Source organism: Gymnodraco acuticeps, unplaced genomic scaffold, assembly GCF_902827175.1.
Source record: "Gymnodraco acuticeps unplaced genomic scaffold, fGymAcu1.1, whole genome shotgun sequence".
Classification (NCBI taxonomy): domain Eukaryota; kingdom Metazoa; phylum Chordata; class Actinopteri; order Perciformes; family Bathydraconidae; genus Gymnodraco; species Gymnodraco acuticeps.
This window is the reverse complement of record NW_022991180.1, coordinates 2,333,549-2,455,444: the sequence shown is the minus strand read 5'-3', so window position 1 is coordinate 2,455,444 and position 121,896 is coordinate 2,333,549. Positions and strand designations below refer to the sequence as shown.

The following is a 121,896-nucleotide window of genomic DNA, read 5'->3' as shown; positions in this document are numbered from 1 at the left end:
AGCGAGCGCAGAGCCGCTCGCGGGGGTTTAATCTGCGCGCGAGGGTCATTTTATGTGCGTGTAAAAGCACGTTTTCCGCTCGTGAGTAGCTTGTTTTACGCGCTAGAATATTGACCCAAATCTGACTCCATACTCTGCCTCACCTCAGAATGCGTCACCCCACAGAAACTGGCTGGAAAGCGCATGCCTGCACCATCTCACTGTATGTCACCAATGTAATGTTTGTAGATCCCTTTATTACATGTAGCTATGGAGTCAGATTTGGGTCAATATTCTCGCGCGTAAAACAAGCTACTCACGAGCGGAAAATGTGCCTTTACACGCGCATAAAATGACCCTCGCGCGCAGATTAAACCCCCGCGAGCAGTGACGGCAGCAAAATCAGTTGGACGAGATTGAATGGTAAAGTTGTCCATAAAAAACTATTATATTCGTAAAGTGTACAGCTAATATATATGATTCTGTTTTCTTCAAGGTTGTGTCTTCCTGGTCGAATGTACTTATTGTAAGTCGCTTTGGATACAAGCGTCAGCTAAATGCAATGTAATGTAATGTAATATACATTAATTTGATATAAAACAATATATTTTTCAGTGGGCTGTGTCCGTCGAAAACTGCTAGCTACTGTCTGCTGTACGCACCTAGATTTTGCTGCCGTCACTGCTCGGCTCTTGGCAGTTCAGGCATTTATCAAACCTGGCAACCCCGGGTTTCCTGGCAGCTGTCAATCAAAGTCTAGTAGCTCCGCCCCAAAGTGCCAGAAACTTTTCACGCGCGCGTAGACAGACTCCGCGAGGCTGACACTCCCGCGAGCAAGCAAGAGGGCTGTCTCTCTCGCGAGCGAGCGCAGAGCCGCTCGCGGGCGCAGAGCCGCTCGAGGGGGTTTAATCTGCGCGCGAGGGTCATTTTATGAGCGTGTAAAAGCACATTTTCCGCTCCTGAGTAGCTTGTTTTACGCGCGAGAATATTGACCCAAATCTGACTCCATAGTATCCTCGCCATCCATAGTCTCTAAATAACTTATTTCACGTATATATGATATTTAGGCTCGCTGGTCTCATCATACAACGGCAATGAAAAAAGCACCAGGGGAGGCAGCCATAACCTCTGCCGCACTGAAGGGGGCGCACGTGAGCCCACAGGTTCTTGTTGCTACTGTTATTCTACGCAGAGACGGTAGACCGACGCAAACAACAAACTAGACTTTTGAAACTAAAGGAAGATAAGGAGGACTTTTACAAAAAAGTAATAGAGATTGTTGTCCAGAAGGATAGCATGGACTTCATCTTCAAGTCAAGGAAAGACCCCAATTGTAATGAAAATTGAATCTTACTAAGAAAGAACAATCCAATATTTTGATTTTGGGTATCCTTTTATTGAACAGTCTGTTTAAAATGAATCGAAGCATCAGACTAAAAAAGCTTTTGAAAATAACCGAACATTTCGATTAAGGTCAAAATATAATATTTGTAAATCTGACTGAAAGAGTCAGTAGGCTTGTTTGAGACGCGTTGCGGCTCGCCTCGAAAGTAGACGAGAATAGCCGATCGCAGCCGGGGGAGGTCTCAAAAAGCTTGCCTGAAGTCGGACAGCTCGGAGTCGGCTTCGTCTTCTTCTTCTTCTTCTCTCGGTTTTTGGGCGGATTGCAAACAGCTTGAAGGTGCATACTGCTGCCTCCGGAGTCGGTTTGACTCGGTTTGCATTTATAAAGAATGCACACATGTGTTTAATCGTTAATGTCAGATATGCACTAAGTAAATACATTTGTTCCTGCTCAAGATTAGATTCAACTTTATTGTTATTGCACATATTACAGGTACTGAGACAACAAAATGTAGTTTAGCTTCTAACCAGGTGCAACAAGCAGTAAAGTGAAAAGTAATGTACACAATCAGAATAAAATATAGAATGAATTGAATGATGAATAAACAGTGAGCGGTATGAATACACTAGATATCAGCCTGTGAGCAGTAAGAACAGTGTGTATGAATATGCTAAGATATATAAAGTATGAAAACGGTAAGCAGTGCAAGTATAGTATAAAATATATGGATATTAATTTAATGATGATAAATATTGTGGAACAATGATGAAAAATGTGAATGGAAGTGGCGACGTAAAACTGACACAAAACAACAACAAACTTTTGCCCAGCCAATTGGAGAGTTTCATCAGCAGCACGTGGAAAAAACCACCAATGAGCGCTCAGCTCGAGATACCAGCGAGTCGTTTCCCATCAAGCATTTCGCTTCTGCAGCCCGTGGAGAGGAACTGCGCCGCCTCGCCGCGCCTCGCTCTCAAGGCTGCGGGCGTCTTTGTCCCGCGAGATTTCAACGTCTCATGTAGGCGAGCCTCCAGAGCAAGTCGGACAAAATGACTAACCATCATGCAACGCACGAGCAAGACGTTGATCGAAATTGCGCAGGTCTGCGCAGGTCTCGCTTGTCTCAAACAAGCCTACTGCCTCACCAGCCATGAACCTCACCGCACGTCACTGCAAGTTTCTTAAATCTACTGATATTAATTCTAGAAAGTCATTTTGAAAACTAGTTTGCCTCCTGCCAAGGCTGTGATGAGAAATAAAAAAGTATTTTAGTGCAGTGTGTTTCACAGATTATATTCAACATTAGGTAAACCATAATAACCCACTGAAGCTCAATTAAACAATCAGAGAACAATTTCACAGTAGAGCAGACAACAGCTAATTAGCTGACTTTCCAGGGTAAAGCAAACATTTGCATTGTGTTCGATTGTGTAAGATGTAACATACAGGACACAGAGATGGGACAGCAGTGCGATATGGTCAGATTAAATATTAGTCCATTAGTTAAATTACATTAAGAGATGGTTTATTTATTAATGTTGCTTGTTCTGTACGTATGTCATATTACATTTAAGTAACATAGCTAGCATCCAATTTGTTGAAGTTTCCACTAACCTGGATTAATAAATAAAACCACGTCTTAATAATGAATTAAAGTTGTAGTGGACAGATATTTGTCTTTGTCTTCTGAAGATCTGGGAAAAAACCTTCACAACAGCGGAAAGAAAATGTTTGTTTACCTCAGAAAATCAGATGCTTTGCTTTGTGACTCAAATGTTATGTTAAACTTTGAGTGGCACAACTGGGTCTAAGTTTATTGGAAATTAAAATAAACTCCAGTTGAATTTTTCATTTTCTTTTCTTTACAAATCCTGCATTATATCAGTGGTCAAAGATCAAATCATTTATATTATTTCCCGCGCCGTAAGGAAGCTCCTGTGGGAATAAGATCATACATATGTTGGACAGAGGTGATCCGGATGCCTCTAGACTGCAGCCCAGATGTCCTCACGTTCACACAAAGCTGTCAATATAGATTACATCATCTCACGCTTGTTCATAACAAAAAATAAAATAATTCGATAAATATTTTATTTTTCAAACTTGACATTTTCTTAAATAATATTTGTATTATTAATAAAACTAATATGTCTAAAGTGTTTTAAGGCACTCCCGTGATATTCCCTTGGTTTCAGCTTTCTAGAAATGATGCCATTGAATGAGAAAAATATGGTTTGAAAGGTGCTAAACAAAGACACAAAATTATACACAAATATTAACCTGGACTGGAGGTACTGTGCATTCTCACTTTTTTAAAGCAGAATCTCACATCACATTACAGAGGGGAAACTGACCTCCTTCCTCCTCAGCTCCCTCTCCCTCTCACCCAGCTCTTTGAATAATTAGTGATGTGTGTCAATATTGTGGCCCATAGTAACCATATGGTGGGTGCAGGCAGACAGGCCATTGTTTTGAGCTGTGAAATATTGTGTATCCCTGCGAGGGCTGGAGCCAGCAGAGGCAGGAAGTGTTGTCGGGACTGACAGGGACATTGTGCCCCTGAATGGACGAGTCCTCGGTGGCAGGGAGCACCGCGGACCCAGACAGAAAGTCTTGACCCTGGCGAGAAAGGCTGATTAGGCATGGTCCTGCAGGCCTCTCCTTCATCCACCCCCAGCTCCACCTCCACCAGCACCACTCTCACCCACTCCCCCCCACTGGAAGCCGTTAGAGCCCAGGCAGAATACAACAAGGCCACTTAACTCAGCGGTGCCTTTTCACTGCACACATAAAAACACTCATATATTCATGTCAGGGGTGGAGAGGGACGGGGGTTTCAGGGCTGCACCGTCAGTGTGTGAACCCGGGAATTATTAGGGTGTGTGTGAGTTAAATCCCAGGTCAAATGTACGTTAGAGGGTCTTAAGCATGTTTCTCTTCAGTGATCATGATGTTGTGTTAAATGCCTGTTCCCTTGTTTTTTATTTGTCCTTGTTGATGTTGCAAATGGAGCTGCTGTGATGCAAGAAAAATGTCAGACTCGATCTGACAATAAACTATTATCGTATCGAATTGATTTGTGGGAAGATTGAAACCAACTGATCTAATGCTTATTATAGGTATAGTGCAGAATATAAATGAATAACGTTTTTTTTTGTCCTTTATTTTCAGCACTTTTTAACATGCATCAAAACGAAATGATGTCATTAGCGTGCTGTGTGGAGGACAGATTGGAAATGATGCTCAGCTTTTGTTTTACACTCCTCGTATTGCCACAGTGTAATCAGACAAACACATTAGTTCAGATGTAATCGAAGGAGGCCAACATTATCCTGCCACATTAACAAGCTGTGGCGCGCAGGAAAACCGAGCAGCGAGTGCATCCTGACACTACACAAAGCTTTAAAACACACATACACCACCCCGACAAGTGTCTGTCTCTTAACTCTGCAAACATTTAAATTCAGGAAATCCTTCAAAATGTCGAGGAGAGACATTTAATCGCAATGCTTCTTTGGAAAACGTGTAAGCTCTTTGAAAAACATTTTATTTGTGTTTTTAAGCAGTTTAACAAATGAAATATTAGAACTTTATGCTGCACAGAAAAGTAAATCACAAGACCACATAATCAGAAATATGCGATACACTGTTAAATGATTGCAGGACCAAAGAATAAATGTATAATATTTTGGATTTTAATTATGGATGTAGCACTGTTTTTTTTCTCCTGCAAAACAACTTCAACCAGAGAAGTTGGTTTCATCTACTTCTGTTTCATTTCACCGTCCTCTGAGTCTTCTGCTCCTCTCTTCTCCATAACTGCCTGATCAAATGCGCCTCCATCAACATCCCCTTTTCCTCCACGTCTCTCCATCCTTCTCCTCTTTCATCCCGTCCTCCTTTCCCCTCTCTGCCAATTACCTCTCCGTCAGTCTGTCACACTTTGTAGTCTAATAAAGGCCTCCTAAATTGATGCCCATCCTGCCTTTATCCGCCTGATAAAGAACAACAATTAAGGCTCATGTCTCTTTGCTCAGGGCCTTTTGATGGCGCACAATGCTGCACCCAGAAAGAGGGAGAGGTGGTGGAGCAGCTCTCCCTCTCACTCTTTAACCAATGTACGCACATAATACAGGTATGAAACAAGGACAATTCATGTTAAATAATGCATTTCAGAGGACTCTTCCATACTGATGACTTTAAACTGGTCTGGACTTGACAAGAAAAATACGCCTATCAACCCTAACTCTAGTGACCCGGTAATTCATTTGAACTTTCACCCTTTGATTTGGAAGGACTTGACATAATTGAGTGGGATCCATACTGCCAGCGCACAAAAGGGACTAAACGTGAAAATATTGGTGTCATAGTTTAATATGGGTGAAACATGGGTGTACATTTAATAATATGTGTAAAATCTAAATCAGAAAAATGGGAAACACTATTTCTTTGGACTCTAATACTGCCTCTTTAAATAAACTCACAATGCTCAATCTATTTGAGCTCAATGTAAAGTACACAGGGTCGTTTTTGTTGTTATGTGTTTTTCATTGATGTCAGTTTTCAACTTCAATATATCTTAAACTGATACTGAAAAATTAGATATAAAGTCAGTGGGTGAGACAAACTTAAGTTTGACACAGCACCTTTTTAGGTCTTCAGAGTAACACCACATTAAATGCATGTTTTATGAATAATATGCCTCTTGTAAATGATCACACTGTCTTCTTTGCAGCTCTCGGGTCCTATGTTATGCTGCTACATGCAAATAAAGTAAATTATTCATTGGACTCTGTATAATCTCTAGGCTGTCATTGTGACCGGGTGTCTCTTGCAAAATGTATCTTAAGAGACTTCCCTGTTTAATTACGGTTAAATAAACCCTGTGGCTGATAAACCAAAGCCTCTGAATGCATGGATAATGATGTTAGTTTAGATAGTGTCATAATGTAACATAAGAGAATAACATTGTGGTGCTGTGTAATGTGAAGAATCAACAAACAAAGAAAAGTTTCTGTTTTTGAGGAAAAGAGACAATTGTTTGGAAATGATTGTTGGGAGTTGAAACAGCAAAATGTGGTAAACAATCATATTTACTCAGATTTGGTTGATGAGAATTAAAGCTAGATAATTACTGAGTAAATGCTCAAACATTTAGAACAAAAACAGGAACATTTTTAAAAAACACAGCGTGATTCCTGCAAGGATGTTCAACATGTTACCTCTTTGTTTATTGAGGTTTTTTTGCTGTATGCCATGACACCAGGGGGTAAACAACACATCTGAATCGTCAGTGGAAGTAAATGGAAAAGGTGTGAAGGAAAGCAGAAGAAGCAACTTCGTTAAAATCCGTCTTTGATGTGTGAAGGATTCAGGAGAGTAGCTCTGTTGTTATATTATAAATCTGCACCCTGTTATTAAAATGATCTGAAGGGAAGTGAGCAAAAACATTTCTACTCAAAAAGAAAATAAATTGTTCTCAAATGTTGGATTGCTTGTTTTCTATTCAACTTTTCACTCTTTTGTGGTATTGAATATGCATGTGTCTTGGTTAGATGTTTGGTTTAAAGTTATTGCAGAAGCTACACTTCTTATTTGATTCAATATTAGTAATAGTGATAAGACAGCATATACAGTACAATTCAACCATTAGGTTTTTGGCATTTAGTATTTTTCTTCCAACATGTTTGAATCTTTACCTTGAAACTGAATTAATGTAGACTATGTTTTTACTTGAGTAAATTAAGGCTACTTAGTTATATTCAACAACTGATTATATGTGTGTTTTTTTGGTAGCTATTCTTCAGCAAATTCCAAGATAAAATGTCTTGACATGGCAATACAAAATTGATTTGAATTTAAAGTAAAGGGTGCTGATTTAACTGTTCATAAAGTGAGGGATGATGTGACGGAAACAATTTGGTTTTATTGTATGTCTTTCTGTAAGACTAACAGCAAGGGTATGAGTGTGAAGGTTGTTTCCAAACTCTGGATGTGTACAAATCCTGTTGCTCTAGTATGTCTTCATTTACTCTTGCTTCCTTGATGCACGTTTTGTGAGAGCATGCCGAGGCTGAGCTCAGCAGTGGAGTTACCTGGGAGGCAGGGCTTTGGGAGTGAGTAATGTTGCTGAAACAAAAGCCCTGACAGCAGAAGTGTGGAGAGAGTGATGAGACCCCCTGCTGGTGTGTTAGCTAGCCTGGCCTCGGAGTCTCCTCCCAGGCTTTCCCTTTCAGAGCGCTGCCCCTGAGGGCTGGAGCCCTGGAGACACTGAGACCCTGCAGAGGCCCGGGACCTGCTTCCCCCCCCCCACCCCCGGTCACCTCCCAGCAAACTGTTGGAGCCAGCTTGTGCACAACACTTCTGATTCACAAGCACCTGATGATTACATTCTCAGTTGTTTATTATTACAGCATAAAAGCTACTGCAGAGGCATTTCAGAGCTCCAACACTAAAAACCTTGTACTTGTTATTTAGCTATTTAGGATTTATTTCACCTTTTCCTATACAAGAAGAATTTAAAAGCGTGTAAGAAGTCACCAGTTATTAACTAGAAAACATTGTACTTACAGAACAATAATGATTTGATGTTTTAATTTATAAAATGAAGTTATAGATACCTGTCTTTAGCTATCTAAAATACTTGATATGTGCTCCTGCTTTACATTACAACATCAACATGGCTCCTTATATATTGTTGCAATAAACACATTTTATAAGTAATAATTTAAATAAAGCTGACAAACATTTTGTACTTTTGAATTATTTACAATTTGTTTGGCTTGCCTTCGTCCACATAGCATAAAACATAGCATAACAACATATTTTGATGTGTGTGGACTTTAATTGTATGTGTAAATTCTCTGTAATGCTACATGAGAGAATATAGAAATCCACTCATTATACAGTTTTCTCTGATAACAATAATTGACCTATTATGAAGTAGCTATTAATAAACACTTTTCAACTACCTTAACTAAAAGGTCTCCAAAAATAACTGTGGTGAGTGTTTGGAGGCGTCCCATGAGAGACGTTGTGTTAAACACTACGTCTCTGACATGAGGTGACACAACACAACTTCTCCTGGCTCCTTCATCTTTTTCAGCCTCTCGTGGTTGCCAAGGTAAACGTCATGGCGACCATGGGATCGGCTGCAGGCTCAGGGGGGCGTTCGGCTGTGACATGATACTCAACAATCAGACACCATGACAACCTGGCAGCAATGCTGTTGTTTCAGCAACCAAACTGTATGAGAGAGCGGACAATCAAAATGTTGCTGAGTGGAGGAGACACAGAGAGGTGATGTAGTATCTTAATACCTGCAGAGAAATAACAGGAATTAAAAATGATTAGGTTGTTCGTACTTTTAGATTTCAAATATAAAAAACATTTTCATGTTCTAAAGTGTATTTGCTGCATTGATGTATTAATAGTACAATTATAATGTACTTTTCAAAATCAATTGTATGACTTATGAGCAAGTGTGAAGATGTACAAACTATTAGACATGTATTAGACACTTTGTAAAATTTGACTGGGCTGAAGCTCCTATTTTTGAGGGGACCAGATAAGATAATAATAGTCCACCCTGCTGGAAGTGAAGGAATGAACAAGTTATTCTAAATCTTGTCCGGACATTAGACCTCTCATTCCTTCTATGTGGAGATGATAAAATGCTGATTTAGTTTTTTCCTTTAAGTCTCTGTTGAATCTAGGACCTGAGACTAAATGTATGTTCAAAGAGAGACATTTCAATATAAGTAGGCTATGCCAGATTTACTAAATAGTCCAAATATAAGATGCTGAAAATGTGTAATCATCTTTAGCCTCTACTTGCTTGAACAACTGTGATGTGCCTTTAAGTTCAAACTTTACTCAAACACTGACTCCTTGTGGTCGTATAGTGGAAATGATACACCTTTGCATTTTTGAGTATTTCTTTCCATTATCTGCAACGTCACACTGATCATTTTACTGTAAAAGTAAGTGAGTAACTTAGTACTCTAATATATCCAGATGTAAACATTAGCATCCAATAGCAGGCAATGGCTGTTCACTCGTTAGACAAGAAACAGAGTAAAGAGGTGGAAATGAACATGCATAAAATAAATAAAATGTCTTTGAATTCTAAAACGTTATGTAATACATGCACATCATAATGCCATGCAAAGTCTTATATTATTAACATAACTTGATGCAAATATGTAAAAAAAAGAATAAGACCAGTGTGGGGGAAACTTCTGTAGCAATTGGAGTCAGGACTCAGAGAGACACAAGGAGAGCTGGAGCTTTGATGTCAAACACTGATGGTTTATTTGGAGCTTGAAGACATATCACGGGCCACGAGTTAGATACACGGTAGAGATGCCAAATCAACTCTAAAGAACTCTTCTGTAGTTCCAGGTTTTAACTAGTTCGGAGTGTGATAATCAACATTCTTTATCAGCAAGACTAAAATATGGACCCTGAATAGAACATAATTTGCGCCAGTGAACCTACGTTCCTAAAAAGAAGGGCTTCTAGACGTCCCTGAACAATAAATAATTGTCAGCTTGTGCTCGGTCATAAACTGGCAACAACAATGCGCCCAAGCTGCCCCTCCTTGAGAGAGATAGCAGCAATACCCAAGGCCGTAGACTTATGCCATGGGAAAGGAGACAGTGAAAAGAGAAAATTATTAACTGTGTCAAAGGTTGAATACCTAAGCAGATTATTCCCCAACAAACTAAGAGAGTTATATTAGCTACTGTAAAACCAACCAAAAGTAATTGATTGTAAAACATTTGGGGGGTTTTCTGTATTTTTTTATGAATTTGTAAAAGTGTCCAAATGAAGACCAAATAAAGTATGCCGATACATTTTATTCAAATGGGTTCAAGGCTTTGTGTAATTTATATTGGTGGTTTATTGACTACTTTTGATTCGGCCTAGATGCTTTGTGTGAAGACCTCATCCACAAATCCAGATATGTCAGAAGGGGGAGCGTAGAGGTATTTCCGATTGATATTCTCATAGCCGTAGATGGATCCGAAAGTGAATTTCTGCAGAGTCCTCAATATCCAGCAGGAATAAGGAGCCTCAACATCCCTCAGGTCACATGAGTGATTCACTGGAGGAGAATGGTCTTCCTTTCTTGGATGAAAGGCATCGGCCCTGCTGTCTTGCTCCCACATGTGGAGGCCTACAGGTCCTGGTGTAGATTTGGAGGGACCAGATTCAGATGAGATACAGCCCATGTCAGAGAAGTTGCTGGCTGGATAATAAAGATATGGCTTTTCCCCGAGGACTTTTTTTAAATTTCGTGCAGCATATCCATCATCACTCTTCAACGCATCAAGGCAAGGGACTTTTTGCATCAACGCTGAAAGACAGGAGAGAAAGGAAAGCTCACACAACAACAATAAACAATCAAAATGTAATTTTTATGGATTTTTTCATTGTGCCTTATTTTGCTAAAATGTGCTCCCAGCTTGCTGTTAATATTTGAAGCAGTGATGAAAGAGGTATGGCGAATCCTTACTTTGGTGAAACTGTTATATAATGTTAAAAATCACTTAATTACTCCAAAATGTAAATGCACTGTGTAGGAAGTAGGAAATTCAATTGTATGGAAAGTAAAGTATACCTTAAAATTATACTATATTTTACAATACCATTTAATTTAGGATCTGGAAGCAGTATTGAATTATGACAAAATCAGACATGCTTTCTGTAATATATATATATATATATATATATATTTAAGTACCCGTAAAACATATTACATCACACAAATAACCATATGTTGGTTTGGTTATACACATATAGTACCTACAATTAAAAAGGCAGCTATTCGACATATGCTACAGGCATCCTGTGATATTTTACACAACAGTTAGCCTTACTGATCTATAACAGATTTCTAAAATGCCTTACTTGTTTTGAAATACTTTTCCATAGTTGATCTTTGTATCTTTAATCTCTTATCAGTTGCTGCTCACTCCTTGCTGAGTCGACTGAATGAGGGAGAAATGTCCTGTCTGCATCTGAGTTCTGTTCATAGAACATTATAACATGTTGACATTCAAATAACTGAGTCATTCTGTAACTAACTAAACAGAATATACATTTGTGAGTTGAGGAGTGGGTGGAAGAGAAACTCCCTCTTGCGGGAACTTTTGGATTGCAGTATTTGCAGACCATTTATATGCACACAAACCTATTTAACACACTACAGGAAAGGGAAAACCCCAAAAACCATAATAGGGCCTCTTTACTGCACTGACCTCACCACCTTCAAAAAACTGTATTGTATTGCTTGATTCTAATTTGACTTTAACTATATGTATTTGTTGTTCTTTTTCTTTTCACTATCTTTGTAAAGCGACTTTGAGCACCTGTAAAAGCGCTAACAAAATTAATCTATTATTATTATTATTTAAATAAATCCAGGAAAGCTGTAACTTGTTCTTAAAGACTTGTGCAGCTTGTGATATGGGTCCAAACATCTTGTATTTTACTTGGCAGACACTAGAGGGAGACATCTACTCAGTCTCTATCATCACATGAGCTCAAATAGATGTAGTAAAGCCTCTCTAAACTGACTGCAACATGACCCTAGGGATCTGGTTTTCAAATATGACATGAGTTTCAATGGGAGGGGGAATAATTTAAAAGTACATAGCCTATGCATGGGAATAATTATTAATAATTCCTCAAGAAAATGTCCTGTATGACGCTGCACTCCTAGAAAAGCTCCATGCCATCCAGGCACACATACTGTCCACACATCTGGAGTTTATTGCTGGTCTGGGGGCTCTGTCACTGTTTGCTGACCCTCTCTCTAAATGTATCAGGACTTGTGTCATCACGTGTGTTTCTCATATTTCTGCTGGCCGATGGGACCTTCTAAGAATAGAAGAGCAGTGACACAGATTAGCACAGCAGGTCTCTCTTTCCTCTCACTCTTTCTGGTACCAATTATTTTCCATCTGTCGCTCTTACATTAACCTTCTTTTCTGCGTGTGTTTGGCTATTGAACTTATTTAGCATAATGGAAGATGGGAGGCAACACAGCCCAACAATTCCCAACAGGCAAAGATGTGATCTGGTTTAGGATGTTTAATCTATGACTTTGAAATGTGAAGAAGTACAGGAAACATGGAGGGTTGTTCGGTGACTCCTAAATGTCAGATCTGATCCCTGGATGGAGCAGGATCTCCAGGAAATGTGGGGTTGTCCCTCAGAGAGAGGGAGTGTTGATCCAGCAGTCGTCAGACACCCAATCCCAGTTAGCCACCTAAAATGTGATTGGCAAATGTGCGGGGTTACTTAAGGTGCCCTCTGAATGCGTTCATATGTAAATCGACTGTGTTGTTGTGTGTGTCGAGGTCATATCAGTTAGAGTTTGGAGTTGGTCAAGCAGCAGCAGCTTTGTCAGGTCGTTTTCAGATTAGCTAAATGCCAATGCAAGCAGGGCAGCTAACCAAAACACACCAAAAATGATTGAAGGAGCAAATGAATCCTTGACCAAACTGCACTCACAACATAGTCAATTTAGAAGGTGTTGTGAACTTTTATTTTGTACCTCATGATATTGCTCAACCATGAAATATGCCAATTCACAATAACAACAAAGTGTAGTTCTGAAAAAGGGACATGGGTAGCTCCCATCTGCTTCGGCCAGGGGAGCCTCTCTGTCGGCCTGGTCCCACACCTCCAGGCAGATTTGGGGATGTGAATGGCTGTGTAAATACATGAAGTCAGTTTACCCACAAAGATAAAGAGCTTTAACGACGTTTTGCTTAGCAGTCATCCCTGACAGCAGTTTAAACACCATAACGTTATTGAGAGGAGAGCAACATATCTGCACTTCATCACAGATATCTGACTGGAGATAAGTCTTATCTGTACTGTCTGTGAAAGTGAACCTTCACCAAGTTACACAGAGGCAGGAAGCGTGGTTTAGTGTGAACATTATCAGGCCTGCTGGTGACCACAAGAGGTTGGTGTTGTAACAAGGAGTGAGTGGATAAGTGAATGAATATTATCACAAACTAGACAAGATAGACTAAGACACGGTGCTTTGAGCTAAAAGCTAACATCCTTATATTCTCAAAAGGCCAATGCTAAAAAAATTATGTTTTTAATGTTCACGATGTTGACCATTGCAGTTTAGCATGTTGCGCATCATAGACTGTACTCAGTTTGGCAGGTATTAGAATATTATAATCCAAAGTATTTGGCAATAAAAATGTATTAATAGTAATAGTAGTTATTTGAGTAAGTAATAAACAAATAGTAACAAACTATTATGCCTGTCTGAGCTATACAACATTGAGGAAAAATAAGCTATATGATAAAATAGGAAATAGAAACACATATAAAATAATTAATTTAATAAATGAATGAACAAATAAACAAATATAGCCTTCATGGGTTTTAAGAAATGACTTCTCGGATACAAATGGATTCTGGCAACAAACCCAGTGAAAGAACACATACTGAGGGAGTCATAAATGTCTGCATAGGATACAAATGTGTTTATTCATTTGTTTTCATAAACTAAATAAAGAAACATGACCTATAGTCCCAGACTTTATATTGTTTGGACTATCACAATAATCACATTGAACCAAATTCAAAGGTTTTATTGTCATATGCACAAAGCCACAGTGTAGAAATGCCAATGAAATTATTCTGACCTGAGCTCCTCCAACAATGCAACATAGGCCTACTATAAAGCACAAAAATACAAAATACAAAGTAGTGCAAAAAGTATAGGCTACATGTCAATCGAATATAGGATATGTACAAGAACAGAATATGAAGTAAAGGTTAACATGTGCTACCTTTTTAAAAGCCTTAAAAACACATGTTGTTTTGGTTTCTGTGAATTTGAACATAGTTTACATTCTGCAGCAGCAGCCTCGTGGAGGTTTGAACTTCAGCAGACAGAAGCGTGAAGAAGAAAAAGCTCATCTGACGTCACACACGTTAGATTTGAGCAGTCCAAGATGGCGGAGGTGAGCGGGTTGAGGAGCAGAAATCACTTCGAGCCCAACTGCAAAAGCCGAGTCGTTGACGAAGGTAAACCCTTGTTGATTTCGTCAAGTAGATGTATGACAGTGAATCGATTACGCAGGCTTAAGTTAAGAAGCTTGGGATTAACATTTAAAGTGTTTTTTTCTCCTTTCGTCTTTGTCTTTGAGAGTGGCAAACTCGCTTTTCCGTTAGCTGCTGTTTTCAGTTTGAGAGGTGTTGTGAAAAATATGGTGCCCCGTGTCAGAATGTGTCTCTGTTAAAACAGTCCAAACTATGTGACTACTAGTTTAAATAAGTTACGTGTTGTTAGTGTGTTTGGCGCTGTCAAAACAGCTTTTCTCCTGTGTAACTTAAGCTGAAAAGGTGCTGTGCTGTGGTGTAAAGTATATTCACTCAAGTAATGTATTTAAGTACAATTTCGAGGGACTTGTTATTGACTTAGGTATGTCGCTATGTTGTTCTTCCACCCCACTACAATTTGGAGGTAAATATTGTACTTTTACACCACTGCATGTATTTAATACCTTTAGTTACACACTTAAATAAGACTTTACCTGGAGTAAAATCACAAGCTACCCTGCAGCATCCAAAGTATTTTAAACTATCATTACCAGCTTTGATAACACTATCAATATTTATAATAAAAACACAATATATATTATTCTGAAATGGACCAATCTTTGAATGCAGGACTTTTACTTGCACTTGAAATCAACATTTGAGTACTTTTTCCACCAACTGTGTAAGAAATAGATTTTGACCCGGATATAACATTATCCGTGACACCTGTTGTCTCGTTTGTCCGGCCCGTCACTTTCACCTGGCCCGCGAGGACCAGCTGATCTGTTGTTTCTTGTCTGTAAACCTACATGTAGATGCTCACTCACCATGATTTGGCTTAATCGTTTCTAAACTTTGAAATAGCCCGCTTTGTGCAACAAGGGTTTCTGCCTTACTAACACAACACACACACTTTAATCTTTTCATCCCACTAAAGACATGTGTATTTTTAAAAGCCCTATTATTAGGCTGTTCAGTTTGCCAGCAGACTTATCCACGTAGTTGCGAGGCTAACTCTGTCCTCTGAAAACAACTTGTAGATAAAGTGATGATTATGTCATCTTGTAGCTAAGTTGTTCACTTTAGTAGAAGTAGATGTCTTAACTATTTCTCTGGGTACAGTTCTTAAGAATCTACAATGTTAAGGATTCCTTTTTTATAATATCCGGATCATTGGTTTTTATTCATTAACCACAAAATTACCATTTGGTATTGGTAACATTTTTTAATTTCCCTATCTGTTTCACCTGTACCTTGCATTTAAAGCAGTAGGCTCGAGATACATGGCTTCTTGGCAGCCGGAGGAAATGGGGATACAGCCAGCTCCTTGTTTAGTTGGATTACTGGATAGGATGCCTTCATAATCAATCATTAATGTTGACACAAGTTAAAATTGCAAATAGTTTTTCACTTTGAACAGCTTTGTATTAAACTAAGTAATTTGCTTAAACTACTTACGTTTTATGCACCTAGAAACTAAATGACTGATCTGAAAAAGAATTTGTTATGATTACTATTGCCATCTCAAAAGAGGAGAAAACAAGCTGATATCCTTTTCCTAATCTAAAATGACAACATAAACAAAATGGTTAAAGCAAATCTACCCCAGCACACCAACAGTTATTGTAACCTCTCTCTAAACCTTGTAAAGACGTGTAGGCAAACTACAAATCGTCGTTCTCCAAGGCTCATCACTGAGGTATGGCCTGGGGGGTATACTACGAAGCAGGATTTTCGCTTAGCCGGCTAACTTCAGGGAAAACTCTGGGTTTCCGGTCCTACGAAGCTGGTTCTCTTTTTAGCAGGCTAGATCTCCATGGTAACTTATGCTGTGCGGCTAACCTGGGGGGTATACTACGAAGCAGGATTTTCGTTTAGCAAGATAACTTCTGGGATTTCCGGTACTACGAAGCAGGTTCACTTTTTAGCGGGCTAGATCTCCATGGTGACTTATCCTGGAACCTAGTCTGTGCTCCGAAGCAGGATATGTTCCAAGATAAGAGATCAACTCAGCAAAAGCACCACGCCTGCTGACCAATCAGAGCTCAGTGTGCGGAGGAAATACAGTTTAAACTGCCGTTGCAGGAAAGACGTCTGGCCAAAATCACCTCCCATCTTCAAAGCAATCTGACTATTATAACTATACTATTATGTTAAGAAAGCTTAATTAAATATCTGCCACAACATAAGTAACCGGATCAAAGTAACATTACGTTGCCTACAGTCAGCGGCACTGTGAGTGCAGACGTCGATGTGTCCCATTATCATTCATATCACTTCATAATGTATCATATATTTCCTTATTTGAGTCAGCTGAGCCGTATCTGGCCGTGCAACACTCACAGTGTCACATACTGTATGCAGAAGTGTTATTTTAAGCAACACATTAAGTTGACGAAACACTCGAGTCAAATGTAATTTAAAGTCAGATCGTGTTTTAGACGGGGCAGTGATATCATAAACCTGTTAATGTACGCATTCAAACACTTTTTCTTTTGCCAGCTGTATTCACCTTGCAGGTGCAGCTATGTGGCTTTTATCCTGGATAAAGTGTTTAAGTCATGGATGTTTAAAGTTTAACTTCTTCATATGTCTAATATTAAAGTTAACTTTTTATTCAGGAAGTATGACGCTGCGCTGTCAGTGTGCTTTTCCATGTTTGTGATTGGTCGAATGCTCCTAATACCACCCCTTTCATGTGAACGCGCACCTAACTAGATAGGACACGGCTGGCTTGAGCGATCCACTTGATAACCAGCGTCGTAGTACAGTTTAGCGAGAGCGCATATGTTTTGAATTGGGCCAACCGGCTAACTCAAACATATCCAGGTTAGGTTGAACCAGCTTCGTAGTACAGGCCTCAGGAGTCTTTTATCATGATAACCCTTATGTGTACTTTCATATTGGCCAGCTGACTCCGTGGCAACAACATTCACTAACTCCTGCTGCTCTTAATCTGCACTTTGTCCTCGCAGACTCCTGATTGGTCTGCTTGCTGCAATTGAACATTTGCCCTCTTTGACTCTTGTCCAAGCAGGCCGTGTGAGGTTGTCTATTGCTGCTGGTGTGAGGAGAAGTCAATGTACCCGCATCTTAATAGGCTACAGTGGATTCCTCATCCACATTTCATGAACTAAGTCCCTGCAGTCTTGTTGTCTTGATAATATTATACATTCTTGGTTGTTTCTTCTTCAAATGATCTGAAATGCATAGCCTTAATGTCACAAGATGGTGTTAAAAGTCTGCATTAGAAGCACTGGTACTAATAATCAGTGTGGCAACAGTAGAGAGAAAGGCTTTGGCATGAATTTGCCCTGCTTTCTAAACGGTGCCAGTGTTCACTCTCACGATCCAAATGTGAAATGTCAGGACAAACAACATCAGCACATACTTTACATAATCTTGCTTGCAGAGTATTTGTCACTGACAAACTTGAAGTTGGGCATTTTCCTTCACTCTCAAATGTTTCTAAAGGTATTCATTCCTACACCAACAAAATGTCCTCGTTACTAAAGTATTAAAATTCCCATATTTAGACGGCTGGTTAAGTTAAGTAGACCATGCCCTTATCAAAGTCTGCCTCAGATATAGTTCAGGAGTCCAGGGAAGGGAGTGCTGGTTTGGGACACAGTGCTGAGATGTAGGCTAGCTTGCGTAGACATGCTCTATTCTTGCCATGCATATTTAAAGATAGACCCCCCACTTATGTGTTTATGGCGAATGCTTTTTGCTTTGCGTACTTTACAAACTCATACCTTGACAACTTTTTCGTTGGAGTGTGTGCTATGCAGACAAACATGTAGACATCTGCTCAGTGTCTCCATAAAATAAGAAGCAATGTGGCTAATTCAGTTCTGCCCTCTTTTCTGTGAGCTGAGGAGTGGGACAGTGCATTAGCCACTTTATCGTGAAGTGTGAGTGCACCAGTGATCAGCAAAGATAATGGGTTTTCACTGGCTGGTAATGCTTCCCTGCATGCTTATTGTGTTTCGTCTCTCGCACACATTTCTGCTGCAGCACAGACTCCTAGCAGAATAGCGTCTTTGTGTGGGAGAGCAGTGTGAGCCTCTTCATGCTGCTGAGTGCTGCTCTGGACTACATGGGAACCTGCACTGCTACACACTGATGACATCTCCTGGGCTAATTTATGTGCAGAGAAGATTACTGTAACTGCTCCGTGCTGAAAGCGTTGCTGCTGCCCTTTGGGAGTTTGTTGCACTTCCAGTTTGATCTGTAAAGGCCCCACTTATAGTTGAACAATGATATCACGTACTCTTACTGCCCTGCTACCACATATAAGAAGCACAAAGTGTAACAACAACTAAGATGTAGAATCTTTTTTGTGGCAAAACAACACCTTCTTTTTACATATTTTATTTGTTTGCTCTCAATATTTCGTTTTATTTTTTGTTTCTTCATGATCTGAATTGCTTTTGTTTTTCACCGCTAGGTCACTTGTTTCTTGGCTTTGGCCAGCAGATAGAGCGTCCATGTTTGTGATAGAGGACCATTTGTTGTCATTGGAAATGCTTATGAGAGAATGCTCAATAGCTATTTTGTACTGAAGAGAGAGGTGTGATCTCTGGCTGTTTTTCTTCTAACTTAGGTACTGGTAAATCTAACAAGTGTGCTCACTTCTAATCTAACTACTAGGACCTACCGCCTGTGGCCCTGCACAGAGGTCCAATTTGTGATAAACTTGTTTCTACCGCACAAACCCTCCAAATGTGCTCTCCATGTGCACAAGGCACACGTTTATTGATCTCCCAATTCAACTGCATGAAAAACAAACAAAAAAGAACCTGGCTCAGGGCTTTTATAGAGCGCTGTCTTCAGAGGCAGAGGTGCTTCAGTTTGTTGTCTTGTGTCATGTTTGATTTCAATATCTTTGGTTGTTTGGAGTATTTTTTTGAATGCTAGTTCAAAATGTCACCTTGAGCTTTTGGAACCGAAACAATAAACCGCTCAGTGTACTCAGTGTACATCACGTAGATCAGGGCCTGTGCTCATCAAGGATGGTACTACTGGAAGGGATGGTTTTGCCGAAACCTTATTTGAATGTGGTGCGACATAATCTAGTGGGAAACTTGGTACAGATGAATGGCTAATCATTTGAAATATTTGAATGAGCAATGCTTGATACTTGTCCTACCAGTCAGGTGGTGTACAACCAAGGGTTTGCCACTTTCATATTTACTTCAGGGAGTGTCATCTTAGTCCGGCACCAGGGTTTATTTCTAGGCTTGAATATAGAAAGGAGGTTTAAAAAATGAGGATCTCCTTCTGTGTGAAATCCCAGAAGTAGACAAAACAGGACGCTGAAAAACTAAAGGCAAAACAGAATTTGTTCAGCTTACATTTTGCAGAATTCTATTTAGAGCTCTGAAAACTGAAGACAAATTGGATCTTCAAAGGTTTCATTTAAACTTAATATGTTGGCTGTTGGACTGTAGGTCAGACACAATTAGACATTTGAAGACGTCACCTTGGACTTCAGTTCTTACATTTTACAGTGCCAACATTGATATATATATATCAACAATAAAACAGATCAGCCTTAAGAAATAAGGCCGCCAAGACAAGCTACTTTTCTGTCATGCATTACAGTTTGTGGCTCAGCACACTTGCTTATACTGCAGTTTTTTTTAACTGACAGGAAGGAAGGAATCCTGCCTTTTTTTAAAGGAAACGTGCTTTACATGTAAAGTAAAGACTCACAGAAACCTCGAAATGGCTGAGAATATAAAGTGAAAAAAATTGTCCTATCTTTTTTTTCTTGTGTCCCTTTTGCAAGTCCTTTGTGATTTTCAGAACAAGGCTATTTTTGCGCTTGACCTAGATGGGAACACCGGGGTGGATAACAGTATTTAGTCCAGCACAGAGAGCTGGAAAGATCTTCAGTTCGACCACCTAAAGGCCATTTATCTTGCCTTGTAAACTTCTATGAAATAATAATCAGTCTCTCATGCAAACAAGGTTATGACAATCAAATGTATTCCTTAGAAAAGCGTGTTTTAGTCTTCCTGCTTTACCAGTCCTCCACATTAATTTCCTTCTCCCTTCAGCCTATGTGTCTCACTGACATGCAGCTTGATGTTATCCAACCCCTGTAATTGAATCTTTCTGTCTCGACTTTGTCCGGCTATCTAAAGGCTTGAGTGGTGTGGAAGATGTCCACATTGCACGGCAAAAGAAGAGGCCTCCTTTAGCCCAGCCCGAAGACCTGGAGGATGATTTCCCCCCCAGGACCTCGGCCTCAAACTCGGGCAAAAATACACTCATCAGCCCCTCACCAGATGAAGAGACTCAGGAAGAAGAGGTAAGATGTTAATGTATTTCCTGCCATATATTCCTGTGTATTACCATGTCAAACTAGGATTTTATTTTTGTGAGTACATGCTGTACATATTAAGGAAGGGAATAGGCAAGTGTAATGCTGTACCATTACAGCTCCCCCGTAGTGGAAATGTTATCATAATACTGAATAGGGCACTGTGCAAATTGCAATAAGCACAATATTTGGTAAAGGCAAAATATGTAAAAAAGTATCTGAATAAAGTATTGTAGTGCTGCAGTGAAGTCCTGGCCTACAGACTGTATTCTACACACATCATCTGTCAACTTGATTATTTTAATCTATTTATCAATGAAAATGTGACTTATGTTTAAAAAAAAAAATGATCATTCCCTCTAATATTGCTATTCAAATAACAATTACAATATCAATGAAAATGATGGCTTTTAGTTTAGTTTTTTATTGTGGCACTGTGTGTATTTTACATTTAAATCTAGGTGCGTCTTTGCCTCTGTGTGTCCTACTCTCCCTCAGACACTTAATTTGCTGATCTCAGCTTTCACTTCCCTGTCTCCTCCCTGAAACCTGCCTCCTCCCTGAAACCTGCCTCCTCATCACTGTAATCACTTAAATGCTCTCTCGATGCCAGGGAAAGCCCTGATTGATAGCAAACTCATGTCTTCAGGCCGCGATGGAGGAACAGAAGGCCAGGCCCATCCAGATCGTCGTGACCAACGAGAACGAGCACAGCTTCGAGCTGGACGCCCCCGCGCTGGAGAGGATCCTCCTGCAGGACCACGTCAAGGACCTGAACGTGGTGGTGGTGTCCGTGGCCGGAGCTTTCCGGAAGGGCAAGTCCTTCCTGCTGGACTTCATGCTGCGCTTCATGCACAGTCAGGTGAGAGGAGTGAGGTTTCATTCAGTAATAGAGAAGTTAATCAGTCGAGTGCTTTATGTCAAGTGGGCGTCACTCTGCCTCCAACTTTCAAAACTGTCACTCTAATAAAGCAGGGGTAGACATTAAGGGTAAAATGCCACTGGCCCTCTGGGCCGGTGGAATTGTATTATCACTGGCCCCACCATTGTAACCACTGGCCCGGAGCATTCGTCCAAAACATCGACTAATAATGAGGAAAATTAACACATTTGTTGCAATAGTAATGTATGCACTAACTACATTACTACTAGTACTACAACATTTGAATCATCAGTTCTTCCTCATTTCCCTCAATTGTTCATATTTGGTTTATTAAAATAATTATATTGTGGTCATTGTTAAAACATGTCATCTATTATTATGAGTATTATTATTTGTATAATGCGCTTTCTGCCTTCCTGTCATTAGGAGTTAGAAATGTAATGGCTATAGATTAGATTAGATCCTTCATTATCCTAAACTGCTGGAACATTTCCCTATAGCCAATACCTTTATATTTTTCTACTCTTCACTTACTTGTCAGCATAGGTCGGCATTGATGTACAGAGCCGACAGAAGACCTTGTTTATATTGGCATCATATTGAGAGGTGCAGCCAGTGACGTGTCCTAAAACCAGGAAGTAAGCTGCTGGTTCCCTCGACAAAAAGCAATGGGATTTCTCCACAGGGTTTTGGAAAATAGCTGGGAATAAGGTCTGTGGAATACAAACCTGTTTGATAAATGCACGTTTTGTTCAGCCGGATAATATCCACATGTCTACCCTACTTTTATCATTTTCGAATCTTAAATCTAATGAAAGATTATAAAATGTTTAGGATACGTCACTGCACCACTAAAAGCCAACTCCATCGATCAAGCTGGCTGAAACTTTCTCTCCCTCTTCTTATCATGCTCCCTGTCACTCTCCTTTAACTCCTCTGGTGACTTTCTTTTATTTGAAGATAGTTTTTTTTCCCGGCCGGTTACCGCTGGTATTAAAAACATTTTGGCGAATGGTTAGGTGGCGCGATAGTCTGTAGTGAAGGAGCAGGCTCCCGCTCACGGGAGCCTGCTCGCGCTGCGCTCCGCAGCAAACAGCTGTTTGTTTTTCACCCAACAACGACAACGGACTCACGAAACGCTATGTTGTAGAGTTGATAAGCGAAACAATTTAACTAAATTGCTTGTCAAAATACCAATACCACAGGACAATATATTTTTTTTTAAAGCAATATTTTTAGTGGCCCGAGCGGGCAAGTGGAAAGTACGTTATGCTGGCCCGGGGTGTCTAAATAGTGCTTCCGGGCCAGCGGGCCATTTATAATGTCGAGCCCTGAATAAAGGCACTGGTTGCCCAAAAATCTTTTTTAAAATAAATGATAATTATTAAAATAGTTGTACCTGTTGATGTTCTGTCATTTAAATAATCCATTTACTGATTTATTCAAAATAAATTGTATTTATTACTAAATCCTACATGTTCTCTAAGGAGATAAGTTCATATAGATGTTACAATTATTAACTTTCAATTTGCATTTTTGACAAAGACACAGATATTTAAGTATTAACTTAATCAATAAAAAAAAACAGTTGGCCTTGGATAGTCCCTTTTTTGCACATAAATTACCTATAAGGAGAAGTCAAGTCATGCGATACATTATGTATAACTTGGATATCCATTTTCATCTGGAGCTCAGTGTCAGTTAAATTAGTAATATCACTTGTTCACACTTGTTGTAGTTGTGAAATGCCTCTGCTGTGTTTACATGAGCTAGGTAAACACGACTTGTCCTTCCTCTGGGGATTTATTATTGTGCAACAATCACAATGAGTAGAAATTGTAGACAGGTTGGCTGAATGAACAGAAACCTCCTATGATATTACGCCCAGTACTGGCATGTGAAGCACAATATGACGAGCATAGACAAGTGTTTCCTGTTTGATCTCATACGGAGACACTTACTCAACCAGCTGAATGAAAAGAGTGGTTTAACTGGTTTCCACCTATCATTACCGATCATAATTACATTTCATAATAAGAGTTTGAGAACTATTGTATACAGTTAGTCTATCAATAGTTTTGGTCCAATAAACGTAATTCCCCTGTGTGGTTACTGACCTTTGATATCATTTGTGTAATTAATAATACAAAGTGGTACATTACAAACCCACAAACACATTTTCAAGCATGTGCATCCAACAGCTGTGTGGCTCGCTCCAACACAAGTATCAACAACTAGTCCTTCAGAAGGAGCCAGGATCACCTTACACACACTTGCACTTAATCTCTCTCTCTCTCTCGCTCTCTCTCTCTCTCTCTCTCTCTCTCTCTCTCTCTCTCTCTCTCTCATGAACACACACTTGCACTTAATCTCTTTCTCTCTCTCTCTCTCTTTCTCTCTCTCTCTCTCTCTCTCTCTCTCTCTCTCTCTCTCTCTCTCTCTCTTTCTCTCTTTCTCTCTCATGAACACACACTTGCACTTAATCTCTTTCTCTCTCTCTCTCTCTTTCCTCTCTCCTCATCTCTCTCCTCTCTCTCCTCTCTCTCTCTCTCTCTCTCTCTCTCTCTCTCTCTCTCTCTCTCTCTCTCTCTCTCTCTCTCTCTCTCATGAACGCACACGCTCTCTGGAAAGATGACGGAAGAAGGTTTTTCTCACAGCTGTTGGGCAGCATGAACTTGGGCATTCATGCAACTCTGACCAGATCTGCACATGTTCACATTTTTCTCCCAAACACTGATGCTATTTGTTCAGACTGTTGTCCTTTATATTCAACATATATTATGTTACAAATAAGAACTGGCAGTTGTGGGATTATGTTAATATTATTGGATCGCAGGTATTTGTTGTTATCAAATGAGATTGGTCATATTGTTCTGTCACAAGATCCTTGTTGAGCCACTCGGCACAGATGTCCTGTCCTAGAAACCAAGAATCAGTGTTCATGCATACTTTGCATTTCAAATCAGGCATTTGTTTGTGAGGCTTGTTTACTCATATCCTATTTGTGGTCAGCAGATCTCATGACATGTCCGGTGGAAATAATAACAAGGTCACATTGTTGTTTCATCTGATCTTTTGGGCTTTCAGTGACAAAGATTGCTTTATAATAATGAGTAAAACAGTTGATTTTGAATCTGTTGTGGTGGGTTCAGTCTCAAACTGAAGCCTTTTGCTGCAGCGCCACTCTTGTTGTTGTTGTTGTGGGAGTCACATGTCATCCTGTGAGCTGTTCATACCTGTTACTCAGTACACACCATACTTTTCTAACCATGAGGATGATGGTATAACTTGTGTCAATTGAGATGCTACAGTGCTGCAGATTAAATCAAGAGTAAATTCCTTTTACCTTTTTTACCACGATCTGATAATAATTCCAGTGATTTGTTTTGGTCTTAATCTACATCACACCTTTACATGACTGGCTTGTTATTATACAGTGTAAGGATTGTCCAAGTCAGGCCTGATGGTGGGTTACGGCTAAAGAGTACAGGGTCGCAAAAAATACTTTCAAATGTCTCAAAAAAAATCGTCTTTTTCTAGTGAGCATAATTGCACTGCAGTACAATTCTACAATCCTTTTTTTTTTTACCACTTAAAAAATAAAATACATTTTCTTTTAGCTGGTAATCTAAGCCACATGTTGGTGGACTTCAGTCCAATCACCCATACTCTCTCTTTCATTTTTCCCCCCATTCCTCCCTCTCTCTCTCGTACCATTATCTCTACCTTCTCTCAATAATCTCTGCCTCTTACTCTAACAATTTACCAATTGCACCTCTATCACTCTATGGGGATTTTTCCATCTTTTCGTAACCTAACCAATATTTCATATCCCCCTGTTTCCTCCCTCTTCCCCTCTTCAACAGGGTAAGTCGTGGATGGGAGGAGATGATGAGCCGCTGACTGGCTTCACTTGGAGAGGAGGCTGCGAGAGGGAGACCACAGGAATTCAGATCTGGAGCGAAGTGTTTGTGGTCGACAAGCCTGATGGCAACAAGGTAAACACAAATCAAAACAATCAATACAAAAAAGCGTTGGGAGAATCTGCTCAATATCACATTTGTTTTCTCTTCGTGACGTTTACATGCATAAACAATTAAAGCAGGAACCCAGGCCCCCGTCAAGCTGAAGTGTGCAGCAGTTTAAATGTGTCCCCTCTCGTCCCAACAGGTTGCTGTGCTGCTCGTTGACACTCAGGGAGCGTTTGACAGCCAGTCCACCATAAAGGACTGTGCCACTGTGTTCGCCCTCAGCACCATGACCAGCTCTGTGCAGGTGACACTTCAAAGCACTTCCTGTCTTGTGAAAAATATGCTTTTTTTTTCTCTAAAAATGTCAGTATTTATGTCTCATATTTGTCTTCCTTCTTCTCAGGTGTACAATCTCTCCCAGAACATACAGGAGGACGACTTGCAGCATCTGCAGGTTGGTATTGTGTTGTCTACTCCCACGGAACAGTAGCCCCAAAGTGACTTTTGTTTGCTGATCATATTTGTTTTTCTCCCATCTGTAGCTCTTCACAGAATATGGCCGCCTGGCAATGGAAGAGATTTGTCTGAAACCTTTCCAGGTACTGACGCCTCTGTTGACTGTGTACATGCATGTTGTCCTAATGTATTAATATAAACCGTTGACAATGATCCTAGTCCATAACATATACTATAATAATTACACATGTGGCTGCACAGCAGGTCAATATAGATCAATACTAGATCAATATAATTGAGAAATGCAATTTCATTAGAATTTGTATCTGAAAACAGGAACGTTATGGAACATATAAGTTAAAAAGTTAGTAAGAAAATCCTAAAATTATTATTATAAATCTTAAAATGATTCTTTTAAATCTAAGTAATCAATATATAGACACACTTTTTATTTTATTTTTTTTTTAACTTTTTTTTAATTGTCATCTGTGTTGTTATTTTCCTGTGTGTTCAGTCCCTGATGTTCCTGATTCGGGACTGGTGTTATCCTTATGAACACAGCTACGGACTGGAAGGTGGAAACCACTTCCTGGATAGAAGACTACAGGTGAGAATAATTGATAAGTTATAGTTGAACACATCATTAAATATATTTATGCAGCAGGACACACACTCACTGCTCCTGTCAGACGCTCCTCTTTTGAAGAGCACTAACACGCTTAACAGCAGAGTCTGTTCAGCTCTGTGTACATTTGCTTAGTGAGAGGTTTGTGTACACACTCATCAGTCAATGACGAGAGGAAATAGCACACACTTTCACTGTGAGAGTAAATGGTTTTCTGCTGACTCAGGTGAAACAGAACCAACATGAAGAGCTGCAGAACGTGAGGAAGCACATCCACTCCTGCTTCTCCAACATCGGCTGCTTCCTGCTGCCTCATCCCGGCCTCAAGGTGGCCACCAACCCCTACTTTGACGGCAGGCTGAAAGGTGAGCAAACAGGAACAATAATAATACTCTAATAATGAAGAGCGATGGCTAAAGTGAGCCGGACTGATATGCTTGTTGCAGAGGACAATCAAGGTGTGTGTTTGTGTGTTTCAGACATCGATGGGGATTTCAAAATGGAGCTGGCCAGGCTGGTTCCTCTCCTGCTGGCCCCCGAGCGTCTGGTGGAGAAGGAGATCGGAGGAAACAAAGTCACCTGCAGAGATCTCCTGGAGTACTTCAAGGTGCTGCAAAGTGCAGTAGATTTATAATTTACAAATAGCAAAAGATAAGGGTGTGTTGTCTGACATTGTTTTGGCATTTTAGCAAAATTAGACATTTTAACAGTGGTGTCATATGAAAAAAAACAATTGTAAAATGAAGACATGTTAAAATAATTATAAAGTTTTTTTGCCTTCTGTTTATGGCTTGCAGAGCTTTAACATTTTTGTTTATTTTGACATAAAAAAGACACAATTTTATGATTGATATGTTCTAATAATCACTTAAATTATGTCTCAGTTTTAAATCCATCTTTTTTTGTTGGTTTAATCCTCTTTTTAAACACCACCCATTGTGCCATTTGTTGCTGTGTGTGAATCCTAAGAAAGTCCTTACCAGACTGTTGATTTTCTGTCAGCTGGCAGAACATTGTACAGGAGACACTGGTTTGGTAATCTGTGTAATATCTCATTCCTGCAGGCTTACATAAAGATCTACCAAGGGGAGGAGCTGCCTCACCCAAAGTCCATGCTGCAGGTCAGTTACTGTCTGAGGGATCTCATTAGGTATGGTTCTAGTTCGGTTTGAATCCTAAACTCATCATCTCCTCCGGTTTGTCAGGCGACAGCAGAAGCCAACAACCTGACTGCTGTGGCAGGAGCCAAAGACATGTACGCCAGGAACATGGAGCAGGTACGGACATGATTTATTTCAACACTCATCTGTATTACATTCAATTACACAACCCAAGGATTGCCAAAGGTGTCATTTAGGGAGACTGGTGTGAAGTCATGGTTCAATATGTTTTACAGGAAGCTAGCAGCACACTACTCCTTCAAAACATCTCTCACATTATTCAAACAATCCTTCAAAACTCACCTTTTCACTCTTGCCTTCAACTCCTAATCCACTAACCCCTCGCCCTTATTCCACCTAGTTTAGCACTTTTTACTTTTGTTGTTCTTTTTCTTCTTTACTTGCTTGTAAAGCGCTTTGAGCACCAGGAAAAGCGCTATATAAATCAAATGTAGTATTATTATATAATTATGTCTAATAAAAATTGATTCTCTTCCTCTCCTGTTGGTCACACTTTTCTCCTCTGTCCCGTCAGGTCTGCGGTGGGGACAAGCCGTACCTCGCCCCAACAGACCTGGAGCGTTTCCACGAGGACTTTCGCGAGCACTCGGTGCGTCACTTCCGCTCCGTGAAGAAAATGGGCGGCGAGGAGTTCTGCCAGCGCTACCAGAACCAGCTGGAGGGCGAGCTGGACGAGACCTTCTCCAACTTCACCAAGCACAACGACGGCAAGAACATCTTCTACACGGCACGCACGCCCGCCACGCTCTTCGCCGTCATGTTTGTCACCTACGTGGTCTCCGCGGTGACGGGCTTCATCGGCCTCAGCACCTTGGCGGCGTTGGCTAACCTGGCGATGGGCGTGGCGCTGCTGTCGCTCTGCGCCTGGGCGTACGTGAAGTACAGCGGAGAGTTCAGGGAGGTGGGGACGCTGATAGACCTGGTGGCAGAGACCCTCTGGGAACAGGTGGGTCATCAGAGGAAGAGGAGTGTGTGTGTGTGTGTGTGTGTTCAGGTTTATATATCTGGAGTAAGGATAATCTGTTGCGGGAAATAATGTTATTTCTAATGAACAATTTGATAGCTATTTTTGTAATAGTTGCTTTAACATTAAGCTTGAACTAGGTAACTGACTAACGGTACGTCCACACAGCAGCTTTTCAAAAATCTTGAAAATGTTGGAGCTGGGCGTGTCTGAAAGCTTGGGGATATATATATTAGGGCTATCAAACGATTAAAAATTGTAATCAGATTAATCACAGCTTTAAAATTAATTAATCATGATTAATCACCATTCGAACTATGTCCAAAATATGCCATTTATTGATGTATATTTTTGTGGGAATGTAAAGATAAATGAAAGAAGGCGGATATATCCATTTAACATACAGTCTCTATGTTTATTATAACATTTTTCTGCATGTCAAAATGAAAGACAACCCACACACACCTATCAATCATCAAACCGTGGGGTCTTAATTCATTACGTGTTGATTTCTATCAACGGGGGAGTACTTCAGGAAAGTCGACAGAGGGAGGTGGGGCGGCGGCTAGTGGAGTACTTCGTGACCACAGAGTGTGAACGTTGTGATCAGCTGTTTTAGCGCAGTTCTCCAGTGAAGTGGGGGGGAGTCTCCCTCCGCAGCCGGTTGGCGTAGTTTTGGCACAATTCCGTTGTACAGACTGACGTTAACAGCAGCCCTGTCTGTGCACACGGAGACCGACTCTGTCGTCCGGTGATCTAACCGCCTTCTGGAAAAGCTTCACAAGTACGTCGGTACGCAAATGCACTTTGTGACACAAGTGACGGTACGCATTTCAGATTACGCACATAACCTGCGTACCAGTTATGTGCACCCCGTACTACAGCAAAAGTATTCTCCGTCGGGACTTCCTGCAACAACACCACGCCGTTATCAAAGATGTTCTATTGAGAAGACGATCACTACGTGACAAAAGTTTTCAAAACCGTGGCTGCTGAAATCAATCTTACTAACTGCTGTCTGTGCAATTTACTCCGCGAGTTGGCAGACTATATTTCGCTTACTTTAACATCATTTTTCATGGTGGGGCTAAGCCATTTCTTGGTATGGGTGTAGCCTACCCCAGCCATACCCTGGCGCTGCCACTGGTGGCACGTATGGGGCGGGCCATTCTGCACATGCGTTAAATATTTTAACGCAATTAATTAAAAAAATTAATTACCGCCGTTAACGCGATAATTTTGACAGCACTAATATATATATATATATATATATATATATATATATATACTCCCCAAACAGGCGAAAACCTACCAGTTTCACCCACTGTCTCTGCCACCTCCCTCCATGCCTGGTTCCTCCGGTTTGTATCCCGTTAATAGTTCTGGTCGTAAAGAACCGGGTGATTTGCTACCGTAATTTCTCGTTTGGAATATGAGGAAATGAACTGCGGTCTGGTTCTCCCTGCTTACACGCGGTTTGATTGGCTAGCGCTTCTACTGTCAGATTTGCATAAACGGGATTTGATTGGCTGACGCTTCCAGCTCAGCTTCAAAAGTTGAACATTGCTCAACTTTTGAATCCTGAAAATCCTGGAAATCTTCGCTTCGCTCCCCCACAATGCAGTTCGGCGAAAAGCGAGGCAAAGTGACGTCATCCCCATTCAAAGTCAATGGGCAGAGAAGCGTTGGAAGATTTGTTTAAAGCTGCTGTGGACGTACCGTAAGGCTGGAGCCACACGAGGACAATAACGCAAACGGACCGCAATCGTTATCAAAAAAGTCTTCCGTCCCCACGCAACAGGCACCAGAAACGTGTCCGTTCACACGAGACCGCTCGAAAGCGCTGGAGACGCTGTAGTACATATGCCAGGCCTGTAAGTAGCGCTGTAGTCCGCCACAAAAGTAGCGAAGAAGACTTCCCGTGCATGGTTGCCATGGTTGCCATGGTTGCCCTTCTGTTTATTCTCCACTGTGGACGCTCTGGCTCTTTTTCTCCCTCCCCGAGGCAAGCGTTTGCTCCTGCTGCTGTAATTCTCTCCGGTAGTCCACCAGCAGATGACAAACACCCACCTCTCCGCCTCTTCCAAGGGACGAGGGGACCGTGCGGTAGAGTTTCAGTTAGATTTTTTTTCGGCGGTCCGTTAAAGTTGAAATCTTCCGGACAAAATTAGAAAAGTGCCGGTCAAAGGTCTTCTTTGTTATTTATTGAGCTTTAAAACAAATGAATAACGACTCTATATAATCATATAAGAATAAAAAACGGAGCCTCTCTTTTCCTCCCCCTCTTCTGCCAGCCCAGCAGCTGATCTCTGAGCAGGAGAGGCGGGACTATTGCGTCAACGTTATCAGGAAATGATCGTATAGGCGTAAACACGGCGTAGCCGTTTGCCCCCCAGAGCGTTTCGTTTGCAGATCTACCCACCTAGGGACCCGTTATCGTTTTCTGCGTTTCTATGTCGGCCTCGTGTTGCCGAACCGTCTATCTGATAGTGAACTGTAGCAGATACGACCGTTATCGTCCTCGTGTGGCTGGGGCTTAAAGGGAAGCTGTAACAGGCACATTTGGGGCATTTTAGCTTGGTAAAACATAGATACAATTATCAACCAGTTATTAAAAAAATTGTTTTGAAAAGGTTTTTTTGATTCATTTTGTTAGCCCTAGCTGGCGTTGTTAGTCTACCAGAGAGCAGTGGTTTATTTTCCAACTGTAAATGTGACACTTGATACATATAGATATATATTCCAGTTGAAGTAATCCCTATCAGAAATGTTTGTTTGAGTTCAAATACAAATATTAGATTTGTATTACTATAAGAATGTATCAAATATAAGCCTTTTTTTAAAGCAGGTGAAATGTAATATATTTAAAATGTGTTTTATTTCATGTTGCTTTTGTACTTGCTTAGATTTTCCCTGAATTGTCTCTGGTTGACCTTTTTATTGCTAGGTTTCTAGACTTAGAAACAAGAATCCTCTCACGTTTAATTTTCTTTTTTCCACTCCATGTTTACGATTGTCTTAACATCCATCTCACAAACTTTAAAACACCTTCCAGCGTTCCCTCCTCATTTACACTCTGTCATTACCTACTTTTATTTGTTCTCGTTCCTCCCTCAGTTTTTACCCTCAGACTTCACTCAGGAGGATATGAAGTTTGTTTGTCTTCTGTTTTGTGTTTCATGAATGTTTTGGGGTTCACAACAAACCCCTCCCTCTCGTTTCCTCTGACTCTCCCTCCTTCCTCTGCTTTGTGTCTCTTCCTCCCTCCCTTGTTTACAGAAGACCCTCAGAAAGGTGAGAGATGTCATTTCCTGTTTCTCTGATCCTCTGCGTCGTTCCAAACATCCTGCCTCCTTTCCATTCTCCCCCTCCTTCTCCCTCTGTTCTTTTCACTCGTTTGGTTCAACATCTCCCAAGTATTCTCAAGTCTTTCTTCTTTTCCCCTTTTTAAAATTCACATCTTCACATATTTACACATTTTTATTTAAACTTTTTTTTTTTTTATTGACTTTTTTACTGCATACAATATTCTGACTTTTTTTAAATGATTTTTATATATTCACATATTATACTATGTTTTTATTTATAAGATTCTGTAGTAAGATAATTATTAAAATGTTTTATGACTTACTATTCTAAAACATTTTTAGAAATATTATTATATTACTAAATATTAATTCTACTATTAACTTTTTTTGACATTTTTTCTGCAGTCCTTATTAGTTTCTCCCCATTCTCCTCCCGTATCTTCCTCCTGCTGCTCCAGTGTGTTTCCTCCCGTCTCTCTTGTTCCTCGTTGTAACCCCCCCGCTCCTCCCTGCTCTCTCTCAGGTGTTTTCCAAACTCTTGGAGCCCGTAAAGAGCCGCCTGGCGTGGCCCGTCTCTCTCCTCTCTTCCCTCCCATCAGGAGCCTCGCTAGGACTCAGAGCTCTGTCTCCTCTCAACAACAACTACAAGAAGAGGATCTAGCTGCCGGACACATTTACACTCTGTTAAACTTCTTATGGAAACTCCTGCAGTTTGCTGGCGTCTTTTTGCATATTATTCAGTCAAATGGTGCTGGACTCTTAAGCTTTAACCCCTGGACGTCCTCTGAGCTTCACTGAATGTAACTGCGACAGGCAAAGCCCATCTCAGGATCTCAAAGAAAGGAAGCATGCCAAAACGTTTTTTTAATAATCTTTATTGTTATTTTCAGTTGAGATTTTCTTCAGTTACGTTGTGAATCCTGGGTTGTTGTTTTTTTGTTGTCTGTGGTCTCCAAGTTGGACGCTACACCTTGTTTTCCTTAATTTATTTCACTTTAATCTTTTTTTCTTCCCAAATCTTTAATTTCACTTTCTTTGCCCCCTTTTTAAGACTGTTTTCTGGACACTTTTAATGATGTATTCTCACACAAACCCCCTCTCTCCTCCTCTCCTGCAGGTTTTGAAGCCGCTCAGTGAACATTATATGGAAGACAACGTCAGACAGACGGTGGTTAACTCTATCAAAGCCAGCTTGACAGAATCGGGCTCGCAGCGAGTCAGTGAGTTAAAGACTCACTGACGCTCTTCCTCCTCCTCCCCCCCCGCCATGTGCACCGCTAAATGTGATCAAACCTAGAACTGTGGAACTAATTCAACACCAAAGCTGATCCTCTTTTAGCCCCTTCCCCAAAAAGTCCTCCATCATCTCATCGCTGCCACCGTCTCTATTTGCTGGACCTGATGCTCTCTGTCTGCTCTACATCGCCCCCCAGTGCCTCAGAGCAGACGCTGTACCTTTTAATATTAAGAGGACCGAGCAGAGAAGCCTCTCGCCAAATCAGGACCTGAAGGCATATCCTCCGGTGTGCCATGCTGTAAAAGATGCGTCTTGTATTGTAGGCACACGCGCGCGCACACACACACACACACACACACACACACACACACACACACACACACACACACACACACACACACACACACACACACACACACACACACATTGTTGCTGGTAGCGTACTACACTCGCTTCAGAATTGAGCTGTAATTCAGGGAAAATTGACAACGCTGTGGGCAGCTGTAATCAACAAACGGATGCAAAATGAAACGGTTTTGTCCATTTAATAATTTGTGTTGTCTTATAGGCGGGAGCTCGATTTACTTCAGTCTGTTAATTAACACATCCTACAAGCACAAGTAATTTAGCGAATAATAATGAGCTGACTCACGTGTGAATTTTATTATTTGATTCAGGAAACAGATTTTTATTGATTCTACATAAGTGAAAGTAAATGTAAAGTCATGTTATTTACAATCTGGAGAGGCATGAACAGTCATGTCTGTCCTCAGAAGAGTGCACAAATCAAAGTACTTCACCTGCCTGCCTCCATTCATTCACTGCTCACACTCAGTTTGTCACCAGGTAACATAATCCCACTCTGGGCTCCGGTTGCTTCTGTCTCTCTTTCTCTATTTTCTGATTGTAATCCTGAAGAGAACTATAGGAAGCTGCGAGCCTCTCAGCTGATTTTGACGTGTTTTTAATTGTAGGACTGACGTGTTTTATCTGGCCTTTAGTGTCCCGCAGCGGACCGCCAGTGTTTGACTCTGCATGGTGTTAGGAGCTACTCTGTCATAGCGCTAAACTAGCTAAGAGCTTTTAGGCAGCCAGGGAGGACCGACATGTTGAACCATTTCATGAAAGCTGCACGAGCTCTAAATGTTTCTCGTTGCATTTTAAGGACTTTGAATACACTTGGAAGCCTTCTTTTACTTCCAGGGAGTTAAATTAATATATTTTTATTTAGTTCAAACTCCTATTTCACATTTCATAAAGGAATAATTTACCATTTTGGATAATATGCTTATTTGCTTCCCTGAGTCAGAGTTAGGTGTGATTATTGAAGCTGTTTATATGTTGGATTGAAAATAAAACTGCAGCCAAAAGCTAATGCTGTTAGCTTAACGGGGTGAAACTTTCGAAATTAAATAAATTGGCCTGTACCAGCACATCCAAAGCTCGACAATCCACAATATATGTCCTGTCAGTTGAATTTACAATTTAAATGTGTTAAGTAAGCTTTAGATGTGTTGACCATGTTTTACTTCTTTCTTTTGAACATGCTAGCCGTTTCACCTTAATGCTAAGCTAACTAGCTGCAGTTTCACATTTACCTGACAGACACAAGACTAGTAGTATCAATCTTCTCATGTTACTCAGGAACAAAGTGATGAGTTTATACTGCAAACATTGTGAACTATTCCTGTAACCGACGAGTTAAGATTGTATCCACTGCCTCTCTTTCTGGAGTCGGATGAATATTTCGATTTCTCCAATACTGATAAAATAGACCTGGACCCATCTTTATTTCTGACTTGTTTCTCTGCTCTTTTCGTTGATTCCATCCACATTTCTGAACTGTACAGCCTCTCTCTTTCTGTGATCACATAGTACAAATCGGGCATGTATATGTTGGATTAAATATTTAAATAAACTTTGTACATTTTTATAGTGAATCAGTGGACAATGGCTGTTTTTTTCCTTGATCAACCTAACACCAGTCTGTGGTTTAAGATGGATAAGTTGCTGCTGTAGTAGGGTTTACATAGTTTATCTCCTTCTCGTTAGGACGGACGTTATGTGGTGTGAATATTTTGATTCTGATAGGAAAATGTTTTGATTGTGACGAGTGGCTCGGAGACAATGTCTGTCTGCCTTTTAAAGATGTCTCCGGTAATTTATTTTTGAATAAAATGTTTACCTTAAGAATAAATCAATTGCTCCTTTGCGTCTTTTCTTTTTAGGAAATGATTACTTGGAAATGATTTCATGTGAACAAAATGACAGAAAATAAATATTTTATTTCAACGTCACTCAGGAACACACATTTTAAGACTTTTGTTTTATATCAAGTTCTTTAAAGCACTTAACACATGTCATCTATGGCACAAACTGTTTTTTGAACACTAAGCATCCTGTGTCTGTACGGGATTGAAGCCAGTATACTAGTCCTTGGGTAATTAAGATGTTTTTACTCTTGATACCAGCACCGTACTTCATTGCTTGTGTTTATAGGGTATAATTAGGAAGAAAGTGTCTTAATGCAAGTGGAAATGTATCTTAATTTCAAATGTTTAAGCAATTAAGAAAAACTAACACATCTTAAAGTTTACCACTTATGTATCCATTTCAAAATGTAAAATTCTTACATTTTAGAGCAGTTATATTTGAACAGGGGCAAAAGTTGCTTTATCTGTGCCATAAAAGTCACTGAGATTTTAAATCTTTCTGTGACTAACACCGAGACGTCTTTCTGGAAAGTTAACTTCATTACTCAGTCACATGCAGAGGATCAGCAGTTATCAGCAGAGGAGCGCCGTAAATGTACACTCAGATTCAAGTCTAGATACGTTTGAGTCCAGTTGTTTCATGAATATTAGCAACAACCAGATTTCTTTATTACCTGATCGGCTGAATGTTGAGCAGTGCATTTCCGTAAATGACCAACAGGAGGAGCCAGATTCTTAAAAATACAGTTTTATTTTATCACAGAACTTTTTTAAGCTGCAAATATGATCAACATTTTCTGATCCATGACTCCCATACAAACTACAATACACAGTACGGAAGAACAGACCAACGTTGTGCTTTTGAACAAACAGGCAGTTAGCATGTATACAGCTGGTATGAATAATATCATGTACAACTAAAGCAGACTTAAAAGAAAGAAAAGCATCTAAAAGGCCACAAATATATAACACTGATAGGCACCTCCCAATTCATGAGAACAAAACTCACTCAAAGAGCCGAGTGGTAAAGTTTGAACAGAATACTAAAAACTACTGATACAAAACTTATCTTACATAAAAAAATGAAAAAGCCAACTCATGACATTAAAAAAAATCCTCCTTATCTCACTCACAAATGGCACATTTCACGTCATGCATTCTAAAATACATGTGGCAAATGTGGTTTAACAGGAAGACACAGTAGCAGTATGAACGTCATCCTGTGGGCTGAAAATCTAGACAGAAACATGATAAACCAAATTGACCCACGCTGGTGCTTCTTCATCTAAATCTACAAACAGACAGTCAGCACTCTCTAAGACAATGAGTACTCAGCAGTTAGTGGCTCAGATTGTGGATTAAAACCTCGTCTTCAGGATTTATTCTGTGCTTATTCTTAAATAGGAAGTTTACGGACTAAGGTGACACTGAAAGCAGCGTTGAGCGAAGCGGTTTGCACACGGCACGTTAATGAGCCGTTTGATGGGTCTACCCTCCCTTCAAAATTCATAATTTCCACGTGTCTTCATGTATTTGGTTTGATCAAAGTTTAAAAGCTGCAACAGTACAGAGTGAAGTTATTTAAAAAAAAGTAGCGTTCAGGATCACAGTTTACAAACTGAGGGTAAAATGTACTGGTTTAAGCAGACTATCCGAACACCAGAATCTAAGAGCCTCATTTATAAAAATGTTGGGACTTTTTTTACACACCATCATAACTTCATGTGATTTCTAAAGTACGTGACTGATCATAAAACATTTTTATGAATCAGGCTCTAGGACGCTTCATGTACAGTCTTCATTACCTGCCTGGGATTTGTCTTATCTTGGAAAATTAAAAAACATCTACATGACGAGTCCGCTACAACTGATCTACTACACTTTTGGTTTTTGTCAAGTTGCCCTCTGAACTTCAATTCATCTCAGAGGAACAACCTGTTTGATAAATGGCATCGAGTTTTCGCACTGTGCTGCTGAGTTGGAAGACGTATATTCAGCAACATGTTTAGCTTATATTGGATGAGTCTCTAATGTACATCTGAGAAGACCGAGGGCCTCTAGTCTGCCGTCTCCTCTCAGTCAGAGGCTGTTGGCGGGTGAAGACAGGCAGTGTTTGAGGGGGGGGGGTCGTCTAATCTACGTCTAATGAGGGGTCTTCTGGAGCTCTTAGACCAAGGCCCTGAAAGCAAAGGAGACACCAGCGCCCAGCGCCAAGCCTAGGGATAGGAAGAAGGCCATGATGGCCCCCGCCGTCTCCGCCTCATGCTGTGGGACCTTCCTGCACAGAGACAAAGGGGGGACAGATCCATTAGGGAGGAGAGGTTCACCGTTAGAGACAAGGGATCGTTCAACATCATGGGAAATATAAATATATAAGGAGTTAGAAGACTTTTACTGATTTACTGGACTCAATCTTATCGTCCAATCAGCAGAAAGAATCTGCCAGGACTAATATAATCCCGTCTCAATGTAAGAGTTTTGACACAGGGTAGTTCTTACTTGGGTCCGAAGCACATGCAGATGCTGGCCAGGTATCCGTTGGAGAAGGCGAAGAAGATCATGAAGAAGATGTACCAGGCGTCGTGGGCGAACAGCACGGGGAGGAAGTTACGAGGCTGGACGTTACACAGCATGAAGAGAGGGATGAAGACGATCCTCAGACCCACCAGGACGGGGAGCCACATGCTGTCTTTCCCCGGCTGCAGAGAGAGAAACACTAACATCAGCCACAGGGACAGACTGAGAGTCATTATAACACTGAAACATCATTTAGGATGTTTCTATGTCCTGCAGACACTGATGTAGAGTATATGTGTTAGTGTAGGGCAGTGCTTCTCAAAGTGTGGTCCGCGGACCACTGGTGGCCCGTGAGTATATTAGTAAAATGTCACATATTAAATACATTTATTTAAGTTTTCCGCACTCTCGCGGCAATATCTCCGCAATGGAGCGAGCTTACGTTTCACTTTCGATTGCATGATATAGCCCAGCACAACACCTTCGTCACACATGTTGCCACTTGTTTGTACCATTTTCAGGCCATTTGTAATCTGTTCTAGAAAAACGATGTGGTTTTTTTTAGATTTCAAGAAGCGTTGAAAACAAACAATGGATATCTTTTATGAACATTTCTCCAGGCTGGAAGTAGATTTAGATGTGTTAGGAGTGAGATAGAGATTATTATCTAATATGTGCATCCAATGAAGCATTACATGAAGAGGCTGTTGTTGGGGCTGCAAAAAGTTTTTTTATTCTTATTTTGTAGGCAGACCATGCAGGCCAGCCCGATGGTTACCAAGGTTCATGTTTTAATAGCATTTTTACAACAAAAAAAAGCCGACGCGAGCCTAACATGTGAAAAAATGGCTTAGATCTCAGAGAGTTAAACTTGGGCCTGCGACCATAGTTTAACTGTATTTTGTTTTGAAAATCCACAGCGGAGCTTTGTGTCGTACTACATGCGGTGTGTTTTGCATTTCTCTCAGTAGCCAATGATCTGTGAGTCTGTTGGCTCGGACATAAACTCCGTAATAAATGTAGTCTACATTTCATAAGAGGTGTAAAACCTGAGCATTTTAAATGGCATTTGAACAAAAATGCTTATATAATCTGTAGTTGTATTCGTATTGTTGATTTAATGTGTGAACGAGGCGATATAGAGAAGGTTAAGGTATCATTATTAGGCTGTAATTTGTTATAAACTGTTGGAGTGGTAAGCAGGCTTTTTGTTTTGGATATTTGTGGAGTTAGGTGGTCCGCGAGTGTTTTTTTATTGGTTAAGAGGTCCTTGGTATGAAAAGGTTTGAGAAACACTGGTGTAGGGCGATTAGAAAAGCAAAAACGAGCTCAAATTGCAGTTTGTTTTTGGACATTTTTTCAGAATTGTATTTTACCTACAGTATTAAATTGTCATCCCTTTAAGAGTAATTAAGAGTTAGAGCTAGAGGAACAAAGATTGTACTTATCGCCCAATCCTAATGTCTGCACAGACAGATTACTCTGGGTGCTTTAAGGGCAGAAAAGGTATGAAGTAGTTAAGATAATTTTCGGGGCTTTTTGCTTTTGCCTCTATGTGATAGGACAGCTGAGGATAGTCAGTAACACTGGAAGGAGAGAGGGGAAGAGATGCATGATGCAGCACAGGGTCACGGCTGAATTTATTCCCAGTTATACATGAAGCGCCCACTCTACCAGGTGTGCTCCCAAGACCCCACTGTGGGTGTCTTTCCCCAAGTCCTTATAAATTGTTCTTCACATCTCTCGTGACATTTTCCTTTGAGGTCAAGGAAATATGGTTAGAAAACAACACAGGAAGAAGCTGTATTCGCTTTTCCACTGTAGCCTTGGAGCCACTAAGCACCAACGGGATCCTGATCAGTGCAATGATAGTAAATGCACTCACATGGTCTCGGAGCAGCTGACTGCAGTTATCTGACTGCACTCATGACAAGCTGCATTCCTGTGCAGGTCAGACGGAGTAACTCACTGTACAGAATTCATTTATTTAATTCTGGTTACTTCCTCAGGAGCGCAGGAAATTAGACTTGTAAATTTAGAATTTGTATGGGTCTGTTCCAGAAAGGAGTCTAAACTTTACAGACAAGTTTAGACAACACATTCAAATTGAGGCCACACAAGACATTGGTTATCAAGTGGTGACGGAGAGAGCTGTGGTAAAAACCTATAATCATTTATAAAGGCAGTATCACAATACAAATGTATGACAACAGAAACAATGCCCAGTGTGTCAGGCTTCTTATCTAAAGCTGCCAGCGTTCATTCAGCTGTTCAAGTAACAGGGGGAACACCTTCAAAAAGACCAGTCTTTCTACTCAGATCCTAAAACCACTTCCTTTTAAGCACTTTTCCCCAAAATAAACCTCTGATCTCAGCACAACAAAAATATTCTCCTTCATTTCCTAGTGACTGATGTTTTTACAGTCTCGACTTATTTGTGAGTAAACATTAAATGCAGCCAAAGGCTTCTACTAAAGTGTCTGTTGTCCAGAGCACCATTCTCCCGCTAGACATCAGCACATCACACTAAATATTTTTGTGCTGTATATCAATGGATTTGTTGGCCGGGCTTGGTGAGGAGGCAGAGTCTATGCTTTTACTACCTGTATATCTACAAAGGGGTAGTTTTGGATTTTTTTCTGGTGGTATTTTTACAGTTGTAAGTAGCAGCATAGATAAGGTAACTTTAAGACCTTGTGAGACTGAGGCTAAGCTAATCTGTGACAAGTTTCTATATTAATGTTCTGCCTGAATATATCCCCTAAACTTGCACGAATGAGTTACGTCCGAGCTTGAGAACTGATAGATCCCAAGGAGAAAGTCCAAAGCTCCAGAGAAGTTTGCAGTCAGTGATTGTTGGTAGATTCAGTATTTGTGTTGTGGAGTTGTTACTGACCCACATACAGACGGCCGTCAGACTCCTGCCGGCCCAGTCCATTAGGTTGAAAAGGAGGAAACACGACACGGGGATGAAGTAAGTTTCTGAAAAGGGACAAAAACAAACCAGCTGTTGTCAACAACAAGCCTGCAGATGTATTTGCTTGAGACAAAAACCTCAGTGGGATAAAAAGCTGGAGTTAAAAAACCTAATGGGGTCAGTCAGCATTGCTTCCCAGCAGTCACAGCACAGAAAGTCATCAATCATAACAGCCTTAGAAACATCTCAAAATACTTTTAAACTGTGTTCTGCTTCGACTCCGGGGCGTGTGAATCCAAGCAGACAAAAGCTTACTGTGCTCAAAGCTGAAACTGTTTGAGGGCTACATTGCTAACTAAAGAATATACTAAAGTGATTCCAGAGTTCCTAAAGGCTGCTCTCATATTAATGAACTCTTTGTCCTGTCTGCTACATTCACAATTTAAACTACATGGATCTGCAATGACAGTAACAGTCTAATTTAGGGGATACAAATGAGCAGAAAAAGATCCAGGTCAGTCCATACTAATGTAGAGTTACCTCCAATTTTCTCACAATATCCTCAGAAAAGACAAGATATGATTGCCCCATAAACACACCCTTACTGTCTGAGGTGAGGAGTTACATATCTTCAGATTTTCTTGTAAGGAAATGTTGGCTGATAACGTTATGCAGATAAATGCCATCCCTCTCAAATGTCAGATTATCAGTGTGAGTGGCTCAGTAGCTCCTGCAGCTTTGTACAGATGTTAGAGATGGAGACTCACCCCAGGCTCCTCCATTTGCCACCGTCGTCTTGACCTCCACTGTGACTGCCGGGAATGTTCCAATGGTGACGGTGAAGATGAAGCACACGGACAGAGCCATCACCCAGATCTGAAAGAACAGCAACAAATGTTATGGAATTATATTTGATTGTCTTTTTGTTTTCCACTGAGACAGACGTGTTGTGTGATATTATATTAATCAACTGATTCAGTACGAAGCGGTTTATGTCTAAGCTGTTATGGGATGCTGAATGGCAGCAAAGGTTGGTCAATCAAGAAGTTTTTTAATAGAAGATTGGCATCCATTTATTTTTGTTAGTGTTTGTATATATATATCTTAGTGTTTCACCTGTTTGAAGATGTTTACCACAGACACGGTGGGTTTGGCCTCTTCCTCCGTCAGACTCACCACCGGCCGCTTCTCTTCTGTACTATCTGAGAAACAAACAAACAAGCAAATTCAGAGGTTTTGGCTCCCATGGTTAGTGTGTAGTAAACAGAGCATACTGTGGGTGTGAGGGAGAGGCTAAGGCGACACAGAGACCAGAAATAATCCAAACGGCATGTCTGACGTGTTGGTTCTGTGGGTTTTTCTCCCGGGAAGTAAAAGTCATGATTGTTTTTCCTGTTTTTATTAGTTTTGCACTGCTGCAAGGACTCAGCCTTAGTATATTCAGCCTTAGTATATGCAGCCTTAGTATATGCAGCCTTAGTATAAGCCTTAGGTCCTGATTAACATTAAACTCTCATGGTTGAATCACCCATACAACAGTTAAGCAACTGTGTTACAACATGTGTGATTATTTGACAAAAAGGTACAAGTCTGAATATATTGAAACGTAACAAAAACAGATTACTAAAACAAAACTTAAAACATCTACTGTTATCTTTCGGTTTGCGATTTGGCCTGAGAAAACAAGGCATTTTAAGACATGCACTGTCTGGGACATAGAGAAACTGGGATGAACAATCACCATAAACCAATGATTAATCATATTGCCTGTGTTGTTATCTGCTAGCAGAAAACATTCATTTAAATGAAAATGGTTGCAGCCATAAGTGTCAGTACCTTTTTTGAGTAAGTCCATCTTGTTCTCCTCATCAGTAGCGGGTCTGGATCCATTACTCTCCATGAAGTACTGGAAAAACTCCTGTCAAAAAACAACAACAACATAATGAGCTGAGCCAGTAGAGCTAAGATGAGAGATCACACTCTCTGAGATGTGGTACATTTTCTCTGACAGATGTGTAAATCCATCACCTCACAAAGAGAAGGGTTTGGACTGATACCAACAAAAGAAGACTAACCCTAATATACCACCTATATAAAAGCATTCAGCTCTTATCGCATGTTTACAAAAAAGTTAATGAGAGAAACAGATACTAGAAAGAATTAACTACAAAGTTTGATTTAGAGGAGACTCACCATCCTGGGCAGAACGATGTAGGCCAGGATGGCGAGGAGAATAACCACGCAGGCTGTGATGAAGTAACCGAAGGCGCTGTCCTGCAGGGCGGATCCCGCTGCACACAGAGACAAGAAGCACAGAGTCATTAGGGTTTTTAAAGACTGTCATTAGTGATGATACAACTTAACAGTTTTCTATAGCTTTAGGAAAATGCCCAGGTAAGTTATTTTCATTATCGAAGGTAAATGTTCACCATTTCTCTTGATAAATGACTCATTGGTTTTATATATAGTTTAACTAAGAAATTAAACAACAGCTCTAAACTGTAGTGTAATTGAAACTGAACCATCAGAAACTCGGGCACCATCATGGGCTTCAAGAGCTCAATGAATATCTAGTAATCATTACTACAATCAACGGCCTCAAACTTCCATTCAGGTTGAAATGAAACCATCTCAAGTCCCAACAATAAATAAAACGTTGTAAGTGTTTACTTTAGAGACGGCTCTATCAGGTAATCAAACTGTAGCATGTACTTGAACTTTGTGAATAAGTATTTGTGTGGTGTCTATGCATATATGTTTTCAATAAATAATGGCAACATACAGCTGTTTAAAGTTATTGATAAAATCGATAAAGTGTTCTCATTGCATTATAAGAATAGGTATGAACAACACTTTACAAAATTCACCCTCACGCTCCATCATTTATCATTAGCACGTCTCATGGGTTGAGAAGGAGAGATTTATCTCTTTATATTTATATTTATTATATTTTTTTTGTTAGATTTTGAAAACAAGCTAGAGGTTATCGAACTGATAACTGCATGCATGTGTCGGGAGTCAGAGCACGGAGGAAGCCAAATCTGTGAGCAACAATCCCGTGAGCCAAAACACTTCTGAGCAACTTAGTCTGTTTTTATAATTCTGTCCAGAGATTGAACATCTGGCTGACCTCTTACCAAAAGTTAACTTTCTGTCATTAAAATGTGTGTTTATAAGAGTTACAAATTGTGCAAGAGTTGGAAAGACATATTTCTAGAAATGTAACTGTAGTAGACGGGGGTCGTGCAGCTTGTGCTTGACACATTTCCACTTCTAACACCAGTGCTAAACCTCCTAAAAATTGCTAAACCTTCCTAATGCATTTCCTAACATTCGGTCTATATGCTGTAAAATGTATTATCTCTTCGATTTACACACGGCATCTATTGCACGTCTGTCCGTCCTGGGAGAGGGATCCCTCCTCTGTTGCTCTCCCTGAGGTTTCTCCCATGTTCCCTTTAAACTGTGGGGTTTCTCTGGAAGTTTTTCCTTGTACGATGTGAGGGTCTAAGGACAGAGGGTGTCGTTTTTCTCATACTGATATTCTGAATAATCTGTGCTGTTGTATTTGCTGTAAAGTGTCTCTACTGTAGGCTATTTTTATTATATGTACAGCACTTTGGCTCGACCAAAAATCGTTTATAAATGTGCTATATAAATAAAACTTGATTTGATTTAAAAAAGTCTATGTATAGCAATGGTAGGCGCGTTGTGTTGTTGTTGTTATTTGGTGTGAATGCTGAGAATCATTCTCCCACATTCCTCATCATTTAATTCAAACATCAACATGTTCAGAAATCAACGGCTATTACTCCTGGCATTCCTAACTTTCAAGAAACATTAACAATAATTCATCCAAATTGTATGAGTTCAGCGTCAGCTTTTCAGCATTCACACCGCAGTTTCTTCAGGAATTGCATTGTCTAGTTGTCATGTTGTGCATCATGTTTAAATGGTAGAAGAAGAGCTGTGAGAGACATACATGCCAGAGCGCAGATCATGGAGAAAGCGGCGAAGGTGCCGGCCAGCCCCTGTCCGCTCATGATGGGCGTCGTGTAGGAGGCGGGCAGAATCCCTGCCAGCCCAAACAGACTGCTCTGGAGAATCGCCCCGAACGCTGGGAACAAGACAGGATATTTAAGAATTAGCATATTTTAAAGAGTCGCTGTGACACAGAAACAACACACTGACACACAGCAATAAAAAGAGGCCCATCAAATATAAACCACAGACCCCGTTTCTAAACCATGGAGCAAATGAATTGTTTAACATTACTGTTATGTAACTATTTTCCTTCTCTCACTTTACACTAAGAAGTAAACAATGAGGCTTTTTCATATAAACTCGAATCACACTGATGGATTTAACCGTTTATACATCGACTGTGGAGTTGAATTAGCTGCAGATATCTTGTAACACATGTCCGCTGAGAGGAATGTGCCGACGTTCGATATCAAAGCGTCGAGGTCACGATGCCCCCCCCCCCCCTAAATAAAACATGATGGGATGTTCCTCATGAGGACCTGAGGGTCAGGACCGGCCCAACGGGTATGAGGAGGGGGGGTGAGCTTATCCCCGCTGCTTACTGAGTCATTGCAAATAAACAAACCCAGTGCGATTACAGAATGTGTTCTGAAGCTCAGTGTGGTAAGAGGGAAGATGTGTGTTTGTGTGTGTGAGTGTGGAACCATATGAAAGCAATTTTCCACACACAGTGGATGCAGATGATGTTGACCAAAGATACATGGAAATAATTATTTGCATGACTTCAATGTGGAAACGGGATATAAATAAACAATTGTAGCCAGTGCTGCAATAAAATCTGCCTTTATGAGGGTTATAAGGTTGTTTCCTTTTGTTTTGATATCAGTCTAAGCGGTCTTTTAAAGAAGGAAGAGAGACTTTCCTCGCAGAGAGTTTTGAAGGATGATTATTACTTCTGTATTTGGAAACTCACAGTTGATGCAGATGATTTTGATCATAGTGATGGTGAAGAAGGGGAGAGGACCCACGTCGATCTTCACTAACACCGCGGTCAACAGGAAGACCACCAGGATGACCGCCAGGCTGCCAATGATGCGAAGCTTCTGAGGAATCCTGAGAGCGGAAACACAGAGAGAATGAAATTGACTTAATGTTTGTTTCAACAATACAATACAGCAACATTAGCCATATCCATTGTGGACACTGTAGGAGCAGAGGTGGGAAGTAGTGGAGTACAAATACTTTGTTACTGTACTTAAGCATATTTTCTGGTATTAGTACTTTACTCCACTACTTATTCTGACACCTTTTTACTTCTTACATGTTGAACCCAAATACCTGTACTTTCTACTTCTTACATTTTCCAAACAGGCTGGTTCCTTTATTTTGAATGTGTGTATGGTGCGTGATCATTATTATTTAGAGTCATTGCGTGCCTATTGATTTGAACACGATCCGTGTATCCATCATTTCCTGGTCTTCTCTAAAGAAGAGGGACCAATGAGAACGTTGTCATGTTGCCGTTGTTCAGCATTCATTAGCTAACAATGACATTATTGTTCTATTAATATAAGGGAGGTCAGGTACTGTTTAAAACAGCTGGTAGTTATGGGTACTTTTTACTGAAGTACATTTCAAAGCCTCTTTACTTTTACTTGAGTAAAGAAGTTTAGGTCAGTACTTCTACTTTTACCAGAGTATTTTTAAACACGAGTATCTGTACTTCTACTTGAGTAAAGGATGTGTGTACTTTTGCCATCTCTGTGTAGGAGTAAATAAAACAAATAAATGCCATTCATTAAAAAAAATCGTATAATAAAAGTAAATACATATGCCTATGGTCATGAAGGATGGGTCATGACCGAAAGAACGAGATCGCGGATACAAGCAGCCGAGATGGGTTTTCTCCGCAGGGTGGCTGGTGTCTCCCTTAGGGATAAGGTGAGAAGTTCGGTCATCAGGGAGGGACTCGGAGTTGAGCCGCTCCTCCTTCGCGTCGAAAGGAGCCAGTTGAGGTGGTTCGGGCACCTAGTTAGGATGCCACCTGGGCGCCTCCCTAGGGAGGTGTTCCAGGCACGTCCAGCTGGGAAGAGACCAAGGGGTAGACCTAGGACCAGGTGGAGGGATTATATCTCTTCGCTGGCCTGGGAGCGCCTTGGGATCCCCCAGTCAGAGCTGGTTGATGTCGCCAGGGAAAAGAAAGTTTGGGGCTCTCTGCTGGAACTGCTACCCCCGCGACCCGACCACGGATAAGCGGGAGAAGATGGATGGATGGATGGACATATGCAACCCCACGTATTCATCACATAATAGAACAGGGTTTGGAACAAAGCGGGAGAACACAGGATATATTTTTGAATGTGGTGTGAGAACGATGAGGAACATATGGAGAAAAATTGAGAAAATGTTTCCTGTTACGATGGGAAGAAGGTCATGATTCTTCTAAGTGAGTTAAGTTACTTTCAAACATGAGGTTGAAGAGATTGTCAAATAGAGTGCATCGAGTCGAACAGGCCTTTGTTTATCAAAAGAAGGGAAAGGAACAAATCTAGAGGGAGAAAGCAGACAAAAAGGGTCCACGAAATCTATATAATATATAATAAACTGAGGTAGTGAGGTCAAGCAGATGATGGAGGGAAAGTAGAGAACATAAATAGCATTCCTGGGTGTGTTTTTGCCTGGGCAGAATCAGCCGTGGTCAGGGTCCACCCCAGATCTCCCTCGATCCCACTCTAATTAAAGTAAACATGGCATACAAAGACCCACACAACAGGATCATGTTACGTATAGCGGCGAGGTAGGCAGAAAGAAAGGGTGAGCCAAGGTGCAGAATTTGAATGTTGTGTTACCAAATGTTTTTCTCTTGGGTTTAACTTGTTGCTTCCTATGGGTGGGGAAGTGAGAATGCTAGACACAAGGCTGCAAATTACATAAATCACTGGAGTGTAGAGTTGTTTTCTGTATGAGTGTGTCAGTGCAGAGCAGGGCGGGAGCTTGAAAAGTGTTTTCTAAAAGATGTACCTCTGGTGCAGGAAGGAGTTGAGGCAGGTGAAGATGAGCAGAGGCACCATGGCACAGAGCGTCATCACGTTGTTAAACTTTGACTCCAGAACGCTGCGAGTATCTCCATCTGCCAACGTCTCATTGGTCTGAGTGGTGGAGGGCGTGTCCTTCAGCCTGCTGGTGAAGTACTGAAGGAAAGGATGGAGGGAAGCACATTTGTCACAATGGTGATGAGCTCCTGAAACTCAGCAGCAACAGTGAGGGATGATTAAATGAGTATGGAGTCACTAGTTTGCACAAGCATGTCATTCGCAGAGAAGGAAGTAGCATATAGTTACTTTCTAGAACATCTCAGGAAACTAAGCTATCTTACAATTATAGTTTCCCAAAATAGCAAAACTAGACCTTTTTAATATAATAATGGTATAATACATAATCCTATACATTATAATGTAATATAGCTCACATTAGCTTGTGCAATTTAAAAACCTGTGACCGAGTACATAAGAAAGAAAAAGTGGTTTGTTTGGCTGTAACCTTTCTTAAATAATAATAAAATCAAGCGTTTGCACTTATAGATATTGGCAACATAGTTATTTATAAACCATATGTCTGGTCCATATCTTAAAGCACCTTTTTTTATCCAAGTGGAATTCCAACAAACAAGCACTAAGCTACGTGAGCTTTATCAGAAAGCCCCCTGAGGGTGGGTGCAAATGAACTCCCCCGGGACAATGAAGTAGAAATTCCTCATCTTAAGAAGTTAACCCCTTAAAGCTGAGAAAGAATGGCGGGTAATTAGAGAGTCTGTACCCCTGCCGTGCAAATCCACCTGGCTGGACTCAGGTCAGCCGCACTGCGTGAAACCAGGTGGTTTTGGAGGGAAATGTAAACAAACAATCTTTGTTTTCTCAAAGTTAGATGACCTTCTTTTAAGTGGACTTTAACCTCTTAATTAACTAATGGATAACCACACGGCCACCAACAGGGCTTTCCCTCTCACGTCCATCTGTGTGTTGTTATGAGGATTAACCGCATTAAGCTGCAAATATTTTCATATCCAAGGATTAAAATGGGTCCTAAGGGTTGTTTAACTTACCATAGTTGCCGTCATGAAGAAATTCCACGGTAAGAGGGTTCCCAGGCCCAGGATGAAGAAAATGATCCATACTGCATTGTATCTGGGAAAGAGACAAAAGGATGTTCACATGAATTAAGTCATTAAACTGTATATCAACAAACAATTTAGAACAAGTGGCTTTCATCCAGATCTAATTCTGCACATACTGTAAGTTAAACAGGAACTGAAAATAGTGTATTGACCGTAATAAGTGCAGGATGGACATAAACAGAGAGTTTTCTTTTAACAGTTTCTCTTACTTGTCCCGAGGTGCGTTGAGGGCCGTCATGTTCCTCGTTAAGCAGACAGAGTCACGTGCTCACTCAGGATTTGATCAGGTGGCACCAGGTCTGAAATGCACAGATAACAAATGCATGTTTCCAATGTGAGAGAAGCAACAGCAACATTTTTATCATCGGCAGCCATGTCTCTCCTTTCTATATTAAGATATGTTAATTAGCCAGGCAATGTGAGGGCCAACAGAACAATTATTAATGGTCTGCGAAAGGTCATTTGAACAGAAAATAAAACAATAAACCAACATAGTTAAAATTGTAAGATTCTGTTTGAAATTAGCTACACATTTAGTGGAAGCACGCCAGCATCAGTGGTAGAGAACTTGACATTTGAGACCCAGCTCAACTTCCCATTTCTGTGTTAGCGTCTGAGATGAAAATTCAGACTTCTTGGGAGAGTTACATAACAGTTGTGAAACTCACAAGACAACTTCACATGAGTCGGAAACAACACGTGCTTTACCTCACAAAACATTCCTCATCAATGTGCTCCACAGTACAAAATAAATGCAAACACATTTCTAACCTTAAAAGAAAACCACTTACTTCAATTAGGAAGAAAGAGACTCCTCTGGTCAGATGCACAACTAAATCAAAGTCTGAGCAAGCTGTGCAGGCTTCACTTATACCATGCAGCGGTTTTGTAGGTTGACACCCCGCTGTCTTCAGCTCGTTGGACATGCCCCTATTGGCATCTCAGTGTCCATCCCTCCTTCTTCCCTTCACCTCAAACTCCCTTTTCTCCTTGATCCTTCCGACACACTTTTACATTCTTGGCATGCGTTGAGTCTTTTGACGTTATGATGTCAACTCCTAGATTTCTATCAGTTGCAAGTAAACAAGTTGAGTTTAAAGTCCTCAGAAAAGACTGAAATGTCTCTAGCCTTTACATTCCTATCTCTTCCACACTTCTGATTCCCCATAACACCAATGTTCTCCTCCATTTTGCCCCATCGTTTCCTACTGCTTACTCATTCCTCACCTCATTTCATCCGCTGTTCTCCTGCACTTCTAGTTCTATTATTAATATGTTCCCATCTGTTGCTAACCTGGCTTGAATGTGGCATGTTGGTGTCCTACTACCTCCTATTACTTCTCTTTCCATACATTCAACTCTCCTTTGGGACGGGGTATGCCCGCATAAAAATAGTTGCAAATAATGCGAAAAGGTCCAATTTGAAAGCAAATCAATACATCTGATTGCTCTGTATTTGTTTGCAAGTGTATATATGATCTAAAATACGTTTGGTTACCTACAATTTCACCTCAAACTGTTAATTTTGCACTAAAGCTTCTAATTAAAAGTAAAAATACGCGGTAGTATTTAATAAACACCGAAATATACCAAAGATGGTTTAACAATGTTGTTGTTTCATATAGTCTATTGAATAATTGATATACCAGAATACATGCTAGATCGTGATATTTTTTGTGAAATGTAATAACCTATATGTCCATAGAAGATTTTGGTCATACACCACAGCCCTACTCTCATCTCCACCCTTTACTAATCCGCCACCATCTCTCCCTTCTCTAGCGTCTTCCCCTGTGATCCTGAGGGAAGACATGTGCGGAAATAGCTGTGTGACAACTTCTCCAAACAGAATTTATTTTCTACAAGACACTTCTTAAAAAACACAGAGCAATTTGGCATCAAATCAAGCTAAACAACAGAAGGCCAAGTTTATATACATTTAATACATTGACTTTTATAGTAAATTAGGTCAATTTCTTTCCCCCGACGCGCACAGGTGAGGTGAAACTTCCAATGATTTCTCACTATTCCACTTGTCCAAGGGGGGCAGAAATGCTCCAAGAAATGCAAAATAAGCAGACAGCTCACAAATAAATAGGATGGGATATAAATAGTGGTGTAAAAAATCGAATTGACAACAATTGTATTGTCCATATAGTGATACAACCTGTGACTTACATCCCAAGTAAACAATGCAAGTTTCCCACTTCATGATTCCCAAATCATCTTTGTATATGTTTTATGCATTAATCCGTTTCAAAGACCTTAATCATAGACACAGTGCATGTTGGTAAGTAATGCTTGATTTCAAAATAGATTCAGAAAGGACCCAGGACAGGAGAGCTCTGCAGCGAGTGTTCAGAAATGCCCAGAGCTTCACTGGTTACTTCCCGACCGATCCTCAGTGATATAGGGCAGAAGAGGTGCCTGCAAAGAGCCCAGGATATTAAAAAAAAACATACCAGCCTGTTCACCCTGCTGCTGTCTGGCAAGAGATACAGAAGGATCAGCTGTCGTATCTCCACGCTATGAAGCTGCTTCTTGCCTTAGGCCGTGAGACTCCTGAATGTATCCTCCTTAGTTATTTTAGTATCGAATGGCAATATAACTGCATTTGCCCAATCCTGTGTTGTATACTCACACATTTCCTTCAAGATTCAAGGCTTTATTGTCCTATGGCAATGCACAACTTAAGTCACAGGCTCCTCCAACAGTGCAACATGCATATATAGGACATAAAACAAAAAAAACAGATACAATTGTGCAAGAGAATGTTTTGTTTGATTATGAAGCGATGGATATTTTGGATACAGAAAAAGAGGCCAATGATTCATCTGGATGACATTAGTTTTTGGTCTCAGTAAAGCAGTACTCTAAATGAAGAGGGCCACACACACACTATCATGCATCTAAAATATACTGATCCAGCAAAGTGCAAGCCGGAGAAAACAACTGTCTATGGGGAAGGTATAGACAGGTCTTCATGGCATGTGAGATGGGACAAAGCCCAACAGACATGAGACTATTAAACAAGTCCGCATGCAAACAAAGCACAACAGGAACTTTACCACGAGACCAGGCATGCACAATAAATAAAGACTAGAAGCTGACTGATAATCGGCTGACCAATATAGCAGCTGATATTTGCCCAATCCCTGATTAATGGCAAATATTTTGGTTGATAGGCAATAAAGATATGATAATAACCCATCAATACTTGCTTCTAATGGTAAACACCAATAAGATAACGACTAATTTCACACGTCTGTATTTTTGTCGTTGGCTTGTTTAAATGGCCATTTGAGTAAAAACATGGAACATTTGTATTTTCTGTCAATTCCTTAATTATTGTCCAAACTTTATCACAACCAATGGCATTACTATCAGAAAACACACCATGTCCCAGATTCCTGTAGTCATTCCTCTCTTAACCCAACATGTCCTCGGATGGAGCCAGCTGGCATGAGATGCATGGTGTTGAAATGTCGCCCCCCCCACCCCCCCCCCCCCACACACACACACACACACACACACACTTTGCAGTCTGTAGAGTGGTTTGGCATCAGTCGGACACTTTAACTAGCTGGCCTCTTACGGACATCCAACTCCAGCAATCAGTACTCCAATGGAAAAAAGATTTAACTGGGTGACACTAATTTATGTTTTCCTCCTCGAATTTAGAGGGTATGTACATGGGTCGAATCTTTCCAAATAGGCTAGCCCTGGCCTGGTCCCAATTGTGTGCAAAGGTTTAAGGGAGTAACTTGAAAACCTGGTCAAGTAATTTGATAATTTATATTTCCGGTTTGAGGCTTCTTGTGACAAGACGGTTCCGATTATTAAACCCAAATTGTGTGTTATAATAAAGCGCTGAACTAAGCTTCAAGTTGTTCAAAAACAAAGTTGGCATATTTGTATTATCAAGTTGGCTTGTCATTGACCTATTTGCGGAGGCGTGTGTGCGCAGTGGATATAGCCTTGGTGTTGGGGTCAGGGGGTCACAGGTTCAAACCCCACTGCAGTCAGCATGTCGTTGTGTCCCTGAGACACTTCACCCCAAATTGCTCCTGTGGGGATTGTCCACAGTATTGATGAAAGTCGCTTTGGATAAAAGCGTCTAACAAATAACATGTACAAAAAAAAAGAAAGTAGCAAATGCTTACAAGAAAGAAAAATCCAGTATTTACCATTACAATCTTATAAGAGCAGCTTCTAACCAATTATTGTTTTGCAGACAACTTGGATGTCAGGTCTCCTGAGAAGCATCATAAGTGGGTTGGACTTCCTGCAAATCAACCGTTCCCAGTGGAGCTCAAAGCTGGCAGGTAGAAATAATGGTGGTTGGTAAGATGATGTCTAATTAACACATTTCTATCTACAGCTCTACCCAGAACAACAGTGCATATATCAGTGACCTATCAAATGAGGAGATAACCTGAAAATAAACATAAATAAATCTGAATTTGTTTGAAGTCTGACCTATATCTTACAGCAGGGAAAAGTCTTAATGGAAAGGGACTTTTTTCTTGTCTCGCCAGCATACCTCTCTTACAGAGTCACCTTTATTCCCAGGCTGACACACAAAAGTTTGATGCTGGTCATATGATGAGGCAAAGGAAGAACAACCCCTTTCCTCCAGGCTGTTTCTCAGTGATTAAAGATGAATTAACTAGTAAATGCAGAACTAGGGAGGTACTTCTTTTTAATTCATCAGTGCTGACAATTAGCAACAGGCATGACTAGCTAATGCTAAGAGTTGTTGTGTTTGGTGTCACTGTCAATCATACATTTACATTATAACAATCTAATACCTGTTTCACACAGTAATAATGTTTATGGGAAGTATTATATAATATAAAACATAAGTATTACATCACAAAATGCAAGCAGATGTTACACAGAGCCATGAAATCAAACCATGGGATAATGTGAGTAAATTCAAGTAAAATTCTGCTTATCCCGTGAAACAATGACATGTGGGGGTTTTTCTAAATCACATGAGCTCCCCTGGTTAAACTAATTAGTGCCAAAATGATACAACCTGAATCCAATTAACTTCAATTAAGAGAAGGTACACTTAATGTCATTTCTCACATCAGCTGCAAGGCATTGGTGTTCGAACTTTCTTGACCGTTCCTTCAGCATGTGGAAACAGGACAAATTGGATAATGAAGAATCTCTTTGCACTCATCACAAATTGTGCATTGTTTCTACTTCAGCGTTTACATTCCACTCAGGCTTTGTTTCTCAAAATCGGACTTCCTTAAATTAACAGAGGCAGGATGCAGTGCAAACAACAAATAAGGATAATGATTATTCCCTTGCATGGGAAGCAATAAATTAGCCTCTGGATAGTGGGCTTTCGTGGCAACACGGGTTTAAGGACATGGATCACAATAAACCTGAAACTTTTTCTTAATTTGCACGGCTAGTGAAACTGTTGACTGGTGATTGATATGCTGTTCACATCTGTACCCGACAGCCAAGTTTCCAATTTCACACCGCTCCTCGAATGACCAACACACACGGACACACACGCATATAAACCGGAGCATGCTCGACAGCTCGAGGACATCCCAGAATACATTAGTTACGACACAGTACATTGACTTTTACAGCCTTTATTTCCAATTTCACACCGCGTTTCCTCCTGCTCTTCTTTCAAGGACAGATTTACTGAGAGAATAGATTAATTATTCCAGAAAAAACTCCATCCTAATCCTAAAGAGATGTAAGCTTCTTGAAAAGCGTGAGAAACCAAGTTTGAAGAGGTCTATTTTAGTCTTTTAAATGGAATAATGAGTAAAAATATCCAGCTTTATTTGTGTTTATCAGTGGATTTGTTCCTGCTGTAGAAACATTTGGTGTTTTTCACTATTAGTACTTTCACATTTTCAAATAAACTGGCAAAAAAATCCATAATCTAGTCTACTCTGCATTTAAATTCAATGTGTTCAATTAAAAGCAGCAATGCTGCATCTACACCTGCAGGCACGAGTTCACAATCACACACACTAATCACATAGACTCGGGTCCTCTTTTCAAATGTAAGTAGGGCATTTGCAGAGTCACCCTGGCAGCAAATGCAACGCTGCCTAAACATTTAACAACTTCCTATCACAAGCCCACACTTTGGTTCACTTGGAAACCAAAAGGTCTCACAGTCAATACTCGTCCCTTCACACAGCGTGTCCACCCAGGTCTTTCTTTTCAGCCATTGGCTTTCCACCAGTTTTCAAAGTAAATCCTATTGACAAATATAATACTAGAAATGTAATAGAAATAAATAATAATAATCCTTATATTTATTATAGCGCTTTATCAAAGACTCTCAAAGCGCTTTACAAATACACATACAGATCATACATGTAATGGTCATCTACTGTGGACAATACCCACAGGAGCAAATTCGGGTGAAGTGTCTTGCCCAAGGACACAACGGCCTGACGCAGTGGGGCGGGAGCGGGTTTCGAACTGGAGTTCCCCAACGCCCCCTTGATCTGATGATCAAACGCACAGACCACTGCGCCACCCGCCAATAAGTACAACTCAACAGATTAAACAACTGAAGGAAGGCTTACATTTACTTTGCTTTTTAATGCCTGTATTTAAATGCCATTTTATAATGTGTTTCAGCTGTATTTCTTCTTAAATGTCTTTTATTTTGTAAAGCACTTTGAATTGCTGTGTGCTGAAAGGTGCTATATAAATCAACTTGCCTTGCCTTGCCTACATAGGCGGTCCAAAGAATGGTGCCCACATACCACGCCACATCCTCTCCATGCAGACAGAGAGGCTTTTGGGTATTAAGTCACACCAAGCAGAAACAGCAGGTAACACTGCTAATGATTGACACTGAGGCCTAGATAACAATTACATTAAAGGTCCCATGTCATGGCCATTTCCACTGATCATAATTCCATTGTTGAGGTCTACTAGAATAGATTTATACTGTGCAATTTTCCAAACTCACATTGGTTTTGCATACAGCATCTCTGTAAAGTATGTGTATTCAGCAGTATTCACTCTCTCCACTAAACGGCTCGTTGCAGCTCTTGCCCCCCCCTCCCTCTGAGCCCAGTGTGCTCCGATTGGTCGGGACCAGTCGGGACGTTGTGAATCGCTCTGAACTCCGTGGAGGTGTGATTTCCTTGTTTAGCGATACACAGCGAAACACAGCCAAACTCACCCTGAGCACACACAAAGTCACAGCCGAAGTAAAAACAATAAGTGTGGCTTGATATTGAGTAAGAGAAAGGTTGATAAACGCTGTGAGAATGGGTCTGCAGAGAAAATTTCGCCGCCATCCCAACTGTCTGTTATCAGCCTGCAGCCAGGGAGGAGAAATCAGCTGAACTGCATGCACTGAGTGAGTGAGGAAGTCCGTGGATTGGTCAATTTGGACCAATCAGCGGGGGCTTAACGTAACAGCTCCGCGGACGTAACGTAACGGCTCCACGGATTGGTCCATTTAGTTCCGGAGATGACATGACATCATGATGTACCCGGAAGAATCAAATGGACAGTGACGTATCTCCAACGAGGCGTTTTGGGGAGGTATTTTCTGTGTTAGAGTTTTACTCGCTACATGGTGTACTTTGAGGGTTTTGACTCTGCAGACCATTTACATGTATACAAACCTTCATAACACACAAGGGGACGGGTAATAACCGGAAAAGCATGACATGGGACCTTTAACTTGAACAAACTTCAGGGACTATAGGGGGTCAGAAATCCAACTATTTAGCAATGGGACCGCAGGTGGTAATCAATTCACAATATTTATCTTTGCACAGGTTGCTGTTTTCAATCAGGTCTCTGCAAGATTGTTCATCCCCAAGAAACACCACAATATTGATATTTTAACCGTTTTAAAACCTCTACATGTTCTCAGTTCTCACTCCAAATAATTAAGACAGTTACTTTTTCTTTGTGGAAAACCTTGTGGAAGTGAAACCGTTACATTACAGTTAATTAACATTAACAGTTAAATTACATTTAATAAAAGAATGAAAAGCGTCCACTTTGAACCGATCGACGCAGACAAGGAAAACAGAGTACAGCTTTACACCAAACAATACTATTTTCCAGTCCTTCTATTCCTATTCAATTTAAACTGTATCCACTCATATGTAATGAAATACAGTACAGTTTGTTCTCTGTTTGTTTCTCAATGCAGGGGAGTGAACCCCAGGGATGGTCATGCTTTGTTTAACTGGGTTGTGATTAGGATGATACAAATAAAAGCAGGATGCAAAGGCACAGAAACAGGAAAAGAGACCTTCATGAAACACTAATTGTAGCGACATAAAGGTAAACCCTGGGGGGGAAGTCTCATCCAAGCCAAAAGAGAGAGGAAGAATAATAGGTCTCCAAACTCATTGTCTTCTTACAGACCCGCCCCTTTACGCCTGAAATGATTTCCCGCCACTCAGTGAGAAAGAGAGCAGGAACAAAGCCTCTCTGCAGCTGCCTGTCTCTTTGGTTAGTTGAAGTGGTTTAGATAAGTGGCTTTATGATGAAGTGGCAATAGTGAATCCACTCCTCATCATGACTACTCAACAGTTAGCGCGAACGGGTGAAATTAGTAAGAGGGGGAACAGTTTCCTTTGATGAGTCAGTTCTTCTTAATCTTATCTTCACATGAGCTACGTGCTTTATTCTGCCAGCATGGACAATGATTGAGGACATTTGGTTCTTGCTTTGCCATTCAACTCTAGGAAACAGATGGGATAACTTCACTCCCACTCCTATAAAACACATATGCTCAACCAGAGGTGGTCATACTGCTGTCCCATCAGCTGTTCAATAGAAAACAAAGCCTCCATTCTGGTGCACTCTTCTTCTGGCCTCAGGGTCATGGATTCACAAATAGCACAGACATGTGTGACATGCAGGACAGCAGGGAAACACAGTCTGACAGATGCCTCGTCATTAAAAGGATAATAAGAATTGTGTAATGCATTTTAGGGCTGAACGATTAATCGATTTTAAATCTAAATCGCGATTTTAAATTATGCAATTATCAAATAGCAAAGCCTGCGATTTAAAAAAAATGTTTTGTTCTTCTTGTGTGTCAGTCATCCACACCAATCAGAAGTGCTGTGCTCCACGTGTACCAGTCATTGTTAACCAATCAGAAGTGGCCCATGATAGTAGGTGATAGACAGATTGATCCAATCACCTGCCAAGTCTTTTTGAAATACTTTTACCATTTTTTTTTATTATTCAAACATAATATAACCCTAAAACAAAAATCCTAATAGGCAACACAAATGTACAACTAAGTATCCAAAGTATCTTTAGTCAGTACAACAGGCACATTTAAAAGAATATACAGAGGTGGGAAGTTACTAAGTACATTTACTCAAGTACTGTACTTAAGTACAATGTTGAGGTACTTTTCTGCACAATGATTACTTTTACTTTTTAAGTATATTTTGCTGATAATACTTTGTATTTTCACTTAAGTAAGATTTGATATGCAGAACTTTTACTTGTAGTGGAGTATTTTGACAATTATATATTGGTACTTACTCGTATCTGAATACTTCATTCATCACTGAATATTACAGTGACTTTAGGGACCATGCACAAATATTTGATTTAGATTTATCTTGTTTTTTTCCTTCGACTACAGCAGTAAGTACGTTTATTGATTTAGTAAATGAGTAAATCAATAAAAAACGTATCAAGCTTATAAAGCTTACAATGAAATCCATTCGTTACTTGTTCTACTGTCCGGTCCTGTGATACTGTATCAGCCCACCACCAGATTTCATTAAATGTCACACAGCGCCGGTGCTTCCCTAAGCAGCATGACATGCGGCACATCTTTTATTATCGCGGTGAATGGAGACTTAAAATGCAGCTCTTTACTCCTTCAATTCAAGACAGAAAGTGCCATATTTAGGGCTCTTATTTCAAATATTCAAAATAGCATAACAATTTGAACTGTATCCACTAAGAGCAATGGCTCAGGGTGACAATTATCTCGTTTGTTGGGGGTAGAAAATAAAACAAAATCAAAGGAATATAATTTAAGTTATTATAGCTGCTGTTTGTTATTTCAAATACAGCTAATAAACAGTATATATTTTTCACGTTAAACCGCTATCTAGCCAACAACATTGTCACCAATTAATAAGTAAATCTCCATAAGTGTAGTTAAACAAGTAAACATTATTTCACTAAACTGCCCGGTTATACAGTCCATGCTTGAAGTTGGCGCTTAATGTCATTCTCTGCGTCAGTCAACAAAGGAGGCATGCTTCCAGCACCAAAACACAAGGCACATGTGTCTTCATGTAAGCGTCCAGGACAGTAAAACACATACAAACGTTACACGGAATCGTATTATTGAACAAAACAAACACGTAAAAAGGCTGAATTCAACTCGAAACGAGTCACGTTAACGTTGTTTTAACAGCAAAATCGAGTGTTTTGAATGAAAGCAGCCACCATTCTTCACGGATAAAGGTTATAAATGACGGTCAGTTAGGTTTAGTTAGTTAACACTGTGTTAAATTGTCATAGTGAGATGTCCTACCTTATCATTACAGTGTGTGCAGGCGTGTTGTGTCTGATCGAGTCTGTCCTCTCTGATGATCAGGGGACACTACTGGAGTTGTTACCTTCAGGGACTACTCGGAAAAACTAGACTCGTACCGCAAAAAACGAACACCCAACAGTTTTATTTCGAAAATTAAATAAAAATAAGAATCGTTTAACAAAATTAAGTCGATTACAAATCCTTTACTGAACCATCAATTACATTTTTAGAAAATATAATTATCTTATCCATGCAGTCTATGCGAGCTAGTAACTGATAATAAATACATACATATGCGGTAACTTCAAGTGTCCTGAATCAACTGTCCTGAACTCGCACAGATTAAATCCCGAGTGTCCCTGAAGGGGAATTTCATAGTAAGCCTATTTGATATGCGGAGAAACTAAAATGTAATGACTTCCTTTATGTTTTCCAGTCTTCCTTCTATTTGCCCAATTCTGAAAACGTGTTTGGAAATGAATACTGTTTTTAAAAACCCATCAACATTTACGATGGGGAAAGGTGCATCAAATGCTGCAAACTATGTCTCTCAGTCAGTTATTATGAGTTATTGTTAAACACATTTCACATCTGAGCTGATGAAATATCACATTGTGTATGTACTTTTTTTTATCATGATATATAGTATTTTCGTGGAAAATCTTTCTTGCTCATTGATTTGCAACATTACTCACAATATTCAGATACAACCAGACATGAACAAAATATGTATAAATACTTTTAATAGGACACAACTTAAATCTTGATATCTGAAGAGATTTGAGAAAAACAAAAAAGAAAACAGCTGGAAGTAATTTGCTGTTCTGAGTTGGATTGCATTTTTGAGAAGTCTCTTCCTGGCTCAGCAGGCCATATGTTTAGACCAAGATAAAGCTTATATAAGACCATAACTACAAACACACTTTTAGTGTAACAGCTAAAAAACTAAATGTCCTCAATAATTTGAAAATAATTGCCTGCTTTTTGAATATTTCCAAAAAAGAACAAAGGGAAATAAGTTCTAAAGTTGCATGATGCAATATCTGATGAAAAGATTATTTATTTTCTGATATTCACAGAGTTATACTCTCTCGTTTGTGTGTAAACAGGCATGAGGGAGCTGAATTCCTAAAAATCTACATATCACTGTATGACAAACATTGTCCCACTGTACTCCGTACATATAAAAGGTACTTATCATCAAAAGCCTTGGATAACCAAGGGCTTACAAAATGCTTGCAAGAAGAAAAATAACCTTTATAAAGACTTACATTTAGGACAAAGGCAATTGAAAAGCAATACAAGGCAAAATAAGTTGACAGTTATAATGAGACAAGCAAAAAGAGAATATTATAATAATATCTTAAAAGAAAAGAAAAATGATATCAAGGGCACATTGAACATTTTAAATAATGTTATTGGAAATAAATCTGTATCCACTGGCCTGCCCAGTCACTTCATTGATGACAAAAATAAGGTTGTAAAAAACATGAATGAAGTGGTACATGAATTTAACTATTTTTTTGTAAATGTCGGACCTAATCTTGCAAAGACTATTCTAAAACAACATGATTGTAAGTCGCTTTGGATAAAAGCGTCAGCTAAATGCAATGTAATGGGCAAATAGAGGATGGCGGAATTGGGGGAAGTAAAGTGTTGCAGTCAATGTTTCTGGAAGAGATAAACGAAATTGAAATTAGATCCATTGTAGACAAATGCAAAAATAAGACTTCGACTGATAGTGATGGGATCGACATGACAATAGTGAAAACGACTATTGACTGCATAATTAAACCGCTAAGTTACATCTTTAATCTTTCATTTCAGACAGGTATTTTTCCAGATAGCATGAAAATAGCTAAAGTTATCCCACTTTTTAAAACAGGGGACAAAAGCCAATTTACCAACTACAGACCAGTGTCCTTGCTTTCACAATTTTCAAAGGTCCTTGAGAAATTGTTTGTCCAAATATTTGATAATTGTATTGAAAAAAACGAGTTATTGAGTGAGAGTCAGTATGGATTTAGGAAAAATCGATCTACAGCTTTAGCTTTAATGAAAATAACAGAAGAAATTACTACAGCTATAGACAGAAAGAAATACACAATAGGTGTATTTATTGACACCATAGACCATTACCTATTAATTTCGAAATTACATAGATACGGAGTGAGAGGAGTAGTTCTAGATTGGTTACAAAGTTATTTAGATAACAGACAACAATATGTAGAATTTGCTGGTAGTACATCGGAGTGTATGAACATAGAATGTGGTGTCCCGCAGGGCTCGGTTTTAGGGCCTAAACTTTTTATTTTGTACATCAATGACATATGTGAAACGTCAACATTATTGCAATTTGTGTTGTTTGCAGACGACACAAATTTATTTTGTTCAGGAGATGATTTAAACATTTTAGCAAAGTGTATTGGACATGAAATGGTCAAACTTAAAAGATGGTTTGATGAAAATAAGTCAACCCTAAATTTGAATAAAACGAAGTTTATGGTTTTTGCTAATAGAAAAAAAGATGAAAACATTTCACTGTCCATTGATGGAGTTTTTATTGAAAGGGTTTCTGAATTTCGATTCTTAGGTGTGACGCTGGATGACAACCTGACATGGAAATCACACATAGCACATGTTAAAACGAAAGTGTCTAGGAATATTTCTGTTCTAAACAAGGCAAAGTATTTGCTAGATTACAAGGCATTGAGGATGTTGTACTGTTCACTCTTTTTGCCATTTTTCATTTATTGTATAGAAGTGTGGGGCAACACATATATGAGCAACATAAAGCCATTGTCAATATTACAGAAAAGGGGAGTACGAATAATTCATAAAGCTGACTCAAGAGAACACACCAACAGACTGTTTTTTAAGTCAGGACTCTTGAAACTCAAAGACATAGCTGAGCTGCAGATATTATCAGTAATGCACAGGGCAAAATGCAGAATGTTACCAGCATATTTACAACAGTTGTTTGTTTTTGGTTCAGACAAGGAAGACCACAGAAGGAAATGGCATTTTAAGCATCCATATGCAAGGACTACTCTTAAACAAATGTGTATTTCGGTGGTTGGTGTTCAATTGTGGAATTCTCAACAAAAGGATCTAAAGAATTGTATTTGTATTTTTCAGTTAAAGAAGTTGTATAAATTAAGAAAGATGGGACTATATGAAGCAGAATGTGAATAAATCTATGTACTCTGGTCCTTCATGTCTTTGATGTCCTCTGTATTTGCGGGTCCCATCGCCATTGTTATTGTTGTTATTGTTATTATTATCATCATGCGTCGCTTTCCACCTTCTTCTCCAGTAGGACTCAGCTGAGGGTGTTGCACTTTTCTTTTCCTTATACATGTGATGTTTTGGTGTTGTTTTGTTTCTTTCCGTTAACCGTCAAGTGGGAAATACGTTTTTTTTTGTGTGTTTCTCTTAGAATCCTAAGATACTGTTATGTTTGGCTGTGAAAAAAAGAAAAAAAAAATTATTATGAAGGGCAGACCATCTATTTGTATTTATTTAGTTTTTTTTAGAAAGGGGCAGGTCACATTTTATTCTTCTCCCTGCTCCTTTTCGCTCAATGGTGTTTTGGTAGAGTCATGTTTTGTACATTTGGTTTTGCGTACCATGAGCGGGACAAATAAAAATTAAATTAAATTAAATGAATTGAAGCTGTGACCTGAATTATGTCATTTATCTAGCATTATTCACCCTTAAACACTTCAAACAATGCAAGACATCATTTGTTTCCAGGCTGAAGGTCAATGATGGCAGTCAGGGGCGCCGCCAGGGATTTTGGGCCCCATGAAAAGATATCACATTGGTTACTTAAACATTTTTATCTTAATGTTCTAAAATTGTTTGGTTTCCTGTCAGTCACGGGCCCTTAGAATCGTCCTAACTTTTCACCCCCTTACGGCGCCCCTGATGACAGTGCTTAACAGCTTAAGGCATTTATTCAAGGACAAAACAACACAAGCCAAGGATAAGAAAGTCAGAGTGTGCACGAGAGAGCTTGTGTCTGTGCGACTGCGTGAAACCTCACTTTAAACTTTAAGACATCCCACTTACAAAAATAAAGAGTGAATGTTTTTCCTTTATACTAGATGAGGCATGACTTACTCACTTAAAAATGTGCATTCAATTGATGCTAATAAGCAACACAATGCCCTGAAGCTGTCTGGAAAGGACAAAGTAAACATGTTACAATTCTCTCCACTGCTTTAGGAGCACAGCTTGTTTTTTTAAGAGTCTGAGAGACATGACACTAATGTATAATTCCATAACAACACTTTGGCTCGTCTGAACCGCCGTGCGGAGGCGTTGTTTACGGTCTTTTTTTGTGAGCCACATTAAGCTTTGGTCCCTGCTGTTTGCTCATATAGTCGTGGTAGGTACACAGTCATCCACACCCTGTCTCCACAAAGGCTAAAAAAAGCCGGCTGTGGTTCAAGACAGAAACCATGTGTGCTAGTTTGGCTCCGTCCTCTCCAACTCAAACCTGAGAGCAGGACTGAGGAACCACTGTCTCTCTCTGCTGGTGTGAAGACACTAAAGTATATCTCATTTCCATCACTGAATCAAACGGATATCTTTATATTCCTGCAGCTGAATATTCCTTAAAACTTCTCCCTCTCTCTCTATTCTATCTCTATTTCTCTAACTTTTTCTTTGGCGTGTGTAGCTAAAATGTGTCAGCAGCTTTTTAGTGCAGCCTTGACTAGGTTTTTCCATGGAGATGAGTAAGACACAATGTAAAACAGAGAAAAACAGAGAGACAGTTAAAGACGGAGACAAGTTAAAGTTATCTACGAGACACGTACGTCATTAGACAACAACAAACACTGAATAATTGAGACATTTAATGGAAGTGTAATAAAGATGATGAGGAATGAACTGAAAATAGTGAAAACCGTTTCAACAGGTGCATGTGTGGTAGACGGCTTTGCCACAAACTGATTTCTATGAGGCAACTGTTTAACAATATATGTATCTACCTGTAACACTATCACGCAAAGGCCAACAATATATATACGTATATATATTTATATAACGATTTACGTTTGTTTTTCTATACATATACTTCAACTTAAACGATCAGTGCAACTGCAAAGCCCTTTTCATTAAAAAATGTTCCTTAGACAGCATTAGGTATAGGAAAAACATTGAAGTCTTTTTTTTTTGCCATGTAACATACGTATGCGGCATTGGTTACATACATAAGTTATGTAACAAACAAACCTCAAAACAAAAGTATGTTCAAAAAGTCAACATTGATTGTTGGTTCACATGGGACACAAACAGCGGTCTCCTTTGTTTGTTTCACCCATCTATCCACCCTGACCTCTGCTGGCTTTGTCCCCCTTTTACTCTTTTGACGCTAATGCACCATCACCTTAAATGGTTTGGCCAGTTTGAAGTTAATGTACTTGCAGGATTCCTGCTGTTCTGATTTAGTATCCTCATGGATGATCGCACTTATTGTAAGTCGCTATGGATAAAAGCACCCGCTAAATAAAATGTAATGTACTACTTTAGCTGTACATCCCGGTTCACAATACCTTTGGTTACATGCACATTATTGTGGATTTCTTTTCTAGGTATAAGTACAAACAGTGAATGAGTTTAGCCTGACCTGATATTAACCCCATTCCTTCACAGTAGCTTAAATCACAAGGTATGTGGACTAGGAAAGTTCAATGGCCTCCTTTATGTTGTACAGTTGTATGCATTTCTATTGTCGTCCAGAAAATCTTCTGTAATTGAACTGCTTCACTTCCTGCTGACCCGAGAAAGTTCCCTTTCCCAAGGTTTATGAGCAAATAAACATCATACATGTCTAATTCGAGGACATCCTGTGAAGTTCGTGGCAAAAGAGGCAAACTCGTGGAGAGGAGGAGGGCATGACATGAATGGACTGGAAGTGGCTTTCTGGCCACATACTGAGATTTAAGAGGACAGCGGTAAAAAAGGAATTCCAATGGATGGCCTCTTCAACCCCTAAATGACTCAGGAGACACACAGAGAGTCAAATAAATCCCATTTGGGATTAAGAATTTCAAGGCTTGGCTCCATTAAGGAGGATTAAAGTTTCGGGCTGAAGTGACGAAGACAGGCGAACAAAGAAATAACTCCTAAGGGAGGTCTGGGAGAGAAATCGCTCCTCATCTCTGACCACAAGTTCCCAACAGAGTGTGAGGGTCAGGCTCTGATATGAAATCCTCGTCACGATGGATGACCCACAAATCTGCTGCTGCACAGACAATGAATTCCTCTTGATTCAGTGGTGCATTTAGGGACAAGTGGTACATTTGAAACACTTAATTATAGGATTCACTCCTTAAATCCAGCTACTCAAAATGTGTCCACAAATGCTCTGTGGCGGATTGCAACCATCTCCCCTCCATTACAAACATTACACCCTTCATTCCTTACAATCCTCCTTTATCAATATGTGTTGTATGCCAAATGTTGATAAATGCTTAGATTTCATGCTCAATCTTATCTAAAAAATGTAAGCCTTAAAAATTGAAGCTAAAATGTTTACTGCTCGTGGGTTTTAAGATGCATCTCTTTATTCATAGAGGATCTTACGTTGGTTTATAATGCTCAATTACATCCCTTGTGATTCCCCATTTATCAATAAAGCCGTTATTCATTTTAGTAAGGACAAAGTGTCATAATTAATTTGATGTAAATGAGAGAAACTAAAGAAGGCCTTGATGCCTGTTCACATCAATCATTTTGGCCAACAGTGAGTGCCAAATCTTCTTCCAGTGAAAGCTCATAAAATCTAGCAATTATACAAAGTTCAGATTCGGTTTTATGAGGAGGAGGATTGTGTGAGCGTGCATTCCTCTCAGTTCCACATTCTTGTTTTTCTTTGCTTGAATTTGACATGTTTGGTAACAGTGTTGTCCTGATGAACGGGGTTGAATCCGGCTCCCTTGAGAACGTTTGTGTTGAAGGTTAAACCCACACGTTCCCACTCTGGCAGAAAACCACTGCAGTCTTAAGGGGTTGATTTGTGAGTGTGTCTTATCTTCAGCCCACACCCAATCGTGAGGATGTTTTCCAGCAGATATTAAATGGGTAGTTTAAAATTCTGTAGTGGGGTTGTTTGAGGTACTTTGCTTATAGTTAGTATATTACCTACAGTATGGCTTTCCCATAGTTTGGAGGAAACAGACTGGAGTAGTAAATCAAGGCAATGTACTGCTGTGGACAGGGGCAACAGCATATCTTATTTTAGACATAAAAAGAAAGGCCAACTTACAAAAAACAATATCAGTTTAATTGTTTAATATATTTAGAATATTTCCCCTGCTTTACCTTTCTGTTAGACTGCCATTTCCAACAAGAAAGTGAAGCCATTTTTTCCATTTATGCTCAAAAACTGTTATTTTACCCTGATTAAACATCCAATCAATCCCTCTGAGAGGTCAGTCCCAACAAGTTTTAAAGCATGGCCTGATCTTTTTAAAACGTATTATTAAATCACAAGTGCTTATGCTGAGTTTAACCTTGAACCACCACACCCAACTGCTGTCACTCCCAATTATAGACAAGAACACCACCGTTTAGGTCTGACACGCAACAGAGATGTGAGGTTACCAAAGTAGGAAGTAGGTCTGTACCCAACCCTGATCTGGAGGAGGGTCGGCATCATCGGCTTACACTGAGGCGCACGACTGTAATAGCGCTGAACGGCAAGCTTTGCATGTTTACTGTGAAATGAATACATCTTCAATTTAAAGATGGATCGGTGCAGGCATTTGTTACTCACTTAAATGGTGAATGAAAAGTCATTCCAACTGAAAAATCTTCATTTAAAAATGTGATAACGTTTTTAGAGTACACTTAAAGTTCAAATATAAAGCAGTACAAAGCCCTTGTTGCACATTGCTGAGCTAACTAGCTTAAGAAAAGCAGATGCACACTTTTCACTTACTTATTTAATTGAGTCCACAATTGAATCTTGTCACCCTTAAAACCCTTTCCACTGTTGTGTGCAATGAATTGTAACAAAAAAGGGCATCAATTACAATGAAGTTTTAAATGAAGTTGCGGCTAAATCTATGGGCAAAAAAAACATTTGTAACTCAAAATTGTTTTGCAAAGATCTTGCAAGATGGATGCAACCCAATACCAATACTGTACCATAGAATTGCAGACTTATTTCTCCTTTTTTAAGTTTCTATTCTTCATATAACATTTACTGAAGTCTTTTTTATGTACACTTCTTTTGTCCTGGCTGGCAGATCCTTAACTTAATTTAGTTTAAGTGGATAAACATAAAATAGCACAAAGACGACGCTGTTGTTTATCATCGTACAATCTGTACTTACATTGTTGTTCAGGGGATTTATGTCCTTTCATTCCTTTGCATTAGCGCGCACTACATTTATGAATTACAATACAGCTATACAGTTGGGTGTACGCACATGCAATCAGATGTATTTGTTTTCTTTTGGATGCATGTACATTATGTTCCCCACATACAGACGTCTGTTACATCAATTCAGGAAATGAGAATTCCCTTCCGACCGACTCAGCTGTTTAGATAATCCTCTGTAGGCTGAGTTTTGCAGTCGGACGTCTATAGATCTCCTCTCCTCTGCCGTGATTTCTCTCTTTTTCAAAGATCATCTTTAAAAGTCCTCATGCTGACCCATCCCTTAATCTTATCAGAAGCTGTCAGCCATCCTGTTGGCCTGTCCTGATATGGAAATAAATTAAACATGGGTAACTGAGGGCAAGGTCTTATTTTTTTAAGATTTTGGAGTGTTTCCATTTCCATATTTTCTATTGTCTGGTTAGGTGACGTCCATTAAACATCCTGCTTGCCCAATTGAAATTCATTACTCAATTGTTCTCTCTCTATTGTTGCGTGAGACGGTATGTCTGAATTTCCCAGTCTTACTGACACCGGCTAATTAAACCTTGATTATTTCCAAACCACACCTCTTGTTTGCTTGACTCTCTGGACCCTGGAGGCCATCTGCTGAAACCATTAGATCATACCCAAGGTAACATTGTTAAAGAGAACTCGTGCAAAAATGAAGGAGTTTGATGATACTTATTACAATTGGTGGAAGGTGGTTTTGATGATTAACCAATGACTTCAGGATATTTGTACAGACTTAACTCCAATTCTCCATTGCTTGTTCCTAGAAATCCTGTTTCTGCTGGATTACTTTTCAATGACGTGTGCACAAGTGAAATAGAGGAAACAGAAAATACATCTCGTTGGTTGGCAAAAATAAATGAAGCAGCTGCTGTGAAGTAACTTTAGAAACATAATATAGGGATTTTTGACGGCAGTTGGTGACATGAAAAACTGTCGTTTGACAGGTGCAAGTACAGTAAAAGAAGACTGAGGGAAGTGCCAATCACTCAATGTGTGATTACACCTTTCAGTCCTGAAAGAGGTCTTATCAGCCAACATAAAGGAAAACACCTGGTGGAAAACAGCTGTGAATAAAAAGAACACATTTATTATATAAGTGCACTTATTTTACAATATTCTGAGTTTGAAGCCCCTTGTTTCTGAGATAAAGTAATTTCAATAACTGTCACAAGAGCCCTCAGTTGCATGCAGAGTGCATAGTAGTCTGACACATATGATTAAGTGAGATGCATCTGCCATATGTGTCCCAACAACTGCGTGTGAAATGTGTCACTTGCCTCAATATCATTCAGGGAACGGGTTCAATTTCACATGTCTAGTGTGAGAGATCCAGTAGTCCCATTATCATATTACCATTAATATGAATGGTTGACTAAATATTACATTTTAATGAGCAAATGTATTCAGTGCTAACGAGAACTGAGTAATAAAGTATGAGGGGAGAATATGAATACAGGCCTGTTATACAACACTCACATACACGCTATTGAGTGTGTGTAAATAAGAGCATGTTGCATGTAGGAATATACATTTGATTTTATGTTTTATTTTTACTTTAGATTTGTTTATTTAGTAATCTGTTTTTCCAAAATGTAAAAAACGTTCATATTAAAAGGTGGGGTAGGTAATTTTGGAGAAACCAGCTCGAGTGCGCTAGAATTTGAAAATACACAGCCGGAAGAAATCTGCCACTTCCTTACAGAGCCCCTCCTCCAACACACACGAACGCGCACATGACCAATGAGGGCACGAGATAAGTTTGTGCACAGATGGAAGGCTGACAGGCAGGTAGGCCATCCAGTTATTTTAGCCGGGCCGGCTAAAATGATTGGTCGTGCTTTTTACAGTAGGCTACTTCGGCTTCCACAGATGAAATTTTTTTCATGGACTTTTTGTCAAAGCATTTCATTGCATTCATTGCTATCATTGTTAAGAGCATTCCATGGAATATAACAAAAAGTGTATCTCGAGCCGGTTTCTCAAACTTACCTACCCCACCTTTAAGCATCAAATAAATACTTAATATACACTTTACTATAAAATAGTAATAGCCTTCTCATACATTAAGAGTTGATTTAAAGTTAAATGACTCCATTTAAATAACAGTGTTATTGTTTTCACAGCTCTGTTTTTAGCACTATGTCCTCACTCTGCACCTTCATTACACAACACAACACAAGGTGAAACCTCCGTTGAGACCTTGCAGTGGTTGGTATTTCTAGATAACAATACACAGAATAGCAGACTAGCCTACAATACTGCAGGCAGCAGGATGTCACTTAATGTATTTCTGTTTTGTTTACCTGACATGTCTTTGAGTAAGGTCATACATTCAGATTAAAGTAACACTTTAAAGTTGAAATGTTAAACATGATTGCCTCTGTGGGGCAATGATCAACCAGCACTAAACACTTCACACATACGGGAGTGATGTGGTACATGCAGACTGCATATATTGATATATGTACACATATCAGTGCAATATGCAGTAAAAGGTAGCAGCAGGGGTAAGAGAAAAAAGAAAGCAGCAAGCTGAACATGAAACGGAAAAACTATTTGAAACACTTTTTTTTAAAGTAGGAAATACATTTGTTTGTTTTGTACGTCAATAAGGTTACATAAAATGCTCTTTATAATTGAGAGCCTTGTATTAGTCTGACACTCAGAAAATACTTAAGTACTATATGATTTAAACAGTTAATAATAGCTACCAAATGTCGTATGTGAACTCTCTAGATCCGTTGATCATTTAATCTACTGTACTATATATATATATATACAAATTTACAATATTAATGTCATCCGGTTGAAGAAATGTCTAAATATCTGAAAAGACTAACAACAAATGCATTAAACATAGCAGAGAGTAAAGCCCGCCCTGACTTCTAACAACCACCATGACTAAAGTAAAGTGAAGTTGTGGTCGTCTACAAAAAGCAGTAATGTCATCTGAATCGACAAAAACACAGACCTCAGAAAGAGGGTGTAAATGTGTGTGTTTGCTGTTCCTTCAAAATTGTACTCAAATGTAGTCTTAGACTATGACTTAAAGGTCATTTCCTCTCCTGAATATAAAAGTAGCTCAACCAGTCATGGCACTGTTTGTTTTTCCATCCACTTAATGAATTGATTATTGCAAAGTGCTTCTTTGGAAAAAAAACGTTTTAATGAACTCTCTGTGTTGTCTTGACTCCTTATCGCACAGTATATATCTCCCAGTAACATCTCCATCAAAAATCATCAACACCATGGTTTTGCTTTTTGGAAATCTACACCAATGTCAACCTCATCAATCATGCGCTTGCCAACACAATCCTCTGCCAACAAGTGCTATTTTGGTCATAAAATTACAATATCTTCAATCCTCAAGCTGATCTTGAAATGATCCTATATACAGAACATATCCCAGACGAGTTAAGCTACACGTTTAGCAACATCCTCACAACACAGATGTTATCAAACACGACAAGCTCTAAACTTTGGCACCACAATGACAAATATCACAACCAAGAAAAGGAACAAGCCGTAGCTTATATTAGCTTTGACTTTTGAGGAGTACAAAAAACAGAGGTTGCCACGTCTCCAGCACTGGGAATAACTTTCCTGATTTACGTCCAAAGCAAATGCTGAGTGCAGGAAATAGTGTGACCTTTATATTATGAGGTGAGGGTGGTCTGCATGGGCATGTAGTGTTACAGGCATTTAACAACTGTTACCATGACCTTTCCCTAGACTTAACAATACCACATTCCACGCACAGATATTATAGTAAAATGCTTTGTTAATATTGGAATTATTTTCTCATCCTTTTATCTGTTTGAGAGAAGTGTTGCTGCGTATCAAGCACCGTCAGTATCAATCACAGATTAAAAAACATCTGGAAATCCATGGCAAATGTCTTCATGTTCAATTGAATCTCATAATATTCACACTGAAGCTAACATACAGTATACCTCCTAGGGATGTAACGATACCAAAAACTCACGGTTCTTTATTAAATAATAAATCTGATTTGTACAGTATTTTAGTAGGATAGTAGTATTTTAAAGTGTCAACAATATAATAATCAGACCCTGCAATAGAATAAATCAAGTTTCACTTTAGTTTTTCAAGTAACTCAACTCCAACTCACTCACTCAGCATCATCAAGGTTATCTTTTAGGAATATGAGCATGTCCACATTTTGAGGTAGAAGCTGGGATGTTTGGGCATTTACAATATCCCCTCTGTGGGAAAAACTCTCTTGCTTGGTACTGATGTTGCTGGGACGGAGAGATATGCTTTGGCCATGGGTGACAGCAGTGGGTAAAACTGTGCATTGTCTCTCCACCACTTCAAAAACAATACAGTTTTTGCCAAGAAGGTGAGGCTTATTGACAGGGTGAGATATAAATATGCTGTTGGTACTTGTCTATGTCTCTAGGTATGTACATGTAGCACTGTAAATACGATGTCCTTTTGTGTTATCTGTTGTTTTATGTTAATGTTGTAACCGACTTGTTGTCATACACACATACACATACACACATACACACAGGTCTCCCTTGAAAAAGAGATCGATGATCTCAATGGGACCATCTGGTTAAATAAAGGTTTTTTGTTTTTAAATCGCGGTAGATTTTGTCAGTCTCACGACGGTATTGAGACGTCTATTTACCGTGATATCGCGATATTCGATATATCGTTACATCCCTAATACCTCCTGCAAAACACATGCAAACAGAATAAAGAGGCCTCACTATTATTATCTGTAAATATTTAGGGGGACCATGGATTGGCAGAACAATTGTTTGCTTTCATGGATACTGTATTTCATTTTTGTGTTTCTTTGCTTTATTGTGTGTAGGTGGTTAACTTTGTAGACGCGAACATGAAGCCACAGGCAGAAATGATGATGTTCCAATGTTATTTGAACGTTTTAAATGGCTAACATGTGTTTCACATTGATCCCAGGAGTTTCCCTGAGTCAACACGGGGAGGTTATATAATCGAGTCCTCTGATGAAGAAAGGCTTTCTACGATTTTTTCCAATCTTTACGACTTTCCCAAACGATTTTATTGTGACATGAGCTGCTTTAACTTTAACTGCTTTAACTTTAACTACATGTGATGGAAAAAAATGACTATGTAAAAATGTTGCTGAAAGCCAAACTGACCTCAATCTGCCTCCTCCGTGTGTGTGTGTGTGTGTGTGTGTGTGTGTGTGTGTGTGTGTGTGTGTGTGTGTGTGTGTGTGTGTGTGTGTGTGTGTGTGGGTGTGTGTGTGTGTGTGTGTGTGTGTGTGTGTGTGTGTGTGTGTGTGTGTGTGTGTGTGTGTGTGTGTGTTGTGTGTGTGTGTGTGTGTTGTGTGTTTAGAATATATTTTGTGCAAGATGTAAAAACAAACCTAAGCTTATTTACTTATGGAAACTTAATGAAGCCACATTCCAATGTCTTTAAACTGAACTGACCCGTAGCAGAACAATAATTGTGTTCAAAGTATTTTATCTGAGGGATATTTAGATGCCTTATTTTTTCAGATAACTACAGGAGCTCTTTTAACGTCAACTTCCCAGCCTCCCTCCCCTGCATCATGTGAGAGAACGTGACACTGCCAACTGAACATCAGGAGCACACACACACACACACACACACAGACACACACACACACACACACACACACACACACACACACACACACACACACACACACACACACACACACACACACACACACACACAATTCATGACGTTGTATATCACAGGGCGTCTGGTTTTAAACACAATGATGCTTTTCATTATCCAATCCTGGTCACATGGTTGCATTATAACACATAGTTATGTGTTGTGCTGCCTGCTTTTCATAGAAGCTTCTCATCATGGTCATTTCGTTGTCTTGAGACCAAGGGTTTGGTGTGACATCGGGTGATTGAGAGAGTTGTAAAAAGGATCAGCATACTGTGGTTGTGGTGGAGGCGTTCAATGTCCTGCTCCAAGGCACTTCATTAGGAAACATAATGTCCTACGTCTAGTCTGTGACCTCAGTTATGGGATACATTTCAAGTTCTATCCTTTTTATTTCTCACAATAATGTTTGAGCTCCGTCATGGCTGAGAAGTGTGTCAGTGCGTCGTCAGGGGGAAAGGGTATGGGCTTGTAAACTTCAGATTTAAAACAGAAAGCCTTAACAAAAAAAACAAGTTTGGAAATTTGGATTCAGAAGCGGGAAGGACCTGATAAAAAGATGCCATTTGTTTGTTCATTACAGGAAATGTCGAACCATTTTGGCGACTAAAAGTGAGGATATATCAGGCTTTGACTTTGACCATTTCTCTGTATTGAGTCCATACACTTGATGGATTATTTTGTATGAAAAAAAGGTAAACATTCAAATGGATCTGTTTTCTAGATAGAGAGAATGTATTTATATATTTTATATATCACGCTGGCACTTTAACTTGCAATTGAAAACATCCGTAAGGTCTTGTTTTGACAGTCCCAAACTCAAATATATTTAGTTTGAAATGACTGAAAACAGTGAAAAGCAGGAAATTATAATATTTGAGAGGCTGAAAACAGCATTTTCTTCCAATCTTGAATGATTGCGGCTCTAGAAACTAGTAATCAAAACGTTCACCTATTAATCTTCCTATGGTATTTCAGCACTAGCGACACCAGCAGCTTAATTCTTAGCTGAGCATCTTGAACGTTCTCCTCTTTACGTGCCTAACGCTGCTCGCTGCATGTGACGACTGACATGCAGCTTATCACTGTGAGAATAGCAGCCTTTTCAAAACTCCTTCAAAAGTAATCAAACATACTTCACCAACATTGTATCAAGCACACTGAGGAAAATGTGTGTGTGTATGTGTGTGTGCGCACTGGAAACAGAGTTGTACCAAGTGTTTTCTTGGTACAGTAGTGGTTTTTAGCTTAATGGGGTCTTTTCTTGGATCTCTTTCATGCTCCCCCCCTCTGTGAGGTGTGTACGTTTGTGTGTGTGAGGACGATCTATATTCTCACACTCTCGCCTGCTGTGATGCCTTAACTCAGATTGTGTACAAGTCTCAACCTCTGGCTCTCAACAACTTTGAGTCCAACGCGAGGTCAGCTTTTAACTTCCTCTGCAGCTACAACAACATGCATACTGGATTACTAACGGAGAGAGAGAGAGAGAGAGAGAGAGAGAGAGAGAGAGAGAGAGAGAGAGAGAGAGAGAGAGAGAGAGAGAGAGAGAGAGAGAGATATTCCTGGTCTTAATATAGAGTAGCATACTCTCTGATATCACGTATCAAATGTAGCTATCAGCAAATGCCCTTGAACTCAAATCAGACACTATATATATAATATTGAAGCAAGTGCTATGGTCTGTGAAGCATGTCCTGCAAAGAGGTCAGGTCCACAGAGCTGAGCACTCTGTAAAGCCCTGAGTGTGGTTTTGTTTAAGCAACAAAAACACAATTGGTATTATGTTGATAAAGAAAAGACCTCATGACTAATGACTCAAGTCACTCACCTGACCTTTTTAATCCTCCTGTCGTGTTAGTTTCTTTCCCCTTACTTTGGTGTTCCCGGTCAAATGTGACTGGTCTGTTTTAACTTCTCTTACAGTAAAACATGAATCATGTCAAATTGTATTTAACATCCTTTTAAGCTGTAAACAATGTCTCAGACTACTGGTTTACATGACTGCAATATATATACAAAGAATAGACACTGAAAATGTTTTCCAATATTAACATTTGGTTGGTTGTGGGTGTGTAGCCTACTATCTGATGGAAGAACATAATCTAGGGTCACTTCCTATGGCGGTCAAACACCATGTAAGGGTAACAAAATTGACCAAACCACTCATAATTAAATAAAAGTAGTGACCAGCATTTTATATGTTCAAATGCCTACTGCGGAGGAAATTACAAGGCCTTGAAGCAATACAATGTACTGTGTGAATGTACTTCTCTCACCTCTGACAGATCAGATTTGACCCCCAACATTACACCAACACTTCCAGGAGCTATGGGGGACGTTATGCTCCAGTCACGTCCCAAATCAACGCACTGCGACTTGGTGACCATTTGACCTTGTCACCATTTCACCTGGAGCTCCAACAACTGCACACAATCGGCTCAAACTGAACATCTGCATTAGCCTAGCAGCATAACAACGTGCTCTTTGTTGACATCCACGCCCCCCCCCCCCCCCCCTCGGGCTCTGTATTTTTGGCAGGCTGTGTCAGCAGTATGCACACACCGTCTATCAGCGACGCATGAGAAGCACACACTTGTCACACTTACCCTCACACAACCGGCCTGCGATGCCCTCGCATTGGAGCAGCACGTAGCTTCGGAGGCAACGACGCTCATGCATTCATTCAGTCCGTTTTTATCGAAGCTATTTCAGCAGCAAAACTCCACTAAACGCTCCGCAGTCCTGCAGCTGGCACCCGGAGAGCAGCGGGGGGGGGGGGGGGGTCTCTGTGACTGGTCCAGATTCCGACAAATAGCATGCCAGCTGGTTACTTTGGGTTTTTTACACATAAACCAGCAGATTATAATCCTTTGCACCGTGCGCCAGAGCAAAAACTGGGTCAGGGAGAGAGGGCATGAGCATGTCAATAGCTCTTTATTATAACTACACTGGTTCTGTGACAACAATATTAAACACAGCCCAGGTATTGTAACACAACAGGGGCGTATGGTATGGGACTATGGGACTCCACCATCTGTCACAAACACCTGAGGCTGAGGACCATAACCTACTCGTTCATTTATTGATGAAGCATTCAGCTCTAATATCATTTGGAAGCGCTATGTGTTGTGCAGAGTGCAAGCCTTTCAGGTGGACAGTTTGTGCATTAAGCTCATCACTAAAATACAGGTGCACCCTGCAAAGAGCTGCCTGTTGTTGTGTTCAGGAAACAAAAACACTTTGATTGTATGTGAATATTGAAAAGAAACTGTGTCTTGTGACTCATTTCACTGACTTTTTCAATGTTACATGACATTTTCCTAACACTAACCAAGGGCTGGAGTGCCCATACATGGAGCTGGGGTGGTGGTGGGGCAGGCAAGCAGCAGCGACATGAAACACAGCAGCAGGAACATGAACGCAGCAATAGCAAGTGAACACAGCAGTGGCAGCAGCAGCTTAGCGAGGCAGAGGCAGGAAGACCTGGCAGCTTAAATAAAGGCATGTACACCATAAAAGAGGACTATTGAGGTCTATTGTCAGGAATGTTAGTGTTATATCAAATAGAGAATTCTACTGCAGTAGAATGTTGCACATCTGCACAGTGTTATATTTTCACAGCTCAGTGTCAGTAAATATTGTGCAGTTAGTATTGGACTACAAGATAGATGCAAGCCTGTAGTTATTTAAAGCATAAATGAGTCGGTTGGGTTCTGGAGGTGTGGTTACAGCATTGTGCTTGGTTGGCGTGGCCTGGGCCTGGTGGTGGGGCCCAATGTGATATATTTTCATGGGGCCCAAAATCCCTGGCGGCGCCCCTGCCCATAACTAGCCATGGAAACGGTTGGATTATTCTCTATTTGGTATGAGCAAGAAAACACATGAAAATGTTGTCAGTAAACATTTTGCATGTTATGTATAGACTTTTTGTGATTACTAAACATGTTTCCTCATAGGATGCACACACTTGATCCGGATGGTTTAATGTTCTCTAAAAAGGTAGGCCAATTTATTTATTTATCCTATACGAGAGAAATGTACTATCTGTAAAGGACGAGTGCTGTGCAGAGTACGTGAGGAAACAACTGTGTTGGAAACCTTTCCTCAGCAACAACTGCAACAACAGCTGGGTCCGTCACTCTCAATGCTTTTAATAGCAGCCCACCATGTGATTTATGAATACTGGGATTAGCAATGGAAAGTAAACAATTAGGAAATATCATCTGGTCTTCCTCAAGATTTACCACAAAATAAACTGTCTTTGAATTTACAGATTCTGCAACATCCTCAGATGCTCTGCAAATAAAAAACGTTTTCTTGTTCTTCTTAACCTTAATATAACGATTAGGTTTGTAGGAACCAAACACTGAAAAAACCCTACTTCATTGCTTTATTCTTTGCAAATTCACAGTCACACTCTCTCTCCAGTACAGACCTCTAATTCTATGCATGTTCATGTGCATTAATCACTTTTCTGATACTATTTGTTGTCTTAAATTAAAATCAGTACATGGTTATAAACTCATAAAATACATTTCTTTCCACACTTCATCACTATTTGAGTATCTGACCGATACACTTTAGAGTTCATGCACTGTGTCTCCTCCCACTCCCACATTTATTTTTCTTGCTTAACACCGTGCTTGTTGGTGTGCATGCTTCAGCCTCTGGAGGATGTCCACCAGATGTTTGCTATCCTCCTCCTCCTCCTCATCAACCCAGGAGGACGATCCTGTCATATCTCATCCTTCCACCAGAAACTTGGATCATCTCCATCCTCAGCAGGGTGCAGATGGATCCCCCTCAAATTCTTCGGCTCCGCTGCAAAGACTTCCCTGGGTGGGTTGGTGAGTAACTCAATTACCCAGTTATGCAACTGAAGACCAGAGGAATTCCCCACGATTGCCAAGCCGCCAGCTACATTCTTTGCAGCAACTTGTGAGTGAAGAAATCACTTTTGCACACAGCCCCTCACCCAATGTGTTAATCTCTGAGACACAGTCTGACCCATATAAAGGAAAATCCGTCCAGTCGCCTTGAGTAAGTTTCCTATCATTTCATTTCGCAGAAGATTAACCTCTCACCCCTTTTTTAACAGTAAAGTATGGACAATTTTCTCAAATAGCTATAGTGGGTAAAATACCGCTGCAAATTTAGATTAGAATAGTTTTGAAGTGTTACAGTTTAATCCATCATTTAGCAGTGATTTGGCTAGCAGATTAATATATATATATAGTAAGGAGCTAACTGGTGGGAAACAGTTCCCAGGGGTGTTTGCTGGTGATCCTACATCTTTACGGGGAGTTGTGTAACCAGATTTGAGTAGTTTTAGGTTTGAGGGTCACTGAGGCCTAACTAGCCCTTTAGCTCTTTAAAATCTGAATCCCCTGAAGCTGCTTCCCAAACACACAGATACCTCTGAATGAGCTCCTGTTCTGTGGGAAGTTTTCAGGTCACCGGGGAGCGATCCAAGTGGAGCTTTTTATAACTTTATGGTACTTGAATCCCACCAAAATGTAATGGATGAGTGGCTCAAAACCAGGTGACTGTAGTATCTGCTTTTCTAGAAGTGACAGGTAATATTTAGACAGTTCAAGTAAAACATTTGAAATTCAGAGCTTTGGACAGAAACTAGGAGTGTTTAGTTTAAACCCTTGCAGTAGAAGTTACTTTGGATAAAAGCTCACCTGGAAGCATCTTCACTTGGCGGCCCTTAAACAGAATTGGAGCTCTGATTGTGCAAGATGTGCAAGATGTGAGGATAATAGTGTCGTACTTTGTGACTTACTTCAGAATACTGTATAGAAATTTCAGTTATTTGATTGCAGTTTTATAAACAATATCATCTTAAGTCAGAAAAACTAGTATTTTTTTTATTTTTTTATAATCTCACTTTCAAGAGCCCTCACTGATTTGCAGGATAGATGGATGAATAAACACGACTACAGCTCCCCCTAGTGGTCAACCATATTCATCACAGACCAGAAACAGACGAAATGTAATGTGAGCATTCATAACTTGAGTCTGATGAATTAACAGCTATAATACTAAAAAATAAATATAGGAAAAGTTCTATCTATTGACACACACATTTTATTTTCTTGATGTTTACAGCAGTGATATTACTGAAAATAGTTAGTCTTCCTGTTAGTTGTTACTAAATAATGAGTTCCCAACTTGTCAACAGTGAAAATGAACACATTTAACTGCTAAAAGTTGTAATTGTTATTATTATTGTTGTACTGATGTTGTCTGCTGTGCTCTATTTAATTATGTTTTTATTTTCTAGTCTTGTTGTGGTCATTTAACATCTTGCCAAGGACAACAGTTGAAAATTAGCCTGCTGGCTAATACTGGCTCATTTACAGCAATGTGAATTAATGTGCACTGTCCTTTAAATAAATAAACAAACAAAACAAAAATTAAATGAAAAATATCAGCAAAAGATGTTTCCCTTATACTCCTGATACTTGTTATTAAAGATTTAAAAATAAGAAAGATATCTCTAAAAAAATAATACTACTAAATGACAATATGGCATACTTAGGGAAACTGTTGTCTCTGGTTGGCAATTTCTGCTTATATGAATAATGTTATATCTTTTGAGCGGCTCTCAAATGTTACTTCAACATTTACAGTAAGAGATGTAACATGCTTGATAAATGTCTCACACTCAGAAAATAACCTTCCTAAAAACACAGGCTCAGGGGGATACACTTAATATTTCTGAGTGTGCGTCCCCATGTGATACTTCAGGTGTGCGCTCTGGAGGAATCCTCTGCCGCAGAGCTCACAGCGGTGCGGCCTCTCTCCCGTGTGGCTCCTCATGTGCTTCTTCAGATGTCCGCTGTGGGTGAAGCTCTTATCACAGTGGGAGCAGCAGAAAGGCTTCTCGCCCGTGTGGATCCTCATGTGAATCTTTAAATCTCCTTTCCGGCTGCACTCTTTCCCGCAGATTTGGCAGCGATGCAGTTTGACCCCGGCGTGGCTCGCCATGTGTTCGCTCATTACAGTAATGCTATTGCACTGTTTGCCACACACCTGACAACATCTGGAGCTCTTGTGAGATCTGAGGTGAAGGTTAAGGCTTTGGTTGGACTCCATGGTCTGTCCACACACCGCGCAGATGATGTCTGTAATCCTTGTATGTATGCGGAAAGCATGATTTGTCAAGTGATAATTGGAAGTAAATGATCTATCGCACAAAAAGCAGGGGAGATACTGATTTAACTCAGTGGTTTCTCTGGAAGCGATAGAGGAGGTTTGCTCTGTGTATGTTTGGTTTGAGGTAAAGCTTGCAGCAGGTATTCCATTGTCCCGAACATCTTGGACTCCATCATTTTGGATCAGAGTTTCTGAAAATTGAGGGTGATGTAACATTACGTGTACATTTTCAGTTTGCCCCTTAAACTGCTCCTCATAATCACTGTTTTCAGTCTGAGATTCTGTGTCCTCATCCTCATGTTGTTCACAGACAGATGAATGAGGTAGGTAAGAGGCATCCACATCCCCAAACTCCACATCCTGTTCCTCTTCTTGTTGTTGTTGCTGTTCGGCCCACAGTTCCTCTTCTTCCTCTTTAATGTGCCGGAGCTCTGGCTCCTCCTGAGAGACGCTGGGGCCCGGCTCCTGCTCACAGAGGTGGTGCTCAGGGGAAGATTCCCCTTTACACAACAACGCCTGAGAAGATACTGGGGGCAAAAGAGTAAAGAGTTTAGACCTTCTGCATCTTTCACATCTATATCATTTTGTATCAGTTTTAGAACAAACATAGTTAATAAGTTCTTTAATATAGGAAGAAACGTAACTAAATAGTAACAGTATCAATAATGGTGGCAGCTAATTATTATGTTCCTTATCATTAATCTGCACTTATCCCCCACTTTTCATAGTAATCAATTACCTGTTAACACTTCTCATTTTAAAGTGTCTTGTTTAGCTGTTTTAATAAATCAATATTGATCAAAATAATTCAAATTATTTGGGTAAAGTTTTCCACTTTCATTGATATAATTGAGACAAACTATTACACATTGCCCATTGCAAGATTCTTGCATTTTGTTGCAGACTTAATCTTGAAAATCTTTTAGGCTATTAGTCATGACACTTTTATTTTAGTTCTGCTTTGTTGATGTCTATATATTTTTTTATTAGTTTAAGAACACAATGATACAGGCATTACAATACAACAATAACATGTACATTATTTCAAATAAACAAATACTGGTTTCACTCAGGACTCAGAAAGTGAGAGTTCACACCCCTGTTGACTAACAAATTACCAAAACATGATGTAACGTTGTCAAACAATTAAAAATAAGTGGAATGATACCTTGACAAACATTATAATGAAGTCTGCCACTGACACAAGTAGAAATAAATAGTTAACAAACCTGTGTCGTGGTTTGTGTTTGATGCAAACTCCAGCAGCACACCCCTCAGTCGCTCGATTTCCTGTTTAGAGCTCGAAGCTTCGTCTTCATATTTCAAGATTGTTCGTTCAAAACAGTGAAATATTTCATCGGCAGCAGCTGTCAGTCTCTCGTTCACAAAAGCTCTGAGAAGCAGCGGAGAAGACATGTTTAAAATGCTTAATGTTAGTGTAGAAGATTGTCACAAAGACTAGAAGAAAGGTTTTTTTACAGTCGATTTCCTACGGATGTAACGACAACCCACAGAAGAAGAATGCTTCCCATGGATGCAGCTGCCCCCTGCAGGACAACATGTGTCATTACCTCTGGTGTCGTTTACCAGACGAGGGCTTTTACTTTGAAATACTACCGAGAGTTTCGCCCCGTTTACTAAACTTAAAAATAAACACAACAAACCTCTGAGTCGCCTTTCTTGTAAATGTTTTATATTTAAAAGTGATACGAAGGTACACTGACTCGCATCGTTTAGCTAAAACTAATGATTTCGCGAAAGGTATAAACCGTTTAAAGAAGTTTGAGCTTTCTCGTACACCGTAGATAACCCGGAAATAACATAAATGACCCCAACCCATGCCCCAATCCTAAATCGTCTCTTGTCAGATTTGTGTCCTTTATTCCATTTTATCGTCGGAAAGTGAAATCTATTCATCACATATAGAAGGTAAGGTAAGCTATACACATGTGATTCACTATTGTATGTCTGTTTTATGTATTTAATTATGCCATTTTAAAGCTGCCCTTGGACTGTACCGTTAGCAGTTTAGCTAGCTTCACATTGTACCTCAACCAGATTGTTAATGTTAGCAAACATTAAGCATTATTCTGCTCATATACAGGATCATTGTCGCTGTCATTTTGAGGTCATATACTGAATGAGTTCGTACCAGGAACTATTGGATATAAAGTATAATTTAGACGATATAATGATGACAGTGTGAATGTTTTAGCATTTTACTTGACATTAGCAGAGGTGGAAAAGGTACTCAGATCTTGTACTTAAGTCAAAGTAGAAGTACCAGAGTTTAGGAATAGTCTGGTACAAGTAAAAGTCCTGCAATCCAAATGTCACTCAAGTAAAAAAAGTATTAGCATCAAAATGTACCAAAAGTAAACGTACTTATTATGCAGATTAGCCCATTTAGAATAATATATTATATGTTTTGATTATTATTATTGATGCATTCATGTGCAGCTAATGTTAATTACTTTGTATGCTGCAGGGTGGCTAGAATGAAGGTCCAGGGGAAACTAAAGACTTTTAAGTGCTGTTTATGTTTCACATTGTTAATCCAAATCTGTAAAGGTATTAAAGGTCACCTATTATGCAAAATCCACTTTTTCACGTCTCTTCTACATGTGTCATGTTCAACATGTGTCAATCATGTGTAAAGAGATTCTGAAAGTTTCAGGAAAAGAGATTCTCAATTTTTTTGTCCTGTTCCATTTCTATAAAAACCTGTCTGAAAATGAGCTGATCAGATTTTGGCCACTTTATGATTTTTTGGCTTGTGTAACCATTAGCCAATCACCAACCAAGGTGTGTGTGTGTGTGTGTGTGTGTGTGTGTGTGTGTGTGTGTGTGTGTGTGTGTGTGTGTGTGTGTGTGTGTGTGTGTGTGTGTGTGTGTGTGTGTGTGTGTGTGTGTGTGTGTGTGTGTGTGTGTGTGTGTGTGTGTGTGTGTGTGTGTGTGTGTGTGTGTGTGTGTGTGTGTGTGGTGTGTGTGTGTGTGTGTGTGTGTGTGTGTGTGTGTGTGTGTGTGTGTGTTGTGTGTGTGTGTGTGTGTGTGTGTGTGTGTGTGTGTGTGTGTGTGTGTGTGGAGCCAAACACTTCAGAGACATGTTTGTATATATCTGAGACCTGTAATATATTGATGAAAAACAGTATAATAGGGGACCTTTAAATTAAATGTAGTGGAGTAAAAAAATACTTTCTATTTAAAGGTGGGGTAGGTAATTCACTTCAGAAACACTTGTTGTTATATTCCATGGAATGCTCTTAACATCCCGATAGCAATGAATACATTAAATGCTTTGACAATAAATACATTAGAACATTTCATCTGTGGAAGCCGTGGCGCTGTAAAAAGCACGACCAATCATCTGAGCCGGCCCGGCTAAAGTAACTGGATGGCCTACCTGCCTGTCAGCCTTCCATCTGTGCACAGACTTATCTCGAGCCCTCATTGGTCATGTGCGCGTTCGTGTGTTGGAGGAGGGGCTCTGTGAGGAAGTCTGAAGGAAGAGGCAGATTTTTCTGGTTGTGTACTTTCAAATTCTAGCGCACTCGAGCTGGTTTCTCCATTCTTAATATTTAGATATCCTTATCTGTAATAGGTATTTCTAAATGTAATATATATATATATATTTTAATTAAAATACTCAATAGTGTCAAAACTTATTTTGTAAAGCAAACCATTCATCTTTAAAAAATAAGCAGATTCATCGTTTTTGAAAATATTTGATAGCTTGATGTGGCGAACTTATGGTAAAAAAAACTGCTTATTTATTCTTCCAGCAGACATGGGCATTACAATAATTTGGAGTTGTCTTTATTTTAGTTAATCTGGTGAAGTTCATTTAGAACCTTAATTTGTGTAGGTTTATACTTGGTCTTCTGACTCCTGGGGAAATATATGACTCTACCTGCTAGATGCTGCATTATGTACAATAGCTAGTTGCTTACTGCCTGATTCTGTTTTCACTCCTTTTTTAAAACCTTATTTGATGAAAACCGCTCCCTGCTGGCGTTGAAAACGAGAGATTAGAGGGGACCAGTACATGCCATAAAACCAAAAGTGTGCATCTGGTAGGGCTGCTCGATTATGGCAAAAATCATAATCACGATTATTTCGGTCAATATTGATATCACGATTATTAAATACGATTATTCATTGTCTTTGAAAACATACATTTATTGAACTTTTAAAAAAAAAATATTTTTTAATTTGAACAATATCTTTTTAACAGTTGATTACCCTGAACTTTAAGTATAACTCAACTGCAAAGTATTCAGCTGAAGCCACATCTTTTTCAACTTCCCCACTGCATTTGTCATATAGGGCAGGCCGTGCAGATCTGGTGAAATGATGCCGAGATGGCATCGCGTAACGCTTGTCCATAATGTTAGCCAGTTGCTGAAACCCCTGGTTGCTAACCGTGCTAACTGGGCACATGTATATAGCTATGTAGAATGTGATGGCATGTGTTATATCTTTGTGTCTTTGCGAGCTGGTTGAGTAGGCCGTTTCACTGTAAAGCGCAACTGAAATGATGACGTTTAAAAAAAGCGGGCCGAGCCAGCCGTCTGTGATTGTCCAGAACACACAGGTGGCCAGTCCGCCCCTGCTGCACTGTACTTTTTTTTGTTCCAAGTCGGACTCCTTAAACCCAAAGTATTTCCAAACAGCGGAATTCGTTTTACCTTCCTTGGTCACGAGTTGCACTTGTTCTGCCATCTACCAGCGCTGAACTCACAACAACTATTGTCACTCACAACCTGGCCGAGGGGGCTTTTAGGAAGGGGCGAAAGCGCACGCAGCAAAATAATCGTTTTATTTCATTTACGATGTTTTCGTAATCGTTGCAAGCCAAAATCGAGATTAAAATACGATTAATTGCACAGCCCTAATCTGTGGGTTTGTCTCTCAAAAGCTGGATCCCCTTTCACACAAAGTCATGTGACCCATTGTTAATAATAAATACTGATTACATTACATTGCATTTAGCTGACGCTTTTATCCAAAGCGACTTACAATAAGTGCGTTCGACCAACAAAATACAAACTTGAGAAACAGAATCATATAAGTACATCAGGCTTCATAGAGCAAAAACATTTCAAGTTCTACTCAACTGGCTTTAGATAATCCAGTCCTTTATTAGTATATAAGTGCTTTTTTAATAGTTCTATCGCTCGAAGTGGAGTCGAAAGAGATGAGTTTTCAGTCTGCGCCGGAAGATGTGTAAGCTATCTGCCGTCCTGATGTCAATGGGGAGCTCATTCCACCATTTTGGAGCCAGGATAGTAAACCCACGTGTTTTCGCCGATGGGAACTTGGGTCCCCTTCGCAGCGAGGGCGCAGCGAGTCGTTTGGCTGATGCAGAGCGGAGTGCACGTGCTGGGGTGTACGGTTTAACCATGTCCTGGATGTAGGAAGGGCCAGATCCATTCGCAGCACGGTAAGCAAGTACCAGTGTCTTGAAATGGATTCTAGCAGTTACCGGAAGCCAGTGGAGGGAGCGGAGGAGCGGCGTGGTGTGGGAGAATTTAGGAAGGTTGAAAACCAGACGAGCCGCTGCATTCTGGATGAGCTGCAGAGGTCGGATGGCACATGCAGGTAGACCAGCCAGGAGGGAGTTGCAGTAGTCTAGGCGTGAGATGACGAGAGCCTGGACCAGAACCTGAGTCGCTTTCTGGGTCAGCTGGGGACGTATCCTCCTGATGTTGTAAATTATAACAGCTTTCAACTGTTTTATGGTTACACTGTTTACACAATAACCCTCGTAACCCTGGGGAGATGAAGCTGTTGATGTTGTTGCTCTAAAATGTATTAAAATCCATGACTCAGTGTGCCACAGGTCAACTATTAGTCACTGAGCATGGAGCTATATTTGGAAAAGAGTGTTGAGAGGGAATAGATGATACCCTTTGTCTTTGTGCGTTAACATTATTCAATCAGTTGAACTTTCACATTAATCTATAATCTTACATCACTTCACTCGGCTCTCATGCCATTATTTGCCACACTGTCTTTATTCGAACACAGTGGAATGGGTAAGATCTTGAAATAGGCACATCTATACCTTAAATCAAGAAACGATTTTGAATTGAATCGTGACCTCAAGAATCAAATTCAAATCAAATAGTGAGATACTGAAAGATTCACACCCCCAGTGAATGGCTTGAACATACACTAACATGTTACAATGGTGACGCTGTTAAGTTATATTTCTGTTCGTGGTTTAGAGCGACAAAAATCAAGCTGAAGAAATGGTCTCATTTCTCTTTAAGTGCAGATTTTATGTACAACATGAAGGTCTCCGCACCCTGATGACCCACGGGGGGGGTCCATTTACTTTGACTGATTGGACCCTTTTTTTCAGAGCTCTGTGCCCTGATGCTTCTTGATCAACATCTCCATCACTCTTGTACTTTTTGTAGCACATTACACCTCAATCACTCTTAAGTGCAGACTGAATCTCACTCCCCTTTTTTCTCAGTGAGGAGAGCGGGATGATTTAGCCTCGGGTTGTAAATTCATGCAGCCTTGATTGTTCTGCACAGAGTTCAATCTGAAGCTCCTGTGGTTTCGGGGGTTAAGATGCTGACCATGTACCTCAGTGTTCCCGGTTCAAATCCAGCTGTGAACACTTGTTGCTGCTCTCTCTCCCTCATTTCCTTTCATTGCTACACTGTCACCATCTATTAAAGGCGTAATATCTCAGGCTCCTGCTACTGTCATGATTTACTCGGACAATGTAACAAAGCCATTGTTAATGTTATTACTAACACCTGTGCTTTTCCTATTGCGAGTCAAGCTGTCTGCTGTGTAAGTGCCTTTTTAATACTGAAGGCTTCTATATATTTATTCATCTATAAATCTGCAGATGGTTTTGGAATTCATCTCTTAAAGTGTTTGGTTTATAAAATGACAAAAGGTGAAACATGTCCTCAATTTCTTAAACTCCAAGATTGTTTTGCCTGTGAAAAAATACACAAACATTCACTTTAATATGGTATATAAAACAAAGGAAAGCAGACGACATCTGTATTTGAGATGCTGATTTCAGATTGTTTGGCCATTTTTGCGTCAAAGATTCCTTCACTTCTTCTGTACAGTTGTGCTTATTATGGGTAAATGTCTAGAACCACTTTCATTAAAGCCATCACTGATTTCTTAAAAACTATTTTCCCTTTTCAGAAATAACTTGCCACCATGTTCCTCACCCTGATGCTTCTGCGGAACAGCATCCCTGGGAAGCAGTGGATAGGAAAGCATCGTCGTCCACGGGCGGTAACGTGGCAGATGACACGCAACACGGTGAAGCACCTGGAGCGTGAGCGGGAGAACGAGTACTGGATCAGCCGGCCGTACATGACCCCGGAGCAGGAGTACTGCCACGCCGTGGAGCGCAGAGCCCAGAACTGGATCAAGATCAAAGAGGCCAAGTTCTGCAATTTCCCCCAACACAAGCGCATCACGGATCATCTGAGTCACCTCAATATCACCAAGACGTGGTCAAGTTAATGCGAGCGGAGATGGGACTGTCTTCACAATGTGACATATCGTGTGTTTGTGCAAGAAAGCTTGGTGTCATGGAATCAAGACTTTGCATGTCAGTTGAAAAGACACCATGAAAAGTCAAGACTCCATCCGCCTCCGTGAAACAAATGTGTAATCTTTTTGTGTTTTTGTATCAGTCTGAATCTACCCTGCAACAGGACTGTAATAGCTCCACACTCAGTGACGCTCATTGGATAAAAACTGCTTAACATTAATACACCTGATCTGTGGGTCCTTCTTTCGGCTCTCGTTAAATAAATGGGCTTTCAAGTCTCCATAATTATATGAACGACTCCAGTGTGTTGCATGAGATAAATGTAGGAGGAATTGTGTAAATAGTGTGGGGAGGTTGGGGCAAAATTGTCATTTATTTTTTACTAAGGGTCATTTCACTTTAATAGATTTTGTTCTTACTGCCAGTAAGCCAAATTGTAGCTGAAACTAGACTGTTTAATCCCTTTTTGAAGTTAGAAGATCCAGGGAGGAATACATTTTCATTATTGGATTCTCAAAGTAATACTATTGGCGTTGTGGGGAGCTAACGTATGTTCAGAAGAGATAAGCAATGCTGTGATTATAATAGTTTTTACTTTAAGTGCAATGTGCAGGAATTTTGACCCTCAATGACAACCTTAGTTTTACTCATGCATCAACAGTTATTGCCATTACATTACCCCTTTTGCGTTACAACACTTATACATAACTACAGGAAGTTGATTATCCCGCTTTTACTTTCATAACCTTTTTAAGGTTTTTGAAAGCTAGTAGGCATTGGCACCATTTAAAACACACCTCCTAGCTTTCCAGTAAACTGACTTGGGTATCAGCCTTTAAATAGAGCCTTGAGAATTGGTCTATTTTGGCTTTTATTGATAATGCTTAATCACTATGATAACACAAGGGAAATATCCCTTTCCATTGCTGGACCTAACCCAATATGTGCACAATACGAAGTTTAAAAACGACATCATTGCTCATATTTTTTTGTATTCCTTTTACAGTAGGACAATCATGCTGTGCTTCTCTGCAGCACACAGAGCCTGATGGTGTAGCCATCCAGTCTGATTTACACCACCTGCAACATCAGGTGAACCCAGTGAACAAACTGATGGGACATAAAAACACAGCTGTAAGATTATTCTTTTGTTGCAAAGAGTATTTTTAGGGTGTGATGTTTTGAAGGATATATTGTCACCAGGAGTTTATTTGAGGTCCGTCTTAGTATGGGCACTGCAGGGTCCAACATATTTGAACAGGATTAATGAGCATGTGAAAAAGTGTGGTCTATTAAAAATGCCAATTCTACTGCAGGAAATAAAAATCCTAATTTCTCGGTTTTGCTGCACCTTTGGGACACCCATTTCAAGAACCTGAATGTAAGAGACTAATCCATGAAAAATTAACTAACAATCCTCCTGTGTGCTCTGCAGGAAGCTTTCCTGACAGTTTGGTACACTCTATATACTGAAAATGTTAAACACAGTTCACAGTTTTAATCTGCTTTTCCATGCCTGAATCCTGCACACTGTCATTTAAGAGATTAATTACATTACATTACATTTAGCTGACGCTTTTATCCAAAGCGACTTACAATAAGTACATTCGACCAGGAAGACACAACCTTGAAGAAAACAGAATCATATAAGTACATCAGGTTTCATAGAGCCACACATTTCAAGTGCTACTCAACTGGCTTTAGATAAGCCAGTCCTTTATTAGTATATAAGTGCTTTGTTAATAGTTCTATCGCTCGAAGTGGAGTCGAAAGAGATGAGTTTTCAGTCTGCGCTGGAATTACTAATTGTTAGTTAGACGAGGTTTTCGAGGTTTAGGGACTGAAATATTGTCATATTTCGCTGGAAATAATCGACAATTTACAGTTATTTCCTCCTCTGTTGTCTTTGGATTTTTCCTCCTGCCCACCGGTCTTCAAGAAATTCAAGGTTTGCATCAGCCTCTTAAAACCAGAAATATCACCTAAACACAAAACAGAAGAACACAAAAAGAATAAAGAGGTGATATAGTTGACAAGCATAAAAATCCATCATCGTGTTTTCCTTTTTCTACGACATAAAAGATCCTTAATTTTGAATATGGAAATATCAGCAACATTTAGACCAAGTTTCAAAAAGGTAAATGCACAAAGGTTAGTTAGATTTGTGATTTGAACAATATATAATCTAATGTTTTTTAATCAAACTCTTAATCTATAAAGTAACATCTGTAATTGTTCAGATCTGCAATCGTGTGTAGTAAAGTATACAATATTCCCCTCTTAATGCTAGTGTAGCAGGTGCATAAAGTGATAGAAAAGGACAACATGAGTAAAAGTAACTCAATATCTTTCTTTTTTATTTGCCTTAGTAAGAAATGATTTCATCACAAGGCATACAAAACAAAATAAACACTTACATATATAAACTAACTACACAACAGTCAACAAATGAGGAAAAGAAAAACAAATAAAGAAACATTAACTTATAAGAACAGCTTTACACATAATGGGTACAACACTAATCCTCATGCGTATATTAATCGTCAGATCTGACCACATTGTCATTGTAAATATCAAAGTCTTACAGTACATTTATTTTAAAGGAGTCAGTGAATTAGTAGTCAACCCTTTGTTTCCTCCGGCAGATGGCGCTGCAGGTCGTGGTTGGGGCTCCATGCAGTGGAGCAGAGCCCCGACCCCTCCTGCGCGCTGCACCCACCCAGGCGTTGTTTTCGTCTCCTGGATGATGAGGTGCGTAAAGAGGCGCCAACACACCGGGCTGAGGAGGCACACACACACATCTCCTCTGCAAGAGCATCCACGCAGCGCCTCAGGACTTCAGAGACCATGAAGACCAGCGGCAGCTCGAGGAGTACAGATTCACCTGCAGACGACTGAGTGAAGAGGCAGCATGGCGGGGGGTCGGAGGGGACTTGTGGCCCCGCAGAATACTTTTTTGGAGAATATTGTGAGACGGTCCAACGGTAAGGATGAGGATTAATATGCTACCTTGAAGTTAAAACTGTAAAACTAAATATATATGGTGCATAGATATGTGCATTGATTGCTCGTCAGCCTGTCTAGAGAAGCCACTTAACTAATTAACGAAATTAGAACAACGATGGAGGCTAATTAGTGATCGAGCCATTACCTTCATGCGCATTTAAAAGTTCGTTATAAATAAAAACTTCAGAGTTAACACATTTCCATTCATTCTAGTTAAAATATTCAGTGCGTTTTCTGACAAATCCCCTGTTCCCAATACGGAGTCTACGAAGCCAGTAAAAATCAGACATTAGACATTAGAGGTAGCCTTCTACTGATTACATAAAGCCACTGAAAGCCTTCATTAAACAATGAAATGGACCAGAAACATGCAAACATAATCAAGTGTAATACTTATTTATCTCTAAAAACAAGTTATGTCAGAGATCAGCTTGTGCAAAGACACTAATCCATTTGTTTTTATTCACCACGATTTCCCCACTAGGCTATTGGTTTAAATGAAACTATTAAGCTTTTGTTCATATTGTCTTAGATCAGCTAATGCTTTATTAACTATCCCAAGATAAAGGGGTTGGATCTATTAGGGGAAATGGATGAGAATGGTTTAATTGTTTTCACTGTATTGGATTTGATCTTAATTCATAAAAAAAGCAGTTTGAAGCACACATTGCAGACCTTTGTTAAAACCAGTGGATACAACATATCACAGAAGGTAGGCTAACCACAATGATGAGTTACTCATGTAACATGATATGTTTATTTATATACTTTATTGTTCACATGTTAATGTTTTTCTTATAACTTGTTTTGTACCTGAGATGCATGGGATTCATTTATTGGCCAATTGGTGCACAATATGGGGTTCAGAATGTGAAGCCGATATACTACCTATGATAGCTGAAATTTAGCAAACTTTGATAGAAATCTTGCAGTGATTTTGGAAATATGAGTGTCGGTAATCCTTTGGCTATGTATTAGATCAATCTGAAGTGACAGGACCTACTGGAGAGTTATGCCACTGGACAGCTAGCTGTGAAACTAAACCAGCACACCGTGTGCGTTTCTGTCACGAACAACGTTTGGAGACAATTATTCACACACACCAGCTCATTGGCTATGATTTCCCTTTTTAATGGGCTATAGTCAAAATTAGGTTTGGAGGTTCTTTCCTATAATGTATAATCGTGTCCCGCAGAGGTATACCACACAAACTTGTGTGTTTGTGTATACACGTCTGCTCCACATATCTCCATTAAAATGTGTCATGACAGAAGGGAACAACTTTTGCGGAAAGGGTGAATATGTCTCTAGAGCCAGGCTTTCTTTAGATGAACAGTGTAAGAATCTGAATCCCTAAAGTGAATAATAAATAAAGAATAAAAGAAAGGAAAATGTAACCTTTAAAAATAAAAGCACATGCATATGTTTTTCCTATGACCTTGGTCTCTCCCAAGCTAGAAACAAAAGAGCTAAGGCTATAATCTGCAGGATGCCACTGAGACACAGTGGATTGACACAATTGACTTGTGAGAGACCCAGCGGTGGGTGGGCGTTCACAGACGATGAGATGTTCCTTTATTCCTTTCTTTCAATGTTCAAAATTATAGCGCTTACTTTTCTGTCTCTATTTTGGATTTTCATTTTGGCTCTATTAGGTCACCGCCTAAATGTAACTCTACATTAAAACAGAAGTTTGTTGTTACATAATTGTATGTCTTTATGTATTGGAGGAAATGCATATAGGTGCAACTTTTAGCAATAATGATAACTTTGTTCCATTATAGTGTTTGTGAATAAGGCCAGTAAACTAACCTGGGCAATTTAACATTAATTTCACCCATCTTTAGGTTATCAGCACATTGGATGGGTGTTATCAATGGTTATCAGCCTCATATGGGTAACAAGGAGCCTGCTGCACCTGCTAGTAGGTTTGGACTGAATGGTGGAAAGCAGTAACAAAAGCCATTTAAAGTCTCTATCTATAACTAAATTATGTCATTAATCAATTTGTTTTATTATTTTCCACATCTAAGGCCAGACTTCCAGCCATGGTGTTCGTGTCCAGTATGAAACCCAAACTTAATTTGTTATGACTCATTACAATGAACTCTAAGCAATTAGAATGATAAGTAACAACTGAATACAGTCGGCCATTTGGCCGTATTCAGTTTTTGACCACCTAACGTGCTGTTTGTCTCAGTGAAATCCGCAAAACCTACATCTTGTGGGTCTTGTTAATCCTATGTAGCTATATGATGATGTTTATTCAGAGGTGGAAATGTTGAAAGGTAAGGAGCAGCAGGAGAATGTCAGTAGGAAGATAATGAAGGCAGTTAATTTTGCCGGTGAAGCAACAACTATTATGAACAACTTTGACTCCAGAATTGGAGGACAATTTAGACACCAACATTTTTGAAAAATGAACCTTTGATTTTATAATTTTTTTTAATGTATTTAGGAAAAACAGATAATAAACCATCAAAAAAAGTGATTTGCCCAGCTAGGCATCAAATTAATATTTTTCAATGAAGAATTACCCCTGTTACTCTAATTATAGTAACAGGGTTGAAAGTAACAGGGTTGAAAATCAATGCTAATTTGAGCTTTAACCTCAGGAATTATTGCTAGATGTAGCATGTAATGCTACTTTCAAGGCAAGGAGAAACTTGGATATCTAATGCAAGAAAGATAACTTTTAAATGAATATGCTTTATTCTGATAATATCAGTAACAGGGTTGAGTGGGTCAGAGTGCCACACTCTTTTAAGACTGAAAAGATTGTAAAAATGTGAAAAATAAAAGAGAGGACTTAGTTTTGGTCTACCCATGGGACTAGCACATGGCTTGCTGATGTCACTTCCACTGTGTCATCTGATTTACAGTTTGTTCACTTCCTGTGCCAATCTAAAAAGGTTTGGGTAACAGGGTTGAACGCATGTTGAGGGACACACCTTCTGTGCAAAATTACTGTTATCTAAAATATGTTTATGATTTAACAAATTGATTTGACCATTACAAGAGACATATGTCAATAGAATAATACCAAAAAAAGTAAATAAAATCCCTATTTTAAATGTTATATTTGACATGCAAGTTTGTCACCAAGAAGTGGGGACAAGAGAAAAATGCCATTTTAGGGGATGTTCGAGAGCTATTTGATAATTTAAATAATATTTTGAAACCACTTTTTCTACAACTTTATATACATTTTGTCTCAATACAAGTATGTTTAACACAACACGTGCATGTTTTAGCATTTTGGGCATGGATTATTAGATTTGTTATATGGGGGACATGAAATGTCCTCCAATTCTGGAATGACTGCATATCCACAAGGGACCCTTTAAATTCAATTAAACCTGCATTTACTAACTTTGGCAACTTAAGGGTTGCCTTAAAGTTGCAAACACAACATTGACATCTCACCTTTTAAGTTGACAAAGCAATATTGGCATTCATTGAATTTGTGTGTCTTGCCAAATTCAAGTCAAATATTCACTCAATTTCAGCTGTGTTTTGGCTCTCTTACCACTCCTAAGGGAAATATCTTTCTCTTCTCTGTCTCTTTAGCTGATAAATGCTTCAATATGTTTACCAGCTTGTCACTTACTGTCCCTGACTGCAGTTTGCTGCTGAGCAGGTAGGGTACAGTGGGATTTAAAGCCTTTTTTCACTGAAAAGAGCTTCCTGCTGCAGCCAAAAATAACCCCATGGGTGCAAGAGTGAACCAAACAGTTAAGTTGCGGCCCAACAGCTAAACAATGAGTTGAAAAAGCTAATTAAATACATATTATGTTGATTTACATTGATTCAAATGACTACGTTTTGAAGTTATATGAACTTTGTAGCTCTATGGAGAATTTTTGCTTTGCTTAGCTGATTATTCAACCCAGTCTCACGGCATTTCGTGTTCACCAACACGATTTTTAATCTATTGATTCGTGTTCCCCAACACGATTTGCCCCTTTTTTTCGTGTTGCACAGCACGATTTTAAAAGCAATGTATTTCTATTGCCTGCAGCACGTCTTTTTCTCCGGTCGGGTCGAGGAAGACCTGAAGCTGTGTGGTTCATAAAAACATGTTCTTACTCAATATCAAGCCACAATTATTGCTTTTATTTTAAATCGTATAATTTCGGACTTTTGTTGCCGTCTGTGAGGAAAATAAATGGGGCTCAGAGCCTCAGAATACTGAAATCTGTATTTTTAAAATATTTTTGTTATTCTTTTCAAAATAACACACTGTTATTTACTCACCAATAACACACAATTATCCTTGCTTTTATTTATTGGTTTAATTCCATAATCTCGGGCTTTTTTGGCGTCCGTCAGGGACTGAATTTCAAAATAAAATATCCGGAAACAGATGTAGGACTATAAGGGACATTTCGAGCGTCATTGCGATTGTCAACCTTTCTGAGTTTAGGATGGCCGAAGACACTACACTACCCATAATCCCCAGCTATCGTTTAGGACTACAGTCCCCCGTAAGGTTACGCAGAGCGTCAAACAGCTGTGTGAAATGGAACGAAACCACGCCAGACTATCCAAAACTGGAATCGAACGCCCCCCCCAGAACTACACATGCTGGATGCTGGCTATTGTGTTTCGCCAAATGTTCTATGGGACGTCTCTACTGAACGTTTTCGTTTTTCCCACAATTAGAAGTTGCCAGTATTAAACACATTGGCGTTATCAAATGTAAAACTATTATATATTATTTATTATAATTAATAAATGGGTGAAAATCGCTATATATACCCACATGACAGCTCATTGTTACTTTGTAATTCTACTCCACTACAATTCAGAGGTTAACCTGGTATTTTTACTCCACAGCATTTATTTGAGTTACTTTGCAGATTCTGATTAATGATGTGAAATATAAACAACCCTTAAATCAGACTTTAGTTACACCTGAGTAAAATTCAGGTAAGGTGATTGTCAAGTGCCAACAATCAGGAGAGATATTTGATAGTTGGTGCTTGAGAAGACTAAACATGTATCTGCAATTGACATGAATGGAAACGAGTAATAAAGTATATTCATTACTCGTTATTCTCTACTAATAGTTAATTAAAGACTGTATATTATGGCTATTTTGCACATCCCTTTCAAGATTTTCAAAGGTTTATTGACATATCATATACACAACTGGTGTAGTTATGCAATGAATGAAACACTTGGGTCACAGGTTCCTCAACAGTGCATTACAAGACATCTATCAATATGTGTGAACCTCCACCAATAAACTGTCATATTCTGCACATTTCTTATTCTATCTACATACATACGAGTATAATTCATATGTATAATGTGAGTTAAAATAAGTGCTTCAACATAGTTAACATTGCAGGAAAGCAATATAATAGACGTTAAGTACTTTGTCAGGCTTAATATTTATCTGTAGATAGATACCCCCAACGGTTTTTTCTTATTTAAAAGAAGACCTTAATCTGTTATTTAATGTTTAAATAAAGGTTAATTCGTTTTTCTGTTTTGCACCTCCTCCTATTAATATCTTTGTACATGCTGCACTAAACTGTTTTATTGTAGAGATCACTTTATAGTATCTTCTTGATTTTTTATATTCTATATTTATATATTTATACTTTCCCCCTATGAAAGTATGCAGGGCCGCCCCTGGCCAACTTGGGGCCCCAAGCGACATTGTGAGATGAGCCCCTCCCCCCCAACCGACAGGAGTGAAAAAACAATGTTTTGGAAACAAAGTAGGCTACTTTGCAAATATAATTCCTGTTTATTATTATTATCAACACTTTTTTATGCAGTGAGGTAAATGGTTGTGCATGTATGTCGTTCAGTATGCAGGTGAATACGTCTGCATTTCCTGCCAAATACTAGCCTCAAAAAGATTAAAATATAATTAATGCAAATAAACAACTTCTACTAATAATCATAATCAATTCAATAATATAAATACTATATTATTTTATTATAATATAGTTGTAATATAGTCGAGACAAAACATGCTTATGACATGCTCAAAAACTGATATTTCTTAAATCTGTATTCAAATGTAGTTCCCTCTGTCAGCAATGTATCAACAACTACACACACATTTCTATCAGTACAGTATTTATCTGTGTTGTGGTTGACATGATGATGACTGTTAGGAGTTAAGGGGAGAGGCTGAGCATCACCATGAAATGTGCAAATTGACATAAAAATGAATATAAGGGCGAAAAATGCTCCATATTTTTTAGGCTGTAAACTTTAACTGTTATGTAAGCCAACTAGACAGACAGTTTATCACTCTTCCTCCTGTACATTAGCAGATATAAGGCATCACATACTTGAATGAATGGTAAATAAAGAATGCTGGAAATAACTGCATCTCCATTAGCCTATATGCTCTGCAGAGACTGCCTTCTTCATGTCGTGAATTGCAGCTGATGTTTTAATATGGCAATTGGCAATTTGACTTATACAACATTCGCAAGTTGTACATTTGACTCATACAATAACCCACCTTCGAGTGATGCTCTAGTTTCTTCAAGTTTAGTTTTTTTTCCCTCTAGCTTGCGCCGGACTGAAACTGTCTTTTCACCGACATCTCTTCACCTGCACTAGTGGCCGTATCAAAGCCGTGATTGGTCAGATGTCGATTCATTGCAACGGTGTCGGGTTATAGACGTGCTCCCCTTGTCACCTCTCACTCTCGCGTGTCAGCCGGGGGTGCGCGGAGAACTGAGCGGAGAACTGCGCACAGCAGCTGAGGCCCTCTGGGCGGGGCCCCCTGCGCAAGGCGGGGCCCCATGCAGCCTGCGTGATTGGCCTGTAGGGAGGGGCGGCCCTGAAAGTATGTACTCGTAATATTTTTTTAATCAAACACAATAATTCAATAACGTGCTTTAACCACTAGATGCACACAAGGTACACAAATGTTTTCCGGATTTCATATCATATAAACACCAAATCCCAGCATGCATTGCGGCTAAAACATCCAATAAACGAGTTTAAAACCATAGCTGAGGATCTTGGGTAATGCCTAAATCCGGTTATTTTTATTTTGAAATTCAGTCCCTGACGGAGGCCAAAAAAGCCCGAGATTATGGAATTAAACCAATAAATAAAAGCAAGGATAATTGTGTATTATTGGTGAGTAAATAACAGTGTGTTATTTTGAAAAGAATAACAAAAATATTTAAAAAATACAGATTTCAGTATTCTGAGGCTCTGAGCCCCATTTATTTTCCTCACAGACGGCAACAAAAGTCCGAAAAAGTTATACGATTTAAAATAAAAGCAATAATTGTGGCTTGATATTGAGTAAGAACATGTTTTTATGAACCACACAGCTTCAGGTCTTCCTCGACCCGACCGGAGAAAAAGACGTGCTGCAAGCAGTAGAAATACATTGCTTTTAAAATCGTGCTGTGCAACACGAACAAAAATCGTGCTGTGCAACACGAAAAAAGGGGCAAATCGTGTTGGGGAACACGAATCAATAGATTAAAAATCGTGTTGGTGAACACGAAATGCCGTGAGACTGGGTTGGATTATTTTGGCCTTTCCAGCATCAAAATGGCCGACAAACAAAGTTAGCGACTACATTATCTTAAGACGGCTGAATATTAGCGGCTAAAGAACAAAGTTTCTCTCAGAAGTTGGTAAGAAAGCTATAAGAAGAGTGAATATAAGACCTACATTCATCTGTTGGCCAGAAAGATGACTTCAAATGAATGCCAAGTTTCACCAAGTGTGCTGCATGTAGTAACTGTATGCTAATGCATTAGCCGCAACAAATAATGCTAGCTGTGTGTCAGCTTGTTTCTGAGTTGATCTGACCCTTAGTGGCTCAAAAATTATAAATGCATCTTTAATTATCATACGTCTACCTTAATAGTAACACTTATTTCTGTTGAGCTTACGGTTTTTTTACGAAACAGCTGTTATTCTCACGTTAGCGTAGCGATAAACAGTGAGGATTGCCAATTCACAGTGTTGTGTTTATGTTTTTGGTTGACACGTCCATTATTTTTTGTCTGACACTCAACCGATATTTCTCACTGTAATCTTTTAACCTTGTTTCTTTTTCAAATATTTCAGTTTGGACACTGTCACATAAACAGACAGGTACTATACAGTTTAGTTTGGTGTGCTGCTTATGTTTTCTTGACGGTATCTTTCTCTTTGTAATGCACCACTAAATGTTCTATACCAAATGATGTTAATTTACCAAACACTTAACTAATTAGACATGTTAAGATTAATAAATAATTTGTTTAAATGATATGCAACACAGCAAATCCAGGGCTAATTATAGTACTGGAGCTTTGGACTTTCTTTAAGTTTAACATTCATCTGATTATTGTAAAATAATACGTTGGCATGGAACGTCTCGTGCTTCATTTGTCGTCAGTTTTCTCATGCTTGTATTTGTCATTTCAAAGTGTTTTTATTTTGTGTTGACTGAATATTTTCTGTGCGTTCACATGAAATAGGGAAATGCTATTTCTATGTGTTTTGTGCAAGGTGTTTTTAACTCCTTCTCTTTCAACCCCGTGTCGTCACATTGTTGTAGTTTCTGCGCAGATTTGGGAATTTCCATACAGGTTTTATTATTTTTTTGGTTTTACCCCCAGTCATCATCACATTTACTTTCCCATTTAAAGCCAGTACATTTTCCCTTTGTTTTCCTTTTATTTGCCAATTTTATGTGAATGGATATTAGATCGTTTTACTTTTAGATATGTTTAAATGTCAAAAATAATCCTGGAAATCAATCTACATTTTTTTATCCCAGGAATGAACATACACAAATAAGTTTGTGTTTTGGAATTGAATGGCATTTATTTGATAAGAAATATCAAAATGGCAAAAAGCTGATTAATTTGTCCATGAAGTCTTGCCCAATTGTCCTTAAAGTACCACTATACTGCTTTAAAAGAATGTTACATTTTAAGCTTTAGTATTTTCATGTCTAAATTACACTCATAATCAGTTGCATATTTTTACAAAGCAAAAACTGAACAGTGGAATTATTTGCATATTTGTTTCAATCATACTTAATCCAAAAAGCCAGTAACCAAACCCGCTGGCATTTTCCTTTTTAGTTCATGAATAATGACATTTAAGAACAAATTGGAGTTTAAGTAATGACACAGAGTAACAATAGTTGATGTTAATTATAAAAATGCTTAGGTTTTGAGAAAGGCTGAAGCAAAATACAAATGATTCAATGATCACTTAGGTTTATTAACATTTTCGACCATTCATATCTTTGCTTGAAGGCTTTGCTAACATTTGAATATGCAAAATGTGCCATATGATAATTAATGTACTCTGTTTTCATGACATTTAAAAATCGATGACCACGGCTATAAATATTTGTAGACTATACTGTCCAATAATGGAAACCTAATTACTTCATACTATCAGCAATAACTCAGACTATTTAATCACAAACACAAGTACTCACTTGTTTCTCACAAACACTTCTGAAACGGCGAGCTAAATTACTCTGTCTACATGGGGAATGTAGAATCCCAAGATGTTCCCAAGGAAATACTAATAAAAAACGTCAGGTAGCAGATGTTTACTGTACATAGTTATAGGATGTTTACTACATAACAAAACCAATCTGTTTGGCCTACATTTGTGTGCCAGTGCCCCATGTGGAGTGTGTAATGCGCCGTAGACCATCATGGACATTAATGAAACTGAAGTGTGAGGGAAACATTACAAAGCAAATGTGCATTTAAAGACATTTGTTAAATAAACATTCAGCAGTATGAAGGAAAGTTAAATCATTAGTTTTGAAACCGAGGAATTTGTCTCAAGAATCTGTGAAATATTATTTTCAACAATAACACATTTTCAAAGATAGGCACACATTTTTTTATGCCCTAATGTTTGCTGTTTAGTTATGTCCCGTCATTCTTTGAAAACTCTTGCAATGTTTATTTAGTTGCAGCTCCACAAAATCTTTGACTTTAGATTGAAAAACCTTTTCCCTACCCAAAACTACTTTGATATTGTTGAGTTTTTAGGAAATACTGCAACCCTTCAAGTGTATTCACCCTTCATTCCTGTTCACTTCTAAACAGATACCAACTTTGTCCTGGGAAACGCTCAGATAGTAGACTGGCCCATCGTCTACAGCAACGATGGTTTCTGCAAGCTGTCGGGGTATCACAGAGCAGAGGTGATGCAGAAAAGCAGCACCTGCAGGTAGGAACAATGTTTATAGTTCACAGAAACTGATGAGAGAGCATATAAAACACAACTTATAAAGTAAAGTTTACCAAACTCTAAAGACTTACTATACGATACTAACCCTTTTTTATATTTCGCTGTATTAGACATAAGTTCAAGATCAGCCAGTGACATTATAAGAAGTTGTTTTGGCTAACCTCAAGCTGTCTTTAATCTAGATGAGCCTCATCTTGGCTGGCAAAGCTAAAATAATCATGCTATTGCTGAAGTTATACAACAGTGTCAGATAGAGGATGACTTTTTCTACAAGTTTTTTTTTATCTTAAAAGTGCCTGCAGTAAAACACTGTGTGGAGGTTTCATTTAGATCCCTGTATCACATATAGAAATAGATTCTTGCTGCAGTGTTTTCTGAGAATTCAATAGGTTTATGTGTGCCACTGTAGAGGCCATTTTCAATGCTATGTATCTTTTTGAGTGTGTTTGTATTTGCACTTCTTAACACCAGGCGGAGCATCCTTATTTAGAGGTAATTGGTAGAGAGAGTTATTCGAGGATGATAACCGGGTGCAGGTGTGTGCAGCTCTTCACTTTGCTCCAAGTTCCCTGTGCCAGTGCGTGTTTCATGTCTGTGGGTTTGAATCCTCTATGGAATATTTTGGCTTATTTTAACAGAAAGGGATATGATGCTGAAAGTTCTCATTGCACAAGTGCAGTGTTTTCAGATGTGATTCTCGTGCACAATGCCGTATTAATTATCAGAATTAATGATGAGCTCATACATCAGCTGCTGAGCAAAATGTGTTAGCAATGTAAGGGCTGATATTAAGATGGTATGATGTTCACCCTGTACATCATGTGAGATCAGTGTGTTGACATGGTGATATTTGATGATGAGCATTAAACACAAAATACAGCTGATGTGGATGTTATTCGTTTAGCAGTTCTTTAGCATTATGATGATGGTACCAGATTAAAAAACCTAACAATGCGGCAGGAATGATTCTGAGAACCTGGAAATTAGTAAAAAATGTTGCACTTTCTGTACCCTTGTTTTGAAGTCAATGGGGTTTTTGAATGGGTTTTGTTGAAACTTTTAAGTGTCTTAAAAAAGGCTTTTGCTATGAGACTAGAAAAAAGTCATAATGCCGTACAGTAGTCAATCTTGATCTCAGTGGTGACGTTGAAGGCACAAAGTGTAGTTCATTCATAGCCTAAAAATAATAGTGTTATTTTGTGAAAATGATTTGCTGAACAAAATAATTTTAATATTGAAAATGTTTGTTTGCAACAGAGCTGATTTTCTGTAATCATCCAAAGTTAAAATCACAATAAAGTATTCTATATTGAAAATAACGAGAATACCACTTACAATAAGAGTTAATACCATCACTTCAGTAAGACAGTTAATTAGTCTTTATTTATTTCAAAGAAAGAAACCAGATGAGTAAAACAGTAATCTGTGATGTAATCAGGTTGTAACAAACTGAAACTGCTGGCTGACAGCGTCCCGGGGTGCTCTCTCCAAAACTCCTCACATAAAGCAATACAAGGGAATCTAAAATGAGTAGTATACCTATTCAAGTGAGTAAATTCTGGTCTATTTTGTTTATTGTGCTGGTAAAAGCATGCCAGTAAGCACTATATTAATAGGATCACATGGAAACAGTTGGTGCTGCCAGGATCCGTGGGAGATTTCTTGTGTTGTGAGAGATGGCGTTTGTCACAGCCAGCACTGCGGCTATTACTGATTTAGACCCCCGGGTCCCCGAGCATAAGCTTCAGAAGACTTGCCAATACAAATATTGAACAGAGTGTGTGAAGATTAATTTGAGTATTATTTTTAGGTTGCTGTGTGGATCACAGTCTTGTGTTTGTAAGAGGAAGGGAACATACGTAAGCTCTATTGACTGTAATTGAGATCCAAAAGAAAATATTTATACTTTTTTCTATATGGTTTTGAATGTATACATATCACCATACACTTCAGTAAATAACAGTTTACTTTGCAGCAAGGCACATAGGCCCTTGACATTGTGTTGGAGAGCACATTCAATGACGGTGAATACAATCAGAAAACAATCATATTTTATTAATAAGCTCCAGACCTTAAAATGAATTAGTATTAAAGATTCAATTTTCTTTCAATTTGGAATCAAGCTAAATTCTCCAAATTACATCTGCCTCTGTTTTGAAATATATTTTGGTTCCTTTCAGACAAAGGTTTATTATATGTGTTATACCTATTTGTCCTGTCTAATCATGTTGAACAGTAACTAAGTACTTTTACTGAGTACCATTTTGAGGTAGTAAAAGATCTTCTTCCAACACTGAATGTGGGTTATTTATAAGTAGGTTTAATAGGTATAATTAACCACTTTTATTATTAAAATACACCTCTATGCCATGCAATCATTTGGTCTTTTTGAAAAACGTTATAAGTAACCGCAATAATACAGACATCTGACATGAGTGTGCGCTTCCAGCAGAGCCTCATCATGATTTAAATAACATAGATATACAGTAAACTGTTAATAATAGTACAAAGAAATATGTAGAAACACAGATGCGTAATGAAAACAACAAAATCTACATATTTCTATCTACAATTATCTCAGTGATGGATTTTCAAATCTAATTTATAAGAGAAAAATACTAATCGGTGAAAATCATAATCTTTACCAGAGTAACATGATATTTCCCTTTATCAGCCGGTGCATCTGTCAACACTATGAGTACATCATATTTTGAAAGAGATACGTTTTCAACACAGGTAGTAAATGTTGACCATGTTTTGCCATTTTTCTGTGAAGTACCGAAATCTCCTCCAAATTCAATATAAACTCATACTGGATCCACTGGTTATAGGTAGGAGGGCTCATGTATCTCAGTGAAACAATACAAGAGGGTGCCATTGCATTTTTAAGGAGGCAAGAAAACATTTGATCTTTCTTTTTACTGTCAAAAAAACATCTCCATGAGTTTGATAACGAGGCCATAAAACATTCAGAGTGTGGATGTTTGATGTTTCTGAGGATGACTCAAACGTAAAATGTATGCTCATCTCCCCAGAGAGTTAAAGTCTAATATATCTTCCTCTTCTGCTGCAGATGTGTGTGGATCAAAGATGTTTTTTCCTCCCCAACTGCTCTGTCTCTTCTCAATTATTTATATAATTCTTTACTGGATCCCGTAAACATACAGGGACAAACCTGTGGGAATTGTTCTCGCATGACGAGAAAGTCATTTGAAGAATCGTGTTTTTGTTTTGTTCTTTCTTTGAAGAAGGACATTCATCAGTGATATTACATCAAGCACGGTCTGAAGAGCCTGTGCAGCGTCAGGATGTAGTCTCATTAAATGTAGCCGTCCTTTTTTTTATTTCATAACAAACTCAGTTATATTTAGATCCTGCTGGAACAGGCTGCTACTGAGGGTGGCGGTAACAAGCAAAGTGAGATGAATGTCTCCGCACCGTGCTTTAATGTGCTCATGGATGCTTGACCCATCTTCAGGTCTAATTTGTTTTTTAGAGGTGCTTTCGCTAATTAGACTTCGGGCTGAATTTCTCTTTTTTATGCCATCAGGATACATTTCATTGAGTTTTAACCCACCTCTACTTCATATTTAATACAGTATAATTCTGCGATATGTGTCTATAAAGGTCTATAAATAGCACTGTCTGGACAATTTAAGTATAACTATAAATGGCGAATCATTTTGTTGGGAAAGCATACGGAAAAATATTAGAGGAAAACGTAGATAAGACATGAAAAGGTGTCATCAAAGAATCAAAATAACGGAAACAAAGTACCACAGTGTATCCAGGGAATACTTGACGTCTAACACAATATGATAATCACTCATTCGAGCATTTCTCGCCACATTACAGAGCGGGCACGCTTGTCCAATGTGCCGTTGCCTATTAAATATTTAAATTGTTATATCCCTTTGTGTCTTCCAGCTTCATGTACGGGGAGCTCACGGACAAGGACACGACGGAAAAAGTGCGACTAACATTTGAGAATTATGAGATGAATTCGTTTGAAATACTGATGTATAAAAAGAACAGTAAGTCGCCATATGTGAGGAAACTAGGAAAATGTGAAGTTTTCCTCCACTCTCTTGTCATGCAAATGTATTCCGAGCTCCTGTAACGTAGTTCAAAGGAAGCCCAGCACATTTCTACCTCTGTAGAAATGTGCTAATTGGTCCAGAGCCAAACCTTCCTTTTGAATAAATATAGATGTGTGTTTCCATCTCCCCCTTCTTCTTGCAGATGTTACAGGAAAACACGGGCAGCTTTAAAAGTCCCTTTGCAAACTGTGCAATACTTTTTTCCAATATTCGTGAACTCACTGTTATTTCCTCTAGCAGTGTGGTACAGATCATGCCCTGAAGCTTTTATTTAATGGGGTCCCATTATGCTCATTTTCAGGTTTCAAATTAGTATGTTGTGCCTCTACTGTGAAGCTCTTCATGATTCTCATACTGCCTGTGCTCCAGCACCTCTTTTCACCCTCTGTCTGAAACCAGAGCCCAGTCTGCTCTGATTGGGTAGCTGGCTTGCTCTGTTGTGATTGGTCAACCGCTTAGATATGTCCCGCCCCTTAGCCACGAATATGTATATCACGTGTATACAATTAGTTGGAGCGCTAGCCAATAGAAGTGCGAGTGTTACATAGTGATGTGACTTTTAACGAAAGTAAACAAAGTAGTCCAATGGAGGCGTTTCAGGCAGGGGGGGGAGTGTGTGGGAGAGAAACTCCCTCTGAAGGGAACTTTGGGACTTTACATCTACAAAAACACTCAACAAATAGGGCCCCTTTAATAAGATAAGAACCATGTGTTTGTATATTCCTGTTTAGTATTGTCAATTTCTGTTCCACCTTTCCAAATCTGTCATGTTCTATAACCCTGTTGATTTAAAAATAAAAACAAACGAATATAAAAATAAGCAGATGATGCAGCTGAATATATATTTATGTTCTTTTTATGCTTTCAGGAACGCCGGTTTGGTTTTTTGTGAAGATTGCTCCAATACGAAACGAACAAGAGAAGGTGGTCCTGTTTCTTTGTACGTTCAGTGACATCACAGCCTTTAAACAGCCCATTGAAGACGATTCCTCTAAAGGTGAGAGTCAACAGGATTCACTCGTATAACTTCATGCCTTTTATCCGAAGAGGTTGTCGCTCTGAATCTCCCAATGAAAGTTATATCTACTCCATTGGGATTTAAATATGTAAAATGCATTTATATGAACACTTCATGGCCCCTTCAATCCTTTAAACCTACATTTGCGAGAGGTAGAGGTAAAGTTTTGTTGGCCACCGATCATCATCCAACCCTGTGCATTGTGCATCTGCTCGGGGGAAACACCCACTCAGTGAAATACACAGCCATCATGATGGTTTTCAGCACAAAATGAATCACTGGACTGTAAAAGTGTTGCAGACTGCCAAAATAGAACACGGATCAGTACAACAGGCCACAGTGACAGAAACAGGATGTGGAATTTAATGAAATAGAGATTGTAGTTCAGCATCAACAGGTAGCTGCTGTAGAGGCTGTTGCACTCTCTCTCTCTCTCTCTATCTCTCTCTCTCTCTCTCTCTCTCTCTCTCCTCTCTCTCTCTCTCTCTCTCTCTCTCTCTCTCTCTCTCTCTCTCTCTCTCTCTCTCTCTCTCTCTCTCTCTCTCTCTCTCTCTCTCTCACACGGGCCATCGCCTGCAAGCAAAACTAACAAGCACCGGTTTGTGCTGCCTGAATAGAGAGTGGGTCTGAAGTGAGGCAAACACTGCAGTAGATCACATACACCAGGTAAATCATAAATAAATCATGGAGGCAATCTCTTTTTCTTAATAACAGATTTCCTGCTTAGTCAAACATTTTAAGGAAAAGGACATTTGTATATAAGATTGAAAAAAAACACAAAAAAATGAAAACTAGCTGAAAGACACATATAAAGCTTCATTGAGCTAATTGGAAACTGCCTTTAATCTCCTAAAGAAAAATTAACTATATGCATTGAATGAAAAGAGTGATGTCTCCGGTTCTGCTGAAGTGATTTGGATAATTTGTTTTAAACTGGCAATGAAAATGTGACAGGAATGCAATGCTAAATTGGTTGCCTGGTCTTTTTGTACAATCAGTAAACATTATTTGAATACACCAGAAAAATAAATATATATCAGCAGGGATATGATTTATGACCTTGATAAAAAGGCAAATAAAGGTGTGGAGTAGAATAGAAGCTTGTAAATAAAACCTTGATGGATTCTCACAGCCCAGAAACCCCAAACAGGTCCTTGTTAAAGACTTATTACTGCTCTACTAAACATTAACACTTAACATAAACAAGATCACTTACAGAACATGCTTTTTAAGAAGCTTAATTTAAGGTAATTTACAGACACAGATGCATCACCGTCTTTTCTCTCCTTCCACAAATCGTGTAGCTCGAGCGAATGTAAAATACCAGAAACGATCTTAAATGTCATCACGTAATATTGTGGATACTGTCTGTGTTTCTGATCCTCAGGCTGGGGAAAGTTTGCCCGACTGACTCGAGCGCTCACCAGCAGCAGAGGAGTCCTCCAGCAGCTGCAGCCCACAGTGCACAAAGGAGAAAATGTCCACAAGCACTCCCGCTTAGCTGAGGTACATACATGAGATTTTTTATTTATGACTTGATTCCGGTAAAACAAATACTGTTATCTGTTTTATGACCTATATATATTCATGTTGCCCTGTTGGAGGAGCCTGTGTTTTTCATTGCCATATCTACACTGTAGCTAATTGCTACTGTGCACATGACAATAAAGCCTTGAACCGTTTAATAAGGAAGAAACATTGGACACTTAGTCCAGAACCAAGGTTTTTTGATATCATAATCACTTCTGTCCATAGTGTGTGTTGAACTCCTGAGCTCTGTGAAGTGTCACCACCTAAATACTGTATATTAATAGCACATAAATCTGTTAATAGTCCAGATATTTATAATTATAACAATATATCGGTTCCTGCACCATCTGTTAAATAGCACGACTGGTAGGTTTAAAAAATATAAACAGTATTTTTGCCTCCTGTTGTTTATATTTAATAATGATAATAATAATACATGACACTTATGTGACATGACGCTTTGACAGAGAATAACACAAAAACGAAGAAAATACATAAAGAGACAAACAAACACAGAAAAGGGGGGGGGGGGGTGGTCAGTGGTTGAATGCGGTGTTGAACAGGTGGGTTTGAGTGATCTTTTTGAATGCGGTGAGGGAGGAAGAGTATGTAGGGGTAGGGAATTTCATAGGGTGGGATTTAGTCACGTGTCTGTTTTTGTAAGTGTTCCTGACTCACTGTCTTTCGGCAGGTACTGCAGCTTGGCTCAGAAATCCTACCTCAGTACAAACAGGAGACCCCCAAAACCCCTCCCCACATCATCCTGCACTACTGCCTCTTCAAGACCACGTGGGACTGGGTCATCCTCATCCTCACCTTCTACACGGCCATCATGGTGCCCTACAACGTCTCCTTCAAGACCAAGCAGAACAACGTGACCTGGCTGGTGGTGGACAGCATCGTGGACGTCATCTTCCTCGTGGACATCGTTTTAAACTTCCACACAACGTTCGTGGGCCCCGCCGGCGAGGTCATCTCGGACCCCAAGCTGATCCGCATGAACTACCTGAAGACCTGGTTCGTTATCGACCTGCTGTCCTGCCTGCCGTACGACGTCATCAACGCCTTCGAGAACGTGGACGAGGTGAGTGCTGAGTTTGGGCTGAGCAAGTATTTGATTTTTACTCCAAGAAAGAAAGACTTGATGGTTTTATATGTCCTTCATGCCTAATATCTGCTAGTTACAGCTTCTCTGACGGGAGGATTTGCTGCTTTTCTTTATTTTAGATGATTGAAACTGAATATTTTATGGTTTTCAGACTTTTGCTCAGACATAAAAAGTCATTTGAACTTAAGTTTTGGAAAATGTGGGCTGGCATTACTCTGAGATATTAAGCAGATGTATTGATATGGAGCTAAAACAGCAAGTTTTCTGATTGAGTTGATCGCAACAATTTTGATAATTGATTATTTATTTAGCCATTTTTAAGCATTAAGGCCAATCATGTCTTAAATACAATACAAATCGTTTTTTATTTATCACTGTAAATGTAAAATATCTTTGGGCTTTAGACTTCAATACAGTACAACATAACATGAGGTCAATAGCAAACTGCATTTTCCGATTACTGTTTAAACATTTTTTTTTGTATCCCAACACAATGGAGAGGCCCTTCTTGTGCTCTGTCTGCTCAGTTGTTTTGCAACCTAATTGAGACAGAGCTACAGTCCTAGAGGGGATCATTTGTGAGGCGACTGACAGGTTATTAGGTTTCCATGCAGGTGTACAACCAGACGTAATAATGACGAGATGACAGCGACAATCAGATCCTGTTCTCTGGTTGTTTTATTACAGTGACAGTGGAAAAATGAGGTAGGAATGAGCAACATAATAATATGCTTGTTTGTGAATTCATAAATGTTCGACTGTAATGAGGAGTGTTTGCTGGAGAGCTATCACAGGATCTTGAGATAATTGGCACATTTTAATTGGGGAGCGTTACATTATTAAACAGAGGCGGCGTTCAGAGCTCGGCTGATGCCCTAAAACCATTAACACCTAACGACAGCTGACAAAAGGGCCGAGTCAGGATTAAAGCTGATGTTTGTTATGGCGTGTGCTGCAGTGGGTTGTGCGTAGGTGTTGGGATCAGGGGGATAGGTTCAAACCCCACTGCAGTCAGCATGTCGTTGTGTCACCAAGACACTTCACCCCAAATTGCTCCTGTGGGGATTGCCCACAGTATTGAGTATGTAAGTCGCTTTGGATAAAAGCGTCTAACAAGTGACATGTAATGTAATGTAATGTTGTGTTACCATCACTTTTGACTAGATACATTACAGTACACACACTTGTGAGAAAAAGGGTGTTGAGGTTTGCTGTAAGTCTACATTTCCTAAGGCAAATAGGAAGAAAACATGTATTAGTTGTTTATTTATGACATACTATTGCTTACATGCATTTGCGTCATCAATATTTTAAAATATTGTATGTGTTGTATGCTGATCAAATCTATTTATAATATTTTTAACTGGATGGCACATTAGATCTCCAGCTGAGTCTGATGGAAATGACCCCTTAGTATGCAACCTTAGCTTATGCTGGCATTTTAAACTAAATAAATTACAGTTTTACAATTTTCTTTTATGAAAACTGAAAGTCTACATTTCTCAAGCCAAAGAGAAGAAAACATGTATTTGTTTTTGATGTATGACTAACATTGCTTGCCTTGATTCGTGTCTGTTTACCCACTGAAACAATTAGTCATTTAAGTGATTTGTTGATTAAGGAATCAGTTAATTTAAATTGTTGCTTGATTTGTGTTCATCTAGCCAAAAGGCCAAACATGAATGGATCACAAATGCATTAATGTTTTACACAAAGTAGGGAAACTATTTTACGTGTGTTGAGAAAATGTATGTGCAAAATATTTAGCTGGTACGTACATATCTCCAGCTGCGTCTGATTGAAAATACTACTAGATACATTAAACTAAACTAATAAACTAGATCCATTTAAATGTTACCATATTCTTATGAGGAAAAAAAGTGTGTGTCACTTTGCCAAAAGTCTAAATTTCCCCTAGCGAAAAAAATGAAAACATGTATTCGTTTATTTGTGACATTATAATGCTTGCCTGCATTTGTGTCCTCAATATTTTAGAATATTCTGTGTTGTATGCTGATATCAGGAAATCTATATTCTAAATATTTAGCTGGTACGTACATTTTATCTCCATCTGCCTCTGATGGAACATATTCTGTACAGTGCAACCCCAGCTTCTGAATCAGATCGAAATGTTCACATAAACATTGATTAAATGGAGCCTCGGGGTCCTGCACTTGCTGGTTTTCATTCTAATAATGCATCATCGTGTGCCTGTGTGTGCTTCAGTGTCTCATGATGTGTGTGTATTGTTATGTCTGGGTGAAATGCTGTGAAAGCATTAAACGACGTGGTCGGTCACACAGCGAGCAGCACAGTGTGTGTTAGCTCTCAGGGGCTATCCGGTTGCACACACAGTACTACGTAATATGAAATGCTGTTGTGAAGCTTCAATACAAAACTAAAAATAAGTGGTTTGTCGGTGGGCTGCAGGCACTGAGTTGTGTTTGGAGGTCCAGCATTTTGTCCCCTTTCTAGTCTTTCAGCGCTTCAGCATCCTAAACGCTGACAAAGTGAAGCAGTGACCAGAAGCAGTTAGTGCTCAGCAGGAGGGAAAAACAACAAGCTTTAGTGATTTAAAAGATAACGCTGGTGTTATTTGATATTTTTAGCATGCAAACAAAAAGAAATTCAATAATAAGTAGATGTTAAAGTGAGCTTAAAGGGGCCCTGTTATGCTAAGTTTCAGGTTCAGAGTTGCATTGAAAAGCAAATGGGCGACTTTCCTCCTTGAAGCATTCGCCGAGCTTATTTTTTTAACTGTTGCAACGTGCATTGTTTTCCATATGTTCTTCTACTCTTCTCTTCCTGCCTTTGCTGGTGCAATACTTCATATTGTGACATTACCGCCCCTAATAAGAAATAAAATACGAAAGCTTTGCCACAAGTTTGTTAAAAACCCTAGAGAAATCCTACAAAAATAAAATATTATACTGTACAATTAATTTTCACCAAACTAGAGCTAACTGCCATCCATCATGCTTTGCACATGATCTGCTAGATAAAGATCCCCTTTATAGCAAATGAGAAGTAAACCGTGAGTAAGCGGACAGTCTGTCACAGGCCCGTTGTAGTTCATTCTTGGCAGAAGTGTAGACAGCAAACCACTTCTCTTATCAGGTTTAGTGTGAGGAGCTACAGTACCTGGCAGGAAAGAACATTGCAGCCATGGCATTGTTTCTGAGCTGGAAATATGGCCTTTGTGATGAAATAAGTCACCCAGCCCAACACGGTAGCTGTTAAATGTGTTTTGTTGACCGCATCGCAGGGAACATTAAGCAATATCAGGATTTGGATACTCAGAAAATAAGTGTTAGCAGTATGTATTGTTGGCATTTTAAAATATTTAAATAAAAGAGAATGCATCAGCTTTATCCCATATCATGTATTGGCTATTTAGACTTGATGCTATCAGGCATACTATATTGTATTTACTCACTGACACAACAATATTTAGGTGCTATTTTTTCCTCATACATACTTCACCCTCTGTCCGAAACCAGAGCCCAGTCTACTCTGATTGGTTAGCTGGCCGGCTCTGTTGTGATGTCCCGCCCCTAAGCCTATATGTAAAATGTGTTGGCGCGCTAGCCGATGGAAGCGCAAATGTTACTTATCACGATGCAGACCATTTACATGCACTCCTATATAACACACTACAGGAAAGCAAACCCTACAAAGCATATTAGGGTCCCTTTAATTAGAAATCAACAATTCTGCGACTGATAGTTTCTTGCATCTCTACACTTCACATTACAGCGTCTTACTATTGCTTTACTGAGAGGGTCACGTGTATAATTAGCCTTTTATAACATTATGAACACATTAGCTGTGAGCCAACATGAAAGATGACCATCCACTTCCAGGATAATCTTCCAGTCTCTGCAACAACTCAGTGACTCCAATTTGCTCCAAATTGCTTTGAGGCGATCCATGGCCTGGGTAAATGAGAGCGGGTAAACAATCGGCTGTGTTATTAAAGCGGGAGCCCCAACATTTTGCTGCAGCTACAGACCTTAACGACTGACATGAATAACTTTGATGGCTGTTTTCCCCCCCAACAGGTTTCCAAATAGGGAAGGGGAGATCATTAACGAGGAGCGGCTGTCAAAGTTGTTCTTGGCAATCTTAAAGTGACGCATGTCACCTCGAGACTAACTGACTGAAGCTCGCTGTTATTGTGTCAGCTTCTAATGAGTGATAACCTAAAACAACAAACAACCCGCTTCATGTTGCCGCTGACAACGTGTCAGTGCATGCTTTGGTCACACTGCTCATGCTTTACAAACACAGATCTCTTCATTTGAAGCCTTTTATTGAATATTGATTTTGTCATGTGTTTATTCATCGCTTACCACTGATCAAGTGTCTTCTCTCTTACTTGTGCTTCGTTTTTGTTTTTCTTCTTTTTCATCCGTTCTGTTTGCATGGCCCCCCACCTCTTCCTCTTCTGCCTGTATTCATGCATGGGACGTGATGGGAAGAATTGGAACCACCAAGCTGTCACTCAAGTAGGCTCCAGTTTGATTAGAATATGATTATGAACAGTTTTGTGTTTTATTTCACATGCTCACTTGATGAACACCTTACATTTACTCTCCATCACGCTTTGATAGTCCCACATTTCCTCTGACATTTCCTCTTGCACCCACATTTCAGCTGTGGCGCCCGATGAGAGTATGACAGCAGAAGCATCAATGCATGAAATAAGTGTCACGAGAGCAAGTTAAGATTTGTGCTGCTTGTTTTTTTTTTCCTGTTAAAGCTTTTCATTGCCAGCAGATAACATCTATCAGATAATGTTCTAGTACAATTTGAAAGTAGCGTTATTAAAGCTGCATGAGAGCTGATTCAGTCCTCACGGCAGCACTAACAAACATATCATTTGTGACAAATGTACTGCAGCAACAGATTTCAAAGTAAGAGCCATCCAGGCATTATAATTGGATTTATTAGAAGGAGTTTTGAACTTTGTGTGTTCATTATAAGAACCACCTCTTTTTTAACCACCTTCATTTGACAGCATATTTTTGAACTTTTTTTATCAGCTAACTAATTGGGTGTCAGTAGATTAAATGTATGACCTCTCATTATGATGTTTAAATTGGACATTATAAAACACATAATCAATTTCTCAAGTTCAAAAAACAATCCCACTTTAGATCACTAGTTATCTTATCGAGTAAAAGTAAAAATGCATGACTTAAGTAATGGTACCTTTTCTAATATAAGTCAGGTCATTACATTTCTTAAAGGAGTGCTTTGGCATTTTGGGGGATATGCTTATTCACTGTTTTGGTGCGAGAAGGAAAAGATTAAATATATATAAAATATCTGATTTCTGGGCAAGTCATGAGTCCATTCGTTTAGCAAAACGAGTGTAATGAAAGGGAATCAAACATGTGGCTCGCGCCCCGTTGAAACACCAATTGTTTGTGCACAAATGAAAATTAATAATAATGTTTTCTGCACTCTAATTCGAGATATCAAATAATATGGAGCATATTGATGAACTGTCCTTAGTTTGATTACTGCCCGTTTAGCCTAGCTTAGTTAGCAGGGGGAAACAGATGGCACGTACGTCACACCCCATAAAATCGCAAACTATAAAAGCAGTCTAATCTCTGTATGTTGTATAAACTAACGCTAGAGAGTCTATTTTCAAACCTCCTGCTGGCAATTGCTCTACATTAAGAGAACGATGGCTCATCTATCACTTAGCAAGAAAGCATATTTCCCAGATTGTCAAACAATGCCTTTAATAACATTTATTTTAGGCTACATGAACTTCTATCCCACCTGGTGTTTGCAGCAGTACTCTTAAAGTCGATGGCTCTGGTAATCGAGTTGCGTTGCAGCTCAGGCCTGTAAAGTGATTTTGAAGAAGCCGAGGTGTCTAGCAGGCAGCGAGATCAGATCAAGTGACAGCAAGCGCTGCAGTTGTACTCGCATTGCAGACCACAGCACATTAGCAAATCAATACCCTTCCCAACACACACACACACACACACACACACACACACACACACACACACACACACACACACACACACACACACACACACACACACACACACACACACACACACACACACACACACACACACACACACACACACACACACACACACACACACACACACACACACACACACACACACACAGACGAGCAGCAGAAAACTGATGGGACTGCAATTGTCTGTTTGAGTGGGTGTTTCAATATATTCATTTGAGCTGAGTAGGCATTTATCTGCCGGTTATGTAAGCGCTAGAAGTTGTAAAATATCATCACATTGCAGAGAAATGTTTTCAAGATGAACTCAGCATATTTTGAATCTTAATATATTGTGTACTTCATCGTCTTGAATCTTGTTTCCATATTCTGTGTTGCTGCACATTTTCACCAGATTCTATAAAATGTTTTCCAATGTGTTTTTGTTTCACTTCATACGTTATGTTCACAGCGTGTTTCATTGCTTCTTTATCTTGATTAAAAGAGATCATTTGGAGTTAAATCAGATTAGTGATATTAATTAACAGTTGTCCTTTTATGCGTATGCTGCTAAATCTGAAAAAAACCAGCATATTATATTTTGTCTACTATGTTAGATGTCTTGTAAAGTATTTTTTGCTCATTGTTTTAATCCCAATGGTAAATTGCCCTGTCAGAGTCAGCAAAGTCACTCAATAATAGTGAAACAAAGAAGAACATACGCACACACAAACAGGTAGAGGGGCAAAATAGAAGAATAAAAACATACATAACTACACCAGCAAACTAAAACCGGTTTTAAACTGTATAAAAGCATTTAATACATTTGTAATACTATACTATATTTTAAGCGTTAATAATGTGTATATATATATATATATATATGAACAGTTATGACTCCTCCTGGTTACTCTCATCTGTAGTTACATGACACAGGTACTGGATTATTTATAATTACCAACCAAACACTTAAGGCTAATTTATAAATGTCTTTACAGCTGCGTAAAACTACTTTATAGTGTGTCATCAACTCTTAATATAAGGCTTACATGCCAAATAAAGCGACTTAAAGTTGTATATCTGAGCAACATCATTTTGGTTTAAATAATATACCTCCAGGTGTTGGACAGACACAGAAAGAAAAATCTCAAGTATTTTAAATATACAGTATATGTTACACTTATATACACACAAATATAAGTATTGTTTCTGATTTTCTCTCTGCCTCTCCGCTGTGAATGGTGTTCCAGGGGATCAGCAGTCTGTTCAGCTCTCTGAAGGTGATCCGACTGCTGCGTCTGGGGCGGGTCGCTCGTAAACTGGATCACTACATCGAGTACGGGGCGGCGGTACTGGTGCTGCTGGTCTGTGTGTTTGGACTGGCCGCTCACTGGCTGGCCTGCATCTGGTATGTTCATGACATTTATTTATTTAAGATAAGATCAAATGGACCTTTATTAATCCCCTCGGGGAAATTCAGTAGTTTAACAGCAACAGGGTAAGATTGAAAAACAGGACAGCACAGATTAATACAATTAAGGATAAAATCAAAGATACAAATTAAAAATGATAACTAACTATAAAATAAGAAATGAATTGAAATGCATATATATACATATTTGGTCATGTGCAAATATTATTTACATGTTTTACTTACATTTTATTTATTAATGTAATATTACTTCTTACCAATGGTGGAGGAAGTACTCAGATATGTTATTTAAATATGCAACCCATGTCCCTGGGCTTCGTCCCCGCTGTGGTTTGATTCTGACCCTCTTTCAACACTGTTCCCCAAACATTTCCTTACTGTAAGTACAGACATTTACTTATCTCCTGCTATAAGAGAGATATAATATTCAGTATAGATAATGCACTTTATATTCAATACAGGGATTTCTAGTTTTCATTATACTGTTGTCAGAAAGGAATCAAAAACGTATAAGGATAGTTACGGTACGTGTGCAAATACATTGCATAACACATGAAAGACTGCTACGTTCTAATAGCGTAGCCAATTAATATAATGAGGCCATTGATAAGGCTAATTAATGCATTCATTAGCACTAAACAAGCTTGTTTTTACACATCAAACTGTATGTTTTGGTACCTTACAGAAACAGTTTTAAAGGTTTCAAGGGAATCAGTTTTCCCTCATTAATATGTAAATGTAGGCGTGCAGGCCTCAGTCTAATCAGATCATCTACTCTACAGGGTTAGAGTTAGAGTGGAGGCAGCATACGTTGATTTATTATGTTTATGGGAATGTCTAAACACAGACAGATGAAGATGCCACCATGAAAACTTAATGACGTGCATACATAAAAACAAGGAAAATGTGCTTGATAGATGACAATAAATACATTTTCTTTGCAGATTGCCGTTTATGTTCATTTTGTGACGTTCTTCCAACTACGCACACATACAAACAGTTGACCCATCCCTCATAAACAAAGATTACAAGACATATTAGAGTAAAATATTCATGACCACAACATTATGTGCATCTATCAGATGTTAAAACAAGTTATATGCAACATTTTATGTGGTTAACAAACTGGGCTCCAACAAGAGGCTCTGACCAATATCATAAACATAGAATAAATCAAACTTTAATAAATTAAGCCGGTGAAAACCTCAGACTCAAATAAAAATAGCTCCTGGATCTTTCTCTCAAGGTGGCTTCTGTGGTTGGCATGGACACAAGCCCAGCGACAGCGGTGTTGAGAGGAGAAACGTCAGCAGGATTAATCATGAACACTAAGATATGAATTAAGAACATCGAAATCCTGCCACACAGAATTATGGTTATTTTCTCTTCTTTTTTTGTTTTCACAAGCAATACTGTTGAGACCTCTTCAGGCCCCTAAAATTGACTTCAAATAATCTGATGGGTGAAATATGTCTTGCAGCTAATAGACATGCCACCTGTGAGAGAGAAACACGTTGGACAGATGTGTTTGTCAAACACCTGAGAGTATTTCCTGTTGAGCCTCCCACAGCATTTAGTTTAGACTTTTATACACTAAGTAGAACATTTCATTAAATATATTTCGCTGATGCTTTTATTCAAAAATAAAAATAAATAAGTGTATATGTGCCAAGGTGGATTGTGAACAAATGAGATTTAGTCTTTTTGACAGAAGAGCAAACACCGGACACCTAGTAGACCCTTCTTCATAGTAAGGGAGTAGCAAGATGATTGACAGTATAGTAATTGTGAAATGCTTTAAAAAAGAGCTTTGTTCAAGTTGTAGTTATGTTTATTGTATTGGCTTTAACTTTGTATAGATGTGTCTGTTGTCATTGTTGTTTGAAACATGGATAACTTGTCTTCTCACTGCAAACTAAATCTACACATGAGTACAAATAAATGACCCTGAACCTGAACCTGAATGCATCTCTAACACATAACTCATTATTGGTTTCCTGATCACTTCTGGCTCTCCAGGTTCAGCATCGGTGACTACGAGGTAATCGATGAAGAAACAAACTACGTGCGGATGGACAGCTGGCTCTACATCCTGGCAGAGTCGGTGGGAAACCCGTACCGCTTCAACGTCAGCGGCTCAGGGAAGTGGGAGGGCGGGCCGAACAAAGACTCGGTGTACATCACCTCGCTCTACTTCACCATGACCAGCCTCACCAGCATCGGCTTCGGAAACATCGCCCCGACAACAGACGGAGAGAAAATCTTTGCAGTGGCCATGATGATGATTGGATGTGAGTGGAGGCGTTTTATCTTTCATCCAATGTAGCAGATACATGATGCATGAGAAGTTAAATATGCTCTTTAAAGCCACATTCCACTGAGGTAGATGAATAAATGAATTATGAATTGAGCCATCGAAGTTTAGAAAATAGAACTTTACAGATGATTAGCTGAGCAGTATTTCTAACTCTCCTCTAAACCTGAATATGCTGCTAAATTTGAATGGAGTTCAATGCCAGAACTGCAGTTTTATTTCATTTACAATTTCATAGGCCTGTGTTTACTTTCACTGCCTACTAGCTACTGTACAGCATACATAACAGGAGCATTTCAAAGGCCCTATTATGCTTTTTGGGGGTTTTCCCTTTCCTGAAGTGTGTTTATATGTGGTCTCATCACATACAGTAGGAGCGCAATTTTATGTTGCTATTTTCCATGGGTGCATTTGTTTTTCCGGGTCAGGCAAAAGCAGATTGCTTTCTATTCTCAATCCCACAAAGCTTTGATTGACTGATTGAGTTGTCAGTGAACACAACACCAGACTTATTTAAATCAGTGACTATATCAAAGATGTTGGCTTGTTTGAAACAGGCTACTGCATCACTGATATGACCATTTTTACAGAACAACTCCTACTGTAGCTTTAGAAAAACTGAAGCATTATAGAGAAATACACTGACTTAATATATGGCACATTCATTCAATGTCAAATTGAGAAAGCTGTCATGGGTTTTAAGAACTTACGTTTAGCTTGTACCAGTTTATTTTTCAGTCTCATCTACACTGCTGTCATCTCCAGTCCGTCCACTTTGATAATTTGACATATACAGTTCAGCAGGAGCTTTTTTATTCTTGCCTACATTAGACTCATTACATCAGACTCCTTTGTGACAATGTGCTGAATAATTAAGGTTTTCTGGAGCGTAATGCATCGCTCAAACGATGCAAACGAAGCTGTCTGAAACGTCACAAAAAAGCTGTTGAAACGGTGAATAAGACAGCTCCTCCCCAGAGTATTAGAGGAGCATTTTAAACATATTCTGTCGCTTAATGGCTGTTTTTAAGATGTATATGTGTTAAAAGTTATAAATAAGAACAAAAGAGTTATCAAAAACAGTAATATCTAAGGAAAAATGACATTTAAAATATGAACAATGTCTGTTTATGTCACCTAAGAATTAGCCAGTTTTGCTGTAGGCATGATTAACAATATCTGGATAACAATTCAGTTAAAAAACCTTCTGCCTCTAACAACAAAACAGAAATGAAGCAGGCAGATTCTCACAGCTTGCCCTTCTTTCCACATCTCAATATTAATCATTTATATGGCATCTTCTGCGTGTGCAGCGCGTGTATTTATGTGTGACTGAACGCGGCGAACACCTCGAAGCAATAACTGACCGGAGGATCAATTTTGCACAGTGCTCCCTGCGATCCCGATGCAATCACTCCTCACCTCCCTTCTACTTTTTTCTGAGAAAAGAGCATGATTGCCCCCCCCCCCTCTATCCCCCCCTCTATCTTTTGGCTGCTCAGGTTTATGAATACACTCTCGTGGGAGAACTGGCAAAACTCATCTGCAGACTTGTCTAAGTGTAAATCTCTCATTGTGAGATAAAAATCTGAATATTTAAATGTATTTTTCTTTCAAAACGCAGACTGCTTCGGGAGGGTTCAGTTGCAGATGCTATCTACTGTAGTCTATGGCTGTTCTCTATGAAATATGGATGCTCTGATACTGAGCTATTTTTACCACAAGCGCTGGATCGGTGCTGGCAGTAGAAGATCACAGTGTGACGAGGGATTGGGGAGAAGGGGGGGGGGCTGTACATATGTCCTGTTTCTATGGTTACTGTTGGCCTGGGGGTGGAGTTTCTGACAACTGATTTGTAACTACCCCTCGAACAAGCCAGCTGTTGGATGCCCAGCACGATGAAGTTCTGTACGTCAGCAAGTAAAGGGCGCTGTTGTGGAGAAGATGAAGCACCACTCCACGGGGGCCCATTAAGTTTCCTTTGTTATAACATCAAGTGATTTTTCAGAGAAGTGCGCAACGCCGTCTGTGCACAGGCTCGATTCGTCGAAAAACTTTGGCAACTTTGATATTTACTCTTTTTTTCCTGTAGTGAGTTGATTAGGTTTTCGTGCACGTAAATGGTCTGCAAAGCCTACAATCACAAAGTTTATCAAACATTGTGACATCATCATGTAACCCTCGTACTCCTTTTGGCTAGCGCTCCATCAGATTGATAGTGATAGCATGAGGGGCAGGACATCTCTAAGCGGATGACCAATCACAACAGAGCCGGCCAGTTAACCAATCAGAGCAGACTGGGCTCTGGTTTCAGACAGAGGGTGAAAGAGGTGCTGCAGCACAGGCAGTATGAGAAGAATTAAGAGCTTTTTTGAACAATAAAGCATGGAGACATGTCACAGTAGAGGCACAAAGAACATATGTAAACCTGGAAATGAGCATAATAGGGTCCTTTTAAGGTCCATTGGCGAATGAATATATTTATCTAAGGTGCGTACAATATATATTGAACCACAACATAAAGCTTTTTTTAAAAACGTTTTGTCCAAGCCATGCACGATGTTCCCTGTTTCCAGCCTTAATGCTAAGATAACGAGCCTAATGTTTAAAATTATATGAGTGTTAAAAAATCTACTTATCTAACAAAATAATATAATGGGATGTCTCAAATGTG

At 39.3% G+C, this 121,896-nt stretch overlaps 5 protein-coding genes across 15 annotated transcripts in view; 3 read left to right on the top strand and 2 right to left on the bottom strand.

The window, feature by feature from the left end:
• The first annotated feature begins 14,279 nt into the window (after window positions 1-14,279).
• LOC117560957 (atlastin-2-like) lies at window positions 14,280-35,564 on the top strand. Of its 3 annotated transcripts, XM_034238113.1 has the most exons (15): window positions 14,280-14,392; window positions 20,560-20,726; window positions 21,388-21,600; window positions 25,488-25,619; window positions 25,792-25,896; window positions 25,996-26,046; window positions 26,135-26,191; window positions 26,563-26,655; window positions 26,900-27,038; window positions 27,153-27,280; window positions 27,738-27,794; window positions 27,879-27,950; window positions 28,369-28,800; window positions 32,098-32,112; window positions 32,650-33,231. In XM_034238113.1, the coding sequence occupies exons 1-15, from the start codon at window positions 14,320-14,322 to the stop codon at window positions 32,785-32,787; spliced, it is 1,872 nt and encodes a 623-aa protein (XP_034094004.1). In that variant the 5' UTR covers window positions 14,280-14,319; the 3' UTR covers window positions 32,788-33,231. The 3 variants fall into 3 exon arrangements, with proteins under 3 accessions (XP_034094004.1, XP_034094006.1, XP_034094005.1); XM_034238115.1 differs by lacking the exons at window positions 32,098-32,112; window positions 32,650-33,231 and adding an exon at window positions 33,244-35,564; XM_034238114.1 differs by lacking the exon at window positions 32,098-32,112.
• Window positions 35,565-36,306: 742 nt separating this feature from the next.
• Window positions 36,307-76,516, bottom strand: LOC117560958 (equilibrative nucleoside transporter 1-like). Of its 3 annotated transcripts, none has more exons than XM_034238118.1 (13): window positions 76,407-76,516; window positions 49,378-49,467; window positions 49,097-49,178; window positions 48,016-48,185; window positions 45,968-46,107; window positions 44,993-45,127; window positions 43,204-43,301; window positions 42,847-42,928; window positions 42,127-42,212; window positions 41,778-41,886; window positions 40,990-41,075; window positions 38,076-38,275; window positions 36,307-37,854 (listed from the first exon to the last, which is right to left on the bottom strand). In XM_034238118.1, the coding sequence occupies exons 2-13, from the start codon at window positions 49,404-49,406 to the stop codon at window positions 37,743-37,745; spliced, it is 1,329 nt and encodes a 442-aa protein (XP_034094009.1). In that variant the 5' UTR covers window positions 49,407-49,467; window positions 76,407-76,516; the 3' UTR covers window positions 36,307-37,742. The 3 variants fall into 3 exon arrangements, with proteins under 3 accessions (XP_034094009.1, XP_034094007.1, XP_034094008.1); XM_034238116.1 differs by lacking the exon at window positions 76,407-76,516 and adding an exon at window positions 59,718-59,835; XM_034238117.1 differs by lacking the exon at window positions 76,407-76,516 and adding an exon at window positions 49,960-50,027.
• A 3,136-nt stretch (window positions 76,517-79,652) lies between these two features.
• Window positions 79,653-82,478, bottom strand: LOC117560794 (zinc finger protein 33B-like). Its single transcript, XM_034237837.1, has 2 exons — window positions 82,194-82,478; window positions 79,653-81,491 (listed from the first exon to the last, which is right to left on the bottom strand). Exons 1-2 carry the CDS (start codon window positions 82,378-82,380, stop codon window positions 80,518-80,520), a joined length of 1,161 nt encoding a protein of 386 aa, XP_034093728.1. The 5' UTR covers window positions 82,381-82,478; the 3' UTR covers window positions 79,653-80,517.
• Window positions 82,479-82,618: 140 nt separating this feature from the next.
• mrpl57 (mitochondrial ribosomal protein L57) lies at window positions 82,619-88,797 on the top strand. 2 transcript variants are annotated; one of them, XM_034237840.1, is made up of 2 exons: window positions 82,619-82,898; window positions 88,150-88,797. In XM_034237840.1, the coding sequence occupies exon 2, from the start codon at window positions 88,165-88,167 to the stop codon at window positions 88,474-88,476; it is 312 nt and encodes a 103-aa protein (XP_034093731.1). In that variant the 5' UTR covers window positions 82,619-82,898; window positions 88,150-88,164; the 3' UTR covers window positions 88,477-88,797. The 2 variants fall into 2 exon arrangements, with proteins under 2 accessions (XP_034093731.1, XP_034093730.1); XM_034237839.1 differs by having other exon boundaries at window positions 82,746-82,893.
• A 2,458-nt stretch (window positions 88,798-91,255) lies between these two features.
• Window positions 91,256-121,896, top strand: part of kcnh1a (potassium voltage-gated channel, subfamily H (eag-related), member 1a) — a 50,424-nt gene continuing 19,783 nt past the window's right edge. For 2 of the 6 annotated variants that reach the window (XM_034237831.1, XM_034237836.1), the window contains exons 1-10: window positions 91,256-91,491; window positions 99,587-99,613; window positions 101,587-101,710; window positions 105,659-105,765; window positions 106,700-106,828; window positions 108,237-108,355; window positions 109,071-109,463; window positions 113,969-113,995; window positions 116,727-116,884; window positions 118,928-119,199. In XM_034237831.1, coding sequence (XP_034093722.1) covers window positions 91,419-91,491; window positions 99,587-99,613; window positions 101,587-101,710; window positions 105,659-105,765; window positions 106,700-106,828; window positions 108,237-108,355; window positions 109,071-109,463; window positions 113,969-113,995; window positions 116,727-116,884; window positions 118,928-119,199 — 1,429 coding nt within the window. In that variant the 5' untranslated portion in view covers window positions 91,256-91,418. The remainder of the gene's footprint in view (window positions 91,492-99,586; window positions 99,614-101,586; window positions 101,711-105,658; window positions 105,766-106,699; window positions 106,829-108,236; window positions 108,356-109,070; window positions 109,464-113,968; window positions 113,996-116,726; window positions 116,885-118,927; window positions 119,200-121,896) is intronic. The other 4 variants (XM_034237832.1, XM_034237833.1, XM_034237834.1 and 1 more) reach the window with 4 other exon arrangements.

Bases quoted from the DNA above. Each gene is read 5' to 3' on its own strand.
- LOC117560957 (XM_034238113.1), top strand. From the start codon at position 14,320: ATGGCGGAGGTGAGCGGGTTGAGGAGCAGAAATCACTTCGAGCCCAAC. The intron at 14,393-20,559 runs GTAAACCCTTGT...GGCTATCTAAAG, and splicing joins AAGCCGAGTCGTTGACGAAG to GCTTGAGTGGTGTGGAAGAT. The intron at 25,620-25,791 runs GTAAACACAAAT...TCGTCCCAACAG, and splicing joins ACAAGCCTGATGGCAACAAG to GTTGCTGTGCTGCTCGTTGA.
- LOC117560958 (XM_034238118.1), bottom strand. From the start codon at position 49,406: ATGACGGCCCTCAACGCACCTCGGGACAA. The intron at 41,076-41,777 runs GTGAGTCTCCAT...GTCCCTTTTCAG, and splicing joins GGCAAATGGAGGAGCCTGGG to AAACTTACTTCATCCCCGTG. The intron at 38,276-40,989 runs GTCAGTAACAAC...CTCTCTCTGCAG, and splicing joins TGACGGCCGTCTGTATGTGG to CCGGGGAAAGACAGCATGTG.
- LOC117560794 (XM_034237837.1), bottom strand. From the start codon at position 82,380: ATGTCTTCTCCGCTGCTTCTCAGAGCTTTTGTGAACGAGAGACTGACA. The intron at 81,492-82,193 runs GTTTGTTAACTA...TTTTGCCCCCAG, and splicing joins AAACACAAACCACGACACAG to TATCTTCTCAGGCGTTGTTG.
- mrpl57 (XM_034237840.1), top strand. From the start codon at position 88,165: ATGTTCCTCACCCTGATGCTTCTGCGGAACAGCATCCCTGGGAAGCAG.